Source organism: Tenrec ecaudatus, chromosome 5 (genome assembly GCF_050624435.1).
Source record: "Tenrec ecaudatus isolate mTenEca1 chromosome 5, mTenEca1.hap1, whole genome shotgun sequence".
Taxonomy (NCBI): Eukaryota; Metazoa; Chordata; class Mammalia; order Afrosoricida; family Tenrecidae; genus Tenrec; species Tenrec ecaudatus.
This window is the reverse complement of record NC_134534.1, coordinates 23,383,057-23,527,235: the sequence shown is the minus strand read 5'-3', so window position 1 is coordinate 23,527,235 and position 144,179 is coordinate 23,383,057.

Genomic DNA, 144,179 nt, shown 5'->3' with positions numbered 1-144,179 from the left:
TCAGAAGGAATTTTAGCAGAAGCGACAGGTGCTACTGTGCTCTGTCTCACTCCTGAAGACTGTAATATGACGATCATGGAGACCCTGGAAACCATGTGTTGAAGATTACAGTATGGCTTAGCCTCCTTCCTTGAATGGCTACATGGAGCATAGACACTGCGGATTTAAAACCTCTGCTCAGGTGTGCTTTGAAAGAATGAAAGGAAGGCAGGAAGAACATTCTTTGTTACCTTACTGAATTATTGGTTATAATCGCTCAGCCAAGTCTAAGCCACCTCCTCGTGCTAATAGTTCAAAGCAATCCAGCATTAAAAGAATACACTGTTTTTGCACAGTAAGGAGACTCTTCATAATAAAACAAGGGAAACTATTGGGCCTCAAAATCATTTAGACACTTCGAAGAAAAAGAAAACTAACGACAAAGAATCTAAATGAAAGCATACTGTGTGGTGATGATACTTATGTTCCATAATTTATTTTTCTGTATACTAGATCTCATGGAAATAAGTCAAAGTGCTTACACTAAGATCCTTAAAATTTTCAATAATTGCAAAATACCAAAACTCTCAGATCTCACTAAAGTCATGGTTAGATTCTAAATGCCAGGCCATTAGTTAAAAATTGGGCATGATGCTATAGGATTACAAAATAAAGGATGACTATAATTACATAACTGTCAAATTATATTGTTATGTAACCGTTCATCTATGTCACAGCCAAGTTGACACAAATGTAAACCATCACAGTCAGCATTACTTTTGCCTCACATCCAGGTGTCCATCACTGTTGGATGTACATTATTAATATGAAAAATGGCCTGATAGTAGATTTTTTTACTATTGTAAATGTGAAATGTAACACATGGTAAGGATTTCAATTTGTTTAGACCCACAATTGATGCCCATGTATTTGGAAGAAGTACAACCAGTATGCTCCTAGAGTTCAAGTGTCTTTGGACACTTCATCAGGAGATACTGGAAAAGGACATCATGCTTGGTTACGTGAAGGGGCAGTGACAAAAAGGAATGCCTTCGAGGAGGTGGATTGGCACAGTGCCTGCAACAATGGTCTCAAACATAAAAACAAATGTGAAGATAATGTAGGACTGGGGAGAGGTTTGAACTTTCGTACATAGGGTCACTATGAGTTGGAATCAACTCAATGGCACCAATGAAAACAACAACATAAATAAATAATGTAGTAGACCACATCTTGATTTCTTAACTTCCTTTTGAACTGGATTAGGAAACGTCAATATGACTGATATAAAATTACAATATCTGGTCCCCGTTTCCTGATACCATTCAGCAAGGTGTTTGCCTCGGAAGCCCTCTTGGGCAGTTATATACATTGTTCTATAGGAAGCAACTCAAAGACTTTTTTTAACGTAGAAGCTCAGAGGCTGTTAATAGAATTGTTGATGTCGAAGGAAATTCCAGTGTGTACTTGCTCAGGAAGAAGTGAAGTGATCTATAGAAAAATGTCCTTATTTTAAAATATATATGTGATGCCAGCAAGAGAATATTGCTAGAAATACAGACTTTAGCATTCTTTTCTTGAGGCTCTAAAATGATATGATGAACTTGTGATTGGACAATAAAGGAACGGTGATGCTTTAAATGCAGGAACCAAGAACTTTGATGGAATGAAGAGGCTTCAAAAAGTATGTGGAAATACAGAATGAAAAAAATAATGAATTTTTTTCCACAAACCTTATAAAGCCCACTAGGATGTTCAATTATATGGATTGACACAGGGATTACAATAGGTTCAAACATAGGAACAATCGTCAACATGGCACGAGATCGGACAGTATTTCATTCTGCTGTGCATAGCATCACTTTGAGTTGGTATTGACTCAGGGACACCCAACACCAACAGTCTCTTGATGTATTCGATGGGATAGACAACTTAAAAGGGGTTAACTTGAATACATCGTGGAGAAATTTCCAAGCAAGATCTTACAGGGTCCGAAAAGAAAGAAAAGATGAAAATGGATATCAGAAGAGAACATGGAGTTACTTTACCAAAAAGAACTGTTGTCATGCCACCATTTCAGGATAGTGTATAAGCAAGAACAAATGGTACTAAAGGAATAAGTTCAACTACACTGAAAGCATTAGCCAAGAACAAAGCTCCAGGAATTGATGGGATACCAATTGATGTGCTTCAACAAGTTGAAGAAGCACTGGAAGCACTCACTCATCTATGCCAGGAAATTTGGAAGACAGATACTTGGCCAACCGACTAGAATAAATTCCAAAGGAAGGTGACCCAACAGAGTGTTCAAACTATAGAACAAAATCATTGATATTACATGCAACTAAAATGTTGCTGAATATCATTCAGCAACAGGTGGAGAGCAGTGCATTTACAGGGAGCCAAATTCAGAAGAGGATAGGGACTAAGGAATATAATTGCTGATGTCAGATGGATCTTAGCTAAAAGCAGAGAACACCAGAAAGATGCTTACTTTCCTTTTTATTGTCTATGCCAAGGCATTCAACTGAATGGATCATAAAAAAATCAATGAGTAGCCTTGAGAAGAATGGAAATTCTAGAACACTTCATTGTGCACAGGGGAAACATGTATATGGATCAAGAGGTGGCTGTGTAAATAGAGCAAGGGAATATTGCATGGCTTAAAATCAGGAAAGGTGTGCAACAGGGTTGTATCCTCTCACCGTATTTATTTAATCTGTCTGCTGAGCAAATCATCAGAGAAGCTGGATTATGTGACAAAGATTGTGGCATCACTATTGGAGGAGGCTCATTCACAATCTGTGAAGTGCAGACGACACCGCTTTGCTTGATGTCAGTGAGGGAGACGTGAAGCAGTTAGTTACTGAAGAAGATCCAGGGTTGCAGCATTCACCGTGGGGGTCCAACTCAAGGTAAAGAGGACCAAAGTCCTCACAACTGGACCAAGAGGCAACTTCATGATAAAAGGAGAAAGGGTTGAAGGTGTCAAGAATTTTGTCTTCTTTGAAGCCACAATCAATGCTCACAGAAGCAACACTCAAGAGATCAAAAGAAAAGTTGCATTTGGTAAATCCAAGATGTTACTTTGCTAATTCATACCTGTCATGTTGCTGCTGTTATGAATCATAATGTAAATATCTGATAGGAAAGATGTATTTTCATTGTCACAAATTGAATATAATTAAAGCACAGAGATTAATCACAAACAATATTTAATTATATATTGTGAAATATTTATTTCAAATGACAAATAAATAACATTTTGTCTTGAAACATGGTGTAGCATGGGTAAGAGTCTTCACGCGGGGTATTCATATGTGGGCGTATCTGCATGTGGGCAGACCTGCCTGGAGATGGATAGAGGAATGAATGGTGCCTTGGTTCTGAAAACCATTGGAAATATGTGTTTTGAGATGGTCTTAGGCGACCCCTGTGAAAGGGTCATTCAAGCCCCAGAGAGGTCATGACCTACAGCCTGAGAACTGCTGCTCTAGAGTGTGAAGTTGCCATGGCCAAAGGCCAAGAGGATGGGCGTCACATAAAGCTAAGGGTTTCAGGGAGCTGCCAAGTTCAAGGGAGGGAGATTAAGTTGGCCAAGGCCCAGAAGTCAAGGAGCCTTCACCCAGGATTCAGAAGCCAAGGTCAGCACCTATATTGTAGCCATTGTCTACATTGTCTCAAGAACCTTGAGAGTTAATGTAGTTTGTCTTGCAGGTTTTGGACTGTCATGGTGCCTGTTATCCCTTTTCTCCCTTTAATTTCTCCCATTTACTTATTTTTGTTTGAACAGAGTTCATTTTATTTTATTTTAACTTACTAACAGTTTATTAGGAGGTCTTACAGATATTATTATAATCCATAGTTCCATTAGGTCAAGCATAATTATACAATTGCTGCCATCATCATTTTCAATACATTTGCTTCTTGAATTCTTTGATATCAGCTCCCCTATATCCCTCCCAACCCCCATGGGCCTTTAATATATGATATGTTATTATTATTTCCATATCTTACACCATCCAATGTATCCATTTACCGACAATTCTGTTGTTTTTCCCCTTGAATGAGGTTAAACATTCATCATAGCTATTAGTTTTCCCCTCCTCCCCCTTCCTGTGTCCTCAGGGGATCATTACTCCCATTACTATTTCTAAGGGGTTTATCTATCTTGGATTTCATTCATCAAAAGATCTTGATTGTACAAGTGTACATACACAGGTCTAACAAGATTAGTGAAGCAAAACTAAGGCCATAATAGTGGGGAAATAAAATCTTAAAGAACCAAAGGATAGTTATGTGTTTCATCAGTGTTATACTGCACCCTGGATCTATCATCCCTTCTGTGTGGCCCTTTTATACAAAACTGTTCAATTATCTTGCAGGTATGTTTTGGGCCTCCACTTTTTCCATGCTTCTTCACATCACTTTGATTGCTTGATTTTGAATTTCATATCCCTGTTCCTGTTGACACCCCATGATCACACAGGCTGGTGTGCATCTTCCATGTGGGTTTTGTTGCTTCCCTGCTAGATAGCCACTTGTTTAATTTCAAGCCTTTAAACCCCAGGTGCTATATCTTTTAAGAATCAGGAACCATACGCTTTCTTCACCCCATTTGCTTATGTACACATTTTGTCTCCATTGTGTTCGGGAGGTGAGTATCATGCCTTGGCACAATCTTAGAACAAATCATTCTTGTACCGAGGTAATATTTACATAGAGGCCCCAAATCCATCTGCTTCTTCTTTACACACACACACACACACACACACACACACACACACACACACACACATCAACAAATACAGCTCTCTCCTCTATTTCTTTTTTCTTTCCTCCTGCCCCACTCCCATATTCACCTATCATTCCCCTCTCAGAAATTCCTCTCAGATACATTACAATTGTTCAAACTACACCAGGAATGCTACTCCTCCCTTGTTGGGAGATTTTAGGGTCCTTGCTATTCCCTTGTCCCTGGCTCACCTTCTGACGCTTCCAATCTCCCACATCCCCACATTGGTATCATTGCTGTGTCCTTGGGATTGCTTATCCTGCCTATCTTATAAAGATAGACATCAAACAGAAAGGAAAAAACCTGAAAAGCAAAACATATACATAGGTCCAGGTCTAATTGCTGACCTTCATGAATATACCACAACCAATTCAGATGAGGTGCCAAGCATTGACCCCCTGGGTCAGAAACCTATTTTCAGGATTCCCCAGAGACTTCATGGCTTTACTCCCACTGGTGACCTGTTGTACTTCCCTCTAGGTTTGCCCGCCTGTGAGGTGCTCAGGCCAGTCACACTCCTTGCATTGCCTCTGCAGTGCTGTCCTCTGTAGTACTGTGATCTAAGGAGGGGGTGTCGTGACTCCAGCTCAGCCTGGCACTGCAGTCCTCTCTGTGCACTCTCTGCTCTGAGAGGGAATGCTGCCCTCGAGGCTTGGCGCACCAGGGTGAGGTCTACTCACTCTGTTGTTTCTCCCATTTCTAATGGAACTGTCTCCCCGTGCCTCTCCCAACACTGTACTTTTCAACCAGATCACCTGTATTCCAGATTGAACCAGCTAACAGATGAAGAGGACTGGCTCCAGGATGGAGTTTTCCTAAAGTCTTACCTAAATGTGACTTTAAATGATTCAGAAGATGAGCAATCAGTTTGGGGTTATTAACGACTTTTGGAGTAATGTGCTGGGTTGAAAATGTTTTTTTTTTATGTGGCAAGGCCTTGGATATGAAGTTGGGGGAAATATTTGGAATATTATGGATTACATTGGGTCCCCTCCCCCCACCATGTTCAAAAATGTGTGCTATAAATGCCAACCCTACCCATACCTGTGGCAATAATTCTATTTGGGAATGGGTGTTCTTTGTTATACTAATGAGGAACATTAATACAGAAATATAAATGTAGGTACATATGTTTATGAGCATGAATACAGGAGCCCATGTGTATGTACATCTATCTATAGGCATGTTTATACAGATATATATGTATATCGATGTATAGTTACATATATGATAAATATATGGAAGACACAATTATGGGACTTATTGTTATAAGGTGCCATTGACTTGGTTCTGACTCACAGTGACCCCATGAACAACAGAATGAAACACTGCCCAGTCCTGGACCAATCACAATTGTTTTGTTTTTATGCTTAAACCTATTGTTGGAGCCACTGTGTGAATACATTTGTCCGGGTTCTCCCTTATTTTTAACCGACCTGCTACTTTACCAAGCATGATGTCCTTCTGCAAGGACTTGTCTCTCCTGACAGCATGTCCAAAGTTCACGAGACAAAGTCTCACTATCCTTGCCTCTAAGGAGCATTCCGGTTGTACTCCTTACAAAACAGATTTGTCTGTTCCTTTGGCAGTTCATGGTACTTTCAATATTCTTTGTCAGTGCCCATAATTCACATGCACCAATTTTTATGTGGTCTTCCATATTCAAAGTCAAACTTTCAGATGCAAATGAGGCAATTAATTTATAAATTATCAAGGGTTCATGAGGGGTGGGGAGTGGGCAGGGAGGGGAAAATATGAGGACCTGATGCCAGGGCTTAAGTGGAGAGCAAATGTTTTGAGAATGATGAGGGCAATCAATGTACAAATGCACTTAACACAATTGATGTATGTGTGGACTGTGAAAAGAGTTGTATGAGCCCCTAACTAAAAAAGAAAAGAAAAAAGAAAATACCATTAGTCTTCACAGTAACCTCTTGGCTATTCAGCACTGTAAAGAGGTCTCCTGCAGAAGACTGGCCCAATTCAATACAGCATTTCACCTTCTGAATGCTGCTTTCATGAACACTGTTTGTGGATCCAAGTAAGGCAAAGGCTAGAATGCTTCAAACTACTCTATTTATCTTTACGTTACCTACTATTCCAGCTGTAAGGATTTGGTCCTCTTTATAATTGAGGTGCAGTTCCATACTGAAGGCTGCAACCCTGGATCTTCACCAGCAAGTGGTTTCAGCCCTTGCTTTCAGCGAGCAAGGTTGTGTCATCAATATTTGGCAAGTGGTTCATAAGTCTTCTAAAAGATGTCACATCCTTTTTCATAGAACCCTGCTTCTCTGATGATTTGCTCAGCATACAGATCGAATAAGTATGGTGAGAGGCTACAATCGTGTTGCATACCTTTCCTGATTTTAATCCATACAGTGGTCTCTTGTTCTGTTCACATAACTCCATCTTGATCATTCATGCACAGCTTCCACGTAAGCATAATGTAGTGCTCTGGGATTCCATTTCTTCTCAAGTGTCTTTATGGTTAGTTATGGTGCACAGAGCCTTAGTGAAGTCAATAAAACATAAGAAACCATCTTTCTGATATTCTGCTTTCAGTAAAGGTCCATCTGCCATCAGCAAGAATAGCCCTTGTTTCACATTTTCACCGGAATCTGGCCTGAACCGCTGACAGGTCATTGTCAATGTACTGCTGCAGGCATTGTTGGGTGATCTAAAGCAAAATTTTACTTGCAGGTCATATTTATTATATAGTTTCATAATTTGAGAATTCTTTTGAGTCACCTTTCTTTGGAATTAGTATGAAAATGAATCGTTTCCAGTCAATTGGCCAAGTAACTGTCTTTCAAAATTTCTGGCATGGATGAGTGGGTGGTTTCAATGCTTCATCAGCTTGGTGAAGCATTTCAATTGGTATTCCATCAATTTCTCGAGGTTTTTATTTTTTTGGCTAAGTGCTCCTTCAGTGTAGGTTGAACATCTTCCTTCCTTCCTGGAGCTGTTTAGACACTATGACGCACCATGTGAGCTTGGTTTTCCTGTTATTGGACATGAAGGCTGAGAGCCATATTGTTAGGGGGCAACTCAGTTCATCAGCAAAATAGAGTTCGTAACGTGCAACACAGCTCAATGCGATGAGCTACAACTGCAGTCTGAGACTCTTGAGAGTTGCTATCTAAGACACAATGGTTGATTTCTATTTACTTGGGACAAAGTGAAAGAATGAATTAAAAACAAGTCACAGAAGACAGTAGTACGCAGGGCTTGTAGTCCACATGCACCACAGTCCGCAGACTGGAAGAACCACCTGGTTTCTGGCGGTAACAAAATATTCTTCCAATCAGTTGACACCAATCATCAGCTCTTGATAGAACAAGTAAAAAAAAAATATGGAACAGACTTAAATTTTAAAAATGTCAAAAATGCAGGGATAATTGAGAGTAAAAGTGCCCCAGAGATATTATTTACACCTTAAATGGAAATTATTACTGTGGTCCCTTTTACCTTAGTAACTGACTGATTTATAAAAACACATATGACCTATGAGTAATGAATTCCTTGAAAAATCATTTGCCTAAGATGAAATAATCCAAAAGTACTCCAAAGCAGAGATGAGAAGGTAAAGGTTCAGGGAAGCTATAGTACAGGAGATAGTACAGTCAGAGTGAAATGCGTGAATGAAGGAAATCATTGAGGAATAATTTGTGTAAACAATTGTTCTATCAGAACCTAATTTTATATATAAACTTTTACCTTAAAATGCAATAAAATATTTTTGTAAAGGCCATGTTAAGAATGAACTATGGTACCCTCTACAATGGATTCAAACATGTATGGTCTTAAGAAAAAAGAGAGCAAAAGAAGTTGAAAGAACAAACCAAAATGCAGACTTTCTTTGGGAGTTATTATAATGTCAGAGAAAACATGTTTGGGATATTTCTAAATATAGTATCAAAAACACCCCCCCAATTCACTGGAGGGAAGCAAAATCCCAGCATAGAGATACAGGTACCAAAACACAAAATTTGACAACTTGGCAACCGAAGCCATGGAAGCGGTTGATAGGAAATATACACAATCGACACTTTCCTGCCAGTCATGACAGTGACATAATAAGTCATATGCCTTTAATAGCAGAGCAGATTCCCACTGGATGCATCCTCCCTTGTTAGAAAATGATGAAAGCTAAACATGCCTGCCTCCTGTGAACACACATGAGACACAACCCTAGAAAAACACATGTGCGTAGAGATAAGGAATCAAATTCCATAAAGCACACACACACATCTGCATCAAGTTCAGAAAGCGTTACCACCTGTGTGGTAGCCCGTTGAAGTAGTTCATTTCCCAGTCTTTGCCTGGGTCCACAGAAATTGATGGAGAAGAAGGGAAGGATGGGCTTTTCTGCACAGAATATTGGGGGAGTGGGTGAATCCAGATCGGATGGAAAAAGTCAGTGTGAAGACAGGAAGATTTAGTAAAGGATTTAAAAACAACGATACCACTATAAAGAGAAACTTCTTCAGGAAATTCCAAAAGCAGTGCATTATTAAATAGAGTAGTAATTGTGAAATCCTCAACAGGATTGACCTTTGCTTCTTTGACAGCTGCTAGTTTGGGATGCATCGGAAGAGAAGAACATGATGTAGGAGAAACTGTATTCACGTATTGATTTCAGCTCTAGCTTTATTGAACCAATGCAACATTGACAGCTGATATAATCTGTTTATGATTAAAATAATATGAAGTCCAAACAAACAAACAAATGGATTTACCCAAGGTAATACAACCCATAAAGTTCTAGAAGAACAGACTGAAAATTCACTTCTAGTCTAGGAATCTGTCCTCTTTACCTTATCTGGATCTCCTGGGCCGATCTCCAATGCTTGATCAAGAGATTTAACAATATTTGTATTTTTCTGACTGCTCTTGATCTCGGCTATCTCTAATAAGAATAAGAAAAAAGAATAATTACTACTGTAAGTTGTTGAGCATATACCATAAAATCAGACAGTCATAAAATCACCTCAGCTAGATATAGCATTTTATGGTAACCTTGTTTTTCGGATGGGAAATCTATAGCTCAGACTATTACATAATTTATACAATGTCACCTAGGAAATGGCAGAACTGGGATTCAGGTCCAAGTTTATCTGAATCCAAAGTCCATATTCTTTCTGCTTTGCCTCTTAATCTTTTCCTAGTGTCTGAGGCATATTAAGAAGTCCAAAGCAGAGCTAATCATTGAAAGCTTGGTTAATCCTTTCAGAATCTGTTGTCTATCCTTTTCATCACTGTCAAAAAACGGATGCTTCTGATCAAGATTATTATAGCTCCTGTTTCTGAAATGACCATCCTAAGAAGCCATAGTCTCAGATCCCGAGAATACATGGACAGATTTATTGAAAATGGGGATAGGACAAGATCCATCAAGAAAATAGTCAACGAGAGAAAAGATTCCAAGAAAGAGCATTTTATGATCCGGCAGAAAGCTCTGCAACCTGGCATGGTGCTTCCCGAGCTGACATGAATGATGCCCGCCCTGCAGATGGTGCTAAAAAACACTCCTATGTCTATAGAAGATCAAAACACCAAGACTGAATGTAATCCAGATGCTTGGCACTGTATAGACACCACCTATGTCATATCTTCCATTTTCTGTTGGGAGGCGGCAGAGGAAGGGTGTGATTACACGCAGTTGTTGAAGGAATAATATTTCCAGGCAAGCTTGCATTGCGGCTCTAGCCGCTTCTTTTTCCTTTCCTTCTTTTTCTCCTCCTCCCTCCTCTGTTTAAATTCCTCAAATGCACCAGACCTCATGAGTGTCAGGCAGACACACTCTGTTAGGAGCTGGAGGAAGATTTGCACATTTCCTCTCTGACATGTGGACAAGCAGACGCTCAATCGCAGGGTTCTGACTGCTCACTGCCTTTCTTTGTCTTTATTCACACAGAAACTCTTGCCAATTTCCCACTGAAAATGCCACTGCAGAGCCTGAGAAGTTTTTGGAAAGTCTCTCATGGTTTTCAATCTCCTCGTGCAATGAGAAAACTTAAACAGTTTTATTAAAAAAGAAGAAGAAGAAGAAGGCAGGGTTCCTTGTTGGTACAAGCCTCAGGAAAGCACTTAGAGATAATGGGTGAAGTGTAACTGAATCAGAAACATACTGATTTGGCAGTAATCTCATTCACAAAATGTTAGAGTGGTTGTAGGTGATGCCAAGTTAAACAGGATGATGGACTCCACACAATACATGTGTGCGACACTAATGGGTCTTCAGTTCAAGCCCACCCACTTCCAGGTGTTGGGAAGTGGGGGCAGCTGTCCCGTTTCTGGAGAGGGAGAGGGACTTCCTGATCACATGGTCAGATATCCTAGGTCATGAAAAAGGGAGAGAGCATTTGCTTGCGGCTGAGTTTTATGATCCATGGGAAGCAACATTGACCCCTGCCCTGGATAGCTGAGATTCCCTTCTCAGGGTCTCTGATATATCTGTAATTCTTGAGGTGTTAGAGAGGAGGTGGAGCTTCTGGCAGTGGGTTGCAAGCTCTTTCATGGAGGGAATAATGACTATGACTTTCAGTGGAAAAATGTTGAGAGGACTATTTAAGAAATAGCCAGATAGTTCCAAGTTATTGCCATGCATGGTCCCCTCATCTAGTATGTTGCTCACACCAAGAGCAGAGATCATTCATATGGTGTGGCACCTGCCTTGATGGTGTCCAACCCCCACGCTGATGGTGCCCAGGCTTAGCAACGCAAGGGTAACCCAGTGGTGAAGGCAGTCACAGTTTCATGGTGGGAATATTAATCGAATGTCTTCTAGTGTTTCATTTCCCAGGGATCACCATTTGCAGAAAAAGCATCCTTTAAAAATGTGATTTCAATTTAGGCCCAAAGTTCGACTCAGAATAAAAGGGACAATAAATACAGCAATAAAACCAAGCCAAATCCGTGACTGTCGAGTGAATGCCTACTCGTTGGGATCTCAGAGGCTATCAAGCAGATCTCTTCCATGAGTTTTTTCTCTATGGAAACAGATATTCAGAACTTTCATGCATGGTGCTGCTAGGCGACCTTCAGTCCTCAACCTTCAATTGGACACAAAACGTTTTTTGCCACCCAGGGACCTAATGTAACATTAAACTAAAAATCCCCAACCCACTGTCATCGAGTCGATTACAACTCATGGTGACGTCATAGGGCAGAGGAGCACTGTCCCGCACGGTGTCTAAGGCTGTAAATCTTTAGGGCTGCTGATGGCGGCCTCTCTTCTGGAGCAGCTGGTAGGTTTGAACCACTAAACTTTGCTTAGCAGTATAATGCTTTATTCCTGGGCCCCAGGGTTTCTTCATCTAATAATAACTCCTACTAATTTGTTCATTCTGATTGAGTACCTAATATAGCAGTAAAAGCTACAAAAGCTGAAACCGGTGTAAGACAGAGACCTGCCAGAGAAGGAAAACATAAATATTTTCCATGTGAATGAGTGTTAGAAGTAGTAAGAAGTAAGACTGTCCCTTGTCAACGTGGAAAGCTTGGGAGACCTGGAAAAACCAGGTCTCCCTTTCAAGTTCCTGCTCTCCCAGGTTTCACTGAGATCCTCAATAGGATGTGCCAGGAATTCTTCTACCTATCTCCAGTATGTTGTATGTTAATTTATTTACTGTTCATAGAACCCAGACCTATTTAGAAGTGAGGCCACTGAGACTCAGGATGGTCATGTAACATGTCCAAGGTCACAGAGCTACAGCAAAGGTAAGTAACCAGTCCAGGAGATCTGTCACCTAAGTATGCCGCGTTTTCTGATTTAATCTACTATACAATGAAGATCACTATAAACTGGGATCAATTCAGCGAACATGAGTTTGAGTTATACAGCACTGAACTAGGTACAGATTCAGAACTAGGATGTGTGTATGAAGCAATAAGACCCAAATCATTTTTGGGGGGACTGGGAATTTCAATTCAATTTACAACCATCTTCTTCTAATTAGTCACCACTGGAAGAAACCCACTTAGAATATTGAAGTGTCACTCTTTAAAACATGTGTCACTACCCCCGGCATTGCCATCACAGCTGGCTTATAAATTGCACAAGGAAATCATGCTCATATTTTGGACTCTTACTTTATTTCTCACTAGAAACTGTCACACCCTTCTTAATCATGGAGCCATTCATAAGTGTATGTTCCAAATGACTCCTCGGCATTTTCAAAATTGAATGCTTTCATCAAAAGGGAAAGGGATGTCTTCATGGGGGATATTTCCAAGAACTGGCTGGGCCCTTTGCCCTTGGGACAAACCATCGGATATTCTCTGAGTGGTGGCAGCTTTCTTTCAGTGCAGGGTGGCTTCTTGGAAAATGAGGGCTCTCAGTGGAATATCTGAATTTAGGTTTCTATTCAAATGAATCATATGTATTTAGCTTATAAGTAAATGCCACCTAAAGATGTCCCTCAGGGACTTTATACCCTTACTAGGGAGGAACGCTTAGACATGAACAGGCCACTGGGAATAATCCTTGGAATATGAAACAGTAGGGAGATGGAAGAGCCAACATATGCACATGAGCAAAAAGTTCCATGAGGAATCCTACTGGTGCCAGGGAAGAGAGGAAGCTACCAGCAAGTCAGGAAGGGCTTTGTGGAAGAGGCTCTTGAACCAGTGTTGAATTGAAGATTCAATTGGAGTGTCACTTTGAGAATCATGCTAAAAACTGTTAACATGGCAGGTAACCCCCCACTGCCATCCAGTTGATTCCAACTCACAGAGACCCTGTACAGGGTTTCTGAGGTTGTGTGTCTTTATAGGAGCAGATGGCTACTGCCCATCTTCTAGTGGTGGCTAGAGGGTTTGAGCCACTGACTTTGCAGTTAGCAGTCCAATGCTTATGTGACTTTTAGGGTTGATACAAAAATGAGATGATTGTTTTTACTTGCTGTGGAGTCCTTCCTGACTCATGATTATTCAATAAGCAGAGTATAAATGCACCAGAAGACTTTCAAAGCTGTGAGCTTCTGCCTGGATTTGAATTGCTCACTTTGTGCCCAGTGGCTGGGAACTTCACCTTAACTACCCAATGATTCCTAATGTTTGATGGCTAATCTTATCCCTGGCCCTTCTGTGTTTAGAAAGAGGGAGAAGTAGGGGTGAATTTTTTTTTCACTGTCTTAAGAAGTGGACTTTAATAGAAGTAGCAACAATAGTCTTCGGGAGCAAAGTGGGAGAGTTCATTTGTTCTGTATTGAAGAGGGCTTGGAATTGGAAAGAGTATTTTTGAGTGAAGGGAGGCGTCCATGGAAGAACAGGATAGAAAATCAAGATGGAAAGAGAACGGGGCTAGATCCTGAAGGGTTTTATATTTTCATACTTCCAGATTGTTGTTTATTGTTAGGTAGGGGTGAATTTTAACACCTGTAACTAAGCAGTCTGAGAACTGGCATATATTTCTCTTCATTGAAATAGAAAAGGGAGAAAAGAAAGGAAAAGAGAAAAAGTCAAATAAGCCCAAGGTAGAGAAAGAACAAAATAGTTAGAAAGAAAGAAAAAGATTAAGTGATTTTGTACTTGCTGTTTAGAATGTGTGGGAGTCCCGGGGGTGTAGTGGATAATTCCCAGCTGCTCCTCTAAAGACGAGGCGGCTGTCTTAGGCTAGACTGTTTCAGTCTCTGAACCTCCCAAGGTCAGTTCTATTCTTTGGGTTGCTTTGAGTAAGAATCAACTCAATGCCAGTGATTATTTAGAATGTGCGCTACACAGAGTTTTCCAAGTGCTCTTCACAGACTCATCTATATGTCAGAATTGGTTTGATGGCAATGACTTTGGGTTCCCTTAAAAGGTGTGGCGCTTTGCCCCAGAGGGACCTTTAAATTCCAATGCTGAGAATAGTTTCATGTGTCAGGATGCAAATGACTGTTTCCCTCTACAGATGTGGTAAAACTTTAGTGTTCAGACCCTAAAATTTAAACAACCTATGGAGAAAGGTCAACAGTTGGAGAAATAGTTTATAATGCAATAGTCATGAACCAGGGATTGAATGGCAATGATCAAATTGCTCACATGAATGTAAAAATATCCTGGAGCTGATGTTGGTGAAGCCCTCCGAAGGACTGACCAAGTTTAAGGACCTTTAAGATGTTCGTTGTTTATTAAGGATGCCTTTCCCACAATAACCAGAGTTGTTTATTTAATATCATTGTGCTTTTGTATTGATGTTTTCCCATCTTTCTTTGCTGCTGTCCTTCACTTCTTTATGTTTCTACCCTCTCCTTTCTTCCTTTAATCTCTTGCATTCTTTCTCGTGCTCTTACTTTCTTGTCTCCCTCTCTAGCCTCCCCTCCCTTTCTCCCTGCTCTGATTTCCAGCTCAAGTTACATCCACCTCATATATAATAAAATATCTCAATTAGGATATGGAATGTAACTAATGCACTGACATTCAAACATATTTAATCTTAGTAGCGCTTTGTTGGTTGGGACATGCTGAAAGACGTTGCAGGATTTGTAAATAACCACTCAATATGATGGGTTGCCATGAGGTGACCACAAATGGGGCGGATGAAAGAACTGTTTAAAGAAACACTGTGTCAGTCTGGCATCCTTGTACGAGCTGGCACACAGGAGTGTGTGCACCAACTAAGATATTCTGAAAAGTCAGATGTTCCACATCCCCAAACAGAGAGGATATTAAGTAAGTTTACCATGGTTGCACTGATAACTCAAAAACTGGTCATTAAGTTCCTGATTCACATAGGACTGGCATTGAGGTGTGGCGAAGGCTGCAAAAATGCACTAGTGATGCCCTTCCAGTTGCTTGTAAGACAGCAGGATGAATACTGCATGACGTCATCCTTAACATGAGCCTAGTTAATATACAACCATTAAAATGCTAACTAGACTGACACAGGACTAGAGTGTGCTTGGGGACATTTGTAATGGGAGACACGATCCAACCATAGATGAAAAAGATTTGTGTTAGCTTTTTGCCAGGAATATATTATTTTTTCCTCTCAGATTCCATAGGCAATGCCAACAACCTCCCTCCAACTGTCACAGAAGCCAACGAAGAGCATGTGTGTAGAGTCTGAGGCAGGGACATGGGGGCGCGATTCCACGCCCGTGCTGGTCTTGACCCTAGCCCTTGACCCGCAGCCCCTGAGTCCCAGGAAAGGTTCAGATGATGTCAGTCAAAAGCAGCCCTCCTAGACTTCACACCAAATGGCATCCTTGAGGGAATAAAAGGTAGACTTAAGGAGAAGGAAGCAATTGAGGTCAGAACTTTACAAAGTGCCAGTGTTGCTTCAGGATGCCAATCCAGTGGCATTGTCAGCTACCATGTGTTTATTTACTTAGGCTACCTTTACAAGGAGAGAAAATCATCCTGAACGTGTGGGGAGAAATGCTTGGAGGTCCCAGGTATGTTCCTTTATCCCCTTCTTTTACTCCTCCTCCACTCAGCTCAGGCATTTGAAAGTTCAGCAAAGGTCAGGCATTGTCTCCTTCCTCATTATTCCTGGGCAGCTTTACTATTTGCTGGGAACAGAAATCAAGAGTGTGGGACTGATTGAGTACCTTGGCCCACATCACATGTCTCTCCTCCAGGGGGGCTATCTCATACTTTCCGATGGTGAACCTTGTCTGCAATCATGTCAAACTACTGTCATTTCCCTGTCAATCCTTGCTGCACATAAGAAGTCTAAGTTAAAAAATAGCACAGTATCCAAGGGCATCCTATGGAAGGCCAAACCAAACCAAATTAAATCTGTGGTTTCCAAGTCAAGTCTGACTCATAAGGATTCTCTCACTGCCACTGACTTGATTTTGACTCATAGTCATCCCGTAGGACAGGATAGAATTGACCCTGTGGGTTTCCAAGACTGTAGCTCTTTACGGGCGTAGAGAATCTCATCTTTCTCCAATGGAGCAGCTAGTGGTTCCAGACTGCTGACACTGTGGTGTGAAGCCTAATACAGAACCTACTATGTCCCCGAGGGCTTGGCTAATGGCTCTAGGGGGGCCCTAAATCAAGGTTGGGTTCATGGACATCTCTGGATGGGTAACTCAGCTTCACTCTCACAGAGACAGAATACTCAGGCCAGCACTGGAAACCTGTGTGCCTGACAGCAAGATTATCTCAAGGCGTGATTCTGGACGAGGGACAGTTGCTGACACCAGTGTTGAGGTTTCCAGAGAGGACAACTTTCCGAGATATCTAGATGTGACGCCTGCCATCTTTCTGCTTATTATTTTCATTGCAATTACTTAAGAAAGTTGGAGTGCTTAGCACAATGGAAACATTCCAGGTTTAATATTTGAGTAAGAGATGAAGAATATCTGTGGACAATATTGCAATTTAAAACAACAACAACCGGAAAAGTGCATATCCCAGTTTTCAGACTGCAAAATTAAGCAGATATTTGAAGTCGACAATAAAAAAATTCAGTTGTGAGATTGATGTATGAAGAGAAGGGAGAATTCTAACCAATGATTTCTAGCTAAAGATTTTACCAGAACCCAACTTCAATACAAAATCACAGTTCCCATGTTATGTAAAACCCAAACCAAATTTACTGCCCTTGAGTCAATGCCAACTCGGAGAGACCATGTGGCAGAGAGTAGAACTGCTCCTGTGAGTTTCTGAACCTGTCACTTTGTATGGGAGTAGAAAGCCCCAGTTTTTGTCCTGGCAGGAGCTAGTGGTTTCAAACTGCTCACCTTGTCGATCACAACCCAACACACAACCACTGTGTCACCAAGGCTTCCACCGGGTCTCCGTAGGACTCATTAAATATGCTGTATGTATTAACAGGCATGTTAAGGTGTTCAGATGGTGCAAAGTGTGAGCTCTTTGCTACTAACTGAAAGGTCGACAGTTTGAACCCCGTTGGATATTCCTCAGAAGAATGGCTGGTGATACATCTATCACAGCCTAGAAACCCGAGGGGTCAGTTCTGCTCTGTCACATGAGATCACATGAGATCCAGTTGATCACAAACCAATTTGACAGCACCTAACAACAGAAACATAGGTGTGCTCACCGACAGTACATGGAAATCACACATTACGTGCAGCGCACATTGAGCATAGCCTTGCACAGGGTCTCGCTCGATGGTTTCAGTTATGTTGTTTGTTCTTTTGTTCATATAAAACTGTTTGTTGTAAAAGTCCAGCCAACCAACAAATAAAAAGGTCTTTTCTCCTTGAAAGAGTCTGATTGGGTTCACCAGACAAATAATAGAGGGTTTCAAAAAGTTCATGGAAAATCCCATTATCTTCCATCTCATTTTTTTTGGATATTAAGGAACTTTTATTATTAACTATTTTGAAAGTTGACATTACAGCTATAATTTTTAATGTGTTTAGAATAAGCCCGTGCTTATGAAAAAAATCCTATTTCTATCTCCTTTTAAAAAAACATTTTATTAGGGGCTCATACAACTCTTATCACAATCCATACATATACGTACATCAATTGTATAAAGCACATCTGTACATTCCTTTCCCTAATCATTTTCAAAGCATTTGCTCTCCACTTAAGCCCTTTGCATCAGGTCCACTTTTTTTCCCCTCCCTCTCCGCTCCCCCTTCCCTCATGAGCCCTTGATAATTTATAGATTATTATTTTATCATATCTTGCCCTATCCGGCATCTCCCTTCACCCCCTTTCTGTTGTCTGTCCCCCAGGGAGGAGGTCACATGTAGATCCTTGTAATCAGTTCCCCGTTTCCAAACCACTCACCCTCTACTCTCCCAGTATCGCCCCTCACACCCCTGGTCCTGAAGGTATCATCCACCCTGGATTCCCTGTGCCTCCAGCTCCTACATGCACCAGTGTAAAATCTCTGCTCTATCCATGCTTGCAAGGTAGAATTCGGGTCATGGTAGTTGGGGGGAGGAAGCACCCAGGATCTGGGGGAAAGCTGTATTCTTCATCGGTGTTACATCACACCCTGACTGACTCATCTCCTCCCCTAGACCCCTCTGTGAAGGGGTCTCCAGTGGCCGACAAATGGGCTTTGGGTCTCCACTCTGCACTTCCCCCTTCATTCACTATGGTAAGATTTTTTTTTTTGGATGATGCCTTATCCCTGATCCCTTTGGCACCTCGTGATCGCACAGGCTGGTGTGCTTCTTTCATGTGGGCATTGTTGCTTCTGAGCAAGATGGCCGCTTGTTCACCTTCAAGCCTTTAAGACCCCAGACACTATCTCTTTTGATAGCTGGGCACCATCAGCTTTCTTCGTCACATTTGCTTATGCACCTGTTTGTCTTCGGCGATCGTATCATGGAGGTGTGCAGCCAATGATATGATTTTTTGTTCTTTGATGCCTGATAACCGATCCCTTCGGGACCACGTGATCACACAGGCTGGTGTGTTCTTCCGTGTGGGCTTTGTTGCTTCTGAGCTAGATTACTAACTCATTTTTTTTAATAAACCCTTTAAATCCCTTTCATTTCCCCCTACAGATGACTTTGCTTGGTAGATAGTGGATCTTTGGGAAAAGCGAGCTTGGTCAAAGCATGTATGTTATGGGAGACCAGAGGAGGTGGAAGGCCTGCAGAGGCTTTGAGGACATCCTTTAACTTAAATTGGAGGACTCGGAAATCTTCTTAAATATAGCGATTGCATTTGACCAGAGGCTTGTAAGATAGTTAGAATTTGATGCAAAAAGACTACTTCCCGGTGATACTACTGTGAGAACTTCAGTACTGGGTGGGAATTGTGAGGACACACATCAAGAAATTATCCAGGGTCCTAACCTTCACCAAATGTGAATCCAAGTACCTTATGATCCAGCAATGTATCTACTGGGTACATACCTTAAAGAAACGAAGAATACAAAATGAACCGGCATATGAACACATGTTTATTGCAGTAGTTTCCATAATAGCAAAAACATGGAAACAACCCAAAACCCCAATTACAGAGAACTGGATAAACAAACTTCGGCAGATGTATACAATGGAATATTATGCGTCAATAAAAACAAGGACAATGCTCTTAAAAACTGCAAGACATGGTCAAAACTAGAGAACATTGTGCTTGGTAAATTTATTCAATCTTACAACCCAATTATTATAAGCAAAAGCAAAGAGAGATATGGTTTATACACTAACAGACAAGACTTTGCTGACAACAAGGGGGCTAGGGATGGGGTGGGCACAGGGCCAGCGAAGGACAGGCTCTTGGGGAAGGCAGGAGCAAGGATGGAGACAGGAATGAAAGAGAAGGACACATAAGGACGGATTGATGGGCAGCGCTGCTGACTGCCCTTCTTGACACGGGCTGTGAAAACATGCACAAAACAGCTCTCTGGATTCCCTAGCTCTCAAAACTCAATATTGTTCTGAGAGACTAAAAAGGGGGAAAAGAAACACTGAAATGAACCTGGAGTCCTTAGTGACACACAAGTTCATTTCAAACAAACAAACAAACAACCTCCAATAATACCCCCCACACTGGGTAAAAGAAGTGTTGGGGATAAAATCACAAAGTTATATGCCTACAAGAAATCCAAAGGATCTTCATTTTCATGGGTGGGCCTTGAAGGTTTTTAGGTAGATGAGGAACAAAATTAATGTCCTTATTCATGAAAACATCTTGGGGGAAAAATACAATGTGTTTTTTAAGAACAAGCTTTCATAATTTCTCAAATAGCTGGAAATTCAAGTACAGCTTTTGTAGAGATGTAGTTTGAAAATGCCCCATTGGCAACATTATATAATAGTAAAAACTGAGCAGAAATCATCAATGTGTGGGTGAATATATATATACATATTAAAAATAATTTTTATTCAGTTGAATGCTACTATTTTACACATACGTGTACACATATACACCTAATGGCAAGAATTACATTGAAGCAGGTATTTATTTAACACAGTGTACCAGATGCTAGTCTAAAAGCTAGAGAGCAAAAATAAGAAAGACGTTGCCTTTCAGGCCCATACTGTACCAGGAAAAAGACACAGAGGCTATAAAGACGAAAATTAAAATCAACAGTAGAGGTATAAACAACACATTGTTTTTTAAAAAAAACAAACACGTAGGAGGTGAGCCATAAAAACTTCTTTGTGGGCAGCGAAGCAGGAGCTCATTAGGATTTAGATGTCCAAGATCTTAATTCCTACTCTGGAATCAATTGCAGAAGATCGTTCTGAGTAGTCTGTGTCTGTGCATACACCCCAGAGGCAGCATATTAGCTGGAGGAAATTTGCAAGACAGAAGTTGTGTATTGTCTCTGAATTCTCTTCTTTTCTTTTTTTGCTAAGATCACAGAAGCATGTGCTGGTATTATACTAATTATTTAATAAGTGTGAAGCTGCAGTCTTATGTGTTGCTGTTTTCTTAAAATTAACAGTGAAGAAGCAGTGAACAATCTTCAAGCAGGACTCCTGTCTGAAAGGATGAATGGAGGCGCTGTGATCCGACACCCCTGCTCCAGGGGGACTCCCTGAAGTGAGTATGCGTTGACTCTTATGATAAAAAAGGGGCATATATAGCTTAAAAAAGTAAGCCTTCTCCCCAAGAAGTTGTTTTCCTACTTTAGAAAGCCAGGGTCACCATAACCTCCAATTCTCATTTCCTGCTTTCAGTCCATTCGGATCCTTTTGTGGAACACTAAGCTTGTATGGAACAAAAGGAGCTTACATAAAGGTGCTTGAAGTTAGGAAACAGCTGTAACTCACAGAAACCAGTGAGAAGAGTGGTGGAAATCCTTCCCAGCATCTGGGCATGTTAGGATGGCAGAAATCCTGGTCTCCCAAGAAAGGCCTCTCAAAGGTTTTCATTGTGGAAAGTTATGCGTGAAGTCACTGAAGCGACAAAGGCAGGTGCGCTTGCTTTTTGAGAGAGGCAAACAGGCTGGCCTAATTCAGGACTATTTTGAAATTAGTTAATTAAGGAAGCCAGCTAACCCATTCTGCTGCTAGCCACTATGGGGATAAAAGGCTCTTCAGCTCACATCACACATGCAGCCTCGAAAGTAGGGAAAAAGAATCTGCTGAGATGATATTTACTCACAAAATTTTGGATTAGCACCAACGCCGTATTTACCTTTTCAGCTTTCTTTTATATTTGCTGGCTCATGGGGGTTTTCTCAGCACAACAGCCTTGTTAGGCTTGCTTTTGTTACAGAGCTATCCAGGTCACGTCTCCAGCCAATGAAGAGGACTTGTGGAACTATGGATCATGCCAAAGTACAAAAACCTGCAAATTGTGGAAGGCTCTCCACTGAATTAGTGCCACAGAACCAAAGCACAAATACGATGATTCAGAAACCATACCGTGAGTGCACACTTCAGCCTTCTCTGGCAGTTTTGAAAAATGCATGAAAATGACCTCAATATAATATTGTGCAAAATGCTGTCATTGTTACTGGGATTATATTTATTAATTGGATTCCTTTCCATAAACAGAGACTAGATCTTTTTGAACATCTTCTCTTGGGATGTGGTTGTAATAAAATTCCTTATAAGAGGTTCAACCATTGCCTTTTTAATCTTCCAACTTACATTACAAATACAGATACATAAATTTAGTGCACGAACATAAACCTCCACATTTAGCTCTCTCTTACTAAATAACACTTCTGGTTGAAACATAATCCATACTATATTTTAAAGTCAAAGTGCTCAAATATATTAGTAGTATGAGGACCACTGTCATGTTGAATAAGCCTTTAGTCCAGGGCGTGAAGAGTGAGCGTCCAAACAGGGACGCTCATGTTAGTGGCAGGACTATGAGCAGCAGAGGATTTCTTCCTTTGGTTTCTAACTTTACCTTTAGCATCGACACTCAGTACAGCGGAGGGCTCTGCAGCAAGAACAAATCCGTTGAGTGAGAACCTAACCCAGAGTGATTAAAAAACAAAGCAAAACAAAAAGAAAAAAACATATATATATGTCCAGAATTAATGTAATCTTATACTTTTCCATTCAGAGCACACCCCATGCGTTCTGAAAGACACGGTGGCTATTTTGTAAGGAGCACCGTGAGGCTTTTTGATGGAAATATTTAATGTAGTGGGCTATCAGTGAGACAGATAGGCAGCAGTTATGTCTGTGGACTTGAACATGCTCACGAGGATAACTCCGGGGGAGGGGAGATCTTGTCCTGTTGTGCGTGGGGCCACCGCGAGCTGGAGTCAACTCATGGTGACTCACAAGTTCACAGCCCCCAGGTCTAATCATATCCCTGAAGGTGACAGGATTTCCTTGTGGTGTATCCACCATCGTAAGAGAAAAAAGAAAGAAGAGAATGGATTACAAGGGAAATAGAAAGAAAGGGACATGAAAGGAAGGCAAAAGAAGGAATGGGAAGTGAAAAAAGAAAAGATAGATGAAAGAGAGAAAGGACATAGAAGAAAAATAAATCTGGCAACATTAGAGAAGATATCAGTTCTGCACTGTGGAGCAACACAAAGTACTTCTGAGGCAAGCGATTCATTGTATCCGCTTTACAGCAGTGCTGGGTCAGTGATCTGAGAATATATGGTTTTCCTAGTGCACACTCTTTTTTCTTAAGAAGTTTTAAGTCTCTGGCAGCTGAGCAGATTAAGGATGTTCGTTCTCGGGTCTACAGAGAAATCCAGCTATGCTTTTCACCTGACAAGCTTCGCCCAGCCAATTCTCTGAAATAAGAGAACACCATGTCACGGGATTATAGGAGATAAAGCCAGGACAGATTATTTTATGGGCTTGATTTCAGGTAGGTAATAAGCAGTTCTTCCAGAAAGATGAGTGTTATCAGGCCAGAATCTTTAGGAATGACATTTTGGAAGAAGCACCTTGATTTAAGTTCACTGCTGACCTTCCTTAATTCGTACCTGGAGACTTGACTTCCCTAAGATCAAGAAGCACATGTCCTAACCAGGCCATTTTTGTGTATGTTTGAAACCGTCCTAAAGTTCTACCCTCTTCCCAGGTGAGTGAGTGATTGAAACCATTCAGCTAGAAATCCTTCCATAGCAAAACATCTTCCCAGAAGCGCTCCATGCAGACTAAGTTCTTTGGAAAGGTAACAGATATTTTGTAAATGGCAATGATGTATTCAAATTCATTTCAAAGCTCTTGGGTTAATCAAAGGCAAAAGTCTTCACGATAGGACTGGCCTCAGAACTTTTCACGTGCTTTATTTTCTCAGCTGAGGATAAATGATCTAATATTTTAAAAACTGATTTTGCTTCATCAGTTCAAAAACCAGAAGGTCCACTTTCCCACAGAATATTCAATGCAAAACACATTATCATGTAGTTTCACGTTGATACTGTTCCTTCTATATCACCTACACATAAAGGTTCCCGCAGTATTTACCTGTCTTGTTAATATTATGCAGAAGTGCTGTCCAATAAATGTACTTCTATGTTGCACATGGTCTATGTTGTCCAATACAGTAGCCACTAGTCACACAAGGCTACTGGGCACTTCACATATGGCAGGAATGACTGTGAAACAGAATTTGAAGTCCTGATTGCTTCTAATTTTTTTAGATTTAAATAGCCACTTGTGGCCAGTTTCTACTGTATTAAAGAGCACAGGTCTAGAACACGGTGTATACCAGCCAGGGGTTTTTAGAAGGATGAGTGAGTATTGCAGGAATCCACAGAGACCCCTTAGAATGCAAACACTGCCGAATTGAGCCAACCTGCTGCACAGGGTCCCTTTAGAGTGATAGAGAGCAGCGATGACACTTTGAAGAGGATTCCGCACCGAACCTAAGCCGTGGTACTTTCAGTCGCCTCATACCCAAGGGTCACTTGGACAAGGGAATAGCAAGAGCTGCAGAAAAATGAAAGCTTTGAATGACGGGGTTGGCGAAGAATATGGAAAATACCATGGACTACCAGACGAGTAAACGTGCCTGTCTTGGACAAAGTACAGTGAGACTATTCCGTAGAACAGAGGCTTGCGAGACTTTGCCCCATGAATTTTGGACAGATGGCAAAGCGAGATCTGTCCTTGAAAAAGGACACCAGAGTAGGTGAGGTAGGGGTGTCAGCAAAAAAAAAAAAGAGCCTGCTTTCACTAAGGTGACTGGGACAATGGGATGAAACCTGCCAGCTGTGAGGATGCGTAGCGCTGGACGGGGCCTCCTTTGACTGTACGTAAGGTCAGAAGGAGTTGGAACGGAGTGCGCAGAATCTAACAAACTCACATCTATCTCCAATACAGAGGATGACTGCAAGAGAGCAGAGTGACGATGAAGCATACACCTTCCCTCTAGTTTCTAAATGCTTCCCCCCCCCCCCCCCCGTCCTCCCCCAGCCCCGCCCCACTATCAAGATCCCAATTCTACCTTACAAATCTGGCTTGACCAGTGGATGTACACGGGTACAGACAGGCACTGGAAATACAGGGAACCCAGGACAGATGAACCCCTCAGGACTAGCAGCGAGAGTGGCGATACCGGGAGGGTGGAGGGAGGGCAGGGTGGAAAAAGGGAACCGATTACAACGATCTACATATAATGTCCTCCTTGGAGGACGGACAACAGAAAAGTGGGTGAAGGGAGACGTCGGACAGTGTATGACATGATAAAATAATAATTTATAAATTATCAAGGGTTCATGAGGGAAGGGAAAGTGAGGAGGGAGGGGAAACAATGAGCAGCTGATGCCAGGGCCTTAAGCGGAGAGCAAATGTTTTGAGAATGATGAGGGTAACGAATGTACAAATGTGCTTGACACAATTGATATATGGATGGATTGTGATAAGGGTTGTAGGAGCCCCCCAAAAATGACTAAAAAAGGAAGAAAATGTTTTGAAAAAATGAAATAAAATAAAGCCCCCCCCCCCAAAAAAAAAAAATAGAGAGAGAGAGAGAGAGAGAGAATGAGAGCAGGGCTCCTTTCTGTTGTGCGTACATGGTCGCTAAGCCCTGAAGCAACTCGACAGTGCCCAAGAACATGCATGTCATGGGAGAATGTTGCAAAAGATGGGACCTATGGGATGCCAAACAAACAAACAAAAGGCCAGAGAAGGAAAACACAAATATTTTTTCACTAAAACCAGTGATAGAAAAGTGGTAAGACCCCCATCTCCAGCTCTTGAGAAACGGCTCTGTCCTTTGAGTTTCAAAGCGCCTGGAAAAATTCCATTTCCTTTCAGTGCCATTTTTCCCGCATGACCTTTTTAAAGCTTCCTCATAGATAGATCAGTAGATAGATAACAGGGCCCTGAGTGGGGATTTTCCCTTTCTCCATCTTTACGTCTTCTCCAGATGTATCTGATTCACAAAATGGAATTGCAAGACCATTAAACCTTTTCTTTTTAACATACGTCGTGGGCCAAGGACTGCCACCATCGACTGTGACTTTGACCACAAAGGGCTGCGCTCAGCTGCCTCCTCTACAGCCCTTGACATTTGTGGGATCTGGCTGTTCCCACACTGATTGCACCACGTTTCTGAACCCCAGGCTTAGTCCCACTTGCCGCAGCACCTTTTCCTGTTGGAGCCTCGGATGACACCGTTTCTGCCAGTTGGCACCAGATCAAAGGTCTTGTGAGCCAATGAAAGGAAAATCTCGAGCAATTTGGAGAACCTTTCCCAGGAAAGGGGACCACGCTTCTGTTCCGTTGATAAAGGGGGGTAAAGGGAACGGAGACGGGGCTCCACTTTGAGTTCCACCCAAAGCCCAGGCATGCGGAAGGTGTAAGGAAGAAGCCTTTCAGGAGAGTGTTTTCCTTCCTCATCTAGGCTGTGGTCAACGGCTCAGAAGCCTCACAACGGTTCTTTCTCTTGTTGGCAGATGTGGTTCCAGGACATTGCCAAAGCTTCCTTTACAATCACCCAAAGAGCCAGAGTAGCCTCACCTGCATCCAGCCAATAATAGTCGTTTTGTGCTGTTTGATCCGGCCACAGTGATTCATTCCGTGCCACCAGGCCTTCCCTGATCCTTGTCCCTCTCAGGCAGCGTTCCCCTGGCTTGTTCCCACACAATAGACCTGGGCTGTCACATTCAACCTAGAGCTGCCTGTGTGGACATGAGCGTTCTGCTTAGACATATATGAGGAGGCAAGTGTCTCTATGAACACATGCCTCGGCAATGATAAGCTTTCAGACGGTTCTTGAAGCTTTTGATAGACGTGTCCTTGAAGTTCCAGCTCATTTGTTACCTACACATACACGACTGACAGACTTCAAAGGGAGCGATACCTTCTGCTTGGCAAGGTCTAAAATAGTTACTTTTCAAAGCACAAAGGTGAGTGACACGGGAGGCTCCTCGGTCTGTGACCAAAGGAATTCTGTGGGGTGCAGCCTTTGTTGCTGTTATCCGGTGGTTGTTAGGTGTCGGGTCAGTTTTGATTCCTACCCACTGTACAGACAGCGGAACGATACACTCTCAAGTCCTGTGCCAGCCTCACAGTTGTCCTTAGGATTGAGCACGTAGTACGTTGCAATCAGTGGATCAGCCCACCCCAAGGAAGTGCTTCCTCTTTTTGTTGACCCTCTTTTACACCCAACTGGAATGGGTTCCTCCTGATGACATGCCCAAAGTCCATGAAGCAAAATCTCACCCTCTTCTAAGGAGCATTCTTGTTGTATGTCTTCCAGATTTGGTCATTCTTCTAAAAGCTCGTGGTGTTTTTTTTCCAACCCCATAATTCAAATTCATCAACTCTTCTTCAGATTTCTTTATTCATTGTCCAGCTTTTGCATATACACATGATGAAACATACCATGCATATTTCTCATAGGCACTAACAAAATAAAGAGAAATAATAGTTTGCAGAGCAGTGACAGTTCATCCCATGGATTCTCTTTATTGTGACCACTTTTCATGCACTGGCCTCAAATATGAATCTTGTGAACTGTAGGAATCAATGATGGGTAAATCTGCTGCACAGCCCACTTTAAAATGTTGAAAAGCAAGAATATTATTTTGAGGACTGAGTTCTGCCTGACCCAAGCCATGGCATTTTCAATCACTTCTTATACATGTGAAAGTTGGATCTTGAATTAGGAAGGCAGAGAATAATCGATGCTTTTGCATCCTGGTGCTGATGAAAAATATTGAAAGTACCATGGACAGCTGAAAGACCGAACAAATCTGTCTTATAATAAACTGAGCCAGAATGACCCTTAGAGGAGAGGATATTGAGACTTTATCTCCTATATTTTGGATGTGTTGTTAGGAGAGAAGAGTCCTTGGAGAAGAACATCATGCTTGGTAAAGCAGCGGACAGTGGAAAAAGACAAAGACCTTCCACAAAATGGATTGACACAGTGGCTGCACAGATAGGCTCAAACCTGAGAAGAATGATGAGAATGCCCTTGGACCAGGCAGTGCTTTGTTCTGTTGTACATAAGGCCACTGTGAGCTGGAACTGACAACAACAACAATATAAATAATTTCCCAATCTCCTTTTGAACTGCAAATAGGAAAAAGCCAGTAGGATTGCTATAAAGTTACAAATATAAGGTACCTACCTATTTCCTAATATCATCTATAAAGGTATTTGCTATATAAGAGACTTAGTTTTGTTTTTAAGTGAAAAATCTAAAGCCTATCAGAAAACCCTACTTCGCTTTTAAGTCTTTTGACATATACCAATTTGACCCAAAATATCTGATTCTCAGGGCTAACATCCAAATTTCTAATGACTGAAGGATTCCCAGTGCTGCTTATAACCTCTTCAGTCCATGCAGAAAATAGATTGTGTAGCCAGACCAACATTACATTCCCAGTTGAACATAATGATTCATCTGGAAGAATTATCTAGAGGAGGCCAGATGTAGCTAAAAAGTCAGAAACAAACGAGAATAGGACGTTTCATTTAATGAGTTTGAACTGCAATTACTAGCCTACTCTTTTATATTTAAGAATTCAGATCTGCCTAGAAAATGATATGCCTCTTTCTCATTCCTACTTGGATATCATTGGTAAGAAAGCTGTCCACCTTTGGAACATGCATAAACTTTCCCAACGCCTTTATTGTTTAAGGCATTGATTCATTTGTTCTTTGCTCAAGTCAATGGATAAGGGGACATGTTAGAACACATATAAAAAGCAAAGCAAAACTAGATGACATAAAGATTCAGATTGATTGTAAGCTCAATGAGTCAATGGTGTCATGTGCAGGCAGATGAATTAGTGCACTTACAGATCACATCAATAATGGTGGACCACAGGACAGCGTATAAAGTCTTGTGTTTCCCTGGATGAATCAGGTCAGGCCTGCCGGATTGTTCTCACTTTTGGGTGTCAAGCTGTCAGAAGAATCTTGACCAACAAGGTGTTCTTGGAAAAAGGGCCAGAACATTGAGAAAAAATGAAACCCAGAGCACTGGAACTGTGGGCTGTACAGGAGAGACTAGGCTAGGGATGAAGCCATGTGCTTGCTGAAGGTGCCAACGTCTTTAAATCTTTGACAGGTTTGTGTAGAAGCAGATGTTGTTCTTGTTAAGAGTAGACGCAGTTTCAAAGATCACCAGGGAATGAAATCTCACCTGAACATAAGAACTTCCTAATTTCACATAGAATGGGGTGCAACAACTTGCCCCCTTTCTGGAAGAATTCCAGGGCAAAAAACCTTACCTGAAAATATCTTTAAATTATCATGATAATGCGATTTCAAAGTAATTGAGTCCTCCACGGGGAGAAGTGAGGGATCTGGCTTCCTCGGGAGTTTCTTCTCTTCGTCTCCTCGGAAGGAATACCTGCTGAGCAGTTACTACACACGCCTTTCCTCAAATCCTCAAAATTGGTTTGGGAGGAGCGAGAAATTATGTTGGTAAATTGTTTCGGTGACTGGCCTTGTGAACCCATGAAAGCTAAGACGTCTGAAAGCTCAGTCACAAAACTCAAAGATGTGTGAGCACTGCTCGAGGAAACAGAAATATGCAGAAGGAAGGACAGTGTATGCTTCCCAACACTCATGTCGTAGAGAAAGAAATCCAGGGCAGAGAAGCGGGGAACACCAGGAGGCGCTGGGCCATTTCTTGGCATTTCACATTCATGGTGGGGATTTTCAAGGTTCTGTGGATTTACAGGTCCTTTGAAAAACTTTTTATCAATTTGCAAGAAACATGTTAGGATCGTTTGACCGTCTTTCTGCCATAGTTTAGAACACACTGGTTCAGAAGCAGCCTAGCCTAAGAAGCAGCTTCTCTGATCTCAGCTTCTCTGACTGACTTCCAGGCCCTGGGTCCTCTATTGTTCCCTGAATTCGTCCCTCCTTCATGGGTGCCTGCTGCAGCAGGAATGTCATAAACAGCTTCCTGTCTGAGTCAGGTCTGAATTAGGTTCAAAGTTGTCTTGCCTCAGAAAAAGTGAGCCTGAACTTGTGTTACGCCTCGCCTTCAATCACTGTAAGGCACGGTTCTCAACCTGTGGGTCATGACCCCTTTGGGGATCCAACGACCCTTTCACAGGAGTCGCCCAATTCATAACAGTAGCAAAATGACAGTTATGAAGTAGCAATGAAAATAATTTTATGGTTGGGGGGCCACCACCACCTGAGGAACTGTATGAAAGGGTCTCAGCATTAGGAAAGCGGAGACCCGCTGCTGTAAGATCTCTATTTTCAATTTTAGTACCATCTCTTCCTCTCTGATGCGGTGCCTGGCTTAACATTTCCTATTCTCTGTCATCCTTGGGAGTTTGTCTTTTCTCAGGCTTAATTTGCACTACCTCAACTTCTTTGTACTCATTAGGAATCTTAGTCTTTGCTCTGCCCATTCTTGGTGGCACCCTGCTCTGGTCTCCCAAAATCCACTGCCATCCCAGGCTTGGTGACAGATCTTCCTGAAAAGAATCAGGTGTTGTAGGATTTCATTTGAAGGTTTTAAGTGAACAGCCTCTCAGCCAAACTGCATTATCATCTCCTTGAAACCTATACCCGTTAAGGCTCATCTCTAAGGGCAAATTACCATAAAGAAAGTACGATAGGAATCCCTGAAAATACACAGTTAATTATCCAGCCAGCATTCCGTGAATGCTCAATGTGCTCAGCCCTATGTTAATTACTAAGAATAGCGGGTTGGTTAAGGAAAACTCTGATCTCCAAAACATCTCACATTCAGCTCAGTAGTGTTTGAGGCCTCCTTTCTCTCAGTCCAGATTTCTAGGTGTTGGTGGTGGTGGATTGTTTGACTCTACTTTCAGTCTAATGTCTTCATTTTGGTTTTTGCTTTCCTAGAGAACAGGAAGACCCTGCCACGCCCACTCCTAGGTTGAAGAATGCCTGCCCTCTGACCTTTCTGGTCACTCCTGAAATTGCATTTGAGATTAGGAAAAGCATCTTAAACTATATTTAAATACAAGTTTGTGCAGGGTGGTAAATCACATACAAAAAGCATTTGACAAAGCAATTTATCACTTAATTTTTAAAGACATATATATTTCAAGTGAATTTAATTTGCATATTTTCTGACTCATTTCCATCCCATTATCATAAGCTCTTTTTAAAGAGCTGCAACATTTTTCCTTTTTTTTTTTGGTTAAAACCGGCATTTGTGACAGCTAATGACTTCCTAACCTTTGCTTTCTGGAATTGAGGTACCCCCAAATTCCTCCTATGTCTCTTAGCTGCAGCAGAGCACGCAGCCCTGAGGAAGCGGCGGAGGTTCTTCCAGTTCTTCCCGAGGAAAAGCCACACGGTTGCCTTTGACTTCAGGTGCTTGAGTTTTCACAAAAGCTCCTTAATCATTTCAGCACCATCTAGGAGCATTTCGCATTTATCAAGTTGTGAAACACGAAGTGACCTAGATTCTTGGTGGATTAGTACAGAGTACAGGGGTTGTGCAGTGGCAGCCTTGAGGTACCCCTCCCACATAATTTTATAGCATTTCTATTGATTCATTCTCACATCATGTTCGTACTAAGGAAATGCATTATTGCTGATTCGGGCTTGGGATGTGGTCTGTTACAATATGTGTTCCACTGAGCTTGACAGATACAGTGCCTGTGTTGAAATACTTAAGTGCCCTAACCTACACTTAATTCTGAGCTAACACTTGAAAGCAACAAGGAGACTCTTTTGAGTTTGGGGAGGAATGATACCACATTATACTGATGTTTGCTTCCCCAGAGATATTACAGTGCCTGCTACTGAGAAGATCCCTCCACCCACCTTTCTTTTTTGCCCGAATCAATGGAGACAAATGATAAGGGTTCACATCCCAGGCTGTTTACTGGGTGTTACGTTAAGCTCTATAGCTGAGTTAACCCTTTTAATGTTCCACACTGTTCGAGGACACAGTTATTATTCTCACTGTGCTTCTAGGGAAACTGAGGTACAGACACTGTCAAGGGAGCCTGGGTGTAAAGCGGTGGCTCCAGGGCTCAGTTCCAGATCACTAGACACCAGAGACTTGAGTTCTTTGCTGCCTCCTGGGAGGTTGCTATTGTTGACTCAGAAGCAGTTCTCTGTACTAGAATGATGGGCCTTTTAAAAGAGAACTAGCTTGGGTGCTGGGAAAAGCACTGGCCAGCAGTCGCGAGCTCTTGAATCCCGTTTCCTTGGTCTTTGAAATGGAATGTTCTTAGGTTCGTCACCTGACCACCTTGCATTGATCTTGTCAGAAAAGGACCGAGAGCAAGATTCCTTTGGCCTGTGGCCTTCTGGGATTCTCTGGTTCCAAAGAAGAGAGCCTAGCAGAAGAGAAGGTATCTGAAGCCAGGCAGGCCTGCAGGCTGGGGGCTGAGCCACGACCTCAGGGCAGAGCACAGAGCCCGGGTCTGCTCTCCCTGTTGGTCTGAAGGCTGGGTATGGCTTGTCAGCTGCTGCTTATTTTCCTGCTCCATCTTTTCTTATCAGCGGCAGAAGGCATAAAGGATGCCATCTGGGATTGCTTGTTTAGATACAGCCTGGTGTTAACAAGTTTTCTTCGCTTCTCACTCCTTTCGGGTTGTGCTTCTTGCAGGAGCAGGGGTATACATGTCCAAATGCAGCTCTCAGCCGGCTCTGTTCTTCCTCATGAACGTTAGGGGCAAAGGCAAGTGGGAGGAAGAAGCTGTGAACAAGCTCGAGGGCAGGGAAGACGTGTGGGGGCCAGGAGTGGACTCTGTGTTCTACAGAGAGGCAGACTGCCCAATAAGCAAAGTAAGCACAGGCCTATTGTGCCTCCTTACTACCCGATAGGGAACAGTTGCCCATGGGTTTCACTGCATGGTGTGGTGAAAAATATGAGAAACCATTCATTCCAGGTCAGTAAATCAGCATAGGTAAGCCCATGCTTTCCTTACTTACTAGGCTCTCTGTCTCTCTCTCGGATTATACATTTAAAAAGAGGCTTTGATCCTATAGGAAGGTGAGTTGAGGTTGGGAGAAAACCGGATACTGGGCAGACCCAGCAACAGACTCTTCTCTGTAGAGTCAAGATGGGCACTCACCCACGACTGTTACTAAACAAGCAGAAATAAGCTCGCGCTTGCCTTGCTTACTGGGTGATCTGGCCCCGTGATCAAGACCTCTGCATCTGTGAAAGAAAATATAGGAGGTGGCTTTGGGTTTGGATTTGCGTTGTTCTTCGCCTTCTCTGGAAGTACTAACAGGGGACCACACACTGTTTGAGGTCCAGCGGGTAGTAAAGGGTGTGACATGTCTTCATATGGCAGATGTCATGTCAGAAGGTGGGAAGAACATGACGCTCAGAGTCACATGGAACTTAGAGCGAAGTTCTGCCAACTACGAACTCATGGTGGCCTCAGTAACTGTCCACCAAGCTTCTGTTGATCTGATTTTAACCCCAGCCCCATCTGCTCCGTCGATGGGAGCGTTGGCTGGTGACAATGGTCACGTCAGCTTTAGAAAATCAAATTCAGCCCAAAGGGAAAGACTTCTGGAAGCCAAAGGCTGACGGAGAAAACCTACCCCCTTGCCTCAAGGTAGGACCAATTCTGCGGTGCATTTCCGGTGTCAAGACTCCCATGGGGCTGGGAGAAATCGGACGGTCGCCAAAGTCGCAGTCTTCTCCTCCGTGAGTGACTGCTTACTGCTCTGCTTCTAAGGAAACCCACCTGGGACAGCAGATCTGCTTGAAAAGGAACGAGTCTCCCTCTCCTTCAAGTTTCTCATCTGGTACAATGCGATGGGGAACCTGACATCTTTCACCTTCTTCTCCCCCCACCCCTACCCCATCGCCCCACTCCCCCCTCACCTTCTTGTTTCAGGCCTCGAGTTTCCACAAGGCGCTTAGCACAGGGCCTGGCATGTTGGTGTTTGTTAGCCACCAGCTTTACGGGGACCACACCCACACAGGAACAAAGGCTGCCCTGTCCTGCAGCCCTTCCAGCTCCCTTGCAGATGGAACCATTGCGATCCTCTGGGCTTTCTTTGGCTGATTTTTGAAAGCTTGAAGGCCTTTCTTTTTAGTCCTTCTTAGTCTGGAAGCTTCACTGAAGCCTGTTCAGCGTCAGAATCACTTGCAGCCTCACTGGCAGCCAAGCAGGTCACGAAGCGATGTCATTAGCTACACGAGCTGCCATATTACCGGTGCGATGGACTGGGAGTTTCTGAGAAAAGATGGCCTCCTCAAATATTCAGGAATGCCAGCTAGATCAGTCATCTGTCCTCTCCTGGGTGGAAATCCTTTCTTATTACCCGAACGTCCCCGCTCCCCATCAGGTTTTTAAAGCAAGGAACCATCTCAATGGAGTCACAAGAACGATCTGGGCTCCCTGATGTTCCGATGGGCTGCCTCTGCAGGCTGTGTGTCGCTTGTGTGCTTATTAGCTATTGGCAGTCACGTCTATTTGTGCAACGGAAAACAGTGCTCTCCTCAGACAGGGAAAAAAAAATTATATATAATAAGTCTCCATACCGTGAGTGTCTAAATTAAGAAATGTAAAAGCCAATTCATGTGAGCCAGCAGGGAACACCAACAGCATGCTGGCTGTGAAAAGACAGCCTTCCCAGACGCGGAGCCTCTGCTACGGCCTCCCCCATGGTGCTCATGGGTGCATTCCAGATGGAACGTTGGACGCTGCAGGGCACTTTGGGGCACGTAGACACTCCACACAGTCCCATGGGTGAGGGTCAAAGGAGTGAGATGTCATTGACATGGATGATGCGCTTGAGCCGCACATTGGCCAACATGCTGAGTGCGTCAATTGGAAGACCTCCTAGGGGGCTTCTTGGGGCTTCTGAAGAACTTCCTTTGAGATGTGTGCTGTCAATGGAGCTCACCTGCTACTTGCCAACAGCTACTGATAGCTTCGAGGGCACTGGGAACTTCATGGTTAGACGCCTCGCCTTCCACGTGGGAGGCTTGAGTTAGAGCCCTGTCCAAGGCACCTTTCATGGAGCCGCCGCCTCTCTGTGAGTGGGGGCCAGTGTGTGGTGTGAGACTGTTGAGCAGGTTTTTGTGGAGCCCCCAGATTCAGCTGGACCAGGTAGAAAGGCCATGAAGTCAGTCCATGAAAATCTCCATGGTCCAATCCCCAGTTAATCATGGGGATGATGCGGCAGCAGACGACGCTTCCTTCTCGTGCTTGGGGTCACCATTAGTGGAGCAGCTAATAACAACAACAACATTGATGCCCCACCCATGGTTCCTAGCTCCTGAGCAGGAGGCAATTCTTTCCCTCCTACACTCCAGACTACTCCAGCCACTGTGCTGGTGCTGAGGAGAGAATCATGAGAAGATAGAAGGCACCTTGACTAGCCTCGTCAATGTGGCAAAATAAAACTGGGACACCCCCAGTTCGCTCCTGTTCTCATAAGAGGACATTCTTGTGTATGAATCAGCAAAAAGAACTTTGCTGACCCGGAGAAACGTTGTGGTGACTCACTAAACACGGAGCCCGGGTGGCCCAGTGGGTTGGTTACACGTTGGGCTGCGAATTGCAAGGTGAGCGGTTAGAAAGCACAGAGGCTCCAGAGGAGAAAGCGCAGTTCTCGTCTATTCTGCAGGCTCGTCAGGAGTTGAGACTGACTCCACGGCAGTGAGTTTGGTTTGGGACTGTCAACTTCCTACCACCGAGGATAGTACTTACCACGTAGTCAGGGCACAGTACAGACAAGGCTGGAATGGATTTTTCCAGGCCGTTGACAATTCCCAGAGGGATTCACAGAATCGGGGACTACAGTTCAGTTCAAATAGGATCTTTCGGTGCTTTGGCTCCATCTCATCCGCAGCACAGACATTGTTGCGTGCTCTGCTGCAAGGCTGCCCTGGAAGTTCCCAGGAAATTATTGGGAGTAGCCGTTGCCTAGTAAACCACAGACAGAAAGAACATCCAGAGTCAGCCAAGGACGACTACCCAACTGTGGGGATAAATGAAACTTGAAATCAATGAGTCACATAAGCCATGTGACGAAGCATTGAAAGCCAGCCAGAGATTGATCATCTCCTTCTAGCCTGGGGTTGTGGCCAAGCCAGTTTCCAGCCAGACCATCCAGTCCGTCAGAGTCCGTGTCGTTCCTTCTTCTCGCTGTCCTATTTGAGTGAGGAGACGGTGCCATTTAGTACCGTGCAACCTGATGCTTTCTCTGACACGGGGACCTTCTTCAAATTCCTAAATCAGTTGTGTAGGCTTCTCCCTCCCAGTTTTCTCTGATCCGTGTCTTTTCTTTCAACATCCGTTTCTTCCTGGTTATTATTCAGAACCTTTAAGGATTAAGCAGAAGATGGCTTCCTTAACTCCATATGAAGGAGGCTGCCTGCATCTCAGTGTATTTTATGTAGTCACCCACAGGTCTAACAATTAGGTTCTAAGAAGCTAAGTGAAACAAAACACAGCTAGGTGCCATGGCTTCCTTTCTGACTCACATGGACCCTAGGGGGGTCAGAGTAGACTTAGGCTCCACTTGGTTTTCAATGACTGAGCACTGGGACATAGGTCATGAGGATTTTCTTCCCGGACGCCTCTGTAGAGACTCAATCCTCCGGCATTTTGATCAGCAGAGGGGCTTGTCCATGTCCATTAGGAGCTGCTCAGAACATCCAGGGATGCCCAGTTCCTTCTTATACGGAATCAGCACTTCTAAAGAGTCCCCAATTGGAAAACAAACAAACAGCCCACATTTGCCTTTCTCTCCTTTAAGGCTGCCCCTTATCAAGGAAATTTTCACTCCTCCTCCTTGTTGCCAAGTTGATTCCAGTCAAGAACACAGACCCCACAGTAAGAACCTGTTCACTTGTTCTTGGGGATCTGGTTAGTGCAAACGTGAGTGGGAATTAGATCTGAGATGTGCGGATCTGAAAACGACCTCTCTCGCTGCAAAACCTGTCTGCTAATCTGTCTAGCAGCCATTGGCAGGCACAACAAGAAAGATAAAATAGCATATTCCAAAGCCTTAAATCTGGTATGAATGGCTGAGGCCGAGCCTCTCCTCCGTTGCAGATCAATTTGACATGTTTCGTGACAGATGAAACTAACCAGAAGAAACCATTGGGGAAATTCTGAAGAAGGAGTTCTCCCCCGCAACCCCCTCCCCTCCCCGCCGGCCCCAGAGGATAGCTGTCACCACTTGCTCAGGGTTTTATCACCTTAGAAACACTGCCAGCATAGGGCACACCCAGGCGCGAGCTGATGGGATGTGCTTTGCCCTCTTGCTTGTCATGAGTGAACTTGATCATTTAACCCTAAGCCTTTTTCCCACTCACTACTTCCATTCTGGTGGATAAGACATGAACTTGATTTTCCTCTCCATCTCCCCACCCCTGCCATTGCGTCATCTCCCGGGCACCTCCTTCCTATGGGCCATAAAGGAACAGAGTGCCCATTAAGTATCTTGGTCTGTGTCTTAAAATACTTATTTAACCCGTCCTTTCTGGTCACTCCTTTCCAGTGCTCTTTTTTTCCAAACCCACCTTTGCGTTTTTGTGTGTGTTTTTTTCCAGCCAAGGGACATTTTGCATTTCATATTCCATCTGCCTGTAACTTCCTACCTTTGGACTGAGCAAAGTACCCTAGCAAATGTTTCACAAAATAAGACGGAGGCTTCTTTTCTAAGGTCGACTTTTAGCTGAACATCGATGTGCTCCTTAAAAAAGTTGCCCAAAGCCAAGTAGAGCAGATAATCGAGTTCTTGGTAAATAAAGTCCCTCCTCTTAACTTCGCTCTGCTATTATCAGCTCCGTGGGCATTCAGACCATCAATTGTTCTAAAGACACCACAGGGTGAGAAGTAAAAGCAAAGCAAAACTAGGCACCCAAACAAACAAAAACCATACACTAAGTGATTCTGTATCTTTACATCATGGACTTGATCGCAAATGAAACCTGGAAGGCCGATTAGCACGTCTCCTGGGGGCACGTGGGGGTAGGTAAGAAGAGAGACAAGTGATTTTCTTCGTTTTTCTTATCCTTCTTTCACTTGCTTTCATTAGATAACTAAGGCTGTGAAAATTCAGGTATCCCAAGCAGATTTCGGCCTCACTGAGACAGGCTCCTTCGGGCCGACCCAGAAAGCCCTTTCAGAGTTGTGCTTTGAGCTCTTTGGCAGACTTTGGGCATCATAAACTCCTGCTGTTTTTCCTCTCTTCCCTCCCCCTCAGTCCTCACTTCCCTTTAGGCCCACTCTCTTACAGCGAGTTCCCTGTTTTTAGCTGAGTCACGGCAGCTGGCTGGCACCTCCAGGGTCATACTGTACGTAACACAGAATCCTCTCTGTTGGCTACCATGGTGCTTCAAAAGAGGGGCTGTGGCAGCTGCTGCAAAGCATGCTGGGTACTTGAGCCGAGCCCTTCTTTGAAGCCCTGGAGCAGCTGGCAGAAGGAGCCTGGGACGGCTCAGGGATCCAAAGTTGCTGGCTTCCATGGCTTCACGGAATCCCAGGGCTCCTGCTGCCACTGAGATGCTGCTCAGAAGCAAGCCCTTAAGAAACTCAGAACAAAATCCAGACAGACAGAAGCAGAGTCATATGGCTTTTCAAAGCCAATGACTGCCAGGAAAGAGTCTTAAAACTGCCAGAGCCTTGGCAAAGGGCCGTGAGCTCTGCCAGCGGGTGAATAGTGGCCTAGGAGTGGTGGTCACATACTGCTTTCTCAGTCAACTGATGTGCCTGGGCACCCTGCCTCACCAACGGGAGCCTGGAGAAACAATGCAAAGGGTCTTCACAAAGTTGTGGACACAGTGTATTATCTTTGAAGCCCCATTTCCCATGACCTTTTTGAAGCCCCCCCTCGAATATCCGTGCCTGTAAATACTGCTGGCTTGCTTTCATGGGTCTCCTCATATATCCCAACCAGGTGGTGCAATAACAATTTTCATGGTTTCAAAACAAACATCCTGCCTCTCAGATACTGGAAAAGAATTCTAGTGGCGCTATCAGGCCAGCATTAGCATTAACAGCAAGATTGGTGGTTCAAGTTCTTCAGGCAACCTCAGAAACTCTACACCGGCTCGCTGGGAGCCGGGATCAACTTGGTGACAATGAGTTTGGTTGGGTTTCAGGTCCAGGCAGTCCCTGGTTACTCTTAGGAATACCCCCACGTACATACAAGCCTACACACTGTAGTTACGACCCCCCCTCCGGAAAAGCTATTATATTACAATTTCAAGCTGTTTTCAATGGTTCCTAATAACAACTGGGTGCTCCTTTGTGATGGGCATCAACATATTATTATCACTGTATGTTAAACATATTATTATTACTGGTGTGTTAAAGACGTCCAGCTATATATGGGCTTCTTTATATTTTATTCAGAAAAGGTACACTATGCACTCTTTACTAAGCCAAATATTTGACCACCTGACAATAATTCTGAATAGTGCCTGACTGACTTTTCTCACGGAGGTACGATTTGACTTTAAAGGCAGACAGGAACAGGAACTGTTTGTCATTCAGAAACTGCCTGTACTTATAACTGGCCTGCTCCCCACTTCCAAAACCTGTCTGGAAGCTGAATGTTTTATGAATTGTAGGTCCTATGGCTTGTTGATTTTTTGCTTATTTTTTCTCCTCATTCTTCCACACATTATTGATCTCGACTTGATTCTTGCTCTATCAAATAGCTTTCTTTTACAAATAATTGGTGAGCAAATGTTGTAAGGATGGCGACGATGAGACCTAAGTCATGCACCCTTCATTCTGCAATTGGTGGGAGACAATGCACAGAGGATTAAACTTATTGTAGTGATGGTTGCTGCATAGCTGGACACTTTCGAAGATGACAGAAGAAGAACTGAGCCAATAGAATTCTAGTGTGGGATCATGATATTGAAAGCACTCTCACTGCCAGAAGAACAAACAAGTCGCTCTTGGAAGAAGTCCAGCCAGAAGGGAACGTTCCTATTATGTCCCTGTAACTTTGGCCAGGTCATTAGGGAGACCAGTCTCTGGAAAAAGAGCTCATGCTTGGATAAACAGAAGGTCAGAGAATAAGAGGAAGACCACCGACAAGACACGGCGGCTGCAACAATGGGCTGCAGCTAAACAAAGGTGCGGATGGCCCAGGACTGGACAGCATTTTGTTCTGTTGCACACAGATGGCATCACTATGAGTTCGAACCGATTCCGGGGAACCAAACTACAACAGACTCGTGGATTTACTATTTCCCATGCTTCTTCTTGGTTGCAAAACAAACCCAAGTGAAAGGTAATTGATGCTAAATGAGAAATCTGAAAGCGCTCGCAAGTGCTGCATAACAGGGATGATATATCTCGTAAGGCAACTCCAAATGACCTAGTCTCTGTGGCGCTCCCCTTCACAAAAGGACTAAACGAGTTAAATAATTCCAAAAAATAAAATAATGGGAGGAGAGGGGTGGGTTTTTACTAGTTTTATGGAGACATCAATGAAGGCGCATGAGCCCAGATTCTTTACCATTGCGTCAACGATACATATAGACGCGAATGAAATCCAGTCTTAAATACATGGAAATGAAGCATACCACCTCAAAATACTTATTTTTTCCTCAAGTATAAGATAGAAATATAGACTATTTCACCCTCAAAGCCATGCTTTTAAATGATAATGATTTCCTTCCACTGTGATTGCCGGAGAAAGCAAAACTTAGACAAATGCCCCTTAGAAGAGAGTGACACGTTTACTTGAAATAAATCCCCAAGGAGTTCTTAGTAATTGCACTTCTGAGAAGTTAACACCTACAGACAGTGACAAAACAGGTTCATCTTGGATTCAGTGTGCTAAAGTGTTCTTATTCCTGTGAAGCCACTTTTAATATATCAGGTAAATTATAATTGATTTGCTAGAAGCCAGAAGATTCATCAGTGCAGCAGGTCCAACTCTGTGAGAGAATGTGCTCAGGCTGTCCTTATTTTAAACTTTTCAACTGTTTCTCAGGCCTCATCAGAAAATGTAGATTTTCCTTGCAAACAAAGCGCCTGGTATTTATGGGGAAGCAGAAGGGAAGACTTCAATAACGACGTGTATATTAGATCAATAGCAACTATAGAAAAATACATCATTAAATGGCATCCCAAGAAAAAGGTTGCTGATGCAAAAAGGGGGAAACGAGACTGGTTATAATGCACTTAACAGTACCATGTAAGTGGCACGTTTAAATTATTAGTACAGAACTGTTCCGAAGATTACATCTCTCCATGAACTTTGAGTAGGGAGTTCAGGACATAGTACTTACTCAATTAAAGCTTTCTTCTTTAAAGACAGGCCTAGAAAATTGCAGAGTCTGGAACAAGAGTACAAACAGTGGCCCACTTCCCAACTTTTAGCCAGAGCCCCAGGGCTTCTTCCCACAGCTCTAAATACTTGAACATTCTCAATCAAGTTGGGAAACAGTGACAGTAAAATATATCCCATCCTCAGGTCTGGACATAGGAGCGGCTGAATTGCTGCCCCTCTAAAACCCTGGAATGACCCTGGGTGGAGCATAGCTTTTCTAGTACGCATGGTACTACTAGTGGAGCATCCAGCAACGCTGCTCTGAGTTAGTGCACCCAGTGGTGTCACCTGGGAAGTGTGTCTCTTGTCACAGTGAATTTTTTTTTGGTAAAAGTTGTTTCACTGAACTCTTGTTTTTCGTGAAGGCCAATGTAAGATAATGGTATGCAGCTGGGAAATGTTGTTTCCTATTCAGGAAAAATGTCACAGAAACTGTTGTGATATTCAACAGAGCTTACTAGAACAGAACTATGGGGGTGGGGGACTCAAGTATACAAGTGGTTTGCTTATTTCAAAAAAGGTGAAATGTCCATTGCTGATAAGCCTCTTTCTGGATGTCCATCAATTTCCCTAATGGAGGAAAAAGTCATCTTCTAGTGCATTCCACCAGATCAGACTGTTAATCAAGCTTTCTATTTAGAGGTTCTGAAAAGATTGCATAAGAGTGTGCAACAAAATCGGCCTGATGTGTAGCGGACGGGGAGTTGTTTGCCACCATAACAATGAGCTGGCCAATGTAGCTGTCTCAGTGTGCCAGTTTTTGGCAAAAACAAACAAACAAACCCAAAAACCCAGCATGCGTCTCTTGCCCCACATACCTTATTTACCTGACCTTGCTCTGTGTGACTGATGTTTGTTTCCATGAATGAAGAGGGACATGAAAGGACAGCAATTTGACAACATAGAGGAGGTCAAGAAAAAAATGAGAGAGGTGCTGTCAGCCATCCAAACAGATAATGTGATGGAGAGTATGTTGAAGGTGATAAAGTTGGTTTGTGAAGAAAAAGTTAAATATGTGATACACCGCTTGGAAAAAAAATTTGGTTCTTTTCAATTTGGTACTTTTCAATTTGTGGAAGAGTAGCCAAAATATTGAATGCGCAAAAGTCTGCATATATATGGTGGGGCTTAGAAGAACTGGCCCTGGATTAGTCAGTTTCTTCCCAACCCTGATTTCCTCTCAGGGTGGCCTTTGAGCCTATTTACACAGATCTTCCTGCAAGCAGGTCCAATATCTGAACATTACCACAGCAAGAAAAGCATCCCTTGGCTTTGAGGTATCCACAGTTGGGTGAGGGCTGCCTTTAAAAAGATATGCTAAAGGAAGAGGACTGATCAAAGACATGTGAGGGAAAGCCTTCTGAGATCTTGGAGACTCGGGGTATAGTTCAGACGAGAGAGAATTGACTCCAGGAAGGCATGTTCTCTTAGTTCCACATCATGGAAAGAGTCATCTTTGGAAACGGGCCACAGTTGGGCTTTAAAGTTGGGTTTAGGGCTAAGGCGCCTCTACCCTACATCGATGGGCAATTCAGATATATAGTAAATAAATAAGACATAGTGCATGTAAGACATGGCTTTCAAGTAGGACAAATTCCAGTATTCACTTATATACCTGAAGTACTTTTATAGAATTATTCTGTTGTAAGAAAAAGGGAGAAAACACTGGCAGGACTGGTTCTTTGCAGCGAAAAAAGGCAAGACCCGACAGCATACTTCTCCCTCTGTTAAAGCTACATCTGTTCTCGATCCATCTTTCACCTGTTTTTCAAATGTTTACTGAGTTTCCTAGTATGCAGCAGGCATTGCGAGGGCAGGAGAGGAAAAAGATGAACAAGGTATAATCCTAGATTTCATGTAGAAAGTCCTTCGGTTGCTTCAAGAGGGTAGACTGGAAGGAAGCCAAATGTGCTAACACCACTTGGGCTAGACCTTGTGCCTACTGTCTCTCCATTTTCAATGTTGGATTCATGTTTTAACCTCTTTCTTTCTTCAAAATGAGTCTGCTGTAAATATGCTATTCTCTTCCCTCTGACCCTCACCATATCAATAGGACTCATTTTGCTGGCTTTGCTACAGCAGGGAGACTGGTCATTTAGCAGCTTAGATCTTTAGTTTAGTTGACTTTTGTTTATTTTGTGGTGGGAGGGGGGTTTTCTGTCTTCAACACATCACAACCTACCATTCTGGCAAATCATCAGCAATCCCTGAGTTAGGTGAGGAAATGCTCCTGATTTTAAAATACTGTTCAAAACCTATGATGGCCTCCATTGGCCCATATCCTCAGATGCCTGGTCTACACAATTCTCCATAATTTAGTTACAGTCATTCAGACAACCTTGCCTTCCACAAATTCTTGGAACAAATTCTTTCTCTCTTACCAGAAATGCATGTAATGAACATATCAGTTTATACTCTTATTTAAATATTTTTCAATATTCTAAGACTTATTGCGATCCACATTCCCTCCCCAAAAGTTCAAATATTTAGCAAAGCCAATGAACGCTCTCTAGGTTGGGCCTCCCGCTCATCTGTTCAATAGGATCACTCGTCCTTCTACTATAGTCCTCTGGCCTTTCTGAACTGTACAAGGGCATCAGAAACAGACCTTGTTGTTTCTAAATCACAGCCTACTTTGATATGAAATCTATCTATAATGTGCTATCTCTGTTGGTCTGCTGAACATCTGCTTCAAGGGGAAAAGAACACACACACAAACAACACTTGAAATGAAATGTAAATTCAGAGAGGCTCAATATTTCATCTCCTGAAAAGATTTTCAAAACATCCTTAAGGCCAAATGATGACTTTGCATGTATCTCTACTTTAATAATAGCACCGAGGCTCTCTTACAGAGCATCCCTATGGGATAATAATGAATGCTAATGGGTACTCCCTGTGACTTACTGAGCGATAATGGAAGAGACCTGAAGATAGGAACGAATGTGTGTCTGATTCATTTTAGGATTGTCAGGGTCTAGCACAGTGCCTAGTACGTAGTAAATAATCAATAAACCTAGGGTGAAGGAAAAGATAGTAGCTAAAAGTATTGGACATTATGCTAATTTCTCTATATATGCTATCCCATTTAATCTCTGTGAAGCTCCTGAGGGGTAGCCATATTTTGTAGATGAGAAAGTGAGTCAATGCAGAAGTAAATGAAATTGTCCCAAAGTGTAAACGTATAAAGGCATAGGTAACAAAGTAAATTTGTCTGAGTAGCCAGGCATTGCTGAAGGGATGAATGAAATTAGGGTCCTCTTTAACTTTTGAATAATACTCTCCTTTCTTTTATCTCTGTGTTCTATAAATGCTATTTGTCGTTCCTATAAAATCCATTCATTTCATTTTAATTCAATCCTATGAAAGACTAAAGCCTTACCTCCTTAAATTGGCTCCATGAAACTGGTTTTGATTAGGCCTAACCAATTCCATTTCCCCTTCATCTCCTCTAGCATGGACTCAGAATGCGGCACTTAATTACCCGCTCTCCTGGGCTGTTTGCTGACAGCGGTGCCTTGTTTCTTTGGTCGTCCTGACCAGATTAGAATGTTTTTGACTTTCTTCCCCTCTTTCATGCAGACCTTGAATATCCTACGCACTTAAAATGTTCACATGCGAAGGCTTTCATAAAAAATGTGTCTGTACATCAAAGATGCAGAACAAAAAATCATATCATTGTGAATGAGGGGGAGTGCAGCAGGGAGACCCAAGCCCATCTGTAAACAATTGGACATCCCCTTACAGAAGGGTTACAAGGAAGAGATGAGCCAGTCAGGGTGCAGTGTAACACATACAACTTTACTCGAGTTCTTTAATACTTCCTTCCCCCACTCCCACTAGCATGACCCCAATTCTACCTTATAAATCTGGCTAGACCAGAGCATGTACACGGGTACAGATAAGAGCTGGAAATGCAGGGAACCCAGGACAAATGAATCTCTTAGACCGATATTGAGAGTCGTGATGCCAGGAGGGTAAGGGGAAGGTGGGGGGAGAAAGAGAGAACCGAGCATAATGATCTACGTATAACCCCTCTCAGGGGGAAGGACAACAGAAAAGTGGGTGCAAGGAGACATCGATCAGTGTAAGATATGAAAAGAAATTTATGAATTATCAGAGGTTCATGAGGGAAGGAGGGAAGGGGAGGGAGGGGAAAATGAGCTTAAACAAAGGACTTAAAAGGAAATAAAATGTTTTAAAAGTGATGTTGGCAACAAATGTATAAATGTGCTTGACACAATGGATGGATGTGTGGATTGTGATAAGAGTTGTATGAGGCCCCAATAAAATGACTTAAAGAAAGAAAGAAAATGTGTCCCTAGAACAGTAGTTCTCAACCTGTGAGTCATGACCCCTTTGGAGGTCAACCGACCCTCTCACAAGGATCACCTGATTCATAACAGTAGCAAAATGACAGTTATGAAGTAACAACGAAAATAACTATATGGGTGGGGAGTCACCCCCACATGAGGAACTGTATGAAAGGGCCGCGACCTGAGGAAGGTTGAGAACCACTGCCCTAGAGTGACAGAGGGCAAAGATGAGAACTGTCTGCTCCCACCAAGACGTGAAGTCCAAGAAGACCACAGGATCGCTCTCTACGGGTTGGAAATGACTCAATGGCACTGAGTTTGGTTTTGCAATGAGAAGAAGCCAGACCGCAAAATGATTTCATTTGAGAAACTGGTAAGAAGAGTGCATACTGGTGGAGACAGAACTTCAAGCACGGCCATGAAGCAGAACTAAAAATTTGTCCAAAATGAAGTGGCTGCAAACAATTTTATTATGCTCAGTGACTTTGAGGGTCCGGAATTTGAGCAGGGGGCCATTGTTGGTTCACTGGTAGAATCCTTACCTTCTATGCAAGAGATTCGATTTTGATTCCAAGCCACTGCTTCCTCACGAAGCCCGTTGAATAAGCCGCCTGCCTTAGCAATGACCTCCAATGTGCTTCAAGGGAGTTTGCTTTAGTTTGATCCTCAGCGATACCATGCGGGTTCTGGAGACCACAGCCACAGCATTTAACACCCAAATAAGCCCCCGAGTTGGTGGCGGTGGTGATGGCGAGTGGGCCAGCATCATAGGGGGAGGAGCCTTCAAGGCTGTAGTAGCCATGGGATTTGTGTCATCTGTCACCCCAGAAGGTAAGTAGCCACCAAGCCACACTAATTACCAGTGCAGTAACTCATTATCTCACTCCCTTGTCATCCAGTGGAATAAGTAACCAACCCCCTTTTATCATCTCCCATTAGCTAGGCCAGCGGTCACCACACTGATTTGGCTGATCACCCCCTTACAGACACACACACACACGCACACACACACAATGACTCAGAACGCCTTGAAGATTAAAGCTTTTGTGGCATTGCCATAATCCAGGATAAAGTGTGTACAGACTTTTCAGCCCCATGGACGTTGCAGGGGTGGTTCTTCCCCGCCCTATAAGGTTGCTAGGCATCGGCATTGACACATGGCAGTGAGTTTAGTTTGGTCTGATATTCTAATGCTCCCTCCCCCTGCCCCACCCCTAAGGGGGCCATAATGCCGAGTCTGGGAAACTCTTAAGTTGGAATATAGGTGGGTGGTCACTGTACCTGCCATGGAGCAGAGGGGCGTTTTACCCTTAGCTCATGGGAGAGGGGGGTATCTGCAGGAAGCTACAGGGGCAAGACTGAAAAGGACGGGGCTGGTGCCCTGCCCACTGTGGAAGGAACCATTTTGTAGTCCCATAAGTTTCTGGCAGAGTAAGGAAATATGGATTGCAGGACACCAGGAGATACCACACTGGGGAACCACCCACCTAGTGATGGCACCATTGGTCCTCAGTCCACGTCCGTAACAATTGCTCCGCATCCTTTATAGGTGGGGCTCCCTTTACATTGTCATTCCTGTTGGCACTTTCCGTCAAGCTGATGCTCTCCCGGCTCAGATGGTTTTTGTCTTAGTTGTTGAAGAGCACCTTGGTTGTGAGGCCAGCCTGCCTAAACTGGGAGCAATTTTCACCTTTGCATGGTTTTTGGAACTACCAGTTTCACTCCCAAACCCGTATGCCTCCTTTGTCTCTTGCTGCTGTCCTCATTGTCGTTTCTGCTGCGCTTGGAGGCCATCATGCACTTCGTGGTGGCATTTAAAATACTACTACCACTACAAGAAATAGGCATTAGCAGTAAAACACTCAAGCCACCTGGGTGTGGCTGCCTCTGCCTAAGCGTGAAAGCAGACTGTCCTGTAGTAGGCTGGTTCGTTAGAAAGTGCATAGGCAAACCAGGAACAGGTGTTGATGATGACTACCAAAATACGCGATTTACATATTTAACTTATAAACATATGTGTATATAACATATATATACTTCCTGTAAATGCCTGGCAAAATAATTTCTTTGTATATAACAGCCAGGATATACACATGCTGTATGAGGGGAGCTGTTAATTTTGCTGTGTCTCATTCTGCAATCCATATTTCCTTACTCTGCCAGAACCTTATGGGACTACAAAATTGTCCCATATCCAGTTGAACATTGCCTGGACAGGCATTATATAGAGCATGACTATGTAGCCTTTAGAATATCCCATATAGGTTTCCTGAAGTATAATTCATATAATATTTCCTACACATATTTAAAGTATCTGATTGGTTAAGCTTTGACCTATGTATGCACTTGTGAAACCATTGCCACCATCAAGATAATAAACAGCATCACTCCAACAATTCCCGAAGGCCCCTTTGTTATCTATCCCCTTGACCACTGACTTCATCTCCATCACTGTAGAGAAGCTTGGCTGCTCTATAATTTGATATACACATTCGAAGTTACAGACTTCTATCATGTAACACATTTAATTTGAATTCATCCATGTTTGTTGCATATATCAACTATTCATTCTTTCAACTGCTGGCTAGTATTCCATGTATGGCTCGTCCATGAATTGTCTAAACATTAACTTGTGGATGGACATATATGCTGTCTTTATTTCATCTAGATAAAATGGCCAGGGTCACTTGTGTAACCAGCATTCCTCTATATGTTCTGTATGAGAGGTGCTTAGAGGTCCTAGGAGTGGGATGGCTGCATCACATGGTAAGTGCATACTTACATTTTAAAGAAATGCCAAAATTATTTTTTTCAAGGCAGTTTTCCACTTTCCTTTCCCACCAGAACCCAATTTCAGTGACTCCACATTTCAGTGACTCCACTCCCAATTTCAGTGGCTCCGAATCTGCATACTCTCCCCTCCCAGCCCTTAAAGTGCATTTTTTAACGTGATTTCACTAATGATGAAGGAGTGACCACATTTTCTCATACATGTTCACTATTTTATCACTGTGCCTGGTTCATAGTAGATGCCCGTCAAATATTTATGGTCCAGATAGACAAAGTAAGATCATGTCCGCATTTGTCCCGTCTACCATGTTTTGCTGTTCGTGTTTTCTTTCTGAGGCAAAGTACCAAATGAATTACTTTAGCGTTTCCTCCATAAAAATTAAATTTGTCTATCTCTCACCAGAGCCAGATGAGGAAAATGACAAATGTTCTCCCCAACTGTAAAACACTCACGAGTGGGAGACAATGAAATCAAATCTCATTGTTCAATAAACTCCGGAGTGGAGAATGCTGCAACCAATTAGTGCTCTCAAATCGCCATTTGCTCCTCACAGACCCAATGAAACACAACTCTGGGCCATCAGGGAAACAACATGTGACTCACGGGGAGCTCCGATTTCCTTGCTTCCATTCTGTTTCATCTCGCCTGTTTGTTTGACAACTCCTAAAAACCATATGATGAGTTTGAAAAACATAAACAACAGGCAAAGTCGTAGGTGGCTCCATGCGATTTGGCCCCCTATAGTTGGAAGGTACTGGACCACAGTCATCCTGTGTTTCCATGACAGTTTATTTTATGCGGTAGATAAGCAATCTGGTGGTTTACGAATTTTCAAATGCGGTTATTCTGTCACTTGCAATTCATCTTAAATGTACCAGTTGATGCTAAAAAAATGACTCACTTGATAAAAGTAGTTGTTACTTTTGTTGAAATAAATGCCAGGAGACTGGATGTTTTCTCAGTTGAAGAAAGAGTACGCAAATTACTTTGTTTCTTCCACACTCTGTTGTACGTCAGAGTGGTCCCTCTCGAGTTTGTCACTACTGTTTCTCCACTTAAAATCGTGACATGTTTTATGGTTATCATCCTCAAATAAAAAATATTTCTCAAAAAAGGGGCAAAGTTCAAATAAAATTTGAGATTTAGTGAGAGAGATTTTGGGGCCTTCTCTTGACTTTTGTTTCACTATCTTGAACATCTGAGAAATAATTGCTATTTCCATTCCCAGCAGGAAAAAAATTCCTAAGGATTATTAAAAATAATATATGCAAATTCATTAGTTGTCAGAAGCCCGGGATGCTTACATAATATTTTAAAATGCTAAGCATTCTTATTAGTAGCCTTAAGATTTTTGCTTAATGCTCAAATTTCCATATCTAGCTTAATGTATTGGCTCTGAATTTTCTTTTTAAGTAGATAAGTGCTGTTTAAATTAATTTGTGTAGACGCAGATCTAAAATTGCCTCCAAACAACTTAAAAGGTTGGTTAGCAAACTCAGAACTTAGAACAGAGTGTGGTGCGGGGAGCCCGGCAGTAGCACTGACAGGAGCTGGTTCACGCAGCCAAGGTTGAATTTACGTATGTTTTGAAACAGACGTTGTATTAAGAAATTCACCAAAATTTTACATGAAGAAACAATTTCAACAACAAAATGAACATAAACGAGGGGCGGGGAACCTTAGCTAAGATGAGTACATAAAAGAAAAAGAGGATGTACAAAATAGTTGTTAAAAACAAGTGTGTGTGGTGGAAACTAAGTTAAGTAGATGCTGTTGTTTGTTGCCAGAGTCTTTTTGGCTCATTGCTGTCCCATAAACCCGAGCAGCACTCCGTGAGGCATCCTATCATCGCCATGGGGGAAATCCCATGGTCTGTTCTTTCCTGGAAAGTCCAGTGGGTTTTGCGTTTGAAATGCTGGCTTCTTCACAAGTCATCAAGCAGTTCACCATTATACCCCAAGGATCTGAAGTTACATGGATAATGCCTGAAAGCTTGCTGAAGGTCAGAACGGCCCCAAATCCTTAAGAAGCACCTGTGTGATAATGCATCTAAGACATGTGCTGCCACTCTGTTGCTATCAATGTTCCTTCAAATGTGTGACTCACAACTGGAGGAAGATTCATTAAGAACCATGATATTACAGATGACACAGCTTTGCTTGCTGAGAGTGAAAGGGACGTCAAGCATTTACTAATTAAGGTTAAGGACTATTGTCTTCAGTATGGGTTTAATTTAACTTAAAGAAAATCTCATAATTAGACTAATAAACTAGATTAGCATGAGAAATAGAGATTGAAGTTATGGAAATATTTTACTTGATCCCGAATCAATGTTCATCCTAACATAAGTTCTGCCGAACCTATACATAGACCAAAGGCAGTTATTTCCAAAGCTAAGAGGATACGAATGATTTTCACCATACTTATCCAGTCGGTAGACTGATCAAATAATCTGAGAAGTTAGACTATATGAATAAGAACACAGCATCAGAACTGGAGGAGGATTCATTAAGAGCCATGATATTACAGATGACACAACTTTGCTGAAAGTGAAAGGGACGTCAAGCATTTACTAATTAAGATTAAGGACTATTGTCTTCAGTATGTGTTATAATTTAACATAAAGAAAACCTCATAATTAGACTAATAAGCTAGATTCACATGAGAAATAGAGATTGAAGTTATGGAAAGATTTTACTTGATCCCCAATCAATGAGAGTGCTGGACAAAAAATAAAGAAGTCCTAGAAATAATTCATTTGGATTCACTTGGATTGTGTTGTTGGTGAAGAATGTTGAAGAGATCGTGGTCTTCCAGAAGAGCAAACAAATCCGTTTTGGAAGAAGTATACCCAGTAGGCGAGGCTTTTTCTCAGGTAGTTTGGACATGAGATCAAGAGGAAGCCGTTCTGAGGGAAGGACATCATGCATATCAAAATAGAGGACCATGACCAAATAGGGAAACTGTCACTGAAATGGATGGACACAATACATCTAATGGGCTCAAACACCTGAGCACAATTTTGAGGATAGGACAGGACCAAGTAATGTTTCATTCATACACAGAGCTGCTGAGCTAGAACGGACTTGAGAATAAGTGAACAACAACAATAATTTCCAGAGGTTTCATGAGATACAAAAGGATATAGGGGCAGGATTCCCATTAAAGAGGTTAAATTAAGAGGAAAAAAAAGAGAAAACAGAAAACATCAGCAAATAAAGAAATGCATGGGAACTTAGGAGAGAAAAGGAAAACAAAGGGTCCCTGGAAGAAAGCAATGCTGCTTCATTGTTACTGTCAGACGTGGCCAGAGGCTTGCTCGGCATCTGTACAGGACTTCTGCCTGTTTGGAAGGCAGCGTTCTTGTTTGACAAACTACAGGAACCTTGAGAGAAATGAGAACTCTGGAACACATCATTGACCCATCGGCCATTGGGGAAGCAGCAAAGCGCTTTAATCACTATACAACCAAGACTCAAAATATGCCCCTAGTGTTTATAAACTTTTTAAATGATCAGCCTTAAACAGAAGTTATAGAACACAGAACCTTTGCAGGTTCCCTATGTCATTTCTGATTGTCAAGGATTATGACACTTCTTTAGGGGATATCCTATCTACTCATTTATCAGCCGAGTTTTTCAGAGCGTTCTTTTATGCAGTTTGGGGGATAAAATTAGGTGCCTTGGCTGATATTTAGGGTGGTCTGTACTTGGGTATATACGATACATTTATCTCAAACCATCCCACCCCCTCAAAAAATCAAACTTATTGCACTCAAGTCAAAATAAGCATATTTGATATGATTTCTGAGAATATAAATCTTTTCCAAAGTAGACTGCCTTATGTTTGTCTTGTGCAACATTTGGTGATTCAAACCCATGACGTCTCTAGGAGCAGTCCAATGTTTTTCCCTCTGCACGCCCCCACCTTGGCATCTGTGTAAACTGGTTGACTGGATCGTTTTAAATCCATATTCATAAAGCCATCAATTCTACTAGGAAAGCATAGTCTACTCTCCCACCCCAATGTTATTCCCTCTTTGTATCTTAACCAAGATATGAATTAACAGTGAAATTCTTCTGGGTGCTAGATTTCTCATCAGAAACCATGAAGGCCAAAAGAACATGATTAAAGAGCGGAAAGGGAGACAAAAATTGTCAACCCAGATTGTTTTATTAAGTCAAAATATCCTTCAGGAAGGGAGATGATATAAAGACATTCTTAGTTCAATAAAAACTAAATATGTGTCATGAGGAAATCTGCTTTTAAGATGTTACAGAAGTTTGTCAGGCTGAAAGGAAATGACACAAGTGGAAAACTCAGCACTTTGGCAGCAGAGGAAAGCCACAGGAGTAGTAAATAACTGGGTGAATACAATAGATGATTTTTCTCCTAGAGGGACTAGATCAGAGCCATAGGGCTGTTGGAGTTAAGATTCATCCATGCAGTCTTAATTTCCTGGAAATTTCATCCTAATAAGTCCCTGTGATCTTCCTTTATTCTTTGAAAAGATATTTGTCAAGATTACTCTTTTGGAATTCTGCAGTCATCATTACCTTCTTAGCTGACCCTCTGACTTTAATTAATATTTAAGGTTTTCCTGGACATTTGAACTCTCTGAATCCATTATATGGGGCACTGTTAAAATACACTTGCTGTACACCTTCAATTATTTTTGAAGCTTCTCCCAGAATTTTGTTAAAAATTTGATAGCCCTGACTTCAACACGTCCTTCTTGCTCTACATGGCACAAAACTTATTTCCCCTTAATAAGACATCCTATCAAGAATAACACAAATGTGTTAGTGAGAGAGCTTGTCTGTAACCCTCTACTGAATGAAGAGACATGTTTAACCATGTTTTGTTTGGAATGAGTATGTATAAGGATAAGTTAACATAGGGAACCTACCAGGGTGCCCTACCACTTGTCTGTTTTACTATAGTGTTTTGCATGTTGCTCTGATGTTGGATGCTACGCAATTGATAATTCAAATATCAGCAAGTTCACCCATGTTGAATAGGTTTCAGTGGAACTTTCAGACTAAGACAGACTAAAGAGAAGGAAGAGGCAGTTCACTTCTCAGAAATCATCTACTGAAAAACATATCAATTGTAGTGAACATGGTCTGATATAATACCAGAAAATGAGCTTTGTAGGTGTGAAGGCACTTGGAGTCAACTTTAATGACATGGATGGAACAAAGTTTTTTGTTGTTGTTTTTTTTTAACCTCCCATGGCTAATATGTCATAACTCAAACTAAGAAGAAATAGCAGCAAGTATCCATTAAACATCATAACATTAAATGTACAAACTATGAATCTAGGAAAATTGGAAGTTATCAAAAATGAGATAGAGTGCATAAAGATCCATTTCTAATTCACCATGGTTGTTATTAGGTACTGTGGAGTAGGCTCCAATGCAGAGTAATCCACGTGTAAGTGACATTGCCTGGTTCTGTGCCATTCTTACAATTACTGTCATTGTTGAGCCCGTTGTTACAACCAATGGGTCAATCCATCTTGCTGAAGGCTGTGTTCGGTTTTGGAGAAGCACAACCAGTGACACTTGTATGTGTTTGCATATAGAATAAGATTGCTTACACAGATGTAGAAATAGACAAGTCCAGTCTGGTTCAAGTCGGGTTTCTCCTGATGAAGAGGAAGCAGGGCTACAAATCAGAGTTGGTCGAGGCACAGGCTGGCAGAGGCAGAGGCAAATGAATCCAGTCGGCTGAATGACTCCATGGCCAGTGGTCTGTTGACAGTTCCTGGGATTGACAAGTGATGCAGCAAGAGATCAAGGAACCAGATGCAAGATCCAGTTTGACATAAGGCAAAGGACCAAAGAAGATTCAACTCTGCTCAGTCTCTTTCTTATACAAAAAGCCACGCCCTAAGGAGATGGCTTCAGACTGTGACCCAATAGAGAGGCTGGTTTCACCCCTATCTTACATAAGAGGGTCTAGTTGACACAATTACTAACCATCACAAAAGTGTTCCTCTTTTTCTCTAACAATCTACTTTATCATGCAGCATTTCCTCTTAGAAGTTCCCATTGAGTCAATACTGACTCACAGCTATCCTATAGGATGGGGTAGAATTGTCTCTGTGTTTCAAAGACTGTAACTCTTTAGGGGAGTAGAATGCCCAATTTTCCCCCTTGAAGTGGCTGGTGGTTTGGAACTGCTGACATTGTGGATCCCAGCCCAATTTGTACTCACTGCACCCCAGGGCTCCCCTACACCTACATTGAAAATCATCATTCAAACTTACACATCCACATCATGCACTAAAGCCAAAGATGAATGAGCAGAAGAGTTCTAACAACTTCTGAATTCTAAAATTGATCAAACATTCAATTGAGATGAATTGATAATTACTGGTAATTGAAAAGGCAAATGTGGAAAGAAAGAAGGGCTGGTAGTTGAAAATTCTGGCCATTATGATAGAAATGACATTAGAGATGGCATGATGGAACTTTTTAAGACCAATGACTTACTGATTACAAGGATAATTTTTCAACAATGCAAATGGTGACTGTATGCATGCACTTCATCAGAGATGGATTACAAGAGATAAAATTTACTACATATGAGTGAAAAGACAATGGAGAAATCAATATTATCAACCAAAAAAAGTCAGGGTGTGACTGTGGAAGAAATCAATAATTGTTCATAAGCAAATTCAAGTTGAAGGTACAGAAGATTAAAACAAGTACAGGTGAGTTAAAATGTGACCATGAGTACATCCTACTTGAATTTATGGACCATCTCAAGAAAAGATTTGAAGCAGTAAACACTAATGATCAAAGACCAGATGAGTTGTGAGATGACATCAAGAATATTATACATGAAAAGAGCCAAAATGTCATAAAAAAGACAGGAAAGAAAGTGCCTCTGAGGCTTCTTCTTGAACATAAGGAAAGCTAAACAAACTGGACAAAATAAAGAACTAGACAACTAACATGAAATTTTAAGGCAGCATGAGTAGACAAAGAAAAGCTTGTAATAGAATGAGCAAAGCATGGTGCCCCAACAGACTGCACTGGAAAACACTCCAAAAGGCCAACAAACAATCCTTGAACTAACTACAAGCTTTCTGTTCTTGTTGTGTTGTGTTTTGTTTTTTGTCATTGGTTTATTATTGTTGTTGTTTTGCTGTATATTGTTGCTTGGTTTTGGTCTGTCTTGTTTTTGTGCATGTTATTATCTCCACAGGTCTCTCAAAATAAGATAGGCTGGATGAATAATCTGGAGGAGCAAACAACAGTTCTGGGGGGAAATGGGAGAGGGGTGGTAGGGGGAAAGTGAAGTTAACAAACACAGGGACAAGGGAACAACAAGTGATCCAAATCGGTGGTGAGAAGGGTGTGGGAGGCCTGGTAGGGCATGAACAAGGGTAATGCTGAAACCCTGGTGGGGACTGAGCATTACAGCAGGACAGGAGGAAAGTCAAAGGAAATAGAGGAAAGAGCTGGGAGGTAAAGGGCATTTATAGAGGTCTGGATAAAGACATGAACATATGCAAATACATTTATATATGAGGATGGGGAAATAGATCTATGTGCATATATTTACAGGTTTAGTATTAAGGTAGCAGAAAGACATTGGGACTCCACTCAAATACTCCCTCAATGCAAGAATACTTTCTTCTATGAAATTGGTATTCTATGATGCTCACCTTCCCAACACAACCGCTGAAGACAAGGCGGGTGCATAAGCAAATGTGATGAAGAAAGCTGATGGTGCCCGGCTATCAAAAGATACAGTATCTGGGGTCTTAAAGGCTTGAAGGTAAACAAGCGACCATCTAGCTCAGAAGCAACAAAGCCCACATGGAAGAAGCACACCATCCTGCACGATCACGAGGTGTCAAAGAGATCAGGTATCAGGCATCATCAGAACAAAAAATCTTACCACAGTGAATGAGGAGGGGAGTATGTAGTGGAGACCCAGAGCCCATGTGTAAGCCACTGGACATCCCCTTACAGAAGGGTCTCGGGGAGAAGATGAGCCAGTCAGGGTGCGATGTAGCCATAATGAAAAATACAACTTTCCTCTGGTCCCTAAATGCTCCCCCCACACCCCACTGTATGATCCCATTTCTACCTTGCAAGTCTGGCTAGACCAGAGGATGTACACTGGAACAGATAGAAACTGGAAACATAGGGAATCCAGGGCTGATGATCCCTTCAGGACCAGTGGTGTGAGTGACAATTCTGGGAGGGTGGGGAAGGGTGGGTTGGAAAGGGGGAACCTATTACAAGGATCTACATTTGACCTCCTCCCTAGGGGACGGACAACAGAAAAGTGGGTGAAGGGAGACGTCAGACACAGCAAGATATGACAAAATAATAATTTATAAATTATCAAGGGTTCATGGTAGGGGGGAGTGGGGAAGGAGGGTGAAATGAGGATCTGATGTCAGGGGGTTAAGTGGAGAGCAAATGCTTTGAGAATGATGAGGGCAATGAATATCCAAGTGTACTTTACACAACTGATGTATGTATTGATTGTGATGAGTTGTATGACCCCTAATAAAATGATTAAAAATGTGACAGAAATCAAAATGGAATAATATGCTCATCATATCTTAAGGTGAAGGAACTGAAGCAAAAACTGGATGCTTCGAATGACATACTGAAATATGGCATAAAGAGAAGATGGACAGTCTGTGTGATTATGAGAAATTTATTAGAGTATAAGTCTCCATAATATTTTGTTATTCTTTTCCATTCAATTGCTTCACCATTGTAGCATCACCCATTTATTTTCTTATTCATGTTATTTGTATCTTCTTCCTTTCCTTGACAGTGCTGGATTGATTTGTGAATTCTATTGTTTTTCTGTTTCATTTATTTCTGGCTTAGACTTTATTCTTTCTCTTCTTCTTGTGGCTATAGGCTTCTTCTGCTGTGCTTCTAATTGTTGATGTTGAACTAAGGTGTTGATCTGGGTTCTTTTCCCTTATTTATGTCTCCGTTCTTGCTGAAAGATGCGCTCTTCATCCCTGCCCTTGCTGTGTTCCTAAGAGTTTGGTGTCTTGTATTTTCATTTGATAAAAGGAAATTTAAAATTTTTTTGTTTGATAAGATCAAGTAAAAGGCATCAGAAGACCCACAACAAAACAAAAACCATATTGTTGAGAATGAGAGGGATAGGAGCAGAGACCCAAACACACGTGTAGACAATAGGACAGATGGGTCACAAGGAAGGGAGGAGTCTGCTAGGGCACAGTATAGCCCCAATGAAACACACAATATACCTCTGGTTCTTTGAAGCTTCCACACTCTCCACTATCATGACCCCAGTTCTACCTTAAAAATTGGCTAGACTGGAGCATGTACACTGGTACAGATGAGAGCTCACTCAGGACTCACAGAATCTAGCTCAGATGAACCCCTTAGTAACAGCAATGGGAGTAGCCATAGCATGAGGGTAGGGGAAAGTGTCGGGATAAGGGCAGGAAGGGGAAGCCAATTGCAATGATTGGTGCAATCCTCCCCCTCCAACCCCCAGGGGAATGAACAACAGAAACATGGGTGAAGGGAGACAGTGGTTGGTGTAATGTATGAATTTAATCATAATTTATAATTTATCAAGGAGTCATGGGGGTGGGAGAGGGGAGGGAGGGAAGAAAGAGGACCTGATACCAAGAGTTCAAACAGGAAATAAATGTTTAGAAAATGATGATGCAAACATATGTACAACTATACTTGATAGAATTGATATATGAATTGTAAACGCCCCCAATAAAATGATCTTTACAACAAAACAAAAAGATGGGCAGAATATAAAGTCACTATATAAAAAAGAATTGCTCAATGTTCAATCATTCAATAGGAGCATATTCATAGGAACCACCAATGGCATTAAAGTAGCCCTGCTTTATTGAAGATATTGGTGAACAATAATATTCCAGGAATTGACAGAATGCCAATGGACATGTTTAAACAAATAGATGAGGTTGGAGAGGCTCTCAGTGTTCTTTCAAGAAATTTAGAAGGCAACCACCTGGTCAACCCTTTGGAAGAGATCCATATGTATGTCCATTCTAAAGAAAGGTGACCTAACAGAATGTTGAAATTTTTGAATAATGTCTTTAATATCACATGCAAGCAAAAATTTACTGAAGATTACTAGAAAATCATTGCACTAGCAATACATCAATCAAGTTAACTGAAACTAAAATAATGCAGGGGTAGCAACATTAACTTCTGATAAAATAAACTTTAAGGCAAAATCCAGAATAAGAGGCAAAATCCAGAATAAGAGGTCAATTTAACAAGAGGATATAACCATAATAAATATCTATACACCTAATGAACGAGAAATAGATACTACCTTAATTTAGGATGTTTAATCACCATCTTTGATGAATAACAGAATAACTAGAAAGAAACTAAAGGAAGACAGTTGGACCAACTTGACCTCATAGACATATACAGAGTACTCCATCCAACAGCAGCACAAAACGCATTCCTCCCCCCCTTGCCCACACACCTAGAATTCATGGACTATTCTCTAGACTAGACCACATGTTAGGTCACAAAGATCATGTCAATAAATTTAAAAACAAAACAAAAGTGAGATATTACAAAGCATCTTCTTAGATCACAATGCTATACAGTTAGAAATTAACAATAGGAATGTCAAGAAAAAAATCCATAGAAATTGAAAATCATCTTGCTTTAAAACTATTTGGTAATAGAAGAAATAAAAAATTAAATTAAAATATTCCCCTTATCAAACAAAAAGTTTAAAAATTCCTTTTATCAAATGAAAATGAAAATACAAGACATCAGACTCTTAGGAACACAGCAAGGGCAGGGATGAAGAGTGCATCTTTCAGCAAGAACGGAGACATAGATAAGGGAAAGAACCCAGATCAACACTTTAATTCAACATCAATATTAGAACAGCAGAAGAAGCCTATAGCCACAAGAAGAAAGAAAGAATAAATACCAAGCCAGAAATAAATGAAACAGAAAAACAATAGAATGACTCACGAAGGTAAGAAGTTGGTTCTTTGAAAGAATTCACAAATCAATCCAGCACTGTGAAATCTAACAAAGGAAAGGAAGAAGATACAAATAACATGAATAAAAAATAAATGGGTGATGCTACAATGGTGAAGCAATTGAATGAAAAAGAACAACAAAATATTATGGAGAATTATACTCTAATAAATTTGAAAACTTAGAAGAAATGGACAAAAATCTAGAAACACATTACTTAATTAAACTAAAATATGTTAAAGTAGAAAACCTGCAGGGATACATAATAAAATAAGATATTGATCAGGTAATTAAATAATCTCTCAGCTGCTCCCCAGCCAAAAAAAAAAAAAAGCAAAATGGCCAAGGCAGACCAGGTGGCTTCACTGGTGAATTGCAACAGACATTCAGAGGAGAGTTGACACCAGCCCTACTTAAAACTATTCCAGTGTATAAAAATGATGAAAATGCCTAAATTTATCTTATGAAGTGAAACTAATTATGATACCCAAGCCAGGCAGAGACCACATTAGGAAATAAATTTATAAATCAATATACCATCAAGCACATAAATTTTCAACATCATTCTAGAATAAAATAGCATATCAGAAATAATACATCATAACCATTTTGAATTCCTACCAAGCATGCAAGGATGGTTTAGCATTAGAACAGCCATCAATGTAGCCCAGTACATAAACAAAACAAGGAAAAGGACCACATAGTCCTATCAATTAAAACAGAACAAGATACGTTATAAAACGTACCATCTATTCCTGATAAAAAATATCTTAACAAGAAAAATAAATAATACTTTAGCAAAATGGGCAGAGAACATAAATAGACACTTTTCCCCCCAAAAAAGACATTCAAGTGGCCAACCGACATGTGAAGAACTGCTCCTGGTCACTAGCCCTTTGAGAAATGCATTTCAAAAATGAGATGCCACCTCAGTACAACATTAATAGTAAAGTTTAAAAAACAAGCCAATAACAGATAAAAATAATTAGGGTGAAGAGATATGGAGTCCTCATAAACTGCTGGTGATTCTGTAAAACAACACAGTCACTCGAGAAGGAGCATGGCAGGTTCTTAAAAATTGGGGGAATGGAAATACCATATGAACAGAAATCTCTCTCCTTTGTATTTATCCTACAGACGTAAGAGCCAACACAAAAATAGATGTATGCAAGGCAGTGTTCATTGAAACACTACTTATAGTAGGAAAAATAAAATAGGAAACAACCTAAATGCCCATCCGTCGAAGAATGGATAAATATTTTATGCTCACATAGAATATTTCACAGTAGTGAAGAAAAACAATGAATATAGTAAACACTTCATAACATGGACATTTTGCTGAGTGAAATTAGTCAATCACAAAGGATCAATATTGTATGAAATCACTGTTTTTAAAAATCAGAAAAGATTTTCAAATTTAAGAAACACTGTGATGGTTAGCAGGGGTAAGAAACGAAAGAAGGAAGGGAGAGTTACTGGCTGGGGGTGGGGATGGTGACAGACAAGGAGGGGGACAAAATGTCAGAGCAAGGCAAGACACTGGGAGGTTTGCGAGAGATGATGGTAGTAGAAGCAAACACTGTCATGGACAGAATGCTAGAATTGTGGTGATTGACAGATAGATGTCTGGATAGACACACGGGCTGAACAGATATGGGTGGCAGAGTGGGAATATAACCCATGAATAAATGTTGATGTGAATTCGTTTATTTAATGTCATCCATTCTGCCATTTTCTGCCTTTTGATCGGAACATTTAGTCTATTTAAATTGACAGCAATTAGTCATAAGAAACGACTTTCTTCTGTCATTTTGCTTTTGGAATGTCTTAAACGATTTTTGACTATTTCCTCTAAAAATGCCAGGGTTTTTGTGTTGTTTTTGGTGAGCCATTTTGAATGTCTTTAAATTTCCTTTTATGTATGCTTAAAAATATTTTCTTATTGGTTAGAATGAACATCAGATTTGACATCTTGCATCTTAAAGCAGGCTATCACCTTAGAGCAATAATATAAGAAATTTTATACCTATACCCATCTCCTTTTGTCTCTGTCAGTGCTAAAGATTTCCAATTTTATTGATTTTTAAAAAACAAATTACTTTCTGGTTTTGTTGATTTTATTGTTTTTCTGTTTTCATTATCAACCATTTCTATTCTTATCTTCGTTATTATTATTATTTTCTTTTATTGTATTAAGCTTGATTTGCTTTTTATTTTGTGCAACATCTAGTTATAGAAGTAGACTATTGAGTCGAAATCTTTCTTCTTTTGGGAAGTTTATAGTGGAGAAGATTCCACAACATTGGCAATATAATTAATGCCATTGGACACAGGCTTGGTTAAAATGTCAGATTTACATTATATGCATTATATCTCTGGAAAATTATTTTAAAGTGTAAATGATTGGAAAAATCTATTGATTTAATATAACTCCAATCAAAGTATGAATCAGTTCTTTATATATGTCTTATAATCTTTTGTCAATTTGAGACTTAAACGTGAAGGGTTGGAGTTTAACCTGTTAATCATGTCGCAGCTTGATGACCTCATTTGGAGGCGCTAAGAAGCTTGTTGGAAGCCAGACAGATGTTCACTTTTTGGAAGACATTCCTTCTAACAAGACACATGGAGCTACCCTCGTGCCCTGAGCTGGAGGAGCCATGTGGAGACCCCTGCCAGCGCTGAGATGCTTCCACCACCACTGGAGCCACAAGACTTCCCACCCACTAGCCTGCGATCTTCCTGCATTCATCATCATTGCATGTGTTTTGTGAGTCTAATGAGGAATTTATAGATTGGTATTAGACATATGGGCTAATATTGGACTTATGGACTTGATCTGAACTGGGCTGGGACTTTTTCTCAATATTCATTTGCTCTTGTATATAAACCTTTTACTTATACACATATGAGTTTCCCTGGATTTGTTTCTCTCATCTACCCAGAATAACACTTGAAAAAGCATTTGAGAAATTGATATGGGAAATGTTTTTCCATAAAATGACAATAAAAGTAAAATTGTAGTGGAAAAGGATGCCCATATAGTTCAATGGAACAGAATATAGTATCCAATAAGAGACCCACTGTGAATTATATTTCAATAATAGCACAATATGATATAAATGTAAAAGTATTTCCAAAAATGGTACTGGAACATTTGAACATTCACTGCAAATAAAAGAACACGTATAAAGTAATATGTAACATTATAAGACCCTAAGGAGAAAATATTTGTGACATTAGTTTGAACAAAGAATTTTAGACATACCACCCAAACCATGATCATCACAGAAGAGAAAATGATTGAACAAACTTAATAAATATTATCATTATAATTTTAGAAAACAATTAATGGAATGAAAAGGCAGGCCATGAACTGAGAGAAAATATTTGCCAATCATCTCTTCTGGGTGGGTTTACAGAGACCATGCAAAATGACTTAAAGTTTAACAGTGAAAAATAACAACTCCATTAAGAATGTGCAAAAAAATTGAAGAACTGTTTATCAAAGAAGATATAGGAATAGTAAACAAGAACATAAAAAGCACTGAACAATATTGTTTATTAGAGAATTTCAAAGCGATATACACCTACACATAGAAACCAAAAAAAACCTAGCCAAAAATTAAACAATGTCAAGTGGCTGACACTCTGATTGCTGGTCGGAACGGAAGGTGACACAGCCACTTTGGATAATAGTCTGGTAGGTTTTTATAGAGTGAAATTTATATTTGCTGTGATATCCATCCATCACTCTCCAAGAAATTAAGCCCCCCACTGAGTGTAAATTAAAATGTATGCCCACACAGAAGTCTATACCACTATTTACAACAGCTTTGTTCATCTTCATCAAGAATTGGAAATAATGCTCATGGCTGTCAGCTGGTGAATGAACAAGCAAATTGCATACCATATTTACAATCAGATACTATTTGGCAATAAAAATGCTACGCAAAAGAAGCCAAACTCAAAAGGCTACCTACCGCATCCTTTCAATGATATAGCATGCTGGAAAAAGCACAACTGTAGGGGAAGGGAACAGATCATTAGTTGCACAAGTCAGGGGTGGAGGGAGAGGTTGGCTATGGAGCCAGTTCATCAGGGCAGCCAGGGGTGGCATTTGTGAATTTGGCTAAATGACTCTGTGCATCAACCATTTGCCCCCCAAAGTAAAACCGACCGCATACACCTTGAAAATAGTCTACCAAAGATACATTATCACATCAACACACACATAAAAATCAATGTAATTTTATCTAGATCTAAAGTAGTGACTACGAATGTTATATAACCTGATTTTTGTCTGTTTGTTTGTTTGTTTGTTTAACTTCAGCCTACCCCCATCTACTAGCTTTCTACATGACATAAATTTACTTAAACTCCCAAAGTACCATTTTTTTAAATCTGAAAAAATGTGAATGACGGTGCAGTATGCATAGAAGTCTTGATAGGATCAAAGTACACTAGTAGAATTTTTGACCCTGTGTAAGTGCTTTGTGGATGTTAACTTATAGCATTAATATTCTTATTACATCCGCTAAGTTCTGTGAACTTGGAAAGCTGTCTAAAGCCATGCTATCCAATAGTAATATAAAGCAAAACACAAATGAAAACCATATATAAAATTTGTATTTCCCAGAAATCACATTAAAAAGCTAGAAAACCAAACATACAATTAGCCTTAGTACAATATTTTTATGTAACTCAATATATAAAAAATACCATTTTAACAAGTACACAATATAAAATCATTAGTGATATATTTTGTTAATCATTTGTATGTAGAATTTGAATCCAATGCATATATTCTTACTTAAGAGCAAATCACATGTTGTAGGCATAATCGCCATGTGTGGCTAGTGGCTGTCATATTGACAAAGCAGTTCTAAACATCATTATCCCTATTACAATAATTATAGATACATCTAAAAACTAGGGCCTGTTTGGCCACTTGAATCACACATTTGTTTTCTTTGAATTAGCCGAATGTTAGGTACAAAAATACCAACTTAGTTTCCCTTTTCTGTAGCTAAAATTCTTTACCAACTAATAAAATGGTCTCCAAAAAGCAAAACAAGCTTATGTGTTACTTTTCCACCTTAAACCACAGGTAGTGTCTCACTTTCAGGCTGAAAGACAATGAGTAGTGAAAGACGCAGTGATGGACATGAAGCAGCAGACTTTGACTTAGCTCTTGTTCATCTTCTGTTGTCCGTGAGAACTTGGGTTCTTCAAACTTCTGCTATTTCCAAAGCTAATATTTTAAACTATTCGTTGCTAAAACTCTCTTATGACAATGCAAACTCAACTAACTCATAAAACACAAATAATAGATCTGTCTGCATTCTGTTGCTAAAATGCTTGAAGCATTGTGCATATTAAGGTACCTAGACTAGATTTATACCTTGCCCTTGGTTCCAAAGTAGAGGAAAAACTTGACTGGATTAAACATAAATTTATATACAACACTGACACACAAGAGCTGACATGCTGCTGCTTTGTCCAATTGTTATGAATTGGTTTTTACACATCAGGTTCAACTCCTTTTCTTTATCTTCGTGTGACAGTACAAGCAAGCAGAGGTACAGAGAGACCATGGGAATTCTGGGCCTGACTCTGGAGAAGAAAAAACATATCATTCACTACTGATTATCACAGAGTTGATTCCAACTCATAACGATATCTATATGAGTATATATACATATATTTTTTTCTCAGTAGCTTAAGCTTCAAATTCTCCAACTAAGACACACTGTAATTAAACAGCTTGTGTGCTGTTCATAAAACATATGGGAAGCCATCACTTGTTTTATTTAGGATAGGGTGCTGCTGCAGAGAGAATCTGTTCAAGTCTTTGTCTAAGAATTTAGTTCTGAACAGAAATTCATGGGCAAATGTCAGATGACAGAAGAGAAGGTCAGTCATGAAATCAAAAGCAGCACATATTTGAGAACATTTAACATGGTAAATATTGTTTACTGCAGATATGAATTCCAAAACAACAAAAGCTCTTTCAGAGTTAGGAAGCGAAGTGTCCTTTTTGGGGGAAGAAATGTCTGAGGAGGTGGCAAGTATAACTCTCTTCTGGCAACAAACTGTATGGTGAACCTGGGAATTTAGAGATGCTTTTCGGTAGTGTATCTTGGCCCTTGATTTCCTCTGGTCAATCTATGTCTCTGTTGTGTCCCCAGAGGGACTTGGTTGAACAAACCATAAATTGAAATTAAATCCGAGTTCGAGCATAGAAGCAAACCCTAAGCTTAAATAATCCTTCAAAATCCCATATATTTTTCTAATAATATTCTATATTTTAGCATCTAGAGTTTATAACAAATGTCTAAATGGCAGTGAGAGAAATAACTTTTTAATAAGAAAAGTAAAGATTTTGAAACCCAAGATGCTACTAACTGCCGAGTTCCCATTATTTTCACTATTGAAGTTCCTGCTGCAACAATTCCTATGACCAGCTTCAATGAAGATATACGTGTGCAAAGTCAAAGTGCAAAACACTTACCAATATCACCTCATAACATTTACATGACCCTGTAGAGGATGCTCTTCCAATAATTAATACAATTTGCTAAGTTTAATCGAAGAATGCAGATAAATGCTCAACACTTACCATACATGGATTTTTACCAAAACAATGTTCATATCCCAGAGTTTCCATTGTAGGTAAGCATGTTGGTAATATAATTGAGTACTTCAGGGATAACAATATAAAAAATATGTTAATACTGTTAAGTTGCCCTCCCCCACCCCCCTTTAATTAAAAAGCTATTTCCGTCCATCCTCTTGTTAATGACAGGGGTTTCTGGAGATACTGGAGCAGGTGGATGTGTTTGAACTACAACCTAGGAAAACAGCTGTCTCAAGTCACTTGTGCTACGCTCGCTCCTTAAACTATCAACAGTTTGTCAAAAGATGTATTTTCAACTCTTCAGGACAGTGGTCATTCCTGATGTCTCACAGAACATTTTCCAATTATCTACCATTGTATTTATCAGCACGTGTAGTCTCCATGATTTAGAACTAACTTTGCAATGACGGGTTAAAAAAATGGTAGTGTGAATTACTGCTTATATGTCTGTCAAAGGCTATGTTTTACGACTTGCTCTTTAGAGGCAAAGCTGGCGAGGCTTTGTTGCATGCATTTTGGACATGCTATCAGGAGAGACCAGTCCCTGGAGAAGCACACGGGGCCCTCGACAAGATGGATCGACACAGTGGCTGCAACAATGAGCTCACACCCCAGAAGAATGAAGAGACTGGTGCGAGACTGGGCAGCATTTCATTCTGTTGTACATCAGTCCCTATGAGTTGGAACCAATTCAAGAGGACCTAACAACAACAGCACACCCAGACAGGAGCCCTGGTGTCTAAGTTTTTCACTTCTCACCAAAAGGTTGATGGTTCAAACCCATCAGCTACTCCTAGAGAGTGAGATGAGAGAGACTGTCTATTCCAGTAGAGATGCAGATCCTCAGGGACCATATGAAGCGATTGTACTCTATCTCATAGGGTCAGTATTAGTCAGAACCTATTCAATGGAAGTGGGTTTTATATACCCAAACACTAATTTACAATTAGTAATAAATAATTATTACAACAAGTATTTCTTGAGTTCAGCATTCTAATATATAGTATTACAATATGATGTTTTATTATTTTCCATGCTTTCTAAATAAATTCAAATAACAAAATGAGCATAAAAATATAATTGGTCATGTAACCAAGAGAAACTGGACGTTGAGAATTAATACTTGAGTACCAACAGAGAACAAAGCTAAGCAATTTTATTGTTTCCCCTCAAAACAAATTGAGATTTTTGTAGGGGCCTTCCTTAGGTAAGGGCCTTCATAAATTTTGCTGATTAGAGACTTACAAATTGTATTTCTAAGAAAGGGTGTGGAGTTTCAGTATCTGCCAATTGTTTAGGATATGTTCGATCGGTATTGTTGAGGGAAGCAGACATGAACTAAAAGATGGTTTTCCAGCTTATGATTCGAAGACATCAATTTGTCTGTTACCAAACACAAGTCTCACAAAAGAAACAGTTTTATTCCAGCACTACTCATTTCTGTCTTTTGGGGTAGATGTGTGCATCATTTTATGGTGGAAAAAGGTTCACATATAACAAGAAAGGCCTACATTTAAGGATATTTCAAAAGAAGACCATGTTAAAATCGTTTTCCCTGAAGACGGGATACCAAAGTGAAACCAACATTTACATTATGAATGTAGAGGTCAAGAACTGCATGTAGAATTAAGATGAGTTTAAAACATCAAATACATTTTATTAATATTCTTTTAAGACCATTTTTCATCTTTTATCAGGCAGCAGTAGAGTAAGAGTGAATATTAATGTGACTAAATTCCTTTCGTAGTAGAAGAACTGTTCTCTTAAAAGTGATTTACATACTCTAAGTTCTTATGAGTAAAGGGGGAGTTTAAAAAAGTTGAAGCTTAACTGTATGCATGGCTATCTTATTATCTACTACCTTTAAAAATGTAAAAAAAGCAACAACTATGGAATCTAGTCAACTAGGTTCAGCGTGAGTGTGATAAGACAGCCGTTCTCAGATTTACACATTCTCCTGAGAAACCAGGTTGAAATTTAATGGTGCCAAGCACGTGGTTTCTGCACGCTCAGAGGTGGTTACCCAAAGTGCTGCTCTGTGTCTTTGAGAGTTCTTCCATGGAGGTTCCCAGCTCCCCTGCCCTACCCTTAGAGCCCTGCCCTGGACTCATCAGCAGTGCTTGCAGAGTGCCCTCCCCCTTGGGGAAATGGTAATGAGCCCTCCTCAGGCCACTGTGGCTGGAACTCCCTGGAAACCAGGAGGGGCTACAGAGTATCTTCCATGCTTGATGGCGCACCTCTAGGATCAATTCTAGCCATGGTTCTGGGTAGGAAAGAAAAGTCTTGGAGACAGATGTTTGTACTGGAATTAAGAAACTCAAAGCCACTGACGATTTTCTCACCCAAAGGTAGAGCTCTTTCCTAAGATTAGACACATGATTGGGACATATTTCTGTTTCAATGGAATTCTGCAGTTTCCTGAGAAAAGTGAACCAGAGAGTCTATTTTCAGGGAGAGGAAACTGGACAAAAACCATGGAGATGACTTGAAAATTGGATCTATATTTACTTTTGAGAACACTTTTACTTTTACAGTGCTTGTCAAACCATAGATTATACTTTACTTTGTTCAGTATTAAAACATTTAAACCCTGCCACCTGCATTTTCCATATTTCTGAATACATACTTGTTGAATTTGATAACTAACCCCCCACTTTACTCTTTACCTTTGTCATGTTTATTCTTTAATGTTTATGTTTACTCTCAAGTTGGATTGTAACTGCCATGAGCAGTGCTGTGGTAGTTTTTAAAGGAAAACAAATCCCAAAGTGATATTTTAAAAGGAAAGCAAACAAAAATTAACAGGATGAAAAACAATCTTGATGGAACTCCCCTGCCCTTACTTTGAATCCTCATTCTGAACATTTATAAGCATCACTTCATGTTTTGGTACATTGTGCATCAAATAGTTTGAAAAGTTTGGAATGCTACATGAAATTTTGTGGGGTTACCTCCCTTAGAATAGAGAAGGAGTGAGGAGGAGAGAGGGAAGGAAGAAAAATAAAGGAAGAAGAAAGAGGCAGAAAATAAATGATCCAAGGTCCTTCCTGAAATATGCCTGGGCTCTTAAATAAACAGAAAAAACCAAAAGCAGTTGAGGGTGAGACAATGCTCACAGGGACCCTGCAGGAGTCGAGCTAACCAGAGTTTCCAAGGCTGCAAATCTTTTGTAAAAGCTACTGCTCCAAGGATTACCGTTGGGAATTTGATTTTGTTGGTTAGAAAGTGTCTTCATTCTCTGCTGCTCCTTAAACAGGAAGACCACCAGTAGACAGCTTTAACAACGATGCCATTTTCCTTCACAATTTAAGGAGCTCTGGTAGCTTAGTGGGTTACATGTTGGGCTACAAACCACAAGGTCAGCCATTTGAAACCACCAGCTGCTCTGCAGAAGAGAGACGAGGTTATCTCTTCTGTGACGATTTCCAGTCTCAGAAACTCATGAGAGCAATTCTACTCTTTCAACTGACTTGATGGCGGTGTGTTTTATGACAGCTGGGGAGGCTACAGTTGCAAAATCAGGTGCCAGCTCCAGGGAAAGACTTGCTCTGTCCGCTGGAGGGGAAAGTGCCTACCAAACTTAACATCTGGGGTCTGGTGTTCCTGAAAGCTCGCCATGTCTCCTCATCTTCCCGTGAATCTAGGAGCTTCTCAGTACAGGAACCCAGTGTCCAAAGAGTACACACCACTCCTGGATCTTCTTACTGGGTAGTTGAGGGCCCATCTTTTCTGCTAGCTTCTCTTTCCTTTTATTTCTTGAATGATGAAAGGTGATGGAGGTCACGTCCAGGCCCCTAACCACCTACTGGCTGATCACATCAAGTCACAGTATGGATGACTATGAGGACATCATCGCCTATATGCCAGACCACTCAGAATCACCCATCTAGCCAAGAGGACATATGGGGGACAAGAGGAAATGCTCATAGTTGCATAATCCTATTCCTAAGCAGTCACGTAACACTGTAAAGTTGACTGGAGGAGAATCCTCAAGTAGTTAGTCGATCATGGTAGATACATTATTATTTATTTTCTCATAGAAGGAATGGACTTTCACCCCATAAAATGTTCTTAGATATTTTTGCCTTTCTGCCCTTGACATGGAAAAATAATGTGATTGTGAGGATACCTATACAACCAAAGCATTTAGATACAAAATTAATATATCAAAATATAAATCCCATGTCTTATTTTCAAAAACTGCAGCAAAACTGCCTATAGAAATGTTATAAATACTATCATTTGTTTATTTCTAACTACTGTTCCCCACCCCATCGCACACCACTACACCCACCCACAAAAAGACACAAACCAGTTCAAACCTCCCTTTGAATATTCTCAATACATGTACATTTCAGGTTATTTGTTGTTTTCTCATTCTTCAGCACTATTTTCGTCGTCTCTGCTATTTTTTTATTTACTAGTAATGCAAGTCTCACCGCATTCTGACAATATCATCACAATAATACTCTTGCATGTGACTAGGTAGTCAGATAAAGTCTCTAACATGTTCAAGCTTATTTCAGAAACGTGTGGCAACTCTTCATCAACAGAGATTTTGTCAAGTGAGTCAAGTTCTTTGGTTCACTTTTCTTTCTGGGCAAATATAGGATGGTAATGATGATAATAATAATTATATATCTCCAGGCAGAATGCTTCTGAAGCCACCGTTTTTTATATCCATGAAATTAGTTCTTATAGCTGAGGAAAGTCCCAGCCTCCCACTCACTAACATTGTATTCTTTGGAGATTCCATTCTCGCCTCCATTTGCTCCATGCTCATCTCTTGATGCCTGGGTAACTGTGGGTGGCTAGCAAACACGGTCCACAAAGTGGAACCCACAGTGTTTGAGGCCATATTTTGAAATTGTATGCTGCATGTGAACTTAGAAAAACTTGGGATTCCTTGGGAAGATGCACAAAGTATAGAAATTTGTGTTTCCCATTTCTGAAAATGTAAAGTACATGGAATAACAATTTTCTTTTCCTCTACCGAGGAAGATTAAGTAATTCTAATTCTCTTGATGGATGATGTGTCTATTTCATTGTAAATCCATGGTATCAAGGTGCATGTAATATAAAAAGGAGTAGGATAGTAGAAGTGAACATACAATTTGGAAAATTTAGACTGTCCACTGTGAAACTGGAGGACAGCAGAGCTACAGAAAGGACACTTGGAGGATATTTTCATAGATCATAGAATTCATCCTTATATATATTCAGAGGCAAGTGGAAATTTAAAAATAAGTATGATTTTTGAAATCATCTTTTCTCATAACCAACCACAGTAGAAAATTAGATGAAATAAGGAGTCCCTATGATCCTCCAAAGTCACTCAGGCAAGTGTCAATTTGGAAAAACAAGAGTACCATAATTTATGTGTCCTTGGAAGTAAACTCTGTCCAAGGAACCTAGTATGCCACTCTAGCTCCATTAATAGTGCTCCAAAATAGAAAACAATGGACATATTGTCAACATTAGAATGCTATTTTTAAAATATATAAGTGTTGGAGAGAGTTCAGAGAAACTCAGAAAGAAGCCTTCGACTTAGTGTCTGAATAAAGATGAAAAGAGTGTGCAGGGCTTGGCTAAGCAGTGGACTAAGTGGGAACATGGGAACTGCTGCGAATCTCTCATGGGTGTGAACACAGAGAGGGGGGAGCATTCCAAGGCCTGAAAGAGAAGACGGAGTTTCATCGAGGCCCGTGTGTCTCTGTTTATTTTTTATTCTGTTGACATTGAGAATCTTTCACAGTCTTATAACATTTAGATAAAAATTTCGTAACCAAGAAGATTACAGATTTTCACTCACTTTGGCAAGAGAGCCAAGTGGGGGGCATGTTAAAACCAGATCTGAAAGAGGAGAGGCTATATAAATAATTGTCAGTAACATCTGTATCTAATTAGAGTGGTAATTGTGTCATATCATTGGCATAAAGCATGTACGTTACACAAATAGTAAGGATATGAAGAGGGAATCGGCAATGGCTTAGCACATTTGGGAAACCGCATACGACTTGTTATTTAGGGAGAATTATTCCTATATTTAAAAGCAGAGTACTTGGGAAGAAAATTATTAACTAGGAAAGTTTTAAAGAGTTGTCATGACATGTTAGTTGGGCGAAACCAATATCTGTGAGAAAATGACAATGGCCTTCAAAGAACTGCGGTTCTGTCAAGGAAATAGCTCCCACCGACTGCAATCAGCTGGACCCATCATGCTCTTCGAGGAGAGGGTCGAGCTGCTGCGAAGAGCGTGCGCGTCCAAGGCTCGGCTGTTTAGAGAAGCCCACGGCCACATTTCCTCTTACAGAGTGCTCGAATCTTTGTGCTGCCAGGCGCCTCGTCAAAGAAATACTAATTTTCAATGAATATGTTTCCATTTTCATCATAGATGTAGTAATCTATGTATAGTGTACAAACATATAATAATCTAGCCACAGCTAGAAAGATGGGACTTCCTACTTCCTTGAAGAATTACAGTCTCAAAACATCACAGAGGCAGTTCTACCCTGCCCCATAGAGTTGCTATGAGTCAGCACTGACTCTACGGCAGTGAGTGAGTCCCATCTACAATTATTCATAGGTATATATTCATGGTAGTTACATCATCTGGTGTCAATTTGGGACTTGAGAGGATTAAGAGTGAAGGGGTGGAGTTTAGGCTAGCAATCGGGTCATAGCTAATGAGGTCTCTGTGTGGGTATGGCCTTCTCCTGGGACTTCTGCGAAATCTGGGATTTCCTCCATGGAGGCAGGTGATAATTCTCTCTCCTGTTCACTCCCGGAGAGACACTCTACTGACAAGACACATGACGCTTCGCCCAGGGAGCTGGAGAAGTCATATGGACCTACCCTGATGCAACCAGACCTGTGAAACCAGAGAAGCCACGTAGAGACCCCTACCAGCTCTGAGATGCTTACATTGTCCCTGGATCCACAAGACTTCCAACCCACTGGCCTGTGATCTTCCTGAATTTAGCATCATTGCATGTGTTTCATGAGTCTGAAGAGAACTTTATAGATTGTTATTGGACATATGGGCGAATATTGGATTTATGGACTTGCTCTGGACTGGGCTGGGACATTTTCTCAATATTCAATTGCACTTGTATATAAACCTCTTTCTTATATACATATGTGTCTATGAATTTGTTTCTCTAGTCTACCTGAACTAACACAATATTATTATACATATACATATATGTTTAAAATACAAAAAAAATATTTAGCCAAATTCATTTCAACAAATATGAAACTGTCATAGATATTAAGAAGGGGCCAGGATCTTAGAAGCAAATCAGAGAGAAATGACAGAGGAGAGAATCGACTATATGAAACACCAGAGAGGGGCCAGACAGAGCCAAAGACTCAAGGGACATAAACCGTGGTCCTAGAAGAGCAGGGGAATTGGGCACAAGGGCCAGACATCAAACTTCAAAATATGTACTTTGACCATAAAATATCCGGTGGCTTCCAAAAGTTTGTGGGGGAAAAAAAATCCCAGTATCTTCTCATTCCACGTTTCCATGAACTTTCTGAAGTTCCCTTCTATCAACGCACCATGTTCCTACTGTGGGTAGGAAAAGGGGAATGTACAAAGGAAGAGGAGAAGCTTTTGGGGAGGGGGTGGGTCCTAACCCACCCTATATGTGCATCCCTATACTGATGCAGAGCTCTGTTTGTGAGCCCATAAGTGTACTTCACTTTCTCCCACAGCCACCCTACCGCAATCGTTGCTCTTTACTGGCTATTACTTCTCAACCCTTTGTTTTCAGAGGGAAGAAGAGGAGGATGGGTGAGAAGAGAGAACCCAACTCACACTGCCTTCTCCTGGCCACCTCTCTCAGTAGCCAGGGGGCTGGTAAGAGTTGCGGGAGAGTTATTTGTAACAATCATTCTGTTGATGAAGTTGCTATTCTTTATTCTTTGTACATCTGTCTGGCAGTCAAGTGGGAGTTGAATTATACAAAGATCTTTCCACAGGTGGAAATACCATGCGTGTGTCTCAGAGCTCAAAAGATTTGAAGGGCCTGTACTCTGTGCACCAATTTTTCTCCTCCCATGGATCTCTTTGGAATCCTCACCATCCAGCAGCTCCTCAGGCAGAGCAATGTTGAGAAAACACAGCACCTTTGTCAGGTGCCCACTCATCTGGACTCAGGAGCTCATGCGCTTCTGCTAGTGTCTGGCTGATTGGTATTTTGCTTGTCCATACTAACACATTGGCCAAGAGGTTGCTTGTCTCCATTTGCATTCTACTCCACCCCAAAATGGTCTGGTCTTGTATGACGTCCACTTACTGAAAAACTCTGTAGCCATTGGAGAGCTTCCTGATGCATCCTTGGCCAGCTCGAAGACCTTGAACGTGCCAACAAACCAGCAGTTCCTGTACTCGGTTGTAAATCCGTCAGGTAGCTGGATGAAGAGCTTGTGTCATTCGGGTGGTTGAGTAAGCAGCTGATGGGCTTGTGGGCACCGTCAAGGATCACAGTGGCTACAACTTTGAACCAATAAACCGAGGGGTTCCCACAACTGCCATACTGAAAGCCCCAATCTTCTATACCAAAATATCTGGAAGACTTCCACCTAGCCATATGATTAGAATAGTGTCATACATATTTGTGCCCATTTCAAAGAAAGATTATCCAATACAATGTAGAATTTGTCAAGCTATATCATTAATGCCACATGCAAGAAAAAATTTTGCTAAGTATAATTCAAAAACAGTTGCAGCAGTATGTCAATAGGACACTACCAGAAATCCAAGCCAGCTTCAGAAAAGGAAGGACGGATTTTGACTAGAAGCAGACAGTACAACAAAGATGTTTGAACACCAAGTACACGCATAAAATAAAGTTACTTAAGAAAGGTAGTTGTGGAAACATTGTACTACCTTTACTGCATATATGCACTTTGTTTTAAACTATTTCAATCCTCTTTGGAAAACAAAGGTGAATAAACTGTGAACCCTCAAAAATTATATAGCTGATAAAAAAGTATCCGATGAAAATAAAAATATATACAAGTTTTTTTATCTTAGAAAAAAGAAAGAAGATATGTTTTATGGATTATACAAAGGCATTCAACTGTACGGATAGGCTTGAGAAGCAGGGGAATTCCAAGGCACTTACTTGTGCTCATGTGAACAGGCAGTTGTTCAAAGAGAACAAGGGGACACTGCGGGTTTAAAATGAGCAAAGGGATTTGTCAGGGCTGCACCCTTTCACCATACTGCTTAATTCTGTATTCTGAGCAGCTAGAACGAAGCTTCAGGATTAGAGAAAGACTCGTTAACAGTCTGGAATATCAGCTGACACAGGCTTAGTCACTAACCATGAAGAGGACTTGAAGTGCTTACTGATGAAGATGAAACCCTACAGATTTCCATATGGATTGCACCTGAACATCAAAACAAATCCTCAAAACTGGACCAATAACACAATAACTAACATCATGATAAACAAAAGAAAGATTAAAATTGTTGAGGATTTTATTTTTATATATGTATATAAAGGAAACAGTCAAAAAATCAAAGGACCTAATTTGAACCACCACCACCACCACATTTATTGCCATTGAGTCAATACTGACTCATAGGGACACTGTAGGACAGGGTAGCACTGCCCCTAGGAGATTCTGAGGCTGTAGTTCTTTACAGAAGTAGAAAGCCCCATCTTTGTCCCATGGAGCTGCTGGTAGTTTAGACATTTTGACCTTGTGGATTGTAGCCCAACCAAGAACCACTTTGTTACCAGAGCTCTTTAAAGACAAACTACATTGGACAACTCTTCTGCAAAAGACCCCCTGAAAGTGTTAACATGCACAGATGTCGTTTTGAAGACTTGGGTCCATCTGACATAAGCCATGCTTTTCTTTAAATGCCTCATAATCAAAGAGTGGACAATGAAGAATTGATACATTTGGATTATGGTGCTTTGGAAGAATTTGAAATATACCCTAGACTGACCGAAGAAGCAGTAAGTCTGTCTTGGAAGATAGGATATAATCAATTCACATGGCCATTCTAGACGGAATTCCTAAGTTATATAATTGTGGACTCTATACCTCCAGCTGTAGTCCCCTTTCCTTAGGGCATCTTTCGACTCCCCCTGAGTTGTTTTTGCCAACGATATGCATAACAAGGAAACATTGCCTGGCCCTCAGTCATCCTTCAATTGTCCCTAAGCCTGAGCCCATTGCTGCATGTAGCCCCAGTGTCATTCCATGTCACCGAGGGCTTTTCTCTTTTTCACTGCTCCCCCACTTTATCAAGCATGATGTCCTGGCCTCTCCTGACAATGTGTCTAAAATGTGTCATGCTTTGTCATCCTTGTCTCTAAGGATGTAAACCAACTGATACTTTTTGTTTCCTTGAGGGCATCTTTACTAGCCTATACTAGAGGGTGTGTTTTAAGACACTATGTGCCATTTTCCTTTGGAGTATGGTGGAATAAAATACAATTTTACCTCCATCAAAGTCATTCTTTTGCATATAGTACATAAGAACTTGCTGGATGCAGAGAACTCCCAGGCTGTCAAGAGCTCTGTATGAAGTGATAGAGGCCCTCAGGTCCAGATGAACCAGAGACTGTGGTGCCGAAGCTTGGAAGAGCAATGCTGATGCTATAGAGTAATGCCTTCTCTTTATCTGGCCTCAGACTCAGTAACTGTGAGATCAATCCGGAGGGAGGCTGGCTTCCTGGACCACTAGAGATGAAAGATAAGGGATGATGTGGCTGAGCAACTGAGATCTGGAAAAGGACTTGGTTGGTGAATAAGGAGAGATGCTGATGTGGACCCACAGGTAGTCTTACTGTTTGCCGATCCTGAATTGTGATAACTTATTAGCTTCCCTAAAACCCCCCTTAATTCTGAGTACTGTTTGTGAGTTCTTTGTGGCCAATGTAGTGAATTCTTGAACTCTGAGTAGAAGTAAATTGCCCTGGGAGGAATGGTGGTGTCAGAGTAGGTAAAGAAGGATGGAATATGGAAGTATGTTTGTTTGACCCACTTGGCAATAGGGAAACCAGAGGAAGTCTGATATGTCCGCCCCCGTGCTGTTTACTACGGAAGTACAGCCAAAATGCTCTTTGGAAGTGAGGCTGGGAAGACTTCATCAGGATATATTATCATGAAAGATAAGTCTCTGGAGAAGGACATCATGTTTAGGATAGAATAAAGGAGATCCTCAATGAGATGGATCAATATAGGGTTGTAACAATGGGTTCAAACAGAGTAATGATTATTAGAATTATGCAGGACTGGATAATGTTACACTCTGTTAGAACTAACACTATCACCAAGATATTAAATAGCTTCTTGTGCTTTCATTGCAAATATGCTAGCACATGCTTTTGAGAAGGAGCCTTAGTGATATTCTCAGATAAGCATTGGACTGCTGACCACAAGTGTGGCAGTTCAAATCACCAGTTCCCATGGAAGAAAGATGAGGCTATATTTTCTTGTAAAGATTTATAACATTGGAATCCCATTCGGGTCCCTTTTCAGCCAAAATCAACTCAATGGCAGTGCAGACACTATTGAGAGAATGCTCTAATCTGTCTACCAGAGCAGGTGACATATCCTACCTAGTCAACTTATGAAACACAATCGCTTAGCCAAAGAAAGCAGTTTTACACAAAGGATGCTGTTTAATACACAAGGGCAATACAAAGACATATATCCTCCTCCCCTTAGGATATTAAGAGAACAGTAGGGAAAAGGGGAACCTAATAGAGGCCAAATGCAATGCTCAGTAACACATTCTCTGTTGCCCATCTACGTTCAATGTCAAAAGGTGAGTTTTCTTACAGAAACCATTAAAACCCCAACATATTTCTTCTCTTGCTTTAGTTCAATCTTTTATTGCTGTCACAAATGTGGAAGTTGCACTTGTACTTCTTGTACTTCTGTTCCTGAACTAGTTCGTGTGTATGAAGAGTCAAGTCGTTCTTTGAAAAGGCAAAATTGAGCTTGCAAAGGTATAATTACTTTTAGCCTTAAGACTCTGGCATGCCATCTACTAGACTCTTCATGCCAGGGAAGGCCAGCCACACCTGCTGTCTCAGGTTTCTAGTGCTGCTATAATAGCAAGAGCCCACGTGGGAGGCTGGAGCAAACAGACAGTCTTCTCTTAGTGAGCTACTGTTGTTGGGTGCCATTGACCTGGTTGTGACTCATAGAGACCCTGTGAACAACAGAGCTATACATTTCCCGATCCGGACAATCCTCACAAGTGTTCCTATGCAGTCACTGTCAATCCATCCTCTCAAGGGCCTTCCTCTCCTTCAGTGCCTCTCTGCTAAGTATGATGTCCTTCTCCAGGGACTGGTCTCTCCTGACAGTACGCTCACAATACGTATGATGAAGCCTACTCATCCTTGCCTACAAAGAGCAATCTCGCCTTACTTCTTCCAAGACAGATGGGTTCGTCTTTTTAGCAGCCTGGGGTATTTTCAACATTCTTCTCCAGGACCACAATTCAAATGCACTGATTCTCCTTTGGTTTTCTTTATTCAATGTCCAGTGTTCTCCTGTGGATGAGGCACTGGAAAAGAGCCTGGCTTGGATGAGATGGACTGTAATCCTCAAAGGAACAGCCTTGCTTTTCGATGCTCTGAAACGTCTACCTGAAGTAACGCGTCTTTGGCTCCCTTGACTGCTGCTTCCTGTGAGCATTGATTGTGGGTCCTAGCAAGATGAAATCCTTGACAACTTCAAACTTTCCCCCGTTTGTTACATCATGGTCCATTTCTGAGGGTTTAGGTCTTTATGTTGAGTTGCAATCCATACTGAAGGCTGCAATTCTGGATCTTCATCAGCAAGTGCTTCAAGTCCTCCTCATTTTCAGCAAGCAAGGTTGTGTCATCCCAATATCACAGGCTGTTAATAAGCCTTCTCCCAATTACTATGCTGTATTTTTCTTCATATAACCCTGCTTATCTAATTATTTGTTCAGGATGCAATCCTGGCACACACCTTTCCTGATTTGAAGCCACACAGTAGTCCTTTGGTCTGTTCCCACAACTGCCTCTTGATCTATGTATAGGTTCTCCATGAGCACAATGGAGCGTTCTGGAATTTCCATTCTTCTCAAGGTTATGCATAATTTGTTATGATCCTTGGAGCTGAATGCCTTGGAATAGTCAATAATACACAAGTCTTATTTTATACACAATATTAAGACACATGTAATATCTTTCTGGTATGCCCTGCTTTCAGCCAACATCCACCTGAGATCAGAACTCACATCCCTGTTCCCCATCCTTGTCTAAGTCTGGCTTTAACTTCTGGCACCTTTTGTCAATGTACTGCTGCCACCGTTTGAGGATGATCTCCAGCAACATTTTACTGGATTGTGATATTAATGATATTGTGTTATAATTTGAGCATTCTGTTGGATCACTTTTCTTTAGAATGGGCAGAAACATGGCTTTCTTCCAGTCAATGGGTTAAGGGACTGTTTTCCAAATTTCCTGGCATAAACCAGAGGGTGCTTCCAGGGCTTTATCAGCTTGTTGAAACCTTTCAGTTGATATTGCAATAATGACTGGATTCTTGCTTGTAGTTAATGCTTTCAGTGCAGCTTGAATTTCTTCCTCAAGTACCATTGGTCCTTGCTCAAAAACTATATCCTGAAGTAGTGGAATACTGACTAGTTCTTTTTGATACAGTTACTTTCTATTTTTTCCATCTTTTCTTGATGTTTCCTGCACCATTCAATATTTTTTACATAGAATCTTTCAATATTACCAATCAAGCTTGAATTTTCTTTCAGTTTAAGATATGCTGAACATGTTTTCTTTATGGTTTTTTAACTCTCTGTCTCTGCAAATTTTGTTATAATATTTGACTTTGTTTTCTTGAATTTCTCCTTGAAATTTTCTGTTCAGATCTTTGAATTGATCATTTTTTCCATATACCTTTGCTACCCTATGGTTAAAAGCAAATTTTATTTTATTTTTTAGAAGTAACAAGTGCACAATTTCATTTATTTGCTTTTCAATAAGTTAAAATCCTTAAGGGTACGGCATCATGTGGATTCTGTGTCCATAGCGTTAGCAGACAGGTTGCTCAGGAAATTCGGCCCAAACCATGCCACTGTTTCCATGGGCACGAGTAAGCTCCCCCAAGATGACTCTGGTTTTGTTAGGTTTGCCACCAGGAGTCTCTGTGCTGTTCTTTGCTTTGTTAACATACGCACATATCTTGCCTACATACAATTCCATTTCATCTTGGGCATAAACACTTTCAATTTTAAGAAGAGCCGTGTGCTCCCTCTGGTCCCTGAGACCCTGTTTCTAGCCAGCAAACAAGGCCTTGGACCAAAGACAGATTGGCCATTGGGAAGTCTTGTTCCTGCAGGCCTCCACAAATGCCAATATGACAGGACAGAAAAGATCAAGAGCAAATTAGAGTCACTTCTGACATGCATTTTGATCTTTTCTTTCTTCCTGCCGTTTTGATGATCTTTTGCTCTCCTCATGAATGATGTCCTTGATGTGGTCCCACAGTTGCATGTCTTCTGTCTTTAGTGTTTAATGAAGTCAGTCTGTTCTTGGAATAGGCTCAAGGCTGTCTTTTGGCTCCTGTGGACTTGTTTTAATATTCTTCAACTTCAATCTGAACTTACATACGTGCGATGGTTGTCTTTTCCACAACTGGGCCCTGACCTGGTTTAAGCTGCTGCTATTGAACTTCTTCATTGTCTCGTCCCACAGATGTAATGAATCTGATTTCTATGTATTCCGCCTAAAGAAGTCCACACATGTACAGCGAACTTTTGTGTTGTTGAAAAAAGGTACTCCCTGGGGGCAGGGAGGGAGGGGGAAAATGAGTTGCTGATACCAAGGGCTCAAATAGAAAGAAAATGTTTTGAGAATGATGATGGCAACAAATGTATAAATGTACTTGACACAATGGGTGTATGTATGTATCGTGATAAGAGTTGTATGAGCCCCCAATAAAATATTTTTTAAAAGAAAACAAAAAAAATATTCCCTATGAACAAAGGGTTGATCTTGCAAAATTCTATCATGCAATCTCCGGCTTCGTTTCTATCACCCAGTCCATATTTTCCAGGTACCGTTCCTTCCTCTAATTATCCATGCATTTTAATTGCATGTTTGGTCAATTTGATTAATTTCAGACTGAAGATGTCAGTAAAATTCTTCAATTTCTTTATTACTAGCTTTAGTGGTTGGTGCTTACATTTGATCAATAGTTGTATTGATTGGATCTCCGTGCATGTGGATAGATAACAATCTTATCTTAGATGGCATTATAACTCAAGGCAAATCTTTGAGTCTCTTTTGACTATGAATGCAATGTTGTTCCTCTTGATGGTATCATTCCCAGCATGGTAAACGATATTATTTTCTGATTCAAAATGGCCAATACCAATCCATTTCAGCTCACCAGTGCCTAGGATATCAATCTACATCCATGACATTTCATTTTACATGACTTCTAACTTTCTTAGGTTCATCTTTTGTCCTTATATTTATTGAAAGTCACAATAAATGATGTCTTGAGTGTTATTTTTATGTCAGTCTAGAAAATTAGGGAATATATACTTTTCCATTAAGTTTTAAATGACTATAATTATCATTTTGGGCCTCTAAAAAGTACCCTAAAGAAAAGTTATTTTCATTGACATAGTTCAAATTTTATTCAAATTAAATGGATTATGAAAGAATAATACAGTTCTGTACCTACCTAGTAACGATACTGATAAGAATATGTATTCTTAGAGACATAAACTATAAAACTAAGTGAAAATAAAATTTGAGTGGCTGGAATGTGACTAATGACTGGTATTTCTTCAAAATTTTGTCATATTTTATTTTATTGTTTGATGAAATAAAATAGAAACTTAATATGTATTTTCATTCATGAGTGTAGATGTCATATGGATTTTCTCATAGTAAATACTTCCAAATTAACACATGTAAATGGATTTATTTTTCTGCCCAAAAGATAGTTCTTTTTCCAACAGATCACTTTTATGGTTGCAGTATTCCCTTAATCATTGTTCAAATTCCAGCCATTCTACACATTGCAATCGTGTTTGTCCTACACTTTAGTGGGTGGGAAGTGTAGGAAATAAAGCCTTGCATAAACCTGTCAAAGAGTGGAACTTCTTTTTCAGTACAGATGCCCTGTTAATAAGTATTCTACTTATGTAAGTCCTTTTTGACTTTTAGATTGCCACCTGACTTTTGCATTGTGAAATATTTATCAATTAATGCCAATAACAGGATTCGAAATAAGTGATATTGCTACATCTCATGTTATGGTTACATTGATATTCGCATGAGCTTATGTCAGTAGAAACCAGCAGCTCGGTGGGACAGAACTGGGCTCAAGTGAAAAAGAACACTGACTTCCCCAGGTCTGGTTGAGTCCACCAATCACAAGTGGCTAGTATATTTCCTTCTTCGCTTATTACTACCCCGGCCAGTAAGGAGTGCGGGTGGTGTAGGGGGTTATGTGTTGGGTTGTGCGGTAGATACATAATCGTTTGGGGATTCAGAGTGTAGGGGTGGAATCTAGCTTGTCAATCAGATCACAGCCAATAAGGTCTCTGTGTGGGCCTGGCCTTCTCCTGAGAATTCTGGGAAATCCTGTACTTTCTCCTTGGAGGCAGGAGACACCTCTTTCTCGGCCACTCCCTGGGAGACATTGCAGGGACACATGGAACTGACAAGACACATGGAACTATGCTAGTGCCCTGAGCTGGAGAAGTCATGGACCTGCGCTGGGTGCAACCAGACCTCTAAAGCTGGAGAAGCCACGCAGAGACACCTGCCAGCGCTAAGATGCTTACACCACCACTGGATCCAAAGACTTTCTACCCACAGGTCTATGATCTACATTCAGCGTCATTGCATGTATTTCGTGAGTCTGAAGAGGACTTTATAGATCACTGTCGGACATATGAGCTAATATTGGACTTATGGACTTGGATTGGACTGGGCTGGGATGTTTTCTCAATGTTCAATTCCTCTTGTATATAAATGTCTTTCTTATACACACGTGTGTCCATGGATTTGTTTCTCTAGTCTACCCAGACTAACACAGGTTGCTAACTATATGCGCACAAGTTTGAAGCCACCAGCCCCTCCTAAGGAGAAAGATGCGGTTTTCTATTTCCACGAAGATTCCGTCTCAGAAACCTACAGTCACCACTCTACTCCGTCCTATAGGGTGGCAGTGACCTGGATTCAACTAGAAGGCAGGCATCACGCTACAGCAAGTGGAGAGTGGGAGCTGAGCGGCGATGCCCTCAAAGGACTCGTGGGTAGTGGAAATGCACTCTAAGTTTGAAGTGATATGTCCTTCTCAGCTTCCTCTGCCCTGGCTGGCATCCTCCATCCGAGCGTCTACCTGAAAGCAAGCCGGGGCAGGCAATGTCATGCCTTTGGCATCAAGCACAGCAAGAACAAATTAAGGCTTTAAAAGGTTGTTGAACTTTCATACAGGTTTTAAAGAGTTTGCCTGAAAGACACAATTTTTTAAAGTCTGTTGTTCACTTATGTCTACAGTGTAGGAAACTGAAGTTTAGGGAGAAAAATGCCATTCATTTGAGAAACAGTTGAGCGTTCAGCATAAGCTACAGGAACATAAGCTATGTAGGTACTGTGGAAGAGGATGAAAACCCTATACTTTTCCCACTCTGGGGGGAATCTCAGGTCCTTGGTAAGATTAATAATGTATTTAACCGGTCTTTCACGCCATCTTTTCTGTATGGCTCTAATAGTTAAAAGTATGCTTGGAGATCGATCTATAATTTAACAAAAATGTGCCTATTTTTTCTGTTATATGCTGAGGAATGCTGTGTTTAGATTTGATAGTGACTTTGAGGCAACAATGATCAATATTCACTTCACTGGGGGATGAGGAAGCAACATGCTATTTTTAAATCATATTAGTGCCTATAAAATCTTTAATGCTTTCGCTTGTTACTGGTAATGTATGTTCTATCTAAAGATACATGAATTTTATTAGTTATTTCAAAGACTCTACTTTTGATTTCATTGATTATCCTTTTTGCAATTTATTTCTCCCTACATATTTTTGGTCAAATTTACTTTCCCCCCTGAATGTTTCAAGATGCAAAAATGTTATCATTTTAAAATCTATTGCTTGCAAAGTTATTTACTCCTAACCCTAAAAATTATTTAATTAATTTTTCTTTCATCTTTATAAATATACTTTTTCCCTTTATTTTTTTATTGAATTCTTTGTTGTTGCTGTTCTTTTAACAATTTTGCCTTAATCTATTTTTAGAGTTATTAGCTATATTTCCTTACTGTGTTTATTTTCTAGTAGTTTTTTTTATAAATTTCATACTTAACACATTTAACTTTTCAAAATATATCCTCAAATAACATTATACCACTTCACATGTAGCATAAGAAGTTTCCAGTAGTGCACGTCATTCTTTACTTTCTTTTAAACCTTAAATTCTGAACTCTACGTTTGTGGAAGGCTATGATTTACAGTGGAGCCTCAAATCCTTGTTGGAATCTTCCCATAGATTAAGCCTCCATTGAATTCTTCCTGACCCAGACAGCACGGTGAATGTGGTAGTTACATAATCTGGTGTCAATTTGAGAGGATTATGAGTGAAGGAGTGGAGTCAGGCCTGTCAATCAAGATATAACCAATGAGGCCTCTGTGTGGGCATGGCCTTCTCCTGAGAATTATGGGAACTCCTGTATTTCCTGCATGGAGGCAGGAGACACTTTTCTCTCTCTCTCAGCTCACTTTGTTGGAGACTTACAAGGCTGACTCCCTGCGAGACATCCTTGAGGAGAAGCCACATGGACCTACCCTGATGCACCCAGAACCCTGAACCTGGAGAAGCCACATGGAAACCCCTGCCGATGCTGAGATGCCTATAATGCCACTGGATCTACAAGACTTCCTACCCACTGCCTGTGATCTTCCTGCATTCAGCATCATTGCGTTTGTTTCATGAATCTGAAGAGGACTTTATAGATTGGTGTCACATATATGGGCTAATATCAGACTTATGGCCTTGATCTTGACAGGACTGGGATGTTTTTTAAATATACAATTCCTCTTGTATATAACCCTCTTTCTTATACACATGTGTCTCTATGAATTTGTTTCTCTCATCTACCCAGATTAACACAAATGAATAGCCTTGCCCTCATGCAGAATACATTAGAAAGTGCATTAATATCCCTACCCAAGGAAGTCTAAGAAGGGGCTCCCTAGCCTTCAGGGACCTGTTTGGGTGTACCCTTTGTTGAAATTGGAGTGCTAGGGTCCTATAGTCATGAATCATAATCTTACATCCCTGGACAGAGGTCCCTGAACCAATTTCACAAGCTCTTCTATTTAGCAAAATATACTGTCCCATTCCCACTCCCGTAGTCTCAACTGCAACTCTGATGTATTGATGGGTATGAATACATGCTTTTGTCACAATTTCCTCGGTAATCCCATGTCTTATTTAAGTGGAGATTTGTAAATCCTTAGATGCCATATGGCCTCATGACAATGGTCTCCCTCATCTGGATGAATTGCCTGTCTTTGTCCTTACTTGATAAATGCTTAGCAGTAAATTATATTCAAATTTGGGATTTCTTTTCTCCCCTAAAACAACTTTGTGGCTTTCATGCTTTTATTATCTGTTATAATTTTAAATTTTCTACAAGTCCTACAATATATTTAGCTATTAAAATAGCTATCTAAGAAAAACACTTTTTATAGATTTATAGGGAAATATTTATAGGTATTTTTTAATATAAATGTCCTCTGAGGGGGAATCGATCACAATGATCTATACATAACCTCCTCCCTGGGGACAGACAACAGAAAATGGGTGAAGGGAAACATTGGACAGTGTAAGATATGACAAAATAATAATTTATAAATTATCAAGGGCTCATGAGTGAGGGGGGCGGGGAGGGAGGGGAAAATGAGGAGCTGATACCAAGGGCTCAAGTAGAAAGCAAATGTTTTGAGACTGATGATGGCAACAAATGTACAAATGCGCTTGACATAATGGATGGATGTATGGATTGTGATAAGATTTGTATGAACCCCCATTAAAATGATTTTTAAAGCATATTTCTTTCACATCTCTTGTAGTGTTGGTACACAGTTTTGATATCTGGGAAAGTCCCTATTTTACTTTTGTTAATTAAGAAAATTTTTTCAGATCAGATTTTATAATTTTAGTCTGAAATCTCTCTTCCCTACTCACTTCACCCCAGCAATTTATAGATGTTCCATTGTCTGTTGGCTTACATTGTTTCTGATGTAAAGTCTGTTGTAATTCTTAATGTTTTCTCTTTATAATTCATCCTCTCACTGGTTACTTTATCTTTTTAATGTTACCTCTGATTTTCATCTTTATTACATTACTCAGTTCAGGTAGTTTTATAGACTTTGTGGATGTAATATTAACAGGTGCTTCTCAGTTTTGTTTCTGTGAAATAATTGAAAAATGTCTACACTAACAGTTATCGTTATTAGTGGTTTATTGTGGTAGCATTTTATATTTATTTTCCTTCCATCTCTTCAACCTACCAAGATATTTACAAGCACTAAAATTTCTAGATGGGGTAAACTAGCATCTTTTTTCCCTACCTCTGGAAAAGCTGCTGGTTTTGAACTGCAAATTTGGGGATTCAGATTACAATGCATAACCACTACACCACTGATCCACAACAATGAGTTTAAGCATTCAAATTTATATAGAACTTAGCCATCCTAGTGTGCCAGTTTTAGGCAAAAAAACAAACAACAAGCAGCATGCCTCTCTTGCTCCCACGCACCTCAATCGCCTGACCTCACTCCTTGCAACTTCTTTTTGTTTCCACAAATGAAGAGGACATGAAAGAATAGTGATTTGATGACATGGAAGAGACAAAACAAAACAAAAAACCATGCGGGAAGTGCAGTCTGCAATGCAAACAAATGCGTTTGAAAAATGTATCCCAAACCAGAAGCACAGGTTTGACAAATGCATTAAGTGTAATGGAGAGTCCTTTGAAGGTGATAAGGTTGTGTTTTGTTTTTTAATTTAAATGCATTGCTCTGAAAAAAAAAATCTGTTTTGGGGGGATACCCCCTCATATGTGAAGGGGCTGAACTTTTTGTGCTCTAAGGTTGCATAATAGTGTCCTAAATAACACTTCTCAAGTGTGTTGTCCGGAACGTCTACAAAGTGTCTCGAGGGGCAGGTTCTTTAAGGCAGGGGTGTCAAACTCAATTAGCGTGGGCCATTGGTGCAACAGGCAAGATTCACGCGGTTCACATCACAGTGACACATTTTGTTAAATTTATATTTTGAAGTGAGGATTCAGGAATATGGATAGGATAGTTAAAACACTATATAATTGCTTTTATTTAAACTTTTATTTAATGTGTTCATAAAACTAAAATTATTCTTTTTTACCCAAATCTTGCCAGGACTTTCCTCCTACTAGTTTTCACTTACCTCTTATGTTGTGACCGGAAAACACAACAAAGTAACTAATAAGAAACACAAAATGTTGGACAGCTGACAACCGTGATGCACAGTAGTAAAAGCGTCCCTCTAAAAGTGTGAACTAGCCCTGCTGCTGCGAGGTATAATTCATAACAGCACAACCCAGAGTGCTCTTTTCAACCTTTCCACTACTGGGATCTGTTTATACTATGTGACACTGAGAGTGGCCGACATATTGCTTCTAAACATCGTCGGAACTGGCTTAGCACGTTTAAACACGACACTGGGCCATGTGTATACTTGTCTTCAGTAGTTAGAGGCTTAACAAGGGAATTATGTGTATGGTATTGGCTCGATCTCCCCTAAGCGCTATTTTCTTCATAACATTTTTTCTATTTTCATTTTATTTCAGAGTATCGCAGGTCACAAAAAATTATCTCGGGGGCTGCATATGGCCCGCTGGGCCGCCAGTTTTACGCCCCTGCTTTAAGGACTACTATTTCAGGAATGATAACCAGACATCCTGGCATTGAGCTGTTCTAATGCACAGTTCCCCTTCAGTTAGAGGAGAGTTGCTCCTTATGCTTTCCAAGACCCAATATTTGCACAACCAGACATATTAATCTGTTTCTCCATCCAGAAGTTGGTAGGTTTGAACAGTCAACCCTTCAGGTAAGAGCCCACGGTTGAACTCACTCCATTACTAGTACTTCTTTGGGAAACAGTAAATGGCATACAACTAAAAGGACCTTTTAGTGTAGGATTTTTCACATTTTTTTCCTGTATAACTCAAGTTTATTTCCAAATTCTATGTAGTTTTTAGCATTTTTTACAACTCCTTTGAAAACTAGCAACTATTTTAGCAATGATTTAAGATTTTGAGTCTAGTTTAAGTTGTTGGTTAAATTTTTTGAGAGTAAAAAATTATGAACTATTGAACATAAAACTATTTTCTGCTGTGCAAACCTTCACTTACTTCACAATAAAAAGTTTTTTTTAAAAAAGTAAAATTTGAAACTGTTGCCTCGGAATAGTGGACAGTGGTTTTATGTGTGATGAAATAATACAAAAAGAGATGCTTGGTTTGGTAGTTGTTATATGACATAACACTCAAAACTTAGTGAGTTAAAATGAAAAATCTACTGTTTTCTCTTCTCTTATAGTGATTTGGGTTAACTAAGTGTGGATGTCCTGATGATGCAGCTGGTTAAGCACTCAGCTGCTAACCAGAAGATTAATTATTTGAATCCACCCAGCAGCTCCATGGGATAGAGGTCCAGGTGATCTGCTTCCCAGAGGAGAATATCTGAGAATACTGTAACAAGCTGTTCTACTCTGTCACATGGGTAACTAAGAATTAAAATTAACTTGACTATACTACCAACAATAAGTGCAGGTTGGGAATTATTACTTGAAATATCTCATGTGGTTTCAGTCAGATGCTGGCTGAGGCTACAGATATTTGGTGGCAGCAACACTTGACTGGAGATTTAAAATGCCTTGCTTACCTTGTCTGCAGTTGATGCTGTCAACTGTGAGTTCCGCTGGGGTATAGCCTCCTAGGAGAGCTTAGCTCTCTCAGAGCATGGTGGATGGGTTTCTGAGCATGTGCATTACATGAATGAATATTCCAAAAGATACAAGTGAAAAATGCATGACTTCTTATGACCCAGTCTTTGAAATTTCACAGAACCAATTTCACTGCAATACTATAAGTCAAAGCAAATGACAGGGCTAGCTCAGATTTAAGGGAAGGGAAATTAATTTTCACTCAACATAAAGAAGTAGCAAAGAATTCGCTCTCATAGGCTGTCATCTGGCCACATATTCTGACTACATTTGCCCCTCCAAAGATATCTAAGTATATACAGGAGTCTATAGAACTTTGACAGAGGATATGTGTATATATGAATTTATCTTTGTCATGAATATGGTGGAGCACTCAGGGACTAAAGTTATGAATACTTCTTAGAAATAAACACATTGAGGGAATGAATTTCTGGGTATGGGGATCAGGATTATAGTCTAAGGCTCAACTGAGGTCAGTTGGCATATTACAGCTCACAGGAAAAAGGTTCTACATGCTACTTTCATGAGTAATGGCTGGGATCTTACAGACTCATAAGCAGCCATCTAAGCGGCAACTGGTGGCCTCTCCTCGTATCTAGAGGAAGGAAGAGTGATAAAAGACATATGGAAACAATGCGTGCAATGTCCCAACGGATCACACAAACATCTCAGCGAGTGTAATCCTGAGAGCAGATGGTAAAGAACTAGATGGTGCCCCCCTACCACTACCCAGTGCTCCAAAAGGGAACACATTAGAAGGTTCTGGGACAGAGCAGGAGAAAAAAGTAAAATAAAACTCAAAATTATAAAAGAGACCAAGCTTGCTAATTGGATAGGGAGTGGTGAGACCCCTGAGAGTACAGCCCTTAGGCATCCTTTTGTCTGGAAATGAAAGATCAAAGTTCAGAGGGTTTGGAAAACAGGATGAATGAACAACAAAAATTATTCAAAACCCTTATCCATTACAACAAAAGACCCATCTGAATCAGATTCAAGTATGGATAAGGCTCTTTGTATGCAGTAAATACATGATAGGTTCTCTTGCTATGAACACAGAGAGATAAGTAATCTGCTCTCCAATCATCCATTAATTACCATTAATCCTCCCATTTACTTTTGCGGATAAGGAACAAGAGTGATGTATCAGTCACTGATCTAAGTCAATTCTGAAGCTCAGCTCTTCATAAATCACCAGTTCCTTGATGCATGTTTAGTTATCTTACTGGGAGTTATTTTATGTGGTTTTTGGCTCCACCCTCTGTACTTTTTGATCTGGAATCTGAGTCATCCTTCTATTTTGACAGAAAAGGGAAAAGGAAGAGCAATCATAGTTACAGAGCTGGTTCGTCTGCTTCATGTCAGTATAAGGTTAGGCACTGCAAGCCTGTTTACATGTTGAAATATCTCTCCCCCCCCCCAATTTTTTCAAGCTAATATTGCTTTAACCAATATGATTCTCTTTACATTTTGTGGGTTTTTCATAAAAACTATTGTGGCTCATTTCAATGAACAAAGTTATATTTTTGAATTTCCTTAAGATATTTTTAAATTTAAAGTGAAGGTGAATATCCTGTCTAATTATCCTCAAGATTATTAAGAGATATTTTGTTTAGTTGGCAAGGTGTATGTGAGAAAAAAAAGAAGAAACCAAAAGAAATCTTTTAGAAGCTCTGTCTTATAACTAGAATACTTTTACTTTTAGATTCCAGAAGTCCTATATTTTTATTCTGTTCCCTCTGATTCTGCTTAAAATCGAGTTATTTTCTTCACTCATCTCTTTTTATCTGCTCCTTATCATATATGGCTGACAGGAAACAAATGTTCACATTCAACATTTTGCCTTAGCATAGCTTTGTCCAGTCTCTTTGTTTATTAGTTCATGCTCTGTTTGTCACAGTACTACTGTTCAAACTTTCTCGACATTGCCTGACAATGGAAAGCAAGGGTCATCTTCGCAACATGCTCCAATGATCATTTTTCAAATGTACTTCCAACCCCAATATCTTTCCACATCACCAATTGCATCAACATTATCTGGTCTCAACATGTCTGGTCCCAAGTTATTGTTATGATGACTCCTCACTCTAGTAACAGATCTATTCTAGTAATACATTCTGTATAACATACCACCCACAATATATTAGTTTAACACAATACTTTTTCAGGACTTACAACTCTGTGGATCAACCCGTAGTTGCTGGGTGATTCTCACATGGTGGCTCCTGCTTGTTTTGCTGGATGTCAGCAGGGTTTTCAGTCATCTGAAAATTTTGTCAGTTGGATGAGTTGGATGTTCCACTCACATGACTGATAGTCACTGCTAGTTGACTCTTATTAGGACTCAGCTAAGTTTATCAATTGGCTTTCAAAATATGTTGGCCTTCCTACCACATCATACCTGAATTCTAAGGAATATTTCCCAAGAGCCAAAGTTCCAAGAGACGCAGATGGAAAAATCACAATGCTTCTTTTGTCCTGGCATTTGATACAAGGACATTTATAGCTCTATTTTCCATGAACTTTACTGGTCAAAATTACTCACAAGCCAAATTCAGATTAAGAGAAATAGAATACATCTCTCAATGGAAGGAAGGACAAAATTCCTATTTTGTAATTTAACACAATTGGAATCTTGTGTCCTGGGATCAGTGTTAAATTTCTCATCTATTATTTTCATCTCTCTTAAAACTTTCCCCCTCTGTTCTTGTTGAAGAAGAAGAAGAAAGCAATATACATGAGACTACCTTACATACAGTAATAGGAAAACCAAGTAGAAATCATTACTTTAATCATATCTCCTTCCCTTGAAAATCAACTTAAATAGTTCCCAAACAATTAAAGAGTTCTTTGCTGTATATCTTTATGTAGTATTTTGTTAGTTTCAGATTTATAATTCTAGAATATATATTAAGAATAGAATGATATAATAGGCCTTATAAATACAAAGTTGAATATGTTTTGATTAATTTCTATCTGAAACCAGATGGAATAAAATATTGATATAAATGCATTGAGTCATAGGATAATCTCCCTTACTCCTGATTTTAAGCAATATTTTATTTTTTTTCATCTATTATTAGTCAACCCAGGTTTGCTGAGAGCCCGTGGCAATTCAGGGAAATCCTTTGGAAAGATTGCCCAGTGCACTTGAGGACACAATCCTCCCCGAGTCAGTAAAGCGCACTGGTTTCCCAAAGGCTGAACGTACCAAGGAAGTCATTTTCTGTGCTTGTCTGGACAACTTCCGATTCCTCCATGAATGTATTGCCTTATTCAGGGACACTACTACTTTTAGACAATGTTTGAAAGTTTGACAAGTCTGATGAGCAGGCACAGAAGGCAGAATCTGACATAAGGAAGGCTGACTCAAAGACCCCACATGTACCCAGTTGTCTACTATCTGAGTGTCATCAAATTGTCCCCAAGTTCTCAGTAGCAGTCATTTCTAGTTAGACAACCAAAATGTAATGAATTATTTAATATTGCCTTTCTAGACAAAGCCTTTTTGAATCCCCCCAAATAGCCTCATTTAGCTACTGATTGGTTATAGGATTCGTCTACGACTGAGTTTAATAGGGTTAATTGTGGTTGCCCTCCTGGGTAAAAAACATTGACCATCTCAGAAACATGAAAATGGAGTGGAGTGGAGTGGAGTAGAGTGGAGGGTATCTTGTGGATCCTGAAATTAGCATGCATTGACCCTCTGGGGTCCTGGAGTCAGCTTTGATACCAGAGAAGTGGCAGAGAAGCAGCAACAGCAGTCGAAGCAGGAGCCAGAGTATGAGTGATGGACGTCCTGATCTGCAGAGACAGTAACGCTGAGTGCTTTGGGCCAGGGGCCTGCCTTCTGGGGAAGTGACTCTGGACACTGAAATGGGGAGCTGGGTTTGCTGACCCATGCTGAGCTACAGCTGACGTCTTTGGGTTGAAAATTATAATTCAGTGGCATGAACTTTGGGCACTGATTGACATTCCTAAAAGAGCTTTGTAATGTTGCCTGAAGAAGGGCAGAGGCCATGCCAAGTGGTGGGAATCCAGAGAGTGCCCTGCCTGTGGGCATGGCAGAGGAGGAATCGTCCTGACAAAACAACTAACTGAACCTTTAGCATTTCTCACCTGAATGGTAACCTGTGAACTTTCCGAATAGACCTTATAACAAGAACACAATCTATGAGTTCTGGTGACCATTGCAATGAGTCATGAAATCCTATAGAGACCCATAGGAGGGATGGTTGGTGCCTGGATGCAGTTAAAAGGAACGGAGGGTGGGCTCATGTCTGACCTTAGTTTTATGGGAGTTGACCTTGGCCAGGGAATGCTGATAATAGTGATTTTTTTTCCTTCCCTCTTCAGTTGGCACCTCCACCCTACATTCTTCTCCACCCCTCCCCCACAAATGTAGCAACAGTGTTTTCAGAATGCTTCTGTTAATAAAATGTGCATCAAACACAATTTTTCTGCTTATTTCTAGTACATTGGAACACTTGTTGTTTTTGCCACTTTAGCTAGTCACACCTTCTTTGCGAGGTATAAAAGAGACCTTTGTACAGTGAAACTACGTGCAAAATAGGGGGTTTTCAATGAGAGACATCAGCATCATAAAACTGTAATATGTGTATTCAATTAATCAATATTAATTGATTCATATTTGACAAATATACAAGGTGTGTCTCCACCAGATGCATTTTGCTTCACTTAGATTGGGTAGAGTTCTGGGAAATTTTCCTTTTTAAAAAGATTTCCAGATTCTTCTGATGCCTCTACATGGTTGAGGACCCGAGGCTACAAATGCTTTCTGATGACGTCACAGGGTACAGAAAGCAAAATTAAGGAGCATCCGAGTCCATGCAAACAGGCCGGGCTATCCTTCCTCTTGCCCAGAAACAGTTTCCCCTGGGTTGGTGACAGTAGTTGTGTGGTACAGAAACATCAATCATTTTATAGCTCTTGTCTCATCTCCTGCCATTTGCCCCTGTGAACCTTTTCTTCTGGCTACTAGGAGCTGCTGGGACTGACTCAACTGTGTCATGCACGTTGTTGCCTCTTTCCTCCTGCTTCTGCTGCTATGTGTTGCCTTGCTTCCTCAAATTCCCCTTTCTCACCCTTCGTATGTTTGTGCCCTTGACTCATCCTTCAAAATTCCAGGTAAGCTCTGCCTCTTCCAGGAAGCCCTCACTGATTTGAATCATCGGTTGCTCTTTGTTTTTCTCTATCTGAAGTTCCTTAAGATTATATAACTCAGAGAGAAATAAGTGCATAAGGATTTTAGGAAAAACAACAACAACAACAAAAACATAGTATCTTTCTTCACGCTAATTAAGAGAATCCTACACAAACAGAATGTCTAGTCAGCCTAGCCATAGAAAGCTTTTTCAAAGAGAACAATTTTGAAAATCAAAGACATTTCACCAAGAGAGACTAGTACCGTAGTCTACACAAAAGAAATACAGCCCTGGCTGTGGCCCACAGGCACTGTCAATATACAGAGAGAACCCATATACAAACATAGGTTCGACGTTGTTTATTTCCGAAGACCTCTATTTCCCAGATTGCTATTTTCCCTACATTCTCCTCCAGTCTGTGTTCTGGGCTGCTGGATGAGAGAAAAGGAAAAATGCCATAGGCTGGAGAATGAAATGAAAGCCTTTTAATAAAAAGTTCCCGAGGATTGAACGTGTTGTTGTTGTTGAAATTTTTCAAGTCTTTCCTTTCAGTCAGAATTAATCAGAGCTCTCCTGGGCGGGCTGGGGTGGGGGCTAATTGCATACACTTTTACAGGTAACCATGTGGGGAAGTCACTATTCTGATTTTATATATAATCACTGTTAGAGATTTCAAGAATGAAAAAAGGCTCTCTTCAATCGTGGACTCTTTAAGCGTCCATTTATTTCTTATGACATGAAGCTCAAAATAGTACTTACCTTATAACGATCTGGTGGGTATTGAATGAGATAATGTTTGCTGTTGTCTCCAGTTCTTCCCCAATTTCTCTGGAAAATCTCACCCAACTCTCTGCTCGTTCACTTCAGCATGACTCACTCTCCTCTGGCAGCACCAACATGGGCCTGCATGTGTTCTAATGCTTACCACACCATGCCACGTGTGTCACTCTCTGCCCTTCTCTTGTTCTTACTGTGATAGCAGTGGCTCGTGTTGGCCGTTGCTATCAAGTTGACTTTGTTTCATGGTAAACCCACGTGTGAAAGAATGTGTCACTTGCCTGGTCTTGTGCCATTTCATGATCATTGACATGTTTGTGACCCCTGTAGCAGCCATTGTGTCAGCCTACTTCACTGAAGATTGCTCTGCCTTCACTGACCATCCATTTTACTAAACAGGATGCCCTTTCCCAACAATATCCCTTTTGATGATTCCAAAGCAAATGAGTCAACGTCTTAGACAATTTCTGTGACAAGTAGGGCTTTCATTACTGCATCCATTTATCTATATATTTATATACTTCTTAATGTATTTGGGGTGATGCTCTCTATTCTGATTTAGTGCTTAATCTCTGCTGAAATCTGGGTATCATCGGTGACCCTCTCGCTATTGAAATCTTGGTCGCATAGCTTCCCGCATCAAAGCAACATGCAAGCTGCCACAATACATATATACATGACAGATGAGTAGTACAGACACATTTGTTACTTCTCCTTTACATAACAGAATCAGGTTCTGCAATTATATATTTATTTCTAAAATCATTTTGATAATGTTAATTTGTTATCAATCCATGATGGAAAGAAGCCAATTTTGCCTATCAGACAGCAAATCAGGACAGTGGCACATAGGAGTCATCCAATATAGAGTGGTTAATGATATAAAATGAGTATATTATATGATCAGTAGACACATTTCAACCGTCTGGCGTTATATTTATTGTGTTGCCCTTGTGGGCAAAGACCTTGCATCATTTTGGCCTGTACACCCTATTACCTGCCATGCAAGCCTGATTAACAAAGTGGTAAGAAATTAAAGTGAAAGTGAAGAGAAACTGTGAAGAAAGAAAGCGGGAGGAATAAAAATAAAATTAAAAAAAATAAACAAAGAAAGCGGAAGGAGCCAGTCCTTCTGAGGCATAATGAGCTACAAGCCACAAGGTTACCTGCTCCTATAAAGTTTGTCTCAGAAACCCATATAGGGTTGGTGGTAGTGGGTGTGGTTGTGGTTTTTTTGGGGGGGTGAGTAGTAGTGGATCTCACAGATGAGCGTCACCGAATCCTTAGGGTACAAACATGGCTGGCCATGGGATCTATAGAGCTCAGTTATAATGTTATTGGGAAACACATGTCATAGAACTTCTAAACCCACCTACTTAGACTTACTTGGCCAAAGGAGGACAACAGAAGGTGGGTCTCCTTTATATTGCTCACCCGCAGTGGCAGAAAGAATTCTCTATCTCTATGTGGGCAGTTTCCAGAAGCCAGGGGACTGACATTTCATGTGACTGCCTTTGAGTCCCTCATCTATGATGGAATATAGCAAAGAATGCATAGAAGTATTCCATTTCTGTATCGACAACTGTGGCTAGGGGCTGACGCTCATATGTTGTGTGCTGACTGTCTCTTTGTATAAGCAACTAAAGCTATTTTCCGTGCACTAACACGTTTGAGGTTTAAATGGAAGAATGTGATTTTCATAAGGGAACGGACTTAGGTACCACACAGCTGTGGTATGTTGTCTCATGGAAGGACTATAGGAGATGATGGAGTGGGTGGGATTGGAGCAAGGGTCCTGTGAGGGTACATGAAAGATGAACTTTGTTGGCTTCTACAAAATTTCCCCTAAGTTCTATATGCCCACTCTCTCATCCAACTCTATATGGAAGGTCAACAGACGTGGAATGCCACTGAATGGTAATGAAAATAAGGGACCGTACACATCCGGACCTATGTCCACTGCCGACTGAAATCTAGGAATTTGAAGACCAACACAAAAAAGACGACACTTATTCAGGTTATGTGCTTCCAGAGGAGGTAAGTAACTTAAGTATATCATCAGTCGGTGGTTCCATTTTCTCTTTCATTCTGGGGTGGTTAACCTGTCTTTTGTTAATTGCCAGTCCTCCAATTCTGAAGTTACCATCACAAAGAACACATATTTCAAAAGTTTAAATTTTCTAACGTGCCAGATATGATGCCATGTATTCATTTTTCACAATTTTTTCATACAGGAGCCCATAAATCTAATCTCAAACATGCATTGTCTAAATATCACTATTAGTACAATTTGAAGAAAGTTCTTAAGACTTTAAGGCTGACAGATTTTCCACTGTACCTCTCCGTGGGTTGTTGCTACTGGTTTTAATGGTGGTCTACTTGGAATCAACTCTCTAGCAATGGATTTGTTTTGGTTACCAAGCTACAATAACTTTCAACTAGTTTTATGAACTTGGAGAGTCTGCCTTGCAGAGGTTTGTAAAGACTTTAAATAATAACTTCTTTAGGTGAAAGGCGTTTACAGTGTCTCTCCCACAGGCAACTCTGCAGAGAATTACTCCAGTGCTGCCCTATGAGGGAGTCATGGATTCCCCGAGAGAAAACAAAGCAAGTTCTAGATGCTTTCCAAAATGTCATTGACGGCTAAGTTTTATTGACATCAGTTGGTGCAAACTTCATATTTGAGACTGTAAAAAAGGCAATCACATGTGCTAAACCCCAAAATTGCACAAAAGACCATGAAGCAAGAAGGAACCCTTGCTACACCACTAAGCCTCATGGAACAAGTACAAAATCGGACACAGGGAGGACCCTGGCTGGGCCAGGACATGCGTGCACTACCTGGCTGAAGGTTATCAGAGGCTTTCTGGTGAGAAGCTGCTGGTGATATCAGAATCCTTTCTATTTCAATGTACTGCTCCCACCTCAGCATAATTTACCCCCAAATATTTCTTCATAGAGTTTTATCTTCCTAAAACCGATCACGAAACACCCATCAATATAAAACCTGCAAAGTGTAAAAATAGGACCTGAATTAGCCATTGCTCATACTTGTATAACAGAGAAAACAGAAAAACATTCTTGTCTCACTAATTAAAAAAAAAAGTCTGAAGCAACCATCTGCAATATCAACTTTGGACTTTTCACCAGTTTAGTGGAAGTTGTGCAAATTGGCACAAACTGATAGAAACCATAGCAATGCCTTCGCCACAAATGGGGATGATTTTAAAACACAAGACCCTGTATTTCAACATGAGGGCACAAGCTATCTCAGTCTATTAAGGACAGATCTTGACTCAGCTCTCCAACAAGAGAAATTGCTTGATGACATATTGCCATATGCTTCCAAGTAGACCACCAGATTCTGCTTGTACAGGCAAATTTTTAAAAGCAGTTTTTAAAAAGTAAAGAAAAGCACCTTTCTTACATAGTGTGTAAGCAAAGCTCATTACTAGCTGAAGTGTGCTGTGAGTTATACACAGAAGCCCCGGGGGCTTGCTGGCTAACAGGCTTGTCTGCTAACAGAAGCATGGGCAATTTGAAGCCACCAGCCCAGCCACTAAACCAGAGAAAGATGTGAGGGTTTGGTTCTGTGAGATTGACCACCTTGCCAACCCTAAGGGGCAGTTCTCCTCTGTCCCTTAGAGCCCTGTGCGCACGAGTGGACTAGACAACCTTGTTAAGTTTTTGTGGGCGGTGAAGGCACATTTTTACCTTGTTCCGAGACTTGGTCTTTTCTGTGCAGCACAAAGCTCAGCTGGCCAGTGAAGTTTCTTTGAAATGTAGCCAAGTGAGAGTTGAGGCATGTCCATGCCCTCTTAGGGTGGCTCTTTTAAATCATTATACTGTATACTTTAAAGATCGGGGCTGACAAAATAGCCTCCAGGACCGATGGTACTTTGCATGTAATGTGTCAGATGTCTGGGAGAGGTAGCTGATTGTTTACTTTGAATTGCGTTCCCTCTGCGGGAAGTGTGAGTTAAAATAACAGCATTCCGTGGGGAGGGGTGCCAAGCTGCAGCCAGCCTTTATGGTAACCTGCCCACCTAGGGACGACAGTGCACCTCGCTGACCAGTCCATCTGAGGGCTGAGGGTGGAAGACAGCAGCCCCGGAGTGCTCACAAATCAAGTCGGTGGATGATTCTGGAACAATTTACACTGTGGGATGTGGTACCCCTTGCTCACTTTGCTGCATTAAAAGACAGTCCCCACGAGTAAAAAACATTCACTATCCCAGAGAAAATATGCTGTATAGATGAAGAACCATTTAATTAAGAAAATGTGTTTCGGTGGTAAAAAGAGTGAGAAAAAATAGCCGTGCTTTAAAAACACGGTAGTTTGCTAAGGTGATTTAAAAACAATTCTCCTACTATCTTCTTCCTAGGAAGTTCTCAAGTACCACTAAAGCTTGTGTTCCTAGTAGAAACTGAAAGATCATCATGCTTACTGTGTATTTCCATATATTCTATATTAAATGTAAGCTAATTTCCCAGATTGTGAGGTTACTAAGATCAGTGCTATGAATGTTATCTTTAAGTAGTTCTTTGTTGTATGTATATGAACCCATAATGCACAGCAACTCATTTGCATGATTAAGGTATTTGGCTCTATGCCTACTATGATCTCAAAATTGACGATTTCCCTATCATGATCCAACACTGAATCTATTGAAACAGATCTCTATTCAAACAAATAAGCAATATCCTTGTAAAGAATCTATCTACTTGGATATACAGTCAACAATGCTTCATTTGGCGACAGTGAGTTGGAACTGACCCCACCGTGTCCAATAACAACACAACAACCATCAAATTTACGCCTGTTTGCTCAGGTTGGGAATGCTCTTTGCCCTTCTTAGAAATTCCAGAAGTCACTTGAATCATTTGTAGGATAATACATAGCATAAACACATCGTAACAAGAGGAGAAACAGATGATTGAATACTTAGTTTCACCTCAGTTAAATGCCAAATAATTTTTATTCCTTCTCAAATTCTTTCATTATTACTTTTACATCTGAATGGACGCTCTTTCGAAACCATTTCAGAGACTGCAGAGTCTATGTTCAGTAGCATTGAGTGTCAAGAGCTCTGCCACCAACGTGGCTTGCCTAGGATTGACGAGCAAAAGGAAGGACCAAGGTAAAGTCCCTACTGTGCTCCCTGGATCAGTTGCTCACCTTTCCTTTCAAGTTGACCTTTGGATGTCAGAGGTGAATGAAAAAAGCAAGACAAGAATAAGAATGCAGTGGCTGAAAGTCAGTGCCTTCAACATGTCATAAAATGAAGTCTAACTCTTTCCAGAAGTAAGTTCAACAACCAAAAAAAATAATCTTAGGCTGCCTCTCCTTTGAGGGCACCCCATTATTACTGCACTGAGAGCCATCATTGTACTTACACCATTGTATGTCTGTTATTGCTTTGGCTTGTCTTGGTGTCTTATATTTCCTACAATACCATAATCCTTGAGACAAGAATAACAGTCTCTTAATCTTTGCACTTCATTGCCTACGAACTGTACTAGCAGTGTTTCCTGGAAAAAATACATTGACTGATTACGTTCTTGAGCAATAGCATTAAAAACTATTACAACAAGCGAGTACAACATCTAAGTACCAAATTGAGTAGCGTAAAATCTTTGGTCGTATGTATGACTGCAGAATTTTTATAGATATCTGTTGTAAGAGTGCATCTAGTAACACAACTGGCATTAACATAACACAACCGGCATCTGTTGAAAAACATATACAATCTTATTTTAAAGCTTAACCGATGAAATGGAAGATTTCTGTAAGACTTACGTGGCCATAGCAAGATGCCCTCCACTAGGAGCAAGGGAGGGGGAAGTTAGAAATGCGCAGTGGAAGGAAAGGAAATGCTTCCTGGAGAAAAATTATGGCACAGGAAGTCATTATGTTTCAGAAGATGGAGGAGATTCAAGAAGAGGTTATTTGTCATTTCCTCAGTGTCATCTTATTAGACTGACCGTCCCTATAAAACCCTTCATGATTTTATGTTATATTGATGATTAGCAGACATGGTGGATATGCTTGCCTGGTGTAATCTTAATCTCTCTCAAGTTTCTCTTTACTATGCTGATACTAGCCCAAGGTCCTGAAATTTCAAACTTGAGGGAAAATACTATGGAGGGATATCGTCAATGACCAAGTTTTTATTGTTCTCATAGTTTATTTCAGCCCTTCAGAACCCAAAGTCCCCCTACGAATACACAAAGCTTGAGGATGTTTTTTATTATGGAGTATAACCCGTTCATTTACATTTCTTGACCTGTATAACCTAACACTCTCTTCTTTAAGTAACTATGAAATTATAGGCTCACAGATTTCCTGACTCTAGTCCACAGAGACTACAATTCATCCTGCATGTTGAAGGAACTTCTTGTGGATGATAAAGCAGATGATTTCTCCTGGGATCCTGGGAAGCATCAGCTGCCCTTCTTTGGTAGCTGCTTACTATGAGAATCTTCAACATCCTCAACATGTCAGATTTATTCTTGCAACATCCAAGTGCACAGGAGAAGTTCCCCCCATGTCTGTATTTTATCCCCTCTCCAGACATTTGTTATCTAAATAATGACATGATGTCTTGATTATGGATGGATGTATGGGAATTTGTTGTCAAGAGTCAAACTTCCTGCTCTCAAATATAGGACATGTGAAATTTGAAAACAAAATACACAAGCAAATTTAAAGTTAAACAATTGTTTCATTTGTTTAGGGATAGTAATGATTTAATGAAGAGAAAACAAGATGGAAAAAGACGTGATTATATTTGACAATGGACATGTAAACAAGACAACCAATTAGCTGTTCATTCTTTTTTATTTTTGTGAATTATATGCATATATATAAATATACACACATATGCAAAAAGTTAGCGATTGTGAATTTTATTCTTCACCTTTTTATACCAGTGACACTCATTATTTTCATCATGTTGTACAACAATCACCACCATTAGTTTCCAAACTCTTCCACTACCTTTAACAGAAGCTCAGTGTCTCCCCAAAGAACAGACTCCTTCTCTCCCTCTCCCTCCTATCTCTGATAACTATTGATAGGCTTTGGTCTCTATGCATGTTCTAGATACTTAACAGAGCCCTGCTAATCACAAGGGCAGAAGTTTGAAACCACCAACTGCTTCTTGGGAGAAAGAGGGGACTGTCTACTCCAATAATCACATACAGTCTCAGAAATCCATTGGGCCAGTTCTGTCCTGCAAGATCACTATGGGTCAGAATTGACTTGACAGCAGCTAGTTTGTGTTTTGAGTTGGCAAGGTTCAATAAAAGCTGGATTATAAAATATTTGCAGTTGAGTTAATTCCCCCAGCATAAGATTTCCTAGGTTCATCTTATATTGGATCCTGTGTCAGGATTTCACTTCTCGGTGGCAGTGTAAAAATGCTACTGCTCCTGAAAACTTCACCACTACGGATAGCTTAGTGCAGAAATATTCTTTTAGAAAGAATAGGAATATGTATGAAATATGTCCTTTTGGGGTTCAACATTTTACCTTCCTGTGTGGACCTGACATGAAACAATTGCGAGAAAGAGGTTGTTGTCATTATTCTTACATTAATGACCTTAAAATTAGCAATGTCAGCACGGCATTCAAGAAAATCAAATACAGAGTTCTTCCAGACAAGAGCAGATAAATGCAGTCCCGAACCTCCGTGCTATGCAAGGATACGTCTGCATACCAAAAAGACTTGCTGCCAAGTTCCTTTACACTGCCCCTGCCCAAAGTTTAAAACGTAGGATTGGATTTGGATTTGTTTTATACCTCCAGGACCAAGGGCGTGAGGGACGATGATGGGAGAGTGGAGGGTGAGTGGGTTGGAAAGGGGGAACTGATTACAAGGAGCCACATGTGACCTCTTCCCTGGGAGAGGGACAGCAGAGAAGGGGGGAAGGGAGACCCCGAATAGGGCAAGATATGACAAAATAACGAGGTATGGATTACCAAGGGCATATGAGGGAGGGGGGAAAAGGGAGGGAGGGGGGGAAAAAAGGAGGACCTGATGCAAGGGGCTTGGGTGAAGAGCAAATGCCTTGAGAGTGATTGGGACAGGGAGTGTATGGGTGTGCTTTGTACAATTGATGTATGTATATGTATGGATTGTGGTAAGAGTTGTTGGAGTCCCTAATAAAATGTAAAAGAAGAAAAAAAAAAAAGAATGTACAGATGTGCTTTATACAATTGATGTATGTATATGCCTGGATTGTGATAAGAGTTGTATGAGCCCCTAATAAAATGTTTAAAAAACAAACAAACAAACAAACAAAAAACAGATGAACTTTTTGGGATAACACATCCTTTCCGTGTTGTGAGGAAAATCTTTTGTGTTCCTGCACTTGACAACAGATCTAGCTGCCCCCATGCTATGGAGTTAGTCTATTTGGGTCTAGGAGGGGTAACCTGATAAATGTTAGAGCGTTTTTGTTTTTGTTTTTGAGAAGGGTGTTAAAGAGAATGCACTCGGGTAAAGGCGAGTTTGGCAAATGCACAAATCACTGGATCTTTTATTTTTATTTCTGCCCGCCCCTCCCCCCCCACTGGATCTTTAAAGTCTATTTCAAAACCATGTCAGAACTTCATGAAATTCCATCGAATCAAGCATGAAAGTGCATTACCTAGGAAAATATTCTTTGGGGTGTGTTGTGTAACAGGGAAAGCACAGATCAGTCTATTTGGGAAGCGTTTCCCCTTCCTCACAGATAGGGAAGCAGCAAGGAAAACTGAAGGAGGAGTGCCCAAGCAGCAGCCAGGCAGTAACGCTCATGTCTCCCTTCATGTCATCGGACAGCTGGATTCACTTATCTCTTTGAACACACTCTTGAATAAAAGGCACACTGCAGCAATTATGAAATATCAGCTGACTATTAGGAAAGTGAGCACACATTTTATTGATGAATAATTTTCTGTGTCCCCCTTCTTAGGAGATGGGAAAAAAATCATAGGAGGGGGGAAATCAAATGAGCCATGATAAACCAATGAAACATCTAGGATCAAAACAACAGCAACAACACCATATAAAATTGGTGGCTGCTGAGTTGACTTCCACTCATGTTGACCATCAAAAGCCCCCAAGTTTATACACTTCTCCTCCTCTCCATACCTCCAAATGGTTTGAGTCTCTGTTATCTTTCAAATGGACAATGTAGAGTTTCTCACCTGACCTCCTATTGTTAAACTTGTACCACACTTCCATCCCTGTCCAACTCCCTACTCTTCAATCAATTGCTGATGCATCAACAATGAGACCCCCATCCTGCATGTGGTCTTCAGCATTTGAGAAGTCTGTCTTCAGTTGGCCTCTTCTTGCCACTTCTTGACCACCAAGTGCTGTGGGTGTGGACTAAGGACGAGGTCATTGTCCACTTGTCTCGTTCATCAGTTATGGGGACTAGAGCCACTAGTGACAGCTTCATTCAAACTGGTTTAAAACTAATAATAATAATAAGAAGAAGACTTTATTGGTTCATGGAACAGAAACGTTCTCATAAGGTATTCAGGAAAAGTTCAGTTTGGAGAATCAAATGCTATCATCATGATTTAGTCTCTCTTTGCCTGTGGTGCTCCCTCCCACCACGCTGGCCTGGTAGTCAGACTCCACAGGATGGCTGGATCGAGCCAGCTGTTCAAGTCCATGTTCTTACAATGACTCGCCAAGAGGAAAAGAAAGGCCTTCTCTTGCCACCCAGTTTCTGAGATGAGCTCTTTAACCAGGAGCCATGAAACTTTCCATTTCTAGTCTATATTGCTGGGATGTGAGACAAACCAGCCCCTAACACATCATCGCAGGTCCGGTAGGCGCAATTATACAGTGATAATAAGTAAAGTTTATAGTAAAGTTATAACGAGCATAAGAGATTGAAATAATTGAGTCAAACACATCTCATGGTAGCATGCTCACCTCAGCCTCACTTGGTGGTCTATGTGGAGAGAAGAGAGAGAGATTTATTGCTAACTAAGCCTTTTTTATTCTCTGTGAACATGCAAGCCCCCTAATTACTGGTGAAGACATACATCACAGGAATGGGTTATGCTATAGGTAATAAAGTAATGGGAGGGGGTGATCTAGGGGTTCATATGCTATTGGAAGAGGAGGGAATAAGGGTATACATGTGACAAGATGGGCAGACCCTAGATTCATGATGGTGACCTAACTTTGGATGTCACTGTGCACGGTTGACCTGGTTTCTGGCTCACTATAGACACCGTTATCACTAAGGTGTAAACCTCATGTATAGGGACCAGCTGGATGGCTGAAAGCCTTTAGGGAGAAGTAACCCATTGTCCTTAACAGTAAGGAGCGGGCTCTACTTGTGGTGGGACCAGCCAATAGTCTGGCAACTGACTGCCTTCAGTGAGGTAACTTGACAATCATTTACCATTAACTGCAAGCAGTGTCCTAAGTCTAACATATATTTGGGGGAGATGACTTGGGAGAAATTTTCTGTATCCCACACTAGAACCTTTGGAGTTCTGATTGGTCATATCATGTCACTTGCTCCACCGCTGACACACAAACTCTTGGGTTGGGAATGTGGGTGAGGTAGGATGGTTTCTCAAAGGATCCTTTGAACCATCATAACAAAATAATGACTGAGTGTATATATCACCAAGAAATATATATATATTTAATATATATATACATAGTTATATAAATATATAACTATCTATATATCTGTCGTTACTGGAAGAAGAGGAACTAAATGTTAGCAACTACATAGGAAGTTGAATACTTCTAGCAAAAGTAGAATTCCTATCAAACAACAAGAATAGGCAAGAGAAGCCAAAAGGAAAGAGTAGAGATGGTCTAGAGTTTGGAAATAGCTGATTTGCTGTAAGTTCGAAAATAGTTTTGTATTACCACTAGAAGTTAGTTGTTTGCTTTTAAAAGACTGAGGTGTGGAAATGTATACAGACTGACAGAGAAAATCATAAGGAACTTATTAAATAAAGAAAAGTAAGTTGTTGGAAAATATGAATAATATTCAGGGGCTTCAAAAAGTTCATGAAAAAAATGGAATGAAAAGATAATGGCAGAGACACAAAGCCCATCTGTAGACAATGGACCAATATCCCCACAAAAGGGACACAGGGAAGGGATGAGTCAATCAGTATGCAGTAAAGCATCGATGAAACACATTATATTCCTCTGGTTCCTTGGGGCTTCCTCACTCACTCTTTCATGACCCTAGTCCTGCTTCTCAATTCAGACTAGACTGAAGTATGTACACAGGTATAGATAAGAGATGGGGGCCTCATGGCACACAGAATCCAGGAACAGGAGTGGGAATAGCGATACCAGAAGAGTAGGGGAAGAGGGGGAGAGGAAGGGAGAAATGGGGAACCAATCGCAATGTTTGACACATAAATATACACCCCTCTCCAGGTGGAAGAAAAACAGAAAACATGGGGGAAGGGAGACAGTGGTTGGCGTGAGATATAAAAATAATAATAATTTCTAATCTATTAAGGGGTTCGGGGGGGGCAGGTGGAATAGGAGCTGATACCAAGGGCTCAATAGAAAGTAAATGTCCAGAAAAGATTGAAGGCAATATATGTACAAACATGCCTGATGCAATCAATGTATGAATTTTAACAAGAGTTGTAAGAGTACCCAATAAAATGATTTTTTATTAAAAAAATAAAAAGGCAGAATAAAAAAATGGATTTTCCCCACAACCTTTTTTGAAGCTTACTCATATTTGTAATTCTGAATTTTCTACTTCTGGAGGAATGCAAAAGAAGCTGTTAACAATAGCTATACCAAGAAAGTAGTTCTGAGAAAGGACAGAATAAGGAGGCATTCATATTTCTATTGACAACCTTCGTTGTTATTTTCATTTTTTAACCAAAACAATGTGTCCATTCTGTCCATAAGGTTTTCCATGGCCAATTCCTCAGATGTGGACAGCGTATTCCTTCTTGCCAGTCTGTCCTGAGTCTGGGAGCTCTGCTGAAACCTGTTCACTTTGGGTGACCTGCTGGAATTTGAAATTCCTTCCAGCAGCCCAAAGACCACCACAGTTTGAAAAATTGACAGACAAGTGATGGAGCTGGAGTCAGAAAACCCAAATGGTAGAAAATACTCAACATATTTTAAACGGAATGAACTAACGATAAAACTCAAGCCTCGAGTTGTAATCTAAAAAGGTTATATGCCAAAATATGGAATTATGCAGAAAGCATCCAACGAAGATGGAAAGAATACAGAGTCACTGAACCCAAAAAACTAGTTGACCTTCAGTCATTTTAAGAGGTCACATATGAGCAAGAACCCATGGTACTGGGGACAGAAGTTCAAGGTGCACTGAAGAACTTAGCCAAACACAAGGCTTCAGGAATTGATGAAATACAAATTGAAACATTTCAACTATCGGATGAAGCACCGGAGGCTCTCACGTGACTTAGCCTGGAAATTTGGAAGACAGCTACTTGGCCAACTGACTGGAAGAGATTCATACTTGGAAACATCTCAAAGAAAGCTGACCCAACAGAATGCTCAAATTGTAGAATGATAACATGGATATCACATCTCTGTAATATGTTGCTGAATATCACCCAAGCACCCTTGCAGCAGAGCACTGACAGTCCCTTAAGGACACGGTAGTGTGTAACAGGGCAGCCAACCAGAGGCAGTCCTTGGTGAGATGGCCTGACACAGTGGTTGCACGGACGAGCTCAAACATAAGGAAAGCTGTGAGGATGGCCCACGATGGGACAGTGTTTCATTCTATTGTACATAGGGCGTGGAAGCCGACTTAAAGGCACCTGATAACAAACAACAACAAAATCAAAGGAGGAAATGGAGCTTATGATTAGCATTAGCTTATCATAGAAAATGTTGCTTCAAGATTTAGTGGGTCTCTGACAGCAGAGACCCGTCTCGGGTGTTAAGGGAAATTCTAGATATTTTAAATAATGGGAGAATAAAAACACACAAACAGAACACCTACTGTCATTCAGTTCATTCCAATGTGTACAAACTCTATTTAGGTTTCCACAGTGATATGTCTTTGAAAAATAGACAGCCTCATTTTTCTCCAGGAGCAGCTAATGGGTTTGAACGACTGACCTTGAAGTTAGCTGCAGGGAAACAATAATGTGTGTGGTTTTAGTGATTCATTCAATTGCTATTTCATCCATGACAGCAGTATTAAAAATATATTGAACATCCTGTGCCAATAACAAATGGTTTTACACATTCTTTTGACACAAGACACAAAGGATTTCTTTGTAGAGACCCTATAAAACAGAGTAACATGATCCCACGGGACTTTAGGATTCCCATGACTATAATCTTTATGGAAGCAAATTATCACCAATTTCTCTCACGTGATGACTTGTGGATTGAACTGCCTCACTCAGTTAGCAGCTGGGCACATAAGCACCAGGCATTTTCCTCTCTCACTTTTTAAACAACACAAATACATACTTTAAACCATAAAAGCATTAGTTTTAAACAAATTAGTAAAGACTGTTTGCAATAGAAGGAGCATGGGCTACCTGCTGGGCTGCTAACCAAAAGGTCAGCAGTTTGAGACTATCAGCTGCTCCATGGGTGGAAGATGAGGTTTTCTGCTGCTGTACAGGTTGACAGTCTTGGAAACCCACAGGAGCAGAATTAATGCATCCTAAGGAGGGGCTCTGAGTCAGAATCACTCAATGGCAGTGAGTTTGGTTGGCTTTGGGGTGACTCTTGTGTAAACACTGGACTGCTATCTGCAAGGTAAACGATGTAAGTCCATCAGCCACTCCACGGGAGAAAGGTGAGCCCAGCTGGTCTTGTGAAGATTTAGAGCATCAAAAGCCCTATGGAAGGTAGCTGTGAGTCAGAATCCACTCAATGGCAGCACAGCTTCTCCTGCTTCTTCTCCTCTTCCTCCGCCCTTTCCTCCTCCTCCTCTTAAGATCCCAGTGGGTTTGGTTTTTATTTTAACATATACATTTAACATGAGTCTAAATATCCCAAGTGAAATTTCTATGCAGAATGAAAGAAAAATGCATATCCTTCTACTGACTTCCTCTTCTCTGGAAAAGAAGACCACTCTAAGGTATTCCACTGCCACACATTTTAAGGCAATCCCATTATTCTTCCATCCCCAAACCTTTGTCATGATGTGCGCACACCGCCTCATACTTCTCTATATGACTGTTAATCATCCCCACTCTCTGACACGCAGGGTCCACCCGTAAGCAAGCTAAAATAAACCCACTCTTGTCCTGTCAATTGCAATGCATAGGGACCCTGTATAACCGAATAAAACTGCCCCATGGGGTTTTCAAGGCTGTCAACTCTTTATAGACGCCTACTGCCATGTTGCTCTCCCACAGAGGGCTGGTGCTTTTGAACTGCCCGCATGTTGGTTCGTAGGTGCACATGGTAACCTGGCCACCACGTGGGCTGTTCCTTCAGGAGTGAGCTGTTTGAATCGACGTATTTTCTGAACATCCCTTCTCTCCTATTGGCCAAACTGAAGACACGGTTTCCCTTCCTCCTTTAGAAATAGACTCTAATCTCTCTCCTGCATCCTACATCCCTCCGGCTTATCATCCTTATTCTTACGAGTGTCCCCAAATTCTCCATCCTTGTTTTTTGTCCTGCTTTACCCTGCTTGTTATGCTCTGTTACTGATCGGCAGAGCCTTCTAATTCCCTCTGCCCTGTCGCTACTATCACACAACTGTTAACACGCGCCGCGGCTCTGACCTCTGCAATTCATTTCAATGATCTCAGCCACCCACGCCAGTCACCCTCTCCTCAGCCTAACAACACAGATACTTGTTAAAAAAAAAATCACTCGTTGAAACATACTTTCCTAACTTCTTCCATCCTAGTTTCTTTACCTCTCCTTTAGCAATGCCTGGACCTTACAGAAACAATCCAGACGGAAAGTTTGTCACCCCATCACCCTCTAATTGCATCCTCCATTCTCTTAGCCCAGTCTAAAGTCTTGATTCATTATATAATATCTCCCTACAAATAACCTTGATTACCACTAAGTACTCTTGTATCACTTGTTACAATTCTAAACCTAAATCTTTACGCACTAAAATGCCCTTGTACATGCCCAAGAGAAGCTAATGGCTGGGAAGAAAAATCATGTATCCGTAGCAAATGAATTCATTTCACATCATTGTTTTTAATTTTCCCTAAGTTGTTTCAAAGAAGCTATGGTGACACCGGGGGTTAAATCCTAAGTTGCTGACTGCAAGGTTGCTGGTTCAAATCCACCAGCTGCTTTTAGGGAGAAAGATGAGGGTAGTTGGTCACTAAGATTTGAAGTTTTGAGATCTCTAAGTAGCAAGCTTTACTCTGTCTTATAGGATCATTAGGAGTCAACATCTATTTAACGGCAGTGGGTAGTGGGTTATGTTTGTTCAAGTTTCATCTTTGGGGAAAGCGTCTCATTCCATTTCTTTGTTCAAAGCTTCAATTGCCCATTCCCATTTCACTCTTAAGTGATCATGTCAATGTCTCTTTTGAAGAAGAAAATAGACAAAATCAGACAAGATCTCAATGATTTTTCCATAACTTGATTTCCTACCTATCCCCTCCCCTTTTCTAGCATCTGAACCCATATACTTTTGTCTTAATAAAAGGGAAGAAAATCCTTTGTGTTTCAAGCCTTAGCTCATATCTTGGTGGCCCATGGAATTTGCTCCTGCGATGGTACTCCTTCTCTCTTGCATTATGAATCCATCGCTCTGAAAGAGCTCTTTCTAGTTGTCACAGAAGAAGCCCTTACGATTGCACCTCTTTCAAATATTCTCCCTCGTCCCAAAGTCTCCTTTGAACACAAAGGACGCCATTTTTCAGTAACTCCTAAGAAAAGAGCTCACCAAAATCTACCCCTCTTCTCTCACCTTCCATTTTATTTTCTGACATCAAACTGAGCTTTATTTTTACCACATCACTGAAAAATCTCTATCCAAGTCACCCATGGCTTGTATCTTGCCAAAGTCAAGAACCGGTCCCCTTATTTTCTTACTTGAGCTCCCAGCAACGTGTGACATAATTGACCATGCTCTAGTTGAACCATGTTTCTTTTTGCTTCCATGTCAGCACATCCATCTGGATTGCTTACGCCTCACTGGTGGCCCCGGCCCATCCCTGTTTCCTTTGATCACTTCCTTCTCTTTCATTCTGCTATATTTTACCTGTGGCGCTGAACTTGTGCTTAATCCTGCTCTATCTCCTGCTCCTGAAATAGCCTGACTATGTAATGTTTTGTTTGATTAAAGGCTCCCGTCGCTTTGCAGTAATATTTTCTACTTGCCTTTGTATCTATGAAGAATTGATAACTTCAGTGCGCTGACTAGGTTGATGTGTCTCTTCTAGTGAGTCTCTGCAACCCCCACCACATGACCCCTTCCTCACGGACTGGTCCTGCCCGAACACTTCACCTTGAGCATTTCTCACCTGAACGGCAGCCTCTGCACAGCGCTGAGAGACTCCGTGATCATGAGCATTGCCTGTGAGTTCTGGGTGGCCATTTCCATGAAGTGTGAAACCTAGCTGGAAAGTGGGGTGCTGTGGAGAGTTGAGTGTATGGTATCACTTTGAGAGCCATGATGAACATGGCCTTTCCAATGGCCCCGTGTGCATGCGATGGCTAGACCATGGATGAGGAAGACTGGACTCATCTGAATTACTCTGTAAGGAAGAATATTGAGAATATCGCCAACTGCCATAAGAACAACACATTTGTCCAGGAGGAAGGGCAGCCAGAATATTTCTTGGAAGTGAAGATGGTGAGTGTTTGTCGGTATGTTGGACCCGTTATCGGGAGAGACCAGTCCTTGATAACACCATGCTTCATGAAAAGTTCAGGGTCAGAGAAAAGGAGCAAGACTCTCAACAAGATGTCTTGACACAGTGGCTGAAACAATTCGCTCAAGCATAACAATAATTGAGAGGATGATATAGGACCAGGAAATATTTTTTTTTCTTTTCTATGTAAGGCTGCTATGAATTGGTATTGATTTGATCACACCTCACAGCAGCACCATGTAACTATTCATATCCTTATTGTCTGCTCCCAATAAGCATAACTTCCTGATGGGTAAGAGCTTAGTCTTGTTTACTATTATATCATCAGTATTTACAATAATATTTGACCCTAGTAAGTAAATATTTAATGTTTTCTGAATATCTGAAAAAGATCCAGCTCATTAAAATGGGCATTTTATGTGATTATAGTAGTGATGGAATGTCAAAAAGTATCACAATTAATGTTCCAGTTCACCCATGCATGGATCAGGTCCAAATAAAATGTATTTAAACATGTTTATGCAACAGTGGATGGCTACAGAAACATTCTCCAAGCATACATGTGTCTCAATCTTGTTAGGTGGCTTAAAACATGCTCCAATGTTTACGGGGACTTTTTGGGGGGGATTGAGATCTCAAAGGTGGTAATCTTGATATATTTTCTCGAAAAGCACAGGATAATCAAGATGGTTTGTTATTTCTTAATTATAAGATAATTGAAAATGTCCTTAGTGGAAAAAAGTCCAGGAAAGTTGTATGAGTCATTGCCCTGCTATCACTACAAAGCACCTGTTTATTTTGAGGGTAAAATGACCTGTCCTGAGAGAATTTCATTGGGACATCTTATCTTGGGCACCAACTAGCCCTGATCTTGCTCATTGCTTTTGTTCCCCAAACTCAACATACATGAAAAAGGCACACAATTTAAGTCCGGCCTGGATGCCAAAATAACGTTTCAATATGGTGTCAATCATAGTGTGCAGACTTCTTTGGGGAAAAGGGTTAAAGAGAGATTCTGCTTTCAGAAGTACAAAGACCTAGATGGAGGCCATGTTAGACAATAACTTCATATTTTGGATATTTTTGTTTAATAAATATGTCTAAGGTTTTATAGCAATATTTTACCTATCCTCATATCTTCCTATAAAAAGTCATGTTAATACTTTTATGTATTAGGTATTGGACACTGGAGCTATAAAGTGGCATGGGAGACCATTTCTATTCTTGATGTCCTTTATGATGCTGTCATTGATTAGTCTGAGGAGAGACTAGATACTGTATTAGAATAAAATCTTTTATTCAGGAAGGGAAGAGACTAAAATTTTTCAATAAAATCTGGACAAGATGACCCTTGAGATAAATATTTAAACAAATAGAGCCCTGTGCACTATGATAAAGGTTGTTTTTTTTTTTCAGAGAAAAGTCTCATCTGGAAACATAATCCTACATGACAACCTCTAATGCTAAGTTCTATGATTATAGTCTCACATTACCCCATTTTGGCAGCCATTAGCAAGAATGCTCCCAATGATCTAAACTGGGTGGGAAAAATTATTTCTAAAAACACCCAAATCACATAACACTTCATTACTCAAAGATAACATCTTCAGTCATACTTTGGGTTGTAAATCAGCAAATTTATAGCAACAGGCTTGAAGTATATTAGGGAACTAAAGTACAATCTATCTTGACTAAATTTTCATTAAGTACATCAACATTTCATATATAGCAATATTTATGTATAGAAGTTTGGACATTTGATCATCATAAGTCATTTTAAAACCAATAAGACGAGAATACACACTTGGCCATATGCTAGATGCTGGCAAGGCACTTCAGGAGGTCTTGCTACCCATGAGCTCTAGATCTTTTTATATCAAGGCTAGTTATGCATTTGATGCCTATTTCCTCAGTGTCAGAGTGTCCAAGGACTTAACATACTCCTCTCTACTTCTTAAACAGCTTTCATTGCATAACGAGTTGTGGGGGGAAAACTTTATCCACCCTACATATGAGATAGTCAACAAGTGTTCCTAAATATCAAAGATTAAGTTGACTCTAGCCATGGTATTATCACTCTCCTGGAAGCTGGATTGTGAACAAGGAAGAGAGGAAGAGAATTGCTGTTAGGTATCCTCGAATTGGTGCCCACTCAGAGTGAGCCGATGAACAAAAGAATGAGATGCTGAAGCTCGGGCCTGGTCCCATGCCAACCTCCCAATTGTTCTCATGTTTAAGCCGACTTGTTCTATTGTGCTAATGTTGCAGCCACTCTATCAACCCACCTTGATGAGGTCCTTCTTATTTTATCAGTGCCCCTCTACTTCACCGAGCATGACATTCTTTTCTATGGACTGATCTCTCCTGGCAACATGTCCGAAGTACATGAGAGAAGTCTCACCACCCATGCTTCTAAGGAGCATGCTGGCTGTACTTCTTCCAAGATAGATTTGTTTGTTCTTTTGGCAGTTCATAGCATTTTCAATATTCTTTGTCAGCACCGTAGTTCAGACTCATTGGTTGTTCTTTGCTCTTCCTTAGTCCATGTCCAACTGTCACACGCAGATGAAGCTTTTGAAAGCACTATGGCTTAGGTCAGGTGCCCTTAATTCTCAAAGTGACCTCTTTGCTTGTCAACACTTTAAAGAGGTCTTTGCAGCAGATTTACCCAATGCAAGGCGTCCTTTGATCTCTTGGTTGTTGCATTCAGACTGTAGTATTGGTGAAGAACATAGAATATGCAAAACATCGCCAGAAGAAGAGATGAATACAGTCAGCCTGTTCCTTAGAAGTCAGAAAGGTGAAACTCTGACTCACTTATTTTGGGCATGTCGTCTGGAAACTCTTGTCACTAGAAAAGGATATCATTTTTGGTAGTGGATCACAAAAAGTGAGGAAAGAGACAATATAGATTGGCACAACCACAACAATGAACTCAAATTGACCAACTATCAATGAAAATGTAATAGGACTGGTCAATGTTTTACTCTTACATTTAAGGTCACTGTGTGTTAGAGCCAATTAGAGGGAAATTAACAACAGAAACAAATGGCCCCTGACAACCGTGCCATGCATTGCTCTAATCCAACCACTCTTTCCTGCTACCTTTCTTCACTCCTTCTCGGCTGATGAACTTGCTTCTATTTCACGAAGAAATGTCACAAGCATTTACATATTCTTCCAAGAAAAAAATCATGAACATCTACATCTGTTTTCATATGTTTACCCCTCTCCCCAAGTATCTATGCTCCTATCTCACACTGATTCTTACACTTGTATCTTGGATCCGATCCGTTTGTCTGTGATTTTCTTTCTCTAATTATTATACAGCCAATGCTTATTTTTTATTTTCCCCTCTGTTACCAACATGCATATAAAATGGCTAAAATACAACACTCTTATATTTAAAAATTCCCCTATCTTCATTTCTTATCTCTCTCCAAGTTTCTGGTCATTTTACAAGTAAAATTGTTTGAAAGTATTTTCTAAATTCAGTGTCGAATCAGAGTTTTTCCTCAACCCAGAGGGTTGTTCTCAGGCTCACTAACAATAAATGTATTGGCTCTCACTCCTCGTTTTAATATGCTTATCAGGAAAAATTAACAGCGTTAATTAAGGCTTCCTCTGGGATTGTTTTCTTTACTTGACTTTTTGCAGGTTCAGTTTTTCTTTGTTCTCATTCTCTCCTAGAAATCCTTCTTGGTCTCCTTTGCTAGGTATTTCTTATTTCCTCAACTCTAAATGTTGGAGCTGCTGAGCGCTTCCTTTTCCCCATTAGATAATTATATTTTGTGTCAAATTGGTTGGGGCAGGATCCTCAGTGGATCGGCAGTTAGGGCTCTCTAACACAATATCATTAACTCCACCCGGGGTTCTGCTATGAACAACCAATCAGTTCGAAGAACATTAGGGCGGCTCTAACATGGAGCTTAGCGCATAGTTCGCATCTCACCAACTGCAAGGATGCTTCCTCAAGGGTGTGGAAAAGCTTGGTTGCTTTTCACTGTATCTAAATCCTGCCTCTAGTCATTGACCTCCAGCTCTTTGTATTTGAGCCAATGGCCTTCTCATCTTGGGAGTTGCCAATGGCTTGCCATCTCCTACTGGCTTTGAATCTGTTCAACCCTGTAGCCAAAAGCTTGGTCTTCCTGATGATCTTGGGGTAATTTATTTTTGCAGCTCTGCAAGCTAGGAAAAGACTAGCGCACAATATCTCATCTGTGGACTTGGAATCTGTCTAGACTTGAATTTGCCTACTTTTACAACTCGGTGAACTATTTTCTTGATATGTCTTTCTCTGTTGCTGTTGGTTTCCACTGTCAGCGACCATGTGTACGAATGAACAAAGCCCTGCCCTGTTGCTCCCCATCCCACCATTATTCCTGGGGCTGAGCCCCTTGAAGCAGTTATGGTGTCATTCCATCCCCTCGAGGGTCATCCTCTTTTCCACTGTCTCTTTACTCTACCAAACATGTTGTTTTTCTCCAGGGACTGGACTCTGCTAACAACGTGTCCCAAGTATGTAAAACAGTGTGTAAGACGAAGTCTCATCATCCTTGCCTCCAAGAAACTCTCTGGCCATACTTCTTCAGAGACAGATCCGTTTGCTATTTTAGAAGTCCATGGTATTTTCAATATACTTCTCCAGCACCATAATTCAAATGTATCGGTTTTTCTTCAGTCTTCTTTACTCAATGTACAACTTTCACATAGATAGGGGGAAATTGAAAATACCATGATTTGGGTCAGGGACACCTTTGTTTTCAAAGTGACCTTGCTTTTCAATACTCTAAAGATGTCTTGCGAAGCAAATTTATGTAATGCAACTCATCTTTTGATCTCTTGACGGCTGCTTCCATGAGCATTGATTGTGGATCCAAGCAAACCCAAATCCATGACAACCTCAACCTTTTCTCTGTTTATCAGGATGCTACCTATTGGTACAGTTGTGAGGCATTGGGTTTTCTTTAAATTGAATTGTAGCCCATACCGAAGGCTACAATCCTTGATCTTCATCAGCAAGTGCTTCAAGTCCTCCATATTTTCAACAAGCAAGGTTGTGTCATCTGTACATTGTTAGTTGTTAATAAGCCTTCCTCCAATCCTGATGTCACATTCTTTCTCATGTCAGTCAGCTTCTCTGATTATTTGTTCAGCCTACAAATTGCATAAGACTGTGAGAAGATATAGCCCTGTCACACTCCTTTCCTGATTTTAAACCACACACTGTTCCTGTGTTACAATTGTCTCATGGTTCATGTACAAGTTCCCCGTGAGTGCAATGAAGTATTATGGGTTTCCCATTCTTCTCAATGTTAGCCATAGCTTGTGTGGTACAATAGTCAATAACACACAAGTAAACATCTTTCAGATATTTTCTGCTTTGAGCCTAGATCCATCTGATATCAGCAATGATATCCCTTGTTTCACTCCCTCTTCTGAATTTGGAGTTAACCCCTGGCATTGATATCAGTTATTGTTCTATAATTTGAACAGTCTGTTGGGTAACCTTTCTTTGGGATGGGCACACATCTGGATTTCTTCCAGTGTATTGACCAAGTAGCTGTCTTACAAATTTCCTGACATAGATAAGTGAGTACTTAGAGTGGTCTATCTGCTTGTTGAAACATTTCAATTCCTGGAACCTTGTTTTTTGGCTACTGCTTTCAGTGAAACTTGTACTTCTTTTTTCAGCACCATTGGTTCTGGCTCATATGCCACCTTCTGAAAAGGTGGAATGCCCACTAGTTCTTTTTCGTAGTGATTCTGTCTATTCTTTCCATTTCTTTTGATGCTTTGTGCACCATTCAATATTTTTATCATAGAATCTTTGAATATTGCAACTCAAAGCTTAACTCTTTTCTTTAGTTCTTTTGGTTTCAGGTGTGCTGAGTACATTCGTCCCTTTTGGTCTTCTAAATCAAGGTATTTGCAGATTTCTATATACTATTTGACTCGTGCTTCTTGAGCCATCCTTTGAAATGATCTGGTCAGCTTGTTGACTTTATCATTTTTCCATTTGCCTTAGCTATCCTATGATTAAGAACACCTTTCAGAAATTCTTCTGACCTCTACTTTGATCTTTTCTTTCTTGTTTTTTAATGACCTTTCGTCTTCTTCATGAATGATGTGCTTGATGATCTCCCGCAGCTCACCAGGCCTTCTGTTATTTGTGTGCATTGTGGCAAATTTGCTCTTGAGCCATTCTCTAAATTCAGGTGGGATAGACTGCAGGTGATATTTTAGTTCTCATAGACTTGTTTGCATTTCATTGCAGCTTTATTCTGCAATGACATGTGAGCAATGGACAGTCTGTTCCACAGTCCGCCCCTACTGGGTTTTAGCTGCTGATAGCGAGTTTCTCTCATGACTTTCCACATCAATGTGATTTCTGAGTAGCCCACTTGGAGACGTCCATGTGTAAAGTCACCTTTTTTGTTGTGGAAAAAAGGGTACTTGCTATGAACAAAGTGTTGGTTTTGCAAAATTCTATCATGTGATCTCCAGCTTAGTTCTAACACCAAGTCCATATTTCCCAGCTACTCTTCCGCCTCCTTTGTTTCCAACTTTGATTCCATTTGCCAATGATGATGGATGTTTCTTGATTGCATGTTTGATCAATTTCTGATGGAAGTCATTGGTGGAATTCTTCAAAACGAGCTTTGTGGTTGGTGACGTTGTTTATATTTCCTTGAAGACGGATAGATACAATCCTTTCACAGACCACATTGTACTTCTTGATTGATTTTGCAAAGTCCTTTCTGACAATGAACGCAATGCCCTTTCTCTTGATTGTGCCATTCTTGGCAGAGTAAATCATGCGATTTTCTGATTCAAAATGTCCAGTGCCAGTCTACTTTAGCTCAGGAACACCTAGGACATCAATCTTCTGTGTTTCCATTTCATGTTTGATGACTGACTGACAGTTTTTCTCGGTTCAGACTTTGCACATTCTAAATTCTGTTCATTATCCAGTTTTTTTGCAGCTGTTTACCCTTACCTTCAGGACTGCCCATAAGCAAGTGAAAATTCTGCAAACCCTACTCCCACAGGCTTTACCTGACTCATGTCACCATGTCAACTCATGTCACCATGGTCAACTCCGCTCCAAGAAATCAGCAGTTCTGTTCCATTTTGAGTTCCCCTTGACCCAAGGGGCCAACCCTCTGCCACTATCTCTGACAATGTTCTGCTTCCATTCATTAAGCCTTTCGTATCTGACAATGTTTTAAAGCTATGCATAGGTTATTAGCAGGTCTTCCCTCCGAAGTGGGGAGCAAGTCCCTCTTTGCTTTCTGTTCTTAATCTGAAAGTTCTGCTGAAACCTGCTCACTTTGTGTGACCCTGCTGGTATTTGAAATGCCAAGGACACTGCTTCTAGTGTCACAGCCACACACAGACCATCACAGTACAACAAACTGATAAACAAGGGGTGCGTGTTTCTCTCTCTCTCTCTCTCTCTCTCTCTCTGTGATTTTGCTCTAGAGAAACTAGCCTAAGATACGCTTTTATCTATCACTAGTTACCAGCCATCTAATTCAGGTCTATGGATTCAAATACCATGACTTTCAAATTAATTGCAATAGACCTTCCCTATGCCCTAAACCCCGCTCTTATGCATCTAACTTCTGGGCCCACATTTTTACTTGAATGTATAACTGACATTCCACTTAGTATGTACTGATTTTAAGTACAAAGCGCTGACTGCCTCTCACAATGTACTCCCACCACGAAGTTCTCCATCTCAGTAAATGACAAACCTATTCCCAACCCCAAATAACTCAGTCCAAAATGTATCCATTTGACATAATTGTATTGTGTTTGGATCATCAGTGAGGAAAATAGAATTTATTTTTGTGGTATTTACATTCTTTTGTTCTAACAGATTTATAGATGTAATCCTAGTCTCATTTCTTCTCCTCATATTGCACACCCAACTTTAAGTTTTCTTCTTCAGGAATTCTGCATATTCCAACTCTCTCTCTCTCTCTCTCTCTCTCTCTCTCTCTCTCTCTCTCTCTCTCTCTCTCTTTCCTCTCTCTCATTCTTGTCCAACCTACCATCATCTCATCATCTCCTAGGTGAACTAATAGTAATCTTATTGGGATTTCTCTCTTGGACCTTTGGTCTTCCACAGTTTCTTGTCTTTATACCAGTCAGAAAAGATTCTTTTGAAACATGTTACACACAATATTTCTTTGCTCAAAGCTCTCATTTCATTTAAGATAAAATCCACAAACTTTGCCAGGACCTGGCAACCCAACACGACTTGCCCCCTGCTAGCTTTCTGAACTCCTGTCTTTTTCTCTCCGGTGTCTTCTGATTTTCCACATTTGAACATGCTGAAAATGTCTTCCCCGAAACCTTTGCACCTGATGTTTTCTCCTCTGGGAATTCTTTCTCCTCAAGGATGAATAGTTTGGTTTCCTCTCTTCATCCCGGTCTCCATTCAAGTGTAACTTTATTAACAATGACTTTTCTGAATCCCAATATAAAAGAATACCTCCCCCTGGTCCACCTCCATCACTCGTTCATATATTCCTACATCCGTTAACAGACTCCGTTGACGATTAGTTCATTGCTGCCTTTTCCCTATTGCTGACGAGAATGTGAGCTTCATGAGAGCAGGGACTCAGTTATTCTCATGCTCTGCTGTAGCCTCAGATTCTGGGGCAAAACCTAACCAAGTTTTGCAGTTAGGAAATAATAGTTGAAATACGAATGAAACACATGTCAGAGTTGGTCTTTCTTGCTTACTTCCAAAAGAACATTAAACCGGAAGTCAAAACAAACCAGTTGTCATCAATTAGATTCCCACTCCTGGCTTCCCCATTTGTATCAGGTTAGGACTGAATTCAGAGTGCTTTCCGTGGTTGCCATCTTTGGAAAATAAATAATCACCACCACCCCCCTTTTGAGGTTCTTCTGAGCAGATTAGAACTGCCAACCTTTGGATTAGTAGCTGCGCTCTTAATGATTTATACCATTCCATTGAATTTTCTCACTATGCATTTCAACATTTCTTTGATGGAAGAGCCTAGTTTAATCTTGGAATATAGGAGCTGGTACAAACCCAAATATTGTTTTGCACTTTCCTATTTAAATAGAAAATAAATAAGGTAAATTATACTCAATGTTCCCTGAGAAGTTTTGGGTTAAAAAACTTTACCATTGCCTTTGTATGTAATCAAATATATAAATATATAAATCCCAAACTGTATTCTATGGAAATGGAATTATATAAGTGCCATCAGCTGAGGAGATAGCGCTACTCTTTCCGTGAGCATAGTAAGAAATCCTTTATTATTTAAAAAAATCTTTGTATCTTATTTGTTTCTCATAAGACATTCTGCTTCCTTCACTCTGACTTGAATTGACATTCTTCACGTTCTTCATGTGCACAGCACTGCATTATTGCTGACAAAACCATCGAATAAAAACATACTTGAACCCTCAAGTATGGCAGGAAGAGACTGCCGTTCTCAGAGCCTGGCTCTCCACGCTATATTTTGAGTATTTTAATGTCCTTGTGCTCCCCCTCCACCTCGAAACCCTTGCTGCTTCCTAGTCGGTTGTTTTTTTCTGTTTGTCTGGTTTCCCTCTGAAGGACTGATTTCTCCTGTTCAACGGATCGCGTTGCTCAGCTCCTGCTGCTATTTCGCAGGAAGAGGAACGGTCAGTTATCTGTGGACAGACAATTACGGCAAGATTTTTAAATGTAAAACTAGTGGGATGCTTTTTCAGGACTGGAGAGATTGGTCTCCTTTCATCCCCTTGGCCCACTTCTCCGCGCCGCTTTTGCTTCGCTGTCCGGATCTGAGAGCACACAGACGCTGAAGGGAACCTGGACAGCGCAGACGACAAAGCGGCCGCTAGCTTCCTGGAGCTGAGCTCAATGCCGCCTGGCACCAGATAACCCGTTGTTGGCACGGCAATCCCGCTGTCGCCCTCACTGACACATATATTTATAGCAGGCTGCTCATATATCCAATCAGTAACTATTTAGTCATATGTTCCTCAGAGGTAGAATGGGAGCGTGGAAACATGATGAGATTTAGCCATTTTATTCCACCCTCGAGACTGCAATATACAGCAGCTCCCTTGTTTGCTCCCAGTGCCACAGTGATAGCTTTTCCAGAAAAAACAAACAAACAAAAACAAGAAATAGGAACAGAATTCCAAAGCCTCTGAATGGAAGGAATTGGAGATTATAAAAGTCCATCTTTTTATTTAAGGGTGATAAGACTAAATCCTAGCGAGCTCACTTAAGGTCAGAGGAGCATTTAATGGTTCCAACCCACACCCTAACCCTAGCTCAGGCTCCCTGTTCGTATATCAATTTTATAGCAGACTTCATTATTCATTAAGAATCTGGAGTTGATTCAGGGGATTTCCAAAAAGAAATCTAGAGCTGTTGAAATTTTAAAATATTGCATTTGTACTTGGTGGGGGCAGATAGAATTGCCCTGGTGCTTTGTAAAATAGTCTATGGGTCTTGGAAGTATAGAGCTTATGCCTCCAGTTTCTTGATGAAGGTCAAGAAGTCATCATGGATTTAATAATGAAAGATACTGGAATTAAAAGGGTTTTTTTTTGTTAGCCTTGGTATCTTATAAATAGTATTTTAGATTCTTATTTCAATCATCTTCTTGATGTGGATGTCCCAGAGCCAGTGGAAAACTGGTTTAATTCCTTTTTCTAAAGGTCATATATGCTAAAGGTAAACACGTAGGCTAGTGTATTAGATGCAAATTCAACTCTCTGAACTCAGTGCTTCCTAAAATGTTCCTCTCCTCCTCCTCCTCCCAGGTGAGCCCGCATCGGCCAGCAGACTATCGACTTTTGAGCTGTGGCAAAAACCACCACGAAGCAGAAACAATTGACACCGACACCAGGATGCAAACTGATAGGAAATGCAGAAGAAAGAAGTGTTCTTTATCAAAGGGTTTGCAGTACTGTGAGTTCTCTTTATGGGGCATTTGCCTGACTATTCCTGTATAGCCCTCTTGTCAGAGGCATGGAGTTAAATACTCAGTACGATGTAGATGGGTTTAAATGCAAGGCAGAGATTTAAAATCATGGTGTTGGGGACTATTTAATGAAACAAAATGTATATTGTACTGTATAAAGTGAGAAGTTAAAAAAGTATGCATTGTCTGATTTTAATTTCGTTAATTATTAGAGATCAATATATTTACAGTGATCATTTTTAGCTGGTGAGAGAACTGGGATTTTGGTTTTTTTCCCTTCATGCTTTTCTCTATTAGAGAGCACACACACACTACTATTTGATAATAACAAGAAGCTATGGACTCGATGGGAGTGAGTTTGTCCTTTTTCTTTTCTGTTGGTTTTAGTTAATCTTGTTGCTATTAGAGGTGTCCAATACTATGTCCCACCATTGTACCTGAAAACCAGTCTTGTCTGAATGGACAAACTGGACGATGCCATACACAAATCAAGCTTAAGATTTTTCAATATCATGAAATATCTACAATAAAATCATTACCATCAGGTACTGATTCATTTTTAGCAAGATTATGCATAATAAAATGAAATTATAAGATGATTTGGTTTTAATAGAAAGAAAATGAATCTTATTTCTAAATCTAAACTTTAAGGAAAGCTCATGCCTTTTAAAAAGTCAAGTGCAGTGGTAGAATAATGCAAAGAAAAAAATCATTGTTCTTACAAATCAATGGTTTTAATTTGTCCAGTTATGGAAAGCTTTATCGAGATGACATTTTTCAGCCTTCTGGAATATTTTTCCTGGAAAAATTCTAGGAATACTAGGATTGAGGAATGCAAATGTATTTATGGTTTTAGAAACATATATTAATATTTCCCCAGAATGTTTAATAAATTTTAATAAATTCTTATCAATCTAAGCTGCCAATAGCAAAAAGTAAATTAATACTATTTTGAGGATATCTGCATTCTCAAGGAGTTATGTTACTTTAAAATTTTACTAAATAATATTAAAGGAAAACATTTTTTCTATTTACATCCTTTTAATAATCAACGAGTTTGAGCATTTCCCCATATGTTTGTTTACTAATTATCAACTGCCTCTTCATCTTAAAAAAAAAAACCCTATTAGTGTCTTGATGGTTTTCTCATGAATTTTCATGAGCTCTTTCACATGAATTAACCCTGTACTATAAATATTTTCTCTGTGTATTTTCTTTAGGTTTTATTTTGCTATTATATTTATTGAATAAAATCTGAAGCTCCCTATAGTCAAACCTGCTAATGATAGAATTTGAATTTTCTCATATTATTTAGAATTTAAAACATTACTTTGTCTCCTCATAGCAAATATGCTTTATCATTGGGTAACTGTAAACCTAGATGCTGTATATATGTTTTCCCTTACTAGCCTAGAAACTTTATTCACAACCCCATTGCATCCATCCGCAGAGTCAAAGCCGTGATATAGTTATGTGCCACAATGATTTTGCTAAGGATTTTTTAGGGAGACAAAGAGGCCGAAAAAATAGTAAATAGCAAAATTTAAGTATTTCCTTTAGACTTTCTTATTCTTTTCCTCAAATCGCTCCATATACCTCGACCACCTCTCCTCTTTCCTTCGCTTCGATTTTTTCTAGTCTCTCTCTGAAGTATCTTAAAACCTTTTGCAAAGCTTGCTCTCAAAAAAACAAAAACTTTTAACTTTAACTGAATTTGATTACTTTAGACCCAGTTAAGTAGCTGTGTACTGCTGCTTGATCTTGTTCTACAGAAGCTTACCTCTTATCCTATGCAGATATTAAAGTATTTGCACAACAACAAAAATATTTTTCTTAAGAACAAATTCAACTGCTGAGAAAAACACAATTGTGTCCCTTATACTTACATGAATATTTTCATGATTAAAATTTCATGATTAAAAAACAATTAACTTTCATTCTAACCAGAATTTACGTTTGTATAATCTATGGAGTCCAATGAATCAGTTTTCAAAATGTTAACTTGCTTACAAATAAGCTATTAAATTCATGTGAATTGATGAGTTAACTCACATTTATTGCTGGGAAGGACAATACACCGAGGATGTCTGGTTTTATAAAACTGAGGCAAAGGGAAAGAGACGTGGAAACTATTCACTATAGTAAAATATGACCAGCAAGGGAACAGGAACATGTGCAAATTGATTTAGAAAAATGCGTGGTTACATTAGACAACAGGAAAGGTATATGAAGAGGATAGATGTTGACTCTAAAATTGAAGCAAAGGTACAGAAGGTGGGGACAGGCTTCCGGCAAGAGAGCAAGAGCACGTGGGAGGAACACACGAAAGGAACCAGCAGAGACATTTGCATGCTCTCCCTTACGCTTTCCATAAAAACGACAAAGTACAAATGAGAAAAAGAGAGGCAACCCGTATTTTGACGATTAAACTGATTGTCATCAAGCTGATTCTGGCTCATTGTAACACTGTTGGACAAAGTCGAATTGCCCCTGTGGGTTTCTGAGCGTGCTTGTGGGTTTTGAGAGCCTCCTCTTTTTCCTGCGGACCCACTGGTGACTTCAAACTGCTGGCCTTTTGGTTAGCAACCCAATCTGAAACCACTGCCACACCAGGGCTCTCAGTTTGATCATTCGGATTTGGAATTTAAGCAATGGGAATGCTCTGATGTATACATATTTAGTTTAAAAAGGCACTAATGTTGGATGATAACTATGATTATGACGATTATTACAGTAGCCAGGAGGTGGCTTTGTTCTTCCATCAAAGCAACTGCTTGATAAGACGTTTGTACAGAGCATAATTGGTTTTCGACCAGTCACTGTAACTTGAAAGTTTCCAACAGCAATTCTAAAGAAGAGGCTTTCAGTCCCAGCCCTCGCCAACCACCCCCCCCTCCCCTGCCTCCGTGCTACGTTTTAGGCCTCTAGTATTTTATTCCCAATTAGTAAACGCAATTACAGAATGAATCGTGTGTCATTGACTGTACTATAATGTGATTCTTTAAATACTACGATCCACTGCGGTCTTGGAGTGTATTGTTGCATGTCCAGCGTAGCAGCTGAGAAAATCACACATCCTGAGCTGCTCACTGGAGCCGCCAGGACATGCTTTGGGAGATGTATTTCTCTCCAGCACGCACGCATACATACTCACTGTTCAAATGTTATTTGAAGATTGGCATAACAAGTAATAAATCACATTTTCCTCACAGAAGCACATATGCAGATCTGCATTCATGATTATTTAGTGAGTTTAAGAAACTGCATAGAATGTGAAATTCGACAGCAATATATTTTATAGAACGGTTCAGTCTTATTCGTAAAAGTCTTATTTCCCAGGACTATCTTTAAAAACACATGTCTGTGAGGGTGTCTTTTGTCAAACTTCACTCTTCATACATAATGTGACATATTAAGGCAGGGAAAGTAAAAAACATAAAAACACAGCAAAAGCAAAAAAGTCTAAAAGAAGAATAAAAAATATACAAAGCAGGAACAACAAACATTTTTTTCCATTCGTTTTTTCTGCAGCAAGCAATTGTTTTCTCCTATTATTTTTTAACAAGTATTTCTTTTTTGTTTGGTAATCTCTATCTACTGTATCCCCGTGAAACTCCAAGTGGTTAAAGCAAGTTTCTTCCACTGCACCAGCGGGAAGACAAGGCAACTAATTGACAAGAAGTGAGCACTCGCCTCTGACGAGATGGCAAATGGCCATTGTGTTGTCCAACATATTCTAAGGTTGAGCAGCTTGTTTGAGACGGGGAGGAAATTACCTGGGCAGAGACTTATCGCAAAGGTCTAAAAGAAGATTTTGAAACGTGTCTGGAAGGGCAGTACATTTTATGCAACCCAATACAAAGCAATTCGCCGGCTTTTGAGTCCGTGGGGAGCCCAGCAGGTACAGAAGGCACCGGCCACTAGTGGTGTCTAGACATGGAGAAACTATGATCTCAGCTCAAGCCGCCCAGTATTTACTTTTCCCTTCCAGGGAGCAGCACGCTTCATGAGCTCAGTAAGCCGGGCAGCAAGGAGCAGGGCAAAAAACAAAATTCTGACGGGGCGGCAATCTTCAAACACAGCGAAGACAGAGAGACTCCAGAATTCAGGAACATTTTCATGAGGAGAGCTATTTAGACTGCATATTAAAATATTTCTGTTGGAATCGCCTCTCTCTCTCATCTTGTCCCTGTAAGAACAAGGTGTGTATCAAAATCAATTACCTCCCTCCTCCACCCCCATCAGTTCACGTGTTTAATACCCATGTTAATTCTGCGGAGGCTCTTTTTTTATGTTTAAATCTCTCATTCAGAAGTGAAGGGCTTGTATTGTGGTCTAGTGCTTTCAGATGATTAGGATGATTTATACTTTGCCAGAATCGGACAGTTTTCAGTGCCTTTCTACCAAACAGTTAAGTCTTTGTGATAAAGGGATCAGACGCTAATGCCTTGCCACCTTTCTGTTTTTCACATTCAAACCCCGATTATACAGGTCGTGGCCACTCAAGTGGTCACCAAAAAGATACATGTTTTACTGCAGCTTCGTTTGAAAATATTTTAGAATCATAAAAACATCCGAAGTGTGCTCTTTAATGCCACAAAGGAACACACTGTGGACATCCTTTCTAGCTTGGTTGTCAGGATCACAGGCTCTGACATGCCTGGTTTCCTCTGGTCTAAGCCTGGGGCATTTCATGCTGGGACCTGAATTGCCTTATAAGAAAGGGTCTACCTCCAACTTTTATAGATCCCACCAGACTTGCACAACTCTCTAAGCCACAAACATATGCCCAGTCATGGTACTTCTAAGTCATTTGTTTAAAAGGAAAAAAAGAAAGATAGAAAGAAAGAAAGCAAAACCCACATAATACTCTTTCCACAAATAACTGACCAAGCAACCAAGCAAAAACCAGACATCAGCGTTTGGTGGAACCAGCACGGTCAATCCTTGTCACATACCTATGCTGTATGTAAGAGGAGATGGGCATCCTTGCCGGCACAAATAATTAACCTAATTGGCCGCTAACCGAGAGTCTGAGGGTTGAGTGCACTCAGAGGTGCCTCCGAAGAAAGGCTTGCCCATATACTTCCCCACATATTTCAAAGTAAGCCTTTAAAAAACCAACTGGAACACAGTTTTACTGACACTCATGTCATAGCCAGGAGTCAGAACTGACTCACCCAGCAACTGGCTTTACGAAGTGATGCAGACATGTGTAGATGCTGCCTGGTCGCGGAGCAGAAAGAGATAAAGTGTGCCGATCTCAAGTCAGAAGGCGCTAGGAGAGAAACAGCACTCACGAGGGCCCTGCTGCAGAATGACATTGGGAAAGCCACTAGGGTGGCTCCCTTCTCCACGTCCCCACTCGATGTGTTTGTGCTAAGCTTTGGAATGATTGCAGCGCCACAACAAAATACTGTTGGGGAGGGGTATGCAGTCTATTGATTTGTTTGCTTTGCCTTAGCTTTCTGCACGCTCTCCAAGACCATTCTGGAATGAAGGAGTGATCTTTCAACAGTCCTCCTTGGAGGGTTAGGGTTATGGAAACTGGGGTTGGGTTTTGGAAAGCAAGTACAGACAGAAAAGTACGACTAGGAAAACACGGTCTTTAAAAGGGCACTAAGGTCAGGAAGAGCTACTTGGTTGGTCTCCCATCGAGGATTTTGAGGAGTCTGGCTGCCCCTGTCTTTCATCATGCTTAATGAGGCTCCCAGAAGAAGTGTCACTTTCCTAGAGAATCAAGTTCATCTCAAAAAGAAATGATCATTTAAAAAGGAGACGTATCCAATGGCATGTCGCATGTGCAGAGCAAACCAAGTCACAGGTTTGACTTCGTCTTTTTGTTGTCCAGTAGGATCATGGCCAACTTCAATAAAGAGCCCCAAATTCGAACGTATGGACTTGCGGGGGCACAACTATCCACAAGGGCCCCAGACTGGAATCTTTACAGGAGCAGATTGCTCCCATCTTTCTCCTACAGAGAGACTTTGAACCACTAACCTTTCGCTTGGCAGCCAAGCACTTAAACACCGCACAAGCAGGGTTCCTGCTAAACTCACGAGGTGACAATCTAGTCACCCAGGTGTAATCTCTTTCTCAATTGCTCTGTGTTGAGGTCAAGCTAGTCAGACGATTTACAAGCGAGCAGAAGGATCTGCAGGTGTCTGGACTGACTGCACATTTCCCAGAGAACAAGTGCAGGGTCTTTGTTCCACCCATCTATCCAAATGTCATTGCTGATTTTACCAAGAGATGGTTGAGTCATCTCCTGCAACTTTTTTTTCTCTCTCTCCCAGAGAGCAGGTTTTCTTTGTTTTTCTTGGTTTGGGGGATGAATGGGTCTTGTTTTATTTTATTTTCAAAAGTTTTGATCTGTCTTCTGCCACAGATCAAACTATTGCAATTATGTCTGAATACATTTGAAGAATAAAGAGGTTAAGATCCTCATTTGGAGGTCAGAGAAAACAGGGCTTATGTCTCTAGTTTGCTTCCTTTTTTGCAGGCAAAAGACTTTGTAGGATCTCAGGTTTCTATTTTGTAAAATAGATACCAGGGGGCTTCACAAAGTTCATGGAAAAAGTCCACGAGCATTCCATTTTCCCATGAGGTTTTTGAAGTTCCCTCGTCCTGATGCAAATGACATTATCTAACACAAAATCCTGTGTATTATATTTTAAAAACATTTTCCACATTCATTTTTTTCTCCTCAGAGTTCTTCATAGTAGGAATGAAGTGGATGTGTTTAAAGGAAAGAAGCTGTGAGGAGGAGGTGGGGGGTGGGGTAGGAAGAGCGATTGTCCAGGGAAGGGTGTTGCTATTGAGCGTCAGACAAGTACTCTGTGTGGAAACGCAGGCCCAGTGTAGTGAGATTTATTTAACAACTGTTTACTGAGTAAAAGTTCCTGGCTGGTGCAAATGGGTAAGTTCTGTGATACTACCTTAAAGGGTGGAGGTTTGAAACCACTCAGAGGAGGCTTGAGGGCGGGGGCGGCGGCCCAACAATCTGCTTCTGGAACGTCAGCCATTGAAAACCTGAGGAGTCCTACTCTGACCTCACCCCCCTGAGGTTCCCATGAGTCAGAAATGATGCCACAGCTTCTGCTTACTGATTGAGGGCATATTTTATCATGACTTCACTACACAAAAGAGACAGCATGAAATAGACGTTGGCTACAACTGACATAAAGCCGCACCACACTGGGGATTTCGTTCTATGCGGGTTTCAATTCTACTGTTTATTGAAAAGAAACAAGTAAATGAAAGATCTCCTTGAAGACCAAGGAGAAAAAGAGAACAGAAAAGCGATAAGAAGTAGGTGAGGTGCAATTCTGGGTAGGATTCCCCAGGAGAAAACGACAAAGAAGGTGACCTGGCTTGAGCAAAGACTTGAAGAAGGAAGACCAAAGCACATTGTAGATACCTGTTCCTGAGAAGCCTGGGGCTCCCGCTTTAGAAAACAAAGACATCAATCTGAAGTTTCATAGGAACTCTCCAAACTAATTTGGAAGATTAGCTGGGTCAGACAAAGTATCCGTCAGTGAGCTACATTTATCCAGCCGATCACTAGTTGTGATTTAGGCAAAATTCAGATCATCATCTGCTTATTACACGTTTTCAATGGAAAACCCATATCATGCTAGCTCCTACTTTAACTTCATCCTCATTCACTTGCCACATGTCTCGTCATAGTTGCCTTTCCAGAACAGCAAGTTCTCATGCCTTTTTGCGAGAATATGTGTGGCACATCATTAGCATTTTATATCTAAACAATGTAGTGGTCCTGTTTCTCTTTAAAAAGCTTCTCAGTACTGGGACTTGGGCAAGACTTCTGGGGAGATAGAAATGTGGGTGCTTGCTGCACGTTGCCTCCTGGGTTTTGTTTTTCTGGAATTATGATGGGTATAATTTGCCTTGGGTATTTACGCAGTAAACCTTACTGATTATTTTCATTATCGCCAAATATTATCTAGTTGGAGCTATTTAGCAAAGGGGGACCAGCAATATGCCTGGAGCCTCCTGGGCTGTGGTTTTCTCCCTTTCATTGGGTTGTTACTAAGTGTCCTGATGGATCTAATTATCCTGATGCCATCGGTTCCCTGGATTATGGGTCTTGTTTATTGTTCTAAGACCTTCATGTTATATCAGCAGATTGTATCCAAACTCCACTGGCATATTATTGTCTCTGAATCTGTTGGGTAGTTATGCCATGGAAATTTATACCACTTAAAAAAAGGGGGGGGGGAAGAGTCCATATGGTTTTTCCCTAGCTCCACTAGCTTTAATTGGATCAAAAATGGAAATGTTTATCATACTCATCTCAGAGAATGATTGACGGCACTCATGCTAATGCAGGTTATATCCCATTGCAGCAATTCTCATGCCAAAACAAATTTCTGCAGAAGAAAAATTATTTTCAGGCCTCAGCCTACAAGTATACTTTCAAGTAATATTTAATTTATTCTCTCATCTGGGAAGGAATCAAGGGAGATTAGACATTTGAGCAGGGCCGTTGAGGAACAGAGGACTGATAGAATTTGGACATTGGAATGAAAGACTATACTAGGTTGAAGGGACACATTTTGAGGAACACAAATTAAAAATGACAAAATTCCTGAATATTAAAACATTGATCCCTTTTCCCTCTTTATTCCATTTGTTAAGTTCTAACCCAAGTTAAAAAAAATTTTTTTAGGACCATCCATAAAACTGCAATACTTTCCACTGGGAAAAACTAATTAGCCCCCCTCGGCGCGTCGACCCCACCGGTTTTCTTATAGTCCTCACACCGTCTTGTAATTTGTTACATGCCTGTCTGCATGCGAGCTGATGCGGTTGTTCTAGGCAAAGGCCTTCTATCCTATCCTACCCCACTTCCAGAATGACAACAATAGACTAATTCTAAACATTTATTGAAATTTTATTCTGTGTCAGGACTTGTGCTAGGCAATTGATTTCAGCCTAGGTGAAGTAACCTTGCTCCCGTCTTACCCAGTTCAAACCAGTTGTAGCGGAGTCGATTTTGACTCAGCCTCCCCATGTCTGGGGGTGTAGACCTAGCTGTCCACTCATACTGCTCATGGATAGGTTGGTAGTTCGACCCACCCAGCGGCTCGGTGAGACAGACCTGGCCATCTGGGTCTGTGAAGATTACAGCCAAGAAACCCCCAGCAGGCTGTTCGGAGAGTCACTGTGAGTTGAAATGGACTGCACAGCAGGGGACAACGCAAGATTTATTCTGCGACATAAGAGGGAAATGTGCACTAGCGAAGGCTAGACACTGGCCCCGGCTTCCAGGAGTGGGTAGCAGAGCTGAGATCCTCTTTGGCTGACTCCCAGAGGAAACCATCCAGGATCCCGACCACTGCGCTTGATGCTTGAAGCTCTGTGCTAAACAACTGTGTTGAACAAAGCAAAGAACTGAGAGGGTTTCAAGACCACAAGAGGAATGGCACATGTGCATGCCTTGCATGTGTGATTAAAAAAAATCTGTGCACCAGGGAAGAACCTCCATGGTGTTGACAAAATAAACAACCTCTTGGAGTTTTCAAACCAGGATTTGTCCTGCATACGTTTCAAGTAGAAAGCCCTCTGGGCAGCCCTGTCAATGTGCATCCGCCTAGACTTGAAAGGCAAGTCGGCCCAAGGCTGGCGAAGATGGTAGGCTGCAGCCCTACTACAGAGGCACAGGGTTTCATCAGCGCCTCCCCGAGCCTCTTCGTTTCATCATCAACGGCTGAAAGGAGCCTTTCCGTGCAGGTCCTGGAAGCCAGCCCAGTCCCATGCAGTGCCTGCTACAACAGGTCCTGGTGGCTTTGGACACGTGTGCAGAAGGCAGGCATGATGGCAGAGCTCCCAAGCGCAGCTGTGGTGGTGGTGGTGGTTGGGGGGGGAGGATGCCGAAGGGAGCAGAGCACCCAGGGTGGGCAGAAAGACCATGTGAAGGAACCAGTCAGGGCCAGACAAAGGTGAGCAGGATCCAGTGTGGAAACCACACCAGCACTGCTAGCGTCAGCAAGAGCAGACCAATCTGTCCTAAGTTGTCCTGTCTCCAGGGCTTGGCAGAACTTCCATAGCTGGAGGAGGGATTTCCGTGGTGACACCTTCAGGACACTGGAGGTCACGGTGACCTGCTCTGGGGAGAAAATGGAGGGCGGTTCCCACGTCGGGCCTAGCAACCCAGGAGTCAGCTCTGCTGAGTGGCTTGACAACACACCAGGCTGATCTGGTCTGCTTGGGTGCTCACTGCTCCTGGTAAGTAGGTGAGTGCACGCAACCCCTTTTGTAATCCAATCAACAAGATTGGGGGTGGGGGCGGGAACCATCCATGTCCCACATCTGTAACTTACTCACCAAGAGAAACCCAATGATCAGCAAAAACCCTGAAAAGTTCTTCTTCCGCCAGTGGATGTTCTGTATTCATGACGCCCAGCGTACTGTCAGAGCCTTGCACGCTTTATTATGGGCATGCAGGATACGCCAAGTTTTTCCTCAGGAACCATCATCCCTTCCATGTATTTAAATTTATATCATGACATGTAAACACGTAGTCCCTGGTTACAAGTTGTGATTTGCTGCATCTATTGCCTATGTCCATGTGTTATTTGATAAGCTTGTTTATATGAACGGCATATATTTTATTCTGATATCCGGTTACCATCCTGTCCGCGCAGACACACGGCAACCCTGTGTGTGGCCGAGCAGAATGTATCTTGCTGGCTTATGGATCACAGTCGCTGAGCAGGTCTTCTAAGGCATGTCTGAGTGGATTTGAACCCCCTACCCTGTGGGTAACATCAGACCATGTTAATCCTTACCTGCCTTCGGCAGGGATTTCACACAGTAGAAACGACATGGGCAATCAAGAACTTTAATATGCTGTTTTCTATTGGTAATTGATCTTTCTAACCTCGCCTAAGTGTAAGTTGCAATTCCAAAGTCTGAAAAGCCGGGAACTACTAGATATGGGACTAAAACAAGGGCACACTATGAGAGGCAATAGTCAAAATCCTTCTCCAAGTCTTTCCTGAGTTCACGAGGCCATCAGGCACCTAAACCTTCGATGACTCCCGCATTTCCAATTTGGCAGATGGCCCATACCTTTGGTTTGCAAGAGTCACTGGTCCAATTCTGAATAAAGGTAAATAAGTAAGGTAAATAGGCTTTAGATGTTTTCCTAGTGCTTTTTGAAATCTTTCTGACAAAACGCATCAAAATAGATTGTCTGTGTCCATTTTGGGGAAGCATTATAACAGCATTTTGAAAGAAAAATGTACGAAGGCCATGTGAAATTGGAAAATGCAGCTTTATTCTTTCCAAAAACGATGCCAATCATCTAATGGCCCATCAGTTGCGCCATCCGTTTGTACTATGTTGCTGAAAAGTGCACCATTGTCTGCAGTCACATTTTTCTCTTTTCAACATAAGGAATTCATTTTCACAGTACCTTTTGCTGCAACCGTATTCAATTCTCTGGGTCTTGGTGACAAAGTAGCCCCGAGAGCTGTTGCTGGAAATAGAAATAGGAAACTGTGGGATCTCTGAGCCTGTTAACTTCCTTATTTCAGAATCTTCACAGTAGAGTGCAGAAGGGTCACTTGGAAAGAAAAGACATGTTTTGAAATGGCTAAAACTTCTCAAGCATAACATCGTTGCAGCACCATAAAGTGTGTAATCTTTTTTTTTTGTTTCCTTACCCCCTGTGAAAGATTTATTTCTAGCTCTTTTTAGAGCTGTACCGATACTTCCCCCACCCCCACCCCCCCTTGGCAATCTAGAACAGAAGAAAACTTTCCACATTTCCAATGCATGGGGCAAACAAACAAGATATAAGCAATGCGTGCGCACACACACGTCTTTGGTGACGATCGAATGAAATGGAAGATATTGGCCAATGAACTTGGGAAACCTCATGGGCACCTCAGGCACTGTGCTACCCAAAGAGGAAGAGCTTATCTTGCCAGGCTTCTTGCATCCAACATCGGGATTCTTGGCGGGGCCTGTGATCTAGTTCTCACCTGAGGCATAGTTGTGAGATTGCTGTCTTCTTCTATGAAAAATAACCCTGGCAAGATATTGGAATGATGTTTGATTCTGTACTGAGAACTGTGATTTCAGTTGATACATATCAGCAAATCACAAAACCGTGTTTCCTTGACCTACCTGGAAACTTTCATCCTTTGCCAGGCGGGGTGCGTATCTCGGAGTAACCTTGCATTTTCCCAGTGCCAGCACCTCCATATGTCTCATGAGAGGGTGCAACGAAAGCAGTTCTCTCCAGATCATAGTTTTCACTGCTAGCTGCGGCACGGAAGTGGAAACCTTTCCCAAATCTTCTGTTTCAAAGCGGTTTGGTCTTGATAATCATGGAGACATCCACAGTGCCCACAGCACCATCTACCTCTTTTTAACGTGCAATGATGTGGCTATCCTTCATAGGAGACCTTGGGTAGGCTAATGGTTATGCATGGGCTTCTAACTGAAACAGGTGTGGTTCCAACACACCCACAGGCACCTCCGAAGATGGCCAGAGTCATCCGCTTCTGAAAGGGCTTGCGGATTCTGGGGCACAGTTCTTACACAGTCCATGCGGGCTCTCCATGAGTTGATGTCAGCTCCCTCTGCTGCCCTGGTGGTGTCCTGGTAATGCATTGAGCTGTGATCCACATGGTTGGCAGTTTGAAACCACCAGCTGCTCTGACGGAGAGAGACTGGGCTTTCTGCTCCTACAAACAATTACTGTCTTGGAAACCCACAGGATGTCGCTATGAGTCAGCAATGACATGATGGTGATAAGTTGGGTTGGCAGTGAAGGAATTTTTTTTTTTTTTTTAGCAACTAACAACAATAAAAATAGTACTAGGGCTCACTGAGAGGGTACTCATACAAGACAGGGACAGTGTCTTGCTCCTGTTCATCCCTTTCCACTTTGTGCCTGGCTGTGATATGGTGGCCACTCGGTCATAAGTCATATTGATTTATTCTTTTTGATTAAATCTTATTGATTTATTCTTTAGTATCTCAGAAGCCATCTTTTTCATGAGTCATTTGGGGAAAACTGGCTGCTATGAAACAGCATCACAATGAGTTTTGGAGTTGTTTTTTTGTTTGTTTATTTTAATACAAGTAATTCAACTCTTAACAAAAGTCTTTCAGTCTTTTATCGAATGTGTTGATTTGAGTCGTCATCCACAGTTAATCCCATTCTAGAAGTGAGAACAACGTCTATTACATGCTGGATCAAGGGGAAAAGAAGTATTGCTACAAAAATCACAGAAAGCTTCATTAAATTATCAGCTTTAGACAGAATTGACTCAAAGGCAGTGAGTTTGGTTTGGTCTTTGGTTGTTGGTGGTGTTGGGTAACCACTGGACTATTCACCTCAAGGTCAGCAGTTCAAAACCAACCAACTGCTCTGAGGAAGAAAGATGAGACTATCCGCTTCTGTGAAGATTTCAAGTCTTGGAAACCCTGGTTGCTAGGGGCAAAAATTGACTAAATGAGAATCAGTATCAAAACATGTAGCTAGTGCTTCTTGACATTACCTCCCCAAAGTTGATTCACTTCAGAAGGTGGCCATTCCATGTTTCTAGCTTTTCTTCAAAGAATTCTGTGGACTTCCATTGACACCCTTTCAAAACTGCTGTATTGGCATCCTCAAAGGACACACTCCTTGTTCCTTTTCAAGGTTCTTTGAATTGGGGAACAAAAAGAAGGGTCTTTTCTTTCTGAAGTGGCAAAAGCTAAGCTGTAGGGTAGATGGGTGTCAAGTTTCCCAATGACATTCTTCTAAGATAGCCATTGCTACCCTGGAAGAAGAAGCAGGTGCATTTTCATAAATAAAATAAAATAAAATCCTTGTTACAACTTCCCTGACCTTTTCCCCATTGTTGTTTAAGAGAAGGAATGAGCCTGGTCGGAGTAAAGGAGAAGGCATTTGTTGGACTGACATGAAGCAATTTTCTTCAACCTTCTTCCGAATAAGTCCCCATGAGCATCTCTCCTTTGAGGATCTCTGTCAAGAGTACTCTTTAGGATGCCAAAAGCCAGTCACTCTAACCTTCTCAAGTCATCTCTGTGCCTTCAATTTAATAGGCAAACCCCCTTGGAAGCTATAGATTAGAGTGGACCATTTTTTTCCCCTTTTGAAAGGATGAAAATGAGAGAGATTAAGACAAGTGTGTTACTGAGGAAAGTTTCTGTGTCCATCCAATGATTGCAGAGACATGACAACTATGTGTTGTTAGAAATAAATGTGTCGATATATGAATTGAGATCCTAGTAGCCATAATCATTTTGACTTATTCGAGTATAAAGTTTTGTTTTTGTTTGCTTGCTTTTAATTATTTTATTGGGGTCTCATACAACTCATCACACTCCATCCATACATCAATTGAGTAAAGCACATTTGTACAATCATTGCCCTCATCATTCTCAAAACATTTGCTCTCCACTTAAGCCCCTGGAATCAGCTCCTCATTTCCCCCTCCCTTCCTGCTCCACTCTCCCTCATGAAGCCTTGATAATTTATAAATTATTGTTATTTTGTCTTATTCAACTGTCCAACGTCTTCATTCACCCACTTTTCTGTTGTCTGTCCCCCCAGGGAGGAGGTCAGCTGTAGATCCCTGTAATTGGTTCCCCCTTTCCACCCCACCCACCCTCCCTACACCCTCCTGGTTTCACCACTACCACTGATCCTGAAGGGATCATCCACCCTGGCTTCCCTGTGTTTCACCCTAGTATAAAGTATGGGCATGTTATTGACAGAAACACGACCCGCATTTCCTGATGCCCCTCTTCTGGTGATCATTCATGGGATGGGACAAAAGGTTAATGCGCTAACTGAGATGTTTGCGGTTAAAGTCCCCCCACAAATACTTTAGAGAAAAAGGCCCAGAGATCTGCTTCTGAAAATTAGCCAATGAAAATCTCAGAGAAGACTGTTCCATTCTGACATACATAGAGCACCATGAATTGGCCTAGACTCAATGGCAACTAGAATACACTTATGACATACTACTTCTATTAATATAAGACGTATAGTTTTCTCATATTGAAAAATAACACAATATTCTACAGACCAATAGTCTATCATTATATAGTCCAATGTAACATAATTATGTTGGACAAGGTTTTCTCCCGTGGAAAGTAGAAAGTTCCCATAATAGTAGGTAATGAGTCACATTCCAAAAGGTCCCTACTACTTTCTCTACGTACTGCTAATGGCTAGACAGACTAATTAATGCAGAAATGAACTCAGCACTGTGAGAGGAATGAAAAAGGGGAATGCCCTTAGTTTCTATGCTGAACACCGTTTATAATCTTGCTGGAAAGATCAAAATAACGGATAGGGCATGAGATGCTGCAACTGAAACCATTACATACTCTCTCATGGAAGAGGTGAAATTTAAATTAGGCCTTAAAGGAAGAACACAAAAGAGAATTTACTATAGGAAATAGGAAATGAGTGCTTGAAGGTCAGGAAGAACATGGCAGGCGCAATGGGGATAGAACTGATATTGGTTTTATCAAAATTAAGAAGTTCAAATCCCCCCAAATCAACCCACTGACAATTCTTACTCCAAGTAAATCTATATAGGATTTTTTTAGACCAAATATTTATGGGGATCGGGTGGTGGGTTTGAACCACTGACCTTGTGGCTAGCTTCCCACCTTCTAACCAAGTGCTACTAGGGCTCCTTAAAGCAAGATGTTAAGGGGTAATAAATTACTTGCATGGGTGAAGGTTAATCTGCTGACCACACCAATTAAAGTGTTCAAGATTAAAGAAGTCACTTTGAGGACTAAGGTGCACTTGAACCCAGCTATAGCATTTTCAATGGCCTCATATGCATGTGAAAATTGAACAGTGAATTAGGAAGACCACAGAATTGATTCACTTGAATTATGGGGTTAATGAAACATATTGACAGTAACCAAAAGCTTTTTGAAGAACAAAGGATAGTGAAAATTCATCACATGTACTTTGGACATGGCATCAGGACAGACCAATCCCTAGAGAAGGACACCATGCTTGGTAAGCTAGAGGGCCAGCCAAAAGAGAAAAGCCCTAGACAATATGGATCGACCTGGTGGCTTCTCCCCTGGGCACAACACAACACAACACTGGCACCGGAAGGGCGATGTTGAATTCTGTTGTACACAGGGGCGCTGTGAGGTGAGTGCAACTCAATAAGACCAAACGTGCAACCTGTGTTGATTAGAAGAGCTTATTCTCTTCCTCCTTAGTACGGTGCAAAGTGCTTACTGGGCAGTTGACGCTCGACTGTTTTGGGGTCCAACTAATGCAGATTAGGAAAGGTTTCATTGAAAGTCCAGTAGAGGAATTTGGATATGATGTGTAATAAATTGGGAATGAGTTATTTTTTTAATTTTTACTTAAACTTTCTTTTTAATTGCATGGAGTACATGCAAGTATAACAAAACATTTGCCATTGTGCCTTTTTTTGACACATACAAGTCTGTGGCATGAACTATGCTCATCCTACTGTACCACCATTGCCCCTATCAAGGTCAGTGTCCCCTAAGCAAGGGTTCTTTCTTCCTCCCTTTTTCCTAATGAATGAGGGACGAGTTCGCAACTAGGAAGCTGAGCTAGCGTGAGTGGTAATGCTTCGAGAGACTGCATGTGGGTGCAGAGAGCACACCCGCTTTCAGCCAAGGAGTTCTCACTTTAGGACCGCCGGCAAGGTGCTAACCTTCTCCAAGCTTTAGTTTCACTGCAACATTTGTTAAAAAGAGGGTGATGGGGCTATGACTTACCTTACCGTGCTGTTGAGAGCACTAACGGAAAGGATCTATGCCAGTTGTAGCATGGATCTAAAAGAATCAGGCTTCACAAATTCTAGCAAGCTTTACCAGCACGACAATGACGGTTTGAGCTACTTGAGAAGACGAAGAGCCGAAGGAGAAGGGTGGGCAGCCTGGAGCAGGAGGAGGGGAGTAGACAAGTAGCAGGGATCACGGACAAATGTATCTATTTGAAGTATAGAGCCTACGTTATACACTCAGCAGGAAACAAGATCCGGAAAACACTTATATCTTTGTCATGAAGCAAATATGGGGCCAGTACTGCATTGCATTGGGTCAATCTGCGGGGGAGACCTCTAGAAAAAAGTAAGGACGTTAGTTTGACGACGAAGGGCCCTTTGGCCACACCATGGAATTTTCAATCGCCTCACAGGCCTGTGAAAGGGAGACACTGCGTAAAGAAGAACGGAGGCATTGGAATTGTGGGGCTGGAGAAGCATGTTGAAAATACCACGGGCTGCTGAAAGGACAAACCCATCTGTCTTGGAAGAAGCACGGCCAGAGTGCTGCGTGGAAGCAAACATGGCGAGACTTCGCTTTACATATTTTTCACATGTTGTCAGGAAGATCCGTCCCCGGAGGAGAAGATCGTGCCTGGTAAAGTGGAAAGACCTGCTGCAGATGGATGGGCACCGTGGCTGCAGCACAGGGCTCAACCATGGGAACAATTGTGAGGATGGTGTAGGCCTGGGCAGCGTTTCGTTCTGTTGTGCCTACGTGTGTCACTATGTGTCCGAAGCACCTAACAATAACAACAACAACAACAGCAGCATTATCTATTCTCAAAGAAAGATGGTATGGAAGCCTAGTGAGAAGTACATATATGATTAATGAGGCTACCCAGTTTATTATGGTCCATGTAGACCGATAAACAAAACCACACTTCCATCTCATTTCTTAAGTACCTTTTCAGGGGGTTGAAACTCGCTAGGCATAAACCTTCTGGGGTGTGATTAAAAAAAAATAAAGTATATTTTCTGAAAAAAAAGGAGTGAAGCTCTAAATAAAGAGGAACTTTGAAAGGTTGGCTGTTTATTCCCATCTAATGAACTACATTTTCTAGTGAACTAAGGCATTGCTGGCCTCACGGATTTAAAAAAGCAACTGAACATGAAATGACAGTTGAAATGAACAATCTATGTTTCCTTAGCCCGAGAAGGAAAGAAATGTCAGTATGTCCTATTAAAGGAATAGCAGGCCTACTGCCAAAAGTGGAAACAATTTTGCCTGAAGCTGATTTAAGTCAGTAAGCTGTGTTCTACCTTACTTCCCCAAACAGGAAAAGAAAAAAAGATGAGTCATTTATGTTCACCCTGTTCAGAAAATGATAGGTGTAATTAATTAGCAAAGAGGCTAAAATCAAATTTTTATTTTTAACAGAAAAATCATTTTGACTTCTGGATTTACCCAGGTATCATGAGAAATGAAATGTGTGACCTGAGTCACACAGAACACCAAGGAAAAGGCATCGGTCTGTGTTGCCAAAAACACGTCACAGATGAAGACTGGGGCAGCGAGCTTAGCTGAGAGAGTGTAGAGCAATTGGGAATTCCTCCACGGCCGCACATGAGCCAGTCCTACAAAGAACTCTTCTTTTCCTGCTAGATAAGAAATGCTCCTGACCTGGAGATCATGTGTGGGTCTCTACCTTTTTGGTGAATCTGCTGGGAAAATTGAGTATAAGGTAAATGTGCTTCCCGCATGAGCAACTGCTGTTTTACAAACCATTACCCCAACTCTCACTGCAGCCACCCGATGAGACCGGAACGAAATCTGATCGTGTCCCCCTCACTCCTTTATTTGAAAGCCTTCGATAGGCGCTGGCACCTCTGTGGATAAAGTCTGGACACCCGTGTACGCATGGGATAGATCTGACGCCCAGTCATGGCTTCGGATCCACTTTCACACTTTCTGCAGCTTGCCCTCCACACCGCAATCGTGAGGCCTCCCGATCTTACCTCTTAGCCAGCTTTGGGACACCCTCCCCTGTCCACATCCGCTTTTGGACATTCGGTTGTGGTGTCACCTCACGCAGAAAGTCCTCTCTGACCATGCGCTTCACACCCCATTGGACCCGGTGCTTGCATACCAGTGTTTTTTGCCCTTGAGTTGACTCTGCAGACTTAGGGCCACCTTCCAGAAGGAGGTAACATGTCCTAGTCCTTTGCCTTTTGTCAGGATTGTTGCTCTGTTGGAGTCCATTGCTCAGCCGATTGTGCCAATCCATCTTACTGAGGGTTTTCCAATTGACGGGCCACTAAACCTATGCCCTTTGCTGTCAATGGGTCTTTGCTAATGAAGTGTTGGAAACAAACAAGGTGGCATCTCGCCGCGCTCCTTCCAAAGGAGCGTGCCAATTGCATTTCTTCTAAGACAGATTCCGCATCCTCGCCCATGATCACGTTGTGAATCCATGATTGTGTTTCTCTGTATTCTGTTTTCTTTACCAGCTTCACGATGCTATAAAGGAGTCCTGGCTGAGTCCTGAGTCTAATCGTTTAAGTGACAGATTGGGGGGTTGACATTCTAAGGACGTAGGTTGCAGCCGATTGGCCAATATGGCATCATTTTATTACGTTCTTGAGCACATTATGTATTGACCTGAACAGAATAAAATAACTGGCAATTTCAACTTCTTCAGTGCTTCTGCAGAGTACTCACCTCTTCTGATCCCAGTGCTTCGCTATGGCCTTCTCTCCCTGTGGACTACACACTCTGAGAAAGCAGAGACCTCATACTTACGCAATAGAAGGTGTGATAGATAGGAGCTACTGGGGAATACATGAGGTAAATGAATCTCAATTTGGTTTTAACTATCAATGGTTTAATCCAGGATCCAGGTAAACTGCGTTATCGCTGGAGAGAGTTATAATCCCTAAGGGTCATACTAAATTTTTTCATTAGTCATTTGGGCTGTTTGGTTTCTTGGTATACTTTGAATAAGACTAATCCAGTTGTTCAGTCTTTCATTCTCTGCTTTAATTTTTCTTTCTTTTGATGCAAGTTTTACCATGAAGACCTTTGCATTCTAGATCCAGCAGACATTTCAGTCTTGGCAAATACATCAAGCTTCTTTATTCCGTAGAAGAACGTCTGCGAATCTGATGGAAACCACAGCCTTTTTCTTTGCCTGCTGGAGGCTATTGAATGACTGGAGTGTAGCTTTTCCAGAGTGTTCTGAGTGATTTGTAGAAATAAAATATGAATGCCACTGAGATGATATCGTTCAGACTCAGTCCCAGGAATTTATATTTTATTGACACAGTTATCTCATTTCTACGTGCACATTGAAAACTAGAGATTTAAAATGTAAATGTTATTATCCCTTTACCCTTCTGGGTTGCAGGCAAACTCCTGAGGCACATCCAGTCATGGGGATTCCTCTGCTATTTGGTAGCTGAGGAACAAACAAATGACGAGGGCCCCTTCTTCACTTGGCACGATGGTTTGATAGTGATTGAATTCCTATAGCTACTGTTGTTAGTAGCCTTCTAATCACACATTGGCCCATAGAGCCTTCACGGAAAGTTAGCAGTAAGTTGCCCGGTCTGGTTCTATGCCATCTTCACAAATCATGGGTATACTAATCTGTTACTGTGGACACTGTGTGCTGTGAGTGCCTTCCGAGATGGGAAGTTTGTCTTCTGGAACGCTATCAGATACTACGTTGATTCTCATAGGATTTTCATTGGCTGATTTTCAGAAATAGTTGACGAGCCCAATATTCCAGTCTTAGTTTGAAAGTTCTTCTTGGACCTGTCCATCATGGGTTACTCTGCTGGTACTTGAAATAGCCATGCATAGCTTCCAGCATCATAGCAACATGCAAGCCACTACAGAACCACAACATGACAGCCGGACAGTGGATAGCAAACATCATTAACTTCCTGAAGTTACCTCATCAGAAATCTTAGGAGTTGTCTTTTCATGCATTTAAGTGTGAAATAAGAAGTTACCCCCCAAGAGTGTTAATTTTTTAAAAAATACAAATTACCTTTAATTGATGTGAAAGGAAAACACAATATGGGATCATTCTTTCTAGGTTCTGCATGTTGTAGCTAATCTGGTTATCATGCTGCTCTTGTCAAAGAGCACACGGTGCACAAAGACCAGGAGATCTCCACTTGATCATCTGCCTCCATCTAAGATATCGCCTCATGAACATGTCGACAGCACATGCCGAGAGAAGAGAGAGAAGAGGAACCTCCAGAATACAAGCCTGTCAGTAGAAGAGCAATTGGAGCTAAGAGAGTGTCAAGTTGGGTCTGAATCACTGTGACCCTGTGACCAACAGAACGAAAGGTTTCCCGGCTCTGCACCATCTTCCTCGTCATTGCTATGCATGAACCTAATGAACCTACTGTTGTAGCTACAAGTCCACCCATCTGGTTGAGAATCGTCTTCTCTTTCATTGTACCTCTACTAAGAATGACATCCTTTCCCAGGGACAAGTCTCTCCTGACAACAAGTCCAAAGTACACCAGATAAAGACTCACTATCCTCACTTCTAAAGACCATGCTGGCTGTACTTCTTCTAAGACAGATTT